At 42.7% G+C, this 144,179-nt stretch overlaps 1 protein-coding gene across 1 annotated transcript; it reads right to left on the reverse strand.

The window, feature by feature from the left end:
* Nucleotides 1–3,119: 3,119 nt before the first annotated feature.
* CD80 (CD80 molecule) lies at nt 3,120–54,431 on the reverse strand. Its single transcript, XM_033942571.1, has 8 exons — nt 54,308–54,431; nt 54,049–54,146; nt 38,778–39,116; nt 36,551–36,844; nt 22,783–22,917; nt 7,055–7,099; nt 4,349–4,382; nt 3,120–3,751 (listed from the first exon to the last, which is right to left on the reverse strand). Exons 1-8 carry the CDS (start codon nt 54,322–54,324, stop codon nt 3,730–3,732), a joined length of 984 nt encoding a protein of 327 aa, XP_033798462.1. The 5' UTR covers nt 54,325–54,431; the 3' UTR covers nt 3,120–3,729.
* Between the last annotated feature and the right edge of the window lie 89,748 nt (nt 54,432–144,179).

Below are 144,179 nucleotides of genomic sequence, written 5' to 3' on the forward strand. Positions count from 1 at the left end.
AGTACTCACTGTTGAGTACAAAAGGTTCCAATCTCCTAAAGGTGGCATAGCCAGACAGCCAATTGTGGGTGGGCCTGAGCCCAAGGTGGGTGGGCACAAAATTGTCTCTGCCAAGTCCTACCCCTGGTTCAATATATAAATACTTTAGCTAATGAGGATCCATAAGCTTTATCAGCTGAAGACTTTCTGTGAAGGTATCCAGAACTTCCTTTTACCAAGACTGGCAAGGCAGCAATACCACCTGTAAGGCTCAAGGATGCTGTCACCAACTGCAGAGCTTGATAGAAGCGCGTTCTAGCCTTTTTTTGGAGGAGGTCCTCAGCTGGGGATGTTTGGGGATCCCTACTAGCTATATAGCAAGGGTCAGGACCAGTGTTAGACATGCTAAGGCTTAGGTCAGAAAATTAAAGAGGGCCTCTCTCTCTCTGATCACCTCCAGTTTCCCCACCTGCCATTACTATCACACTAATAGACCCTCACCAAATATAGAACAAGGGATCACAAATTAGAAATAAAAATATTATATAAAACATGAACTGAGAACCCAAGAAGTTAAACTCAGCAACACACTGGAGAAATTTAAAAAAAAATGCATTTCCATTTCTACTAACACAATATAGACATTTGCTATGTACATTTCCCAAAGCTAACATATTCCATTTGTAAGGACAGTCCCTTGTTATATCCAGCTGTAAGGTAGGGATCCTCACAAGTTACTTATGTTTGTGGGACGTGAGTTGGGATCAGACATTTTTGGCAGCAAGCACTTTTCTCACTGTCTTCTGAATAATATCAGACCACAAAGGCGGTTATGAACAAACTGAACTCTTAACTTTATTCCTTCCATCCAAACTGGAGAGAGGCTCTTTTTATAACAGTACAGTTACGGGTTAAAACAACAAACTATGTACAAAATCCATTTCAGTACAGTTTAGCTCTTTCCTCTCTTTTTCTCTTTTCTACCTCTATGAACTCAAATTTCACCATCTTTCTCACCCTTCTCTTCCTTTTTACTTTTCAACTACCTATCAAATTTACATCTTCTTCTCTCACACACTAGTTCATCCATTCCCCATCTCACTCTTTCCCAGTCCTCCATTCTCTTTCATTTTTAATCTACTCCCATTACCATCTTTTATCAAACCATATTATATTTATTCCTCCCCTAAATCTTCATTTAATGTACTTCCTGCAGTACCGCTGAGTTGTACCAAACTACCTTTTTAACTGCATGGTACAACAATCTCTACCTTAAAGAATCCCAGAGGTCTTAATGTATCTCTAGTGCATCCTTGCACTGTAATGTATATCTAAGCTTCCTCACACTGTACGTAACTGTTCTCCATAATCTATACCGTAAGTCGCCTTGAACCTTTGTAGGCATAGCATGATGCATATATCCCAGATTAGATTATATTTTTTAAAAAATTTTATACCGTCTAAAAACTTAGGCAATTTACATAACAACATACACAATATGTAACAATTGATGACTGGAATAGATCAATTGAAAACATGTTATCTGTAATCACTATCCTTTCATTTCGTTACCACCTCCTCCCCCTTCTGGCCTCTCCCACATAGTTCCACCATTCCCAGGTCTTTCTGTCTCCACCCTTCCAGCTCAGCATCTGCTCCCCATTTTTTCCCTCCCTGTCCTAGTAGCCTCTTATCTCCCTGTCTCTTCTCTCTTCTCTTGTGCTTTCTTTCCCATTCTGCAGCATTCTCCCTTTGTTCCCTCATTCCCATTGCCCAGCATCTCTCCATCAATCTTTTTGGCTTCTGGATCCAACATATCCCTCTCTCACCTCCCCAACTCCTACATATCTCTCCCTCCCTCTCATCCACCCCATTTCCAACATGTTTCCCTCTCTCCCAATGTCAAACATCTCTCGCTCTTTCTCTCTCTCCCTTCTTCGTGCCCTGGCTCCAACATCTCTTTCCACTCCCCTCATATAGAAACTATCCCTTCTTCCTCTACACCATCATATTCAATATTTCTCCTCTACCCAATATCTTTCCCTCCTCTTCATATCCAACATTTTCTCCTTTTCTTGCCCCTTACCCCTCCACTCCACTCCATTGCTGCATCTCTCCCTTCCTCCCCAGTCCCCTCCATCCCATGTCCAGCAATTCTTCTTCTCCCTCTCTTTCCGCCCCCATGCAGTATCTTTCATTCCCTCCCTCATTTTGCTCTACTGTCCTTTTCCTGTAATGGGTCAGAGGTATCAATTCTCAAAAGTTGCTTGCCGCTAACCCGGAAGCCTCCCCTGTGCTGCATCCTGCACTCCTCTGTCACAGTTTCCTGTTTCTCTACATAGTAGAGGAGCGGTTTCTGGGTTAGCACCAGGTGGTGTGTGAGAATTGCTGCCGCTGCCCCATTACAGAAAGAGAAGAGTGGAGCAGGATAAGGGAGGGAGGGAGAGAAAGAGAGATGCTGTGTGGGGGTGGGGGGAAGTGAGGGTGAATTGCTGGACATGGGGTGCTGCTGAAGGAACTGGCGGATCGCTATGCTGGCCAGTCCTGAGCCCAAACCAGGTGGACCCAGGCCCACCTATGGCTACGCCCCTGCTTCCTAAACATCTTACCTAGGCCAATATACTGCATAACCTTTCATTTATCTGTGAAAAAAATAGACTTTAGGGAATAATTTCATTGGAGAAAGATGTCAAGATCATTCAATGGAAACTTCCCTATGTGCAAAGGAATCACTTTTTATTTGACTTGTGTGTCTATATAAACAAATTCTTGAGATTTTTATTCTGTACTCAATAGATGTGCTTATATAAGAAATCAGAAACAACAGGGAGTCATTTGGGGCCAGATCCTATAAACATGTAGGTGCCACTCAGAGCATTTGTCAATCAAAAAAATGGTATCGTTTACAGAATCACGTCTAGTGGTGCCTAAGCAGACCTAAGTGTCGCTAGGCATCCTAGACATAGGTACCACTCCATTAGGCCAGTTTTTCACTCGCCTAATTTGGCAGCATCTAAGTCAGACGCTTAACGAAGCCTATCTCAACCACATCTAATCTCTGCCCATAACCACGCCCACTTTTTAACATAGGCATCAAGAGGCATAGGAGGGCACCTCCACTTAGACAACGCTAGGCAACATAAGAGTTTGATGTCACACTCTTAAATTGCTTAATTAATTTTTTTTTTTTTTGATTGGCTGAAAATCAACAAGGTCTATTACCACGCTTATTAAGTCAATTAAAAATATAAGTTAGGCGCCAATCCCGAATTAGGCAGCACTAGGTGGCTGCAATTAGGGCACCAATTATAGAATTCCCAAGTTTATTCTTCAGCAAAGTTAATAAATTTATCTGAAAAATTCAGTTCTTTTCCAAAAAAGTCTTATTGATGCAAGAGATACATAAATACAAGGCTATGTTCCTTTAAGGAATTCACAAATCATTATCTATTTTAAAACACACACACACACATACACACAAAGATGCGTATAATAAGAAAACAATCTAGACACTTTGAAAAGAAGCCAGAAATCCCAAAGGAGCTTTAGATATTTGCACATTTTACATTTTTGGGCTAGATCTATTCCCCAGGTGATTTTAGGCACCTTTTTCTATGAGTGCCCTGAAGTTCTTTTGTGTTTTTTAAAGAAAATGCCATTTACTCGCTGGAGTACTTGAATTTTATCAATATATACTTCATCTTGGATACTCTGATCTCTTCATATCTGCCGAAGTCTGATAAATTAGTCTCAATAGAGTAGAAGGAGCGACCTGAGAAATAAATAATGGCATTCAGTCTTTTATCTTTCAGTTTATATACTACCTCCGATATATATAAGGGTCTTACACATTCTTTTTCTCTAAGATGGACTTGGGAAAATCCATTGCTTATTTCTAGGATAAGCAGCATAAATCCTGTTTTACTCTTTTGGTATATTTGCCAGGCCACTGTTTGAAACAGGATACTGGGCTTGACAGGCCTTCCTTCTGTTCTAATATGGCAATGTTTATGTTCTTATGTTGCACACCATTAAGTCCTTTTCATGTCCCATGGAGAAACTACTTTCTCTTTTCCATGAGAATGCTGGATGGATGATGGAAATTTTCTCTTTTACCTTAATTGAAGAAGTTCTTTTCCTGCTAGACGAAGTGATAACTATGGTACAGAGATCAGTAATAGATAGTCAGACTGAGCTCACTAATAGTTGGACCCACTAAGCCAAGCAATAGCTAATCTCATTAAGCTAAAAAAAAAAAATGGCCAACAGCATATTAAGATTGAAGAGACCCATAAATGCCAAAAACACAAGTGTCAGTAACAGGAAATATAGGAGAGGTCAGCAGTATTTCAGATATTCTGATCATAACCTTGTATCCAAGTTGTTTTCTTCAAGATGAACATCTGGAATACAAAACACATGACATTTACAGTTACAACTGTATTTTTGCTATATTATCTCATATGAATGCATCACAGAACTCTATTGTCCTTTTAACCTGACTGAATGTTAAGGGTGTTTCACACCCCATGAAGAGAATAAAGATAATTTTATACCTTAAAAAATTACAATCTGATATTTGCTTTTTGCAAGAATCCCACATAACTATTTCAGAAGCTATGAAAACTAAAGAAGTCTGATTTGATCAGATGGAAAGAAGAATGGTGTATCACCTTATTAGAAAATCCTTTTCCTTTTCAATTTATATCTCACTCCTTTGATTCCAAGGGCTGATGGTCCCTCCTGGAAGGCCTAATAGATGGTGTTCTCATAACCCTCCTTAATATATATGCACCTGATGATCCAGCCTTTTTTCAGCAACTTGTTGATTCCTGTTCTACCTCTTTACCAACTCATACTATTATTAGCGGAGACTTTAATTTTCCTGTTGATCCAGTCTTAGCAGTGGTGTAGTGAGGGTGAGAGGTGCCTGGAGAGGTGGCATCCCCTTCCCCGCCCCCACCTCCATTTGCTCCTTCCCCGCCCCCTTCCCTTCCCCTGTACATCTTTAATTTTCCCAGCACAAGCAGCAATTCCAACCTGCTGCTCGTGCCAGCTTCGGCTCTTCTTCTGACATCACTTCCTAGGCATGAGTCCAGGAAGTGATGTCAGAGGAAGAGCCAACACTGGTGCAAGCAGCAGGTTGGGATTGCTATTTGCGTCCAAGTGCTGATAATTGAACAGGGTTTTAGACGTATTTAAAAATGACTTAAGCCTTCACAGTGCTGCTGAATGACCAGAGCTAAAAGGGGCATTTTAGGAGGAGTGATGAGGGTGGGATTTGGCCGGGACATGGGCGGGACGTGGGCCGTCCTAGACTTAATCGTATAACCGAAGGTTTTACAACACTGCCTAGACGGAACTTGGACGTTGTGACTTAGGCCTTCTAAAACGAGGTCTAAGTCCACAAAAGGTATCCAAAGTGACCAGATAAGCACTGCAGACACAAGTACAGACCCTCACACACAGCCCCAGTGATCACTGACACCACCCCTATAAAAAACATAATAACAACTTTACATATCTACCTTCAGAACATCAGCACCTGGCATAGGAAAGCCTAGTAGAGCTGCACAGAGGTGGCTTAAGTGGTGTTGGGGGTGGATTAGTGAACCATGGAGAAGAGGACCCAGGCCCATAAGCCACTCTAATCACTGCATTCATGGAGAAACATACGCACCCCCCAAAAAAACCCAAACCCTTTTGTACTGCCATATAAGTGGCTCCTGCAGGCATAAGGGCTATTGGGGTGGTAGATAGGTGGGTCTAGTAGATTCTAGGGGTGTTTTGGGGGGACTCACCATGACCTATAAGGGAGCTGTTGTGAGATGTTTATGTGGCACCCTTTTTGTGAAGTTCACAGCAGTGCCCTTTAAGGTGCCCCACTACTCTGTTGCCATGTCCGGATGTCCAGTCCCTTACTTTTCTGGCCCCTCCCATGTTCAAAAGGTCTTTTTCTAGGCGTTTTTGACTTGGATGAATTTTTGGACAAAAATGGGGTATAAAGTTGAATGACTTAGTGGTCTGGACGATCAGACGACTAGACCAGGGGTCTCCAAAGTCCCTCCTCGAGGGCCGAATCCAATCAGGTTTTTGATTTTTCCCCAATGAATATGCATTGAAAGCAGTGCAGGCAAATACATCTCATGCATATTCATTGGGAAAATCCCCAAAACCTGACTGGATTCGGCCCTCGAGGAGGGACTTTGGAGACCCCTGGGTTAGACGTACAGTTGGATGATTTTCAAAAAATATATATATATATATGCTGGACGTATTTTTTGAAAATGGACCTTTTCCCATGTCCGACTTTGGACGACTTGTGAGTTAGGCCAAAACGGACTTAGACGTTTCTGCTGATTATGCCCCTCCATGTATGTTTCCTCTATTAATCCCTGTATTCTTCTATAATAACATTTTTAAAAACCCACATTTAATTGCCTTCTTATGGAATCACAAGTGTCACCAAAAGTGTCCAGCATCTTCCACCTTACTAGGTTTCGCTAAGGGCAGTGGCATAGCTGGGACCCAGTGGACTCTGGGCAGGAGGACCAAGTTGAACCCCCCCCCCAGTGCATTTGTGCACCCCCCCCCCTTCAGGTCCAGCGTTTGCACCCTAGGTCTGGTAGGTCCTTCACAGCTACAGTGTCAGAAATAGCACTAAAGACTGCCTCTTCGGCCAGCAGGACTTTTCCTCTGCCATGTCCTGCCTACAAGAAGTTGCATCAACATGGCGGGGCACTGCTGAGGAAAGACCCTGCTGGCCAGAGAGGCAACCTTTAGCACTGTCTCTACCTCTGTAGTGATGCCTAAGGGTACTTCTGGCATTAACCACGACTATTTTACCCTTAGGCGCTAGCAGGCGCCTCTGTAACTGTGCTGAATATTGAGCGCCATTTACTGAATCCAGCTCTTTATGCGCGAAGACCCACACAGAATGTCAAGAGACATTTTTTGCATGTAAAAGATACTTAGAGTGCAGAAAAGGCTTATTACATGACCTCCATAGCAGATTTTTATATAGTACATATGTTATATACAAGTACTGTATTACATAAGAGGGTGTTTTACTTACCAGTTCTCTGTTCTTCCGGTGATGAATAGCTATTCTTCAGCTTTTCTGCAATTAAAGATCAATTCTTGGTTAACAGAAGTCATATGTTGGGAGTATTTAATATGATAAATGGTGGGGTTCACATTTTACACAAAACATAGTTGCTGATTTTTCTTCTTTTTTTTTTTTTAATTCAATGTTAAGACCCTCCTGCTGTGCCCAACATTTTGGTACTGTGATGGCCCTAAAAGTGAGCCTCCAGCAGCAAATGTCAGCATGCATAAATTAAATTTTAGATTTCATTATATGTGGCAGAAAGGATGTTTCAAGATTCTACTGGGTATAATTGTTTGGTTTTACAAAGCAGTGTTTCATATACACATTTTGGAAGAGAAGCCTAAAAAATCCCTGTCCCTTTTTTGGATACCTGAGATAGGGTTCTCCACAGGTACAAGACCAATATGTCAAAATAGGTAGAGTGTTTTTTGTTACTCTATAATGGGAGCTGTATAAGGTCTGGCGAATTGCATATAGCCATGGGAATGATACGTTTTTGGACTCACTCCTTTAATACATTTCAGAAGCCAAGGTCAAGATACACATGGAACGCACTCCCGGAGGCTGTGATTGAACAGAACACAATACAGGGATTCAAAGTGGGTTTGGATAAATTCCTGAAGGATAAGGGGATTGAGGGGTACAGACAGAAGTAGTGATAGGTTATAGGCTGAGTTCAGGGACCACTGACAGGTCATGGACCTGATGGGCTGCCGCAGGTGTGGACTGCTGGGCGCGATGGACCTCTGGTCTGACCCAGTGGAGGCTACTTCTTATGTTCTTAAAGAAAAGGAGAAAGCATGTAGAGGAGAAGTGAGGGACAATTTTCTGAAGGAAAAGTCCAAAGTATGTTATTAAGACATGGGGGAAGCCCCTGCTTGCCCAGGATCGGTAGCTTGGAATGTTCCTACTCTTTGGGTTTTGGCCAGGTACTAGTGACCTGGATTGGCCACCGTGAGAATGGACTACTGGGCTTGATGGACCATTGGTCTGACCCAGTAAGGATATTCTTATGTTCTTATGAATCTGGTACTGAACACTTGTGAAAGAGAGCATTTGTCATGTTCTTGTGCCAGTGGAGATTGCGCTCCAAATGCTTGGATTTGTACTCCAAGAGTATAGCAGGCTCCTGAGAGTGTTGGATCTGCAGCTGAAAAGGCCCTATATGAAGGGTGTGGCAAGCAGGAGCTTTACCAGTATGAACTGCCAGGGGCCATCTCTTGGGTGTTTAATGTACAGCTCTGTGTGCACCTGGTTGTGCTATAGAAATAATAAATAGTAGTACAGTGCTCCTCCGGTCATTCGCGGTTTGCGATTCATGGTATTTTCCAATTGTGAATGACTGGGCAGGAGAGGGCAGCAGGAAAGAGTAGCCAGAGTACCGGCGAGTGAAGGAAATTACTCGCGGTATGCTCCGACCGCCTCTTCCTGCACTAAAGTCGGGCATCACCAATCAGGAGCTGTGTGTTAAAGCAGCTCCTGATTGGTGAGGCCTGACTTTAGTGCAGGAAGAGGTGGTTGGAGCATACCGTGAGTGATTTCCTTCACTCGCTGGTGCTCCTGCTGCTCTTTCCTGCCTCTCCGGTTGTCCTCTTCTGTCTCCCCTGCTAAAAAACGTATTGGTGGTTTTTCAAGATTCGCAGAGGTTCCTGGAACAGAACCCCTGTAAATATCGGGGGAGTACTGTAGTAGAATTCTGAGAGCCATGAAGGTGAGAATGGTCTCAGTACTGCGAAAGACTTCTGCCCTGTTATTTTAGGCTTGACTCATATCTGAGAAAGAGAGTCACACAGTCTAGGTACTTCTCAAGAAATATTCTGAAAGGGGCTTTATTTTTATTTTTTTTTTTAACCCATCCTCCCAAAGGAGCTCAGAATGAATTACCAGTCAGGAACTCAAAGCATTTTCCCTATCTGTCCTGGCAAGCTCACAGTCTATCTAATGCACCTAAGGCAGTGGAGGATGAAGTGACTTGCCCATGAACACAAGGAGCAGCACAGGATTTTGACCCCACAACATCAGGGTGCTGAGACTGTAACGCTAACCACTAGGCCACACTCTTCTTGAGTCAGAGGAAGCTCCTGGCTTCTATATTCATAGGTTTTTGTAATAGGATTTCAGTTATTTGATCACCGTTTAACAAATGTGTCAGTGCAATTGCTTTAAATTTGAAACACACTTTTTGCTGTGGACTGTGCTTTTCCTGTATGGTTATTTTGTACTAACCATATAGGAGTGAAAGCTATTAATACTCTTTATGGAAAATCCCGAGGAGCTGCAGGAATCCAGTTAATATCCTGCAGCATTACACTGTAAAAGAAGAGAGCATAGGGGCTACATATGTGCATAATAGAAAATTATGTGGAGCAAATATGCTATAAAGTTGGGGCCACTGCACATGAGTGACTGGGTCACAACCAGGTAGGTTCCCTTATCAATTCCCGGTGCCACTTGGCTGTTCCAGTAAGAAAAGCAGAGATGTGAAATCTCTCTCAGTAGGTGGAGTGTGGCACAGTGGTTAAAGCCACAGTTTCAGCACCCTGAGGTTGTAGGTTCAAACACACACTGCTCCTTGTGTCCCTGGGCAAGTCACTTAATCCCCCCCCAATTTGCCCCTGGTACACTAGATAGAATGTGAGCCCACTGGGACAGACAGGGAAAAATGCTTGAGTACCTTTCTGAGCTCACCTGGAAGAATGGTATAGAAAATTAAATAAATAGGAGTATGGCACACTAATATGAAAGATCTCTTGGAGCCCATTGCAGTAATCCTGACCACTGCTTTCATTTGAAACAAGCCTAGGAGAAAAAAAAAAGCCATGTGGATCAACTTGACTAGGGCATCCTTTCCTCTTCTGTGATTAGAGTGGGATACCCATATTTTGGACCCTCCCTAGTCCCGCCCAACATACTTCCAGACCACACCCCCTTGCCATATGGACATACTGCCAATTTTCAGACAATGAAAACAACAACAGAACTGCTAAAATAACCTTTTTTCAGAGGCTCGAAAGAAAGCAAATATTATGCTGCTTTTTTTAATGGCAAAGTAGTATTACACTTTCATATTTCTAAGTTTATAACTTGGATGCACTGTCAAAAAAATCTCCCTTTTTGACCTTCAATCTCACTAACTGGGATGGTAAATCTCAGTCTCTGAGCCGATTCACCTTCAATGTCTCTGAGAAAGATGAAGTGCAATATATACAGCATTCAGCTAGTGAATCAAGGTTTTCCGCATCTTCTAGGAAGCTGGAGCCCTGAGGCACCCTTATGCCTATGCTGTTCTCACAATAAACAGGTGAGCAGCATTGGAGTACAGGCAGGCATGGCTCAAAGTGATCGAAAGTCAGGTGGAGTTGAGGCTCCCTACTCCATCAAGCCTCTGTACCTGTGCTGGTCATCCTTAACGAAGCACCACTCCCAACGTGGAAGCAATAAAACCAAAGGGGTCTTTATTCAGCTGGCAGCACTCCACTGCCAGCGATATGCCTGGAAATTCAAAGCTGGGCCATGTCCGGGCTTTAGCACTGGGTTTCCAGAGCTGACTACAGCATAGCCAGTTAACTACAATAATTCAGCGCTTGACTGACTATAGGTTACTGCCTACAGTCAGGACTGACTTTTATGCAATTACCCTGGCTGGTTATATACTGAATATATCAGTGCTTAACTGGCCAAGTACTGACTCCCTAGAACGGTGTATCACAAACTTAGAAACATAGAAACATAGAAAGATGACGGCAGATAAGGGCTATATAGCCCATCAAGTCTGCCCACACTATTTACCCACCCTCTTAAGTCTTCTGACCCCTTAAAGTATAATTGTAATTATACTGTCACTCTACTGACCCGCTCATTCAAGTCCTAGTGACCCTATCCCCTGGCATGACCTCGTAGGGATCCCACATGGGTATCCCATTTGTTCTTGAAGTCAGGGATGCTGCGTGCCTCGACCACCTGCACTGGAAGCTTGTTCCAATGCTCGATCACTCTCTCCGTGAAGAAGCACTTCCTGGCGTCTCCACGAAACTTCCCTCCTCTGAGTTTGAGCGGATGTCCTCTTGTGGTCGAGGGTCCCCTGAGAAGAAAGATATCATCTTCCACCTCGACTCATCCCGTGATGTACTTAAATGTCTCAATCATGTCTCCCCTCTCCCTACGCTCTTCGAGAGTGTAGAGCTGCAATTTGCTCAGTCTTTCTTCGTACGGGAGACCCATTAGCCCCGAGACCATCCTGGTGGCCATCCGCTGAACCGATTCAATTCTGAGCACATCCTTATGGTAATGTGGCCTCCAGAATTGCACACAGTACTCCAGATGAGGTCTCACCATGGCTCTGTACAATGGCATCATGACTTCAGGTTTCCTGTTGACGAAGCTTCTCTTGATACAACCTATCATCTGCCGTGCTTTAGATGAAGCCTTCTCCACTTGAGTGGCTGCTTTCATGTCAGCACTGATGATTACTCCTAAGTCTCGTTCTGCCGTAGTCCTGGTTAAAGTTTCTCCATTCAGGGTGTAAGTTCTGCAAGGATTTCCGTTACCGAGATGCATGACCTTACATTTCTTGGCGTTGAAGCCCAGCTGCCATATCAAGGACCAACTTTCTAAAGTATGCAGGTCTTGCTCCATAGCATCCTGTAGATTATAGCCGTTTACTATATTGCATAGTTTGGCGTCATCAGCGAATAAGGTTACCTTGCCTTGAAGCCCTCGAGTCAGATCCCCAATGAATATGTTGAAGAGGAGTGGGCCCAGGACTGAACCCTGTGGCATTCCGCTAGTCACCTCCGACATTTTAGAGAGGGTACCGTTAACCACCACCCTCTGAAGTCTGCCACTAAGCCAATCTTTAACCCATGCAGTTAGAGTCTCTCCTAATCCCATCGATTTCATCTTGTTCAGCAGCCTGCGGTGTGGGACGCTGTCAAACGCTTTGCTGAAGTCCAGGTACACGAAGTCCAAGGACTCTCCTGAGTCCAGTCTTCTTGTTACCCAGTCAAAGAAGCTGATTAGATTTGACTGGCATGACCTACCCTTGGTGAATCCATGTTGGCTGGGATCCCGGAGATTTCCCTTGTTCAGGATCGTATCTAATTTATACTTAATTAGTGTTTCCATGAGTTTACACACTATTGAGGTGAGGCTTACCGGTCTATAGTTTGCAGCCTCAGCCTTGCAACCCTTTTTATGTAGAGGAACGACGTTGGCTGTTTTCCAGTCCAACGGAACTTTCCCCGTACTTAGTGAGAGATTGAAGAGCACTGCCAACGGTTCCGCCAGAATGTCTCTCAATTCTCTGAGCACTCTTGGGTGTAAATTGTCCAGTCCCATGGCCTTGTTTACCTTTAGCCTTGCCAGTTCGTTGTAAACGTCCCCAGGTGTGAACTCGAAATTCTGAAACGGGTCATCCACGTCTTGTTTTATCATCAACTGTGGTCCGTGTCCCGGTGCTTCGCAGGTGAAGACTGAGCAGAAATATTCATTTAGTAGTTCTGCTTTTTCTGAATCCGCCACCGCGTAGTTTCCGTCCGGTTGTCTAAGGTGTACTATACCGTCTGTGTTCCGTTTCCTATCACTGATATACCTAAAGAAGGATTTGTCCCCTTTTTTAATGTTTTTTGCCAGAGTTTCTTCCACTCGAAGTTTGGCCTCCCTAACTGCTGTTTTGACCGCTGCAGATGTGGTCTTATATTCTACTTTAGTTTCTCTTCTCTGCGTACGTTTGTAGGAAAGAAATGCTTTTTTCTTCTCTTTAATGAGGTGCGAGATCTCTTCAGTGAACCATTGGGGTTTGTTGTTTCTTTGTCGTTTATCTACTGATTTTATGTAGCGATTAGTTGCTTCGTGTATGGATGATTTCAGGTACGACCACATAGTTTCCACATTGCCGGTCTCTGCTTGGTCCTGCAGCGTCTGATGAACGAAATCTCCCATGCGTGCGAAGTCGGTGCTCCGGAATTGGAGCACCTTTGTTTTTGTAATTGATTTAGGGGATCCTTTCCCAAGGTTGAACCATACCATGTTATGGTCGCTGGAGGCTAGCGTATCTCCTACCGAGACCTCTGAGACGCTTTCCCCGTTGGTGAGTACCAGGTCTAGGATCGCCTGGGCCCTAGTGGGCTCCGTTACCATCTGTCTGAGATGTACTCCTTTTATGGAGGTCAAAAGCCTCCTGCTGCTGCTGGTTGTTGCTGAAAATGTGTTCCAGTCTGCATCAGGCATGTTGAAGTCCCCTAGCAGTACAGTGTCGCCCCGTAGAGTTATATTCTCTATGTCTTCAATTAATTCTGCGTCCATGTCTTCCGGTTGTCTTGGAGGTCTGTATACCACACCAAGATACAGGCATTTTTTGCCACCTCTTGCCACCTGTGTGCCTCCTGAGATTTCAGGTGTGCTGCGACACACTGGCGAGGAGGAGAGTCATCCACGCCAGCTGACTGCCTGCAAGATGTGCCTCTCAAAGCGAGAGGCATGTCCTATAGGCAGTCAGGAGGTGCGGATGACTCTCCTTACCGGTGTCTCTCCTCCTCTTCACGCACTTTCCCTCCTTCCGGATCCCTCCACCGAAGAGGGTCACAGCCAGATGGACCTATGCGAATGTGCGTGATGTCATCGCATCAACAACCACGTACTTCCGTGTGCCTTCCAGTTGGGGCACTGGGTTTAGTGTGTGCCGCCGGCCAGAAAGTTTGCGAGACACTGCCTTAGAATACCCCTAAACTAGTTAGTTTTGCTTTAATAGCTAACCAGTCATTTTCAGCGGCAGTAACCAGTTAAGTGCCTCTGAAAATGACCAGTTAGCCATGAATAGGCGAGTTAATCAGCATTTCTGGTTGGTTAAATCATTTTGAATATTGACCCCCCACCACCACCACCACCACCACCACCATGGAATCAATATTCAGCAGGATTTAACTAGATAGGAAGGTCCCCTTGACCAACCCTAGAGCAGATATTCAGTAGTATGTAACAGGATAAAGGTGCCGAATATCTCCTCTGACTGTTACAGCACTATCCATTTACTGCTGGATTCTGCATACTGTGCCGTTCGGGTGCCAGTCATGCGATGGTGCCAAATACAGAATCATGCCTCCCAGCAAGACAGGCGCTGGAATTGTAGGCCAGGGTTTTCCAGTGCCTCTCTATGTCGTGATTCGTGCCTACATAGACACTTTCCGGCATTTAACTCCACTTCTGGCATTAGCCATGCCCTTAGTGGTATTAGGCACCAGAAAGCGCCTATGTAGCTACGATTCTGGTGTCGGAAGGTGCTTGATCATTGGGGGAGGGGTTTGCCATTTCTAACAGCATTTGTCAATTAACTTAGGTGCCAGAAGGGTGGCTACCGACACCTAAGTTTCGGCACCGGTTATAGAATTTCCCTGTTAGTGCTGAGGTACTCAGGGGGGCAAAGTCAGGACAGTTTCAGTGTTGGTGCCTCGATAAGTGTCCAGACAAGTAGGACTATTTAAATGGTGGTCTTAACTTGCCAGGACAGCTATATAGGCACCTGGAAGAGTAGGCTAGTGCTTAGTGTGGTGGTCTGAGAACCAGGTAAGCTGGGTTTGATCCCCACTCCAGCTACTTGGGACTCTGGGCAAGTCACCTAATGCTCCAGGTACAAAATAAGCACCTCTACTTAACATGTAAATTGCTTTGATTGTAAGTTGTAACCACAGAACTACATCCCATTTCCTTTCTCTTATCTGCACTGAATATTTCCAGTGCCTGGATAACTTCCAGGTAGAGAATGACATGGAGGACAAATTTGTCCCTGTCCCCGCAGGAACTCATTTTCCTGTCTGGTCCCCATGAGTTTTTTTCCTGTCCCTGCTCCATTCCTGCAAACTTTGTCCTCATCTGCACAAGCCTTGAACACTTTAAAATCATAAGTGTTCGAGGCTTGTGTGGTTAAGGCAGAGCTTACGGGAATGGGGCAGAGACGGGGATAGCAACAAAACTCGCAGGGACAAGGAAATTGAGTTTCTGCGGGGACGGGAACAAATTTGTCCCCGTATTATTCTCTACTTCCAGGAGCCACCAAGACAGTGTCTGTTATTTAAATATTTAGCACAAATCAGCCTACAACCGTTGGCATTTATGTGTTAAATGCTGACTGCCTTAATTGAATATCACACAGAAGTATTTTAGCTCCAGGTTACATTTGGAGAGAAGGAACCATGAACAATGGGACTTGAGGCTGATAGTTGGCCGATAGGGCTGGGGATACAACAGTGGGTTGTGGGGACTGGGAATGGAAGGAAGAGGGGTGAGGTCTGATAGTGGGAGTTGGGGATTGGACATGGGGAAGAGAAGAGACATGAGATGCCAGTAATTTCCTTACACTGCATCCCGAGAAAAAATACTTTTGATCGTTAGTGGTAATTCTTCGTTAGATATATCATTTCAGTGATCTGCTGATGTTACCCACCCTGAGCCCTGCACTCCCTGCATTTATTTTCTACGCCCGAGGTCCTTTTTATGGGATTCAATGCAGTTCTGGGCTGTGAACACAGGATTTCAGATTTGAGGCTTTGGCAGGATATAAGCCCATCAATAACATAAATACCTGTGTATTAGGATTCAAAATAAGCTGAAGTTGTAAGGATTAGGTACACATTTTGGAAGTACAGAATATTTAAGGCAATAAATATTGGGGTGCTAATTTGAAATATCAGGCTACCCCATTCAAAATTCATTATGCTTATGAGCTCTAAGTAGTGGGGTGATTACCGTATTTTCACGCAGATAACGCGCACCCGTGTAAAACGCGCATACGGGTATAGCGCGCACAAACCACGATTTTATGTACAAAAACTTTTGTATACCGCGCTCACGGGTATACCGCGCATGCAGCCCGACTGTCCTTTTGCCTGCCCCGACTCTCCTCTGGCCACCCCGACTCTCCTTTCGCCCTCCCCGACTCTCCGTGCGCTGTCCCGACTATCCGTTCACCCTCCCTGACTTTCCGTGCACTGCCCCGCCTCTCCGTGCGCGGCCTGAGGCACATGGTCGGGTTGGGCCCATGTGCCTCAGGCCGCGCCCCCAGGTGGGGCCTAAGGCTCCAGGGCCTATTCTGATTGGCCCACGCGCCTTAGGCCCCACCAGTAGGCGGAGCTTTGGGACGGATGGGCCAATCCGGCCTCATTCCGTCGTTGGCTGCCTGCCGGACAGGCGGGTTTGGCTCCCGTCTGTCCGGCCAACTACCAAAGGTATGGGGAAGGGGGGTGGGGGTGTCGTGGGGGTCGGCCAGGGGGGTCGCGGGTCAGCTGGGGGGGCGGTCGGAGGTTCTTGGGGGGGGCGGTCGTTGGAGGGAGGGGGGTTTGTGTCGAGGGCAGGAGGGCCTGGGATCCCTCCTGCCCGTAATGTAGTGCGGGGTGGGGGTAGGGGGTCGCCGTGGCCAGGAGGGTTTGGGCTCCCTCCTGGCCCGATATTGTCGGGGAGTTGGGGAGTCGGCCGGGCAAGAGGGCTTGGGCTCCCTCTTGCTCCGATCGTGGATGCGGGTGCGGGTGGGAGCGCGTGCGAGCGGTCGTTCGGGGTGGGGGTGCGAGCGGTCCTGCTGGGGGGGGTGAAGCGGGCGTCGGGCGGGGTGGGTACTATGTAAAAAAATTTTTGTATACCGCGCTCACGCGTATAACGCGCGAGGGGTATGCGCGGTAGGTAAAAACGCGTTTAACGCGCGCGTTATATGCGTGAAAATACGGTATTTGGTGTTCAAAGGTAAATATTCACCTGAATGTTTGCTATTTAACATTTTATGGATTTTCAGCAACACTCTCTGTCCAACTGGCAATATTGAAAATTCATGTATAACTTGAAATGGATAATATATCTATTAATTGCTGTATATCAGTTACATGGCAGAATACAGCAAGGAATAAGTTCCGCTTTAAGTTTTAGTCTGCATAAAGACTGAAAGTGAGCAGTTACCGAACTACAGAGCAACCAGCAGTATTCAGTGGAGCGACTTACCTCCAAGATAAGCTATGTTTGCTTTTCAATTTATGATAGATTTAATTCAATGATATCGCTGAAAAAGAATATTTATTTGAACTTTAAAAAGATATATGCAGTTCTAAAGGAGTTTTTTTTAGCCAATGATAGAAGCATGGGAGAGAGCCGATGAAGGCGCTCTCATAGCTCCAGTGCAGATACATGCCCCGTGGCTTTCTGAGGCAATTTTTCCCCTTTTTCAAATAAGTTAATTTAAAAGATTTACTGGGATTAAGGGTAAAAGTAAGAACTGACATAGTACCCAGCTTAATGTTTAACTGAATACATTATCTATCTAGCAGCTGAATATTGGCTGAATATTGTTCTTTAGATAGGTAACTATATGGCCATCTTTAACCATACCTATAAGGGGCCACTGATATGAAAGGATATGAAAGGAAAGGATATGAAAGGAAAGGAAAAGGTGTGGAATAATTAGCAAGTTTCATGGCTTCACCTCATTCTCTTCTTGCTGGGCTGAGAACTTTGCAGTGGCCCACTCCTATTTCTAAATGAGTATGTTTGGCTATTCGGTACTTGAACGGTCAAAGTTATCCATTCAAGTGGCTGATCGTCGAAAACATAAGTGCTTTTGAATATTGGCCACCCAGCACTCAAAAGGTCTGTCTGTATTAGGGTGTTAGGGTGAAGCAGTCATTGCATTTCTGCTTGAAAACTATCATTAGTAGCTTGGAGAGTTGAAGGGTTTTAAAGATCCCTGAGCATATGTCCCATAGGAGAAAATTCTATACATTACACTCAAAAATGGGCACCAGAAAAGATCTATAAATGATGTGCGCCCTTGGTAGAATTGTGCTTAGCACCAATTCCCATGCCTTAACTTTGGGCACCAGATTTAAATGCTGGCGTCTATGTTGGGCACGCTGAGCCTGTACTCTGTAACAATGTGCAATTTTTGAGAATGCCCCCAACACACCCATGCCCCTCCCAGGGCCACACTCCTTTTTGGATTATGCACGGTGGGTTTTGGGTACCCAGCATTATAGAATAGTGGGCAGTCAGATACATGTGCAAAAACTAATTGTTACCGAGCCCACATTTGGGTGCCACTTATAGAATCCAGGGGATCTATGTTCCCTCTAAGGACCAACTAGATGAGAGCACAAATTTTTTCTGTATGAGCAGAGGACCTATTTGACATGAGTGACAAAATTTCCGTTACATGACCCCCTCCCTCTCTTCCCCCCCATCCTTATATTCAGCATCTCTTCTCTATCCCTTTTCTACCCTGGTTCCCTTTTTCTCTCTTCATCCTTCCACTTAACATGACCTCCTCTCTCCCCCATCCTTCAATCTAGTGTCTCCCCTCTATACCTTTTCCATTCAGGGTCAGCTTTCTCTCCTCATCCTTCCAGCATCTCCCCTCTGCCCCTTTTACACCGAGAGCCCCCTTTTTCTATCCTCGTCCTTCCATTTAGCATCTTCCCTCTTCATCCTTCCATCCAGCATCTCCCCATTCTCCCTACCCTTCTATCCAGCTGTCCCCACCACCTCCCTCCTGCTGCTGCTTCCAACCTGCATTTGTAGGAGCATGAAGAAGAAACATGTGCGGGGCCATTCTGTTCAGGTGCATGCTATCAGCTGTACTAGTCCTCTGCCCCCCCCCCCCAACATCAATTCCTGTTCCGGGGCAGAGGACCTGCACAGCCAGCAGATCGGCTATGCTCGTTATTTCTTCTTCTTGCCACTACTACTGCAGATTGGATGCAGCAGCCAGGTCAGGATTAATTCACTGAGGGCCCCTAGGCACACAAGTCCACTGGGCTCCCTGCCCCACCCCACCCTACCTCACCATGCCCCGCCCCCCTTCATTTACCCATTTTCTTCTTTACTTCTTTATTTCCACAACCAAGTCTCCAACCTATTGACAACAACCCCAGACTACAAGATGCTCAGAAAGGAAATAAAAACTATACTCTTCAAGAAATCCCTTAATAAAGCTTAATACCATGATAAAGCTTAACCCCCCTCTTACCATCCCCTCCCAAACCCCAGATCCTACTTTTCCCTCTCTTGGAAACCTTCTCTGATCTAACGTTGTAACCCTTCTTCCATAACTCTTTTTGTAATCCACTTTGAACCGAAAGGTAATGGCGGAATAGAAATCTGTAATGTGATGTAATTTCTTTTAGTTTAAAATTCAAAACAAACAACAAAGATTACCATACTAGTGCAGTTTTTCTTCTATGCAACCTCCAAACATCTCTGACCAAATCCTCCTTTTCTTCCTAGAGGAAGAGATCTTCAGCTGGCAGGATTTTGAGAAGCCCACCAATTTACTGTATTTTTGGCTTCATCAGACGCACTTTTTCTCCCTCCCCCCCCCCCCGGTACCTTTTTGTACTCCCAGCGCTTCCCTCTTTGGATGGCTGTGAGAGTGACCTTTTTGGACTCCCGGCACTTCCCCTGCTGGACGGCTGCGGCAGCGAGAGGCAGAGCGGCAAACAAGGCAGGCACAAGCTTCTCGTGTGCCTGCCTGGTCCTGTGCTGCTTTGTAAATGGTTGCCGTCAGTTCTTATGGAGCAAAAAATACAGTATATTTTGTATTTGAGCAGGAGGCAGGGAGAGAGTGGGGAGAAAATTTGGTAACCATCCACTTTGGGCTCAGTGCCACGCTTCCCATCTGCTATCTTCAAATAAATAAACACACACAAAAAACACAACTGTAAACAACATACTTAAAACATGTAGACAAAAAATTAAGCCTGAAGAAGCCATACGCTGCATGAAGTGCAACATTAGAGAAAGAGAAACTACTGTACACTTTGGAAAATAAAAAGAAAGTGTACATTTTCTGTAAAACTGCATTTTCTGTTCATGAAATTAAAAATAAAATTATTTTTTTTACCTTTATTGTCTGGCCATTTTATTCATGTTTATCCCAGTTTCTGCTTTCTTCTGTCTTTTCTTAATTTTCTTTCCAAGGTCTTCAGTCTATCTGCCACTTCTGTCCCTTCTTGTCTTCTTCACTTTCTCTCCTACATCCAACTCTGACTTTAACCTTTTCCTTTCAGTTTTCCTCCATTTATTTTTCTGAATCTCTATCTGCTTCTATTTACAGCTTTCTATCACTCTCATCCTATTATTCTCCAGATTTTTTTGCTAACTCTCCCCCTCCAACATCTTCTCTTTCCTTTCTCTTTTCACTCTTCTGACTAGTTTCCTCTTTTGCTCCCTCCATTCAACATATTCTTGCCCCTCTTTCCTCCAGCATCCCATATCTCTCTTTCTCCCCACCTCCATCCAAGATCTCTTCCCATCACCTCTATGCAACATCCCTCTGTGTTCCTCTCTCCCTCCTTCTGTGTCAGCATGCACCCTATCTACCTATTACTCCAATATCCAGAATCTCCTCTTTTTCTTACTGCATCCACTCAGTGTCCAGCATCACCCATCTGACTTCCTACTCACTTCATGTCTGTTTTTTTATCCTTCACCCTACAACTTCATGTCCAGCATCTTCCTGTGTTCCTTTTTTTCTTTCTTATCTTTAGCAGCTCTTTTCTCCCCTTTCCTGATCCAGCCAACCCACCATCTTCCCCATCCCATTCCAGTACCTCCCCTCTTTTCCCCATCTTAATCCAGCAAATACCTTCTATCACTCTACTCCCTCCATGATCACTATCTTCCATCCAATCTCAAGCAGGCATATTCCCTTTCTTTCCATTCCTTATTCAGCATCTCATATCCTCCTCCATCCAGCATCTTCCCCTTGCCTCCCTAGTCCCACATCCCCTTGGCTTGCTGGCCCTGATCCACTCTTCCAGCATTCAATTGCTATCAGCCCTGCCTTCGACCCTGGTCCTGCTAAACTTGAGGTAACCTGTCCCAACTCTTAGTTAATATGGCCCTTCAAGACTAACTCTCAGATCTGAGACTTCAGCATAAAGTTTATGCTCTGCATTATGTCCTCCATGACAGAGCCTCAGGGTTCAATGAAGGGAAAAAGCATCAGGAAACATATGCCTTGAAACCAGGCTTAAATTTTTGGAATCAGGGTTTCACTCAAAAAAAAAAGCATGAGTCCAGTAACACGAAAGCTAGTGCTTCTGGTGGAATGGTGAAAGTGGGTACAGTAAGGCGATTATGTAATGACAGTCAGGAGGACGAACTGAGACATCCAGGTTTTAATGGAAGTAAAACCCGATGTTTCAATCTGCCCTAGACAGAAATAGTGGACAACCACTATGATAAATTTTCACCTGATGTTATAACTCCGTTTATTTTTAAATGATCCGTATACAGGTACCAATATCCAGATAATTGCCTTTGATGATGAAACCTTGAACAGACTTAAAGATCTGTCGAGGACTGTCTCTTATCTGTTTGTACACAGGCTACAGAAATGATAAGCAAGAATAGGGGGCCTAAGTATGGTTTTAATTTGCGTGCTGTAAAATAACCCCCGCCAAAGCAAACAGATGCTTCTCTGCAGGTCTCTCATCTCCCTACGAGGCCCTCTCCCTCCTCTTACTCTCACAGTTCTGAAAGAAGCGGGTCTCGTAGTCACCACCCAGTGGGGTACACGTTATAGAAGATTGAGTTGAGATTGTTGTACGGGTTGCGCGGATCGTCCCCCAGCATTTCCTGCTACGCCACTGCTTACTGTGGGAGCTTCCCTTCCCTCTCCTGGTGAGGGTGGAGCTACCTCCCTGATCGCTTCATTGGAGTTTCTCAGGTGACGTCAGGATGGGCTGCTGCTGCTGACTGGCGGACAAGTAGACGTTTTGGCCCTGCTGTCACTGGCGGCTGTCCGAGGATGGCTGGTACTCGGAGCCCGTGCTGAACTAGTGCCCGTTGTTCTTTTAGCTGATCCTCTGCTTCCAGATGCCCACCGGGGGCTCTGGCTGTGACTCAGCCCTGGGTAGGCGCAGGAGGAGGAGGGTGAAAGGTATCAAAAGAAGAGAGAAGGGTGATAGGGGCATCGATTCTGAGACCACTTCAAGAACCAATCTTAGCCATTAAGCTCGGTGTGTGTGAGGGGGCTTGGGGAGAGAGAGACAGAAAAGAAAGGCTACCCGCATGAAAGGGATAGGGACGAGAAAATTAATATTTATATTACAGGTTTAGTGCATTGTGTATATGAAACCACAGCAAACAACGACGGGTCCTGGCATCAACGGCAAGTAAGTTCCACTTTTACTTTGCAAGCGGTGTTGCTTGGCCAAAGCTTCCCTTCCGACTGAGCTTCCTGGTTCCGCCTGGGCGTGGTTCGTGTCAGAGGGGAAGCTTTGGCCAAGCAGCATCGCTTGCAAGGTAACAGTGGAACTTACTTGCCTTCGATGCCGAGGGCCTGTCGCCATTTGAAGAAAAAAAAATTGGAATAAAGGACCCGCAAAGGTGAGGGGGGACCTCCAGGGCAGCTGCTCTGTTTGCCCTCCTTCGGTGGGCCCTCCTGACAATTTCGGGCCCTAGGCATGTGCCCACTGGGCCTACCCTTTAATCCGGCCATGGCAGCAGCAGCAGTAGCAGAGGTGGCAGCAGGAGGGAGGTAGGACTGTGTGATTGCTACAGCTCTGGAAGTGAGCGACTGTGTCAAATCTGTAAGCGATGCTCACAAAAAGTATGAGCAATCGCTCATGCGCTCACCTTAGAGGAAACATAGTAGAGGATAAAGACAACACATGGTGCATTCTACAGTAACCCAACAACAACAAAAAAAGGCTACTCACTTTCTTTGGAACAAGGAGAACAATTTTTAACCACTATGAAGGTAGCAACAGTGATCATGAGAGAGGTAGCAATGCCCAGCACAATAGGAATAATGTCCGTGAGATTGGGATAAGGCGTTTGAGGTGGTAGAATCTCTAGAAAACAGTAGATAAAAAGACAGAGGTATAGAAGTTATAAACTGTCACAAAATACAGAATAAAGTACTAAGCACATAAGGTCACACAATCTGGGCATCTTATCTGGGAGTTTAGCCCTTGAATTTAGTGACTTTATATGAATATAGAAGCAAATGTGGAATTTTTAAGCCCTATATTAAAGAGAAGATAACCTTTTTTTGTTGCTTTTATTATTATTGGGGAAGGGGTTAAACGCGGACCTCACAGACCTGACGGACCTCACGGATCTAAAACCGCACGTCCTTAAAAATCTGAGGTCCGCGCCACTTGTAGTTAGTTTCTGGCTCTGATAGACCTCGATGACAATTTAGCACTGATGGATCCGTCTCAGCATAGGGAGGGAAAAGTATTAGGATCCGTCAGCGCTAAAATGTCATCGAGGTCTGTCAGAGCCAGAGACTAGAGCTGGAGCGGCTCTACAACAAATCCTTTAAACCGGTTTCCTAAAATCTGAGGTACGCGCCACTTTTAGTCTCTGGCTCTGACAGACCTCGATGCCTTTTAGATGCGCGAGGTCCGTCAAGTTCGCGTGTTACCCCTTCCCTTGTTATTGGTTGTTTTTTTTTTTACTGTTTCTAATGTAACTTTATTTGCAATTAATTTGTTCTTAGTTTTATGATTTTTGGATCGTATTCTCTATATAGTGCCCACAAAAATCAGTGTCGACTAGAATGATGCTTATCACAATTTTACAAGGTGCGCATACCTTTTATAAAATCTTGCTGAGCACCTGCACATTTTAGGCCAGCTAAAACCAGGCCTAAATGGCTGTGCCTAAGCTGTGCATAGATCAAGCATATAACAATGCACTTAACTTCCAGGAACCCCACAATCTGCTCCGGCCATGCCCCCTTTTCAAATTCACACCCTGCAACTGGTGCATACTTTTTAAAGCATCGTGCTTTCCAAGTTATGCGTGTAACTTTTAATTAGAGCCAATTAGCATCAATTATGAAGTGTTAATAGCCAATTATCAGCACTTATCAGGTCAATTAATCAATTAAGTTGTGTGTCACTGATTTGCTTGCACAGCTTAAGACACCTTATACATAATTTGGGGATTTAAGTGTGATTGTGTGTGTAAATTGTAACTCATTGATTTTTAGACAATGCATGTTTTATATCTAAAAAAATAATAATAATTAAATAAATACATCAAATATAAATAAATCTTATAGTTCTGCAGTTCAGTTATTACCGAAGCATTCTTTTATATAAGATCTGTCTGTTGGAGCATATTTCGCTTACAGAAACAGGGCCTTTTAGCCATATGGTTACCAGTGGCTGGCACACGGATACAGAGAGGCCCATGGATACCGAGAAGCCAATATTCAGTGGAGCAATCTTGACACAAAGATAACCAGATGACATATGTGGTGAGGATGAAGTTCTGCAGGCCTTCTGCATATTCCTCCTAATGTTTTTCAAGGTAACTCCCAGGTCCACCCCGAACCATTTTAGCCTTCACTCCTGCTATCCTGTGCTCCTTTTGGCTGCCTGCAAGATGCAGGGAAAGATTTGTGGTTTATTTGCATATTCCTCCCATTGTCAGCTGGGCTTACCCCCATGTTCATCCAAACTACACAGGCCCTTGCCACTGTGCTCTCCTTCCATCTACCTACCAGGTGGTGCAAGTTATCATATTTTATCTTCATGTTTGCATTTTCCCTCCTCTTTTTATTTCCTATGGGCCTACTATACTTTCTCTTCCTCATACAAACGCTTCCCAATCTTATTCCTCATCTCAAACCACTACAGACCTCATAACCATATCGTCTATTTTCTGCTTCCATCACATCACCTGCCATTTTCTCTTCTAACTTTACCTCACCTCTCAGGCATCAACCAACCATCTCCATTTTGTCATAGCACATCTCGCTTTCATCACTATGTTCATGCCTTCCCTACTCCGCATTCTCTTGCTCCTTCTCCTCCTCTCTTCTGGAGATATCCATTCCAATTCTGACCTCCAAAATTAACTCTCACTCTACTTGTGCAGGCTACTTGTGCAGGCCAAGCCATAACCTCTCCAATCTTTTTTCTATTCCTCTTCTTCCTCCCCCTTCTTTCCTTTTCACATGTGCCCTGTGGAAGGTCCACTCTGCCTCCAGCAAGTTTACCTATATTCAAGACCTCTTTATCTCTCATACTCTGTATCCCCCCCTAATATACCTCGCCTGGTTGGCTGTGGATGTGATGTTGGGCTGATACTCTTTTTTTTCAGTTCAATCTTTTTTATTGAAATTCTCAAATAAGAACTTCTGCACAGGTAATGCAGTTTAAACAAATAACGTAAAAACTAGAAGAGTCCATACTGCAACTTAAAAGTTCATCACTAACTTTGCAAAATTACATCTGCACCATAAGAGGAGGTGGTGAAAAATTATCAGCCCAACCAAGAAGACAATGATATGGATATGATTCAATAAATGATCTGAAACAATGTCAATAAACCATAGAATTACATTCAAAATATCTTTATTAACTTATACAGTACTATCTTGTAAAGCTCCACTATTCTTAGAGAGATACTCATTGGCTATACACCTTCAAAAGCATTGAGATCTGATGACAAAAACCTCCTGTCTATCCCATCTCTAAGATGCATTAATACCCGGAGGGATATTATCTTTTCAGTTGTAGCCCCACAAACCTGGAATTCACTGCCGAAACAACTGAGGAAAGAGAAGTCATTAGATTCAAAGGATCACTAAAGAGCTTTCTCTATAAAGGCGCATTCGACAGATAGGATTCCTATGAGGCTCTGCTCATTATTTGTTGTGTCCTTTAATTGTCTTCTTTCCTATTACAATTGTAGTTCTCCCCGCATCCCTTTCGTATCTAATAAATCGTGATCGTCCATTTTAATGTTCTTAATTGTTTTGTCTGTCTTCCCTATATTATATTGTATATCACTTTGAATTTTTTTTGAAATTGCGATTTGATCAAAATTTTATTAAACTTGAAACTCGGGGCTTCTTTTACTAAGGTGCGTTAAGGCACTAATGTGCGGAATAGCGTGCGCTTAATTGCCACGCATGCTAGACCTTAACGCCAGCATTGAGCTGGCGTTAGTTCTAGCTGCGTATCATGCGGTGTAATATCCTGCATGCGCTAAAAACGCTAGCGCACCTTAGTAAAAAGAGTCCTTAAACTTGAAAACATTGAATTTCATTTCTGCACATTGGCACTTAAATGAAATAAGATAAACACTCTTTTCATTTACAGTGGCAAAATAACACTCAGAATTTAGGAAGTTGGTTGGTTGAGTTTAATTGAGAACCTTTCAGCACCCCCTCATATCAATATAAAAACTCGGCCATATCATTTTAATATATTCTATATGATGTAGTTTACTAGTACCTATGATTTGAATCAATAACAAAATTGAACAGTATTCCACCACAAAATAATGGGGATGATATTCAGGTGGCAGTGATCAGTATTTTGCTGACTGCCACTGGTGCTAAACCCAGAAATTCAATGCCAGGGAATGTCTGGGCACCGACACTGAAATTTCCGGGTTTGCGGAGCTGGCTAACACATAACCAGTTAAGTACAATATTCAACACTTAACCAGCTGTGAATTACTGCAGAAAGATAGGACTGACATTTATGCAGTTCTATTTATACAGTTACCCTGGCCAGTTAAGTTCCGAATATCAACACTAATCTGTCCAAGTACAGACTCAGCCCCTAGAACACCCTCCCAAAATAGCCGGTTTTCAGGTCAGCACTAACCGGTTATTTTCAGCCAGTTAAGTGACATGGAGGTGTGGTCTAATGGTTAGAGCTGCAGCCTCAGCATCCTGAGGTTGCAACTTTGATCCCAGCCTGCTCCTTCTTGACTCTGGGCAAGTCACTTACTGTAGCACTCTGTTGCCCCAGGTACCACAGTTAGACTATGAGCCTGCCAAGACAGATAGTGAAAATACTTAAAAGTACCTGATTACTATTCAATGTATTGCAAACCACTTTGGGTGCATGTCTTCAAGAAAAGGTCGTAAATAAATATGTGCTGCTGAAAATGACCAGGTGATTTAACTAGGCAGGAAACATATCTCACTGATTAAATTGCGTTGAATATCAACCTCAACATTATTATGCATAAAAGTCTTCCAGTTCCTTAAAATTTGTTGCATTGCCACAGAAATCAGTATATCAAAATGCCACATTTGATATGCTGATTTTTGGGGGGGATATACAAATTATTCCTTCACTAAAGTGGAAGATCTGTGTAGCTTTATGGAAACTGAATGAAATCCAGACTTCTTGATAAATGTATGTACCCCATCTCTACAGCTCCTAACCTTGCGGAACTACAAGATAGCTTTGTCCTTCCAGCCTCAGCATTTTATCAATGGCTCCAATTTACCAGCGTAATCAAAAAATCAAACGTTTTACATACAAGTGTCACAGGAGTTCCTACTTTGGTTCCTTTATTTGTTAACTTTCGGCCTCAGGTCATATAGCTTCACAAATTTATAAGATATTCATTAACTCCTGATTTGATACTAATATTTTTTTACAAAAAGCATGGGAACTTGATTTAGGCTGCCAAATACAAGATAGACAATGGTCAGCCTTATGGTCCAAAACCATTAGAACCATCCCTTCAGCCAACTCGATTAAATCCATGTTTCTCTTATATCAAAAAACAAATTGGACACCTCAAATATTACATGTTGCAGGCCTTCTTCCTTCCAACCAATGTTGGAATTGCAAATTGTTTCCAGGTACTTTAGTACATATGATTGTTGAATGTCCCTGTTTGAAAAATTTTTGGACTGATCTTTGGTCTACTGTATTATCCAGCTAATCTTTAACTTGCAGTCCGAATTATTCCTAGTGTAACAGTAATGAAATCAGAGGCTACTACTATTTATATCCCTACATCACAACACGCTCTATTTGATACACTTCTCATCATTGCTCTGAGACTTACTATCCAATTGGAAATCATTTGACTCAATTAATGTACACTTTTGGCTCCAATTTGTACTGTTACAGCATAAACGTGAGATGTTGATCTCTGCCACTAAGCCTCTAAACACCAAAGTTAACACAAAATGGGCCATTTATAAAGATTATTTAGATTCGCTCTAGAGTGTATCTGATTCTACATAGTACTGCCTACTTATTTTTCCACTTTCTTCCTTTCATTTCTTCTCTCCTTGGCTTCTGGGGGACCTCCTTCTTATCTCTCTTTTGATATAGGACCTTCCCTTCCTACCTACCTTTTAATAGCCTCTCCTCTTTTTTCTTCTCTCCTCCCCCCTTTTATGATCTTTCCACCTGTTATGCTCAGTTGTAACATAAATTAAGAGAAATTCTTTCTTTATTCATATTTGACCTCTTTATTTTGTATTGAAAATTTCTGGAATTATTGTATTGATGGGATACTGATTTTGATTTGTTCTTTCTTTTATGTATTCTGAAAAAATTTTCTATAAAATTTCATGGAAAAAAAAAAGAAAAGAAATCCAGAGCCAAAGAATGGTGGCCTTCTCTTCATGGCATGCCCTGCAGATTATGCCTGCTCTACTCCCTTCACAGTAGGTTCCTTATCTTCTTAGCCCTATATGGATGTTTAGACTTGCAAGGGCTATATCTGCTCTTCACAGTTAGTGTTCTTTTTTAGTCTGAGCTATACATGAGTTTGGAATATGTTCAGCCTTGCTAACCATCACCTGGGTGATAATCTGTCATTTAGTTTTGTTGTTTTTTATTTCCTTTATCGAATACTTATACTGATAGGAAGGCTTTCAGTATACATATATTCCTATTTTATTATGGGAGGGAATGGTGCTGGTGCATCTTGCATACTCACTCCTGTCCATTCCAAATATTTTTGTTAATCGGATTCAAGAGGTACACGGGAGGTGACCCTGTGAAGATAACACCCCCTTACTACATAACTGGAACCACCCGACTTGTCCCTTTCTATATATCTGTACTTAGCCCCTAGGCTATATGGTAAGTTGTATTGTAGAAAAGCAGCATCATATGGTTTATGGTTTGTTTACTTATAATCCGCCTTTTACAAGGTGAAGTACAGCAACACACACATAATAGTACTTCACAAACATTTCAGACATCTTACAAAACAACAACAACAACAACAACAACAAAATATACATCATATTCAGCATAAAATCAAAAAATACCAGCCTGACATATCTATATTATCTGAATATTCATAGGCATGCCTATTAGATGTTTCATAAAAATTATGCTGCCATTGTATTATATGTCTGATATTTTAATACAGTGCTGTTAATTGTGTACATTTTTGATACTGTTTCATGGTAGTCCTGTTATTGGGTTTCAAATTGTTGTTTTCTAGTTTACCTCATCCTTTGTTGCATTTATGTTTGCTCATTTTTACTGTTGTTATGCTGTTAACAAAATTGTAAGTTTTGTGTTAAACTGTACCTGCTGTACACTACCTTGAGTGAATCTCTTCATAAAAGACAGTTAATAAATCCCAATAAATAAAATAATATTTTGGATGTGGGACTGTAAGGACGCCATTCTGAAACAGGGCGAGATCGGCACACTGATTTCACCGCCCCTGTGAAAGAATTATGAGCCCCTGTGAAAGAATTATGAATTATTCCCATTCCCTCTCCCCTCATTAAGGAAGGAAAGTGTTAGTACTTTGTGACAGAATGCTGAGGCATTCCCCCCTCCTTTCTTGTCACAAGACCCCTGTCACATATTAACCTTTATCTTAATCAAGCAGTCCTTATTTGGAAAGGACATCAGCTGACAGGCATTGAGGATGTGCAAAGACTCAGGTGCTGTCTACATATTAATCAGGCCCTTGTCTAAGTGCTGAGTTGGAGGATGATCACAAGGTAAAAGCACGAGGTAAAGGGAGGGTGATCACGATGTATAAGCATGTATCTTCCTTTGTATCCACCAATGTAAAAGCATGTACCTTTGTACCCACCAATCATGAGATGTGTAAATGAGGGAGTTACTATGATGTCATCAGCTTAGAAGCATAATAAAAAGGGACTCGGAGCTAGCCCCTGGCAGCGCCTCCTCCCGACTCTAAGACTGCATACTATGATGTCATTAGCTTAGAAGCATAATAAAAAGGGACTCGGAGCTAGCCCCTGGCAGCGCCTCCTCCCGACTCTAAGACTGCATGTGTGTGTTTTCTTTGTGTCATTCCTACATGGGACAGAAAGGTGGGTTGAGATGGGGGGGGGGAGACTTTACTTGAAAATGTGGTTTAAAACGGTTGGTTTGTTTCCCTGTCATGGTCAGTTGGTTATCTTCTGACCATTTGTTGTATTAATGTAGCTGGCAACATTCTCTTTAATAAAGATGTGTGACAAAAATTTCTAAATGGTTTATAAGTAATTCAATAATAAAACAACCGAATAAGAGAAGGGGTCAATTAAAAACACAGACAATAAAAGAACACAAGAACAGCCTTACTGGGTCAGACCAAAAGATCCATCAAGCCAAGTAGCCCATTCTCATGGTGGCCAATCCAGGTCACTAGTACCTGGCCGAAACCCAGGTGCTTGCCCCATGTCTTTCCCAATAACAGACTATGGACTTTTCCTCCAGGAAATTATCCAAACCCTTCTGAAAAACAGCTACGCTATCCGCTCTTACCACAAAATATACAGTAGAGGGAAGCCATGGGTAGGTAAAACAGGCCTCATCCTTTGGAGCAGAAGAGCCAAGACAATCAGAAAAACTAAATATCAGTGAAGGGGCACATATATTCTTTGTAAGTTTTTCTATTCCTGCTTGTGTAAAAAGGAACTGCTGAAACATCATTTTGCCAAGAACCCACAAGGTCTTTTCTTTTTGTGTTCTGAGCTCTGTGTCCCCATTTTGTTCTGTAGTTGACGTGTTTTGATAAGAAACATTTGTTACAAAAACATTGCTAGACCTTAGACAAGACAGTATTATATGCTATAATGGAAACTTCCCACTATTTCCCCCCCCCCTTATGTTTGCTACTTTTTTTCTAGTTGCTTTTATGTATCCTGTTACAAAGTATGGTCTTTCCTACAGTCATATGCTGAGAAAACTGACCCATGTGAAATGCTGTATATATATATATATATATATATATGTTACAGTACTCTGAATAAAAGAGATACATCCCTTGGCATATTGGCATGTGCGTTTGTGTGTGTATGTGACAGCAGGACAGCAGAACGAGGCTAATACAAATTGGGACTGGTCGTTTCAATCAGTAAGGTAGAGGAGAGTAGTCAATCCAGCAAAGCAGACTGGAAAGCTGAGGAGAAGTAAAAGGCTTTAATCAAGGCTTTAAATTTCCTAAGAAATGTCTCTAGATGTAAATCTAGGAGTAATGAATTCCATAGGGATGGTGCCATGACACTACAACATGCATTTCAAATTCTATCAAGATGAACATGGTGAAAGGATGTGATGGATAATAAAATTTTCTGGGAAGAGCAAAGACTTCTGAAGATAGTATAAAGTGTGAGATGATTTTCTAAAAGTGTTGGAGAACTAGTGAACTAAATCTGGTGAGACAGCACTACAATTTTGTAAGATATTCTGTAATTAAAAAGGAGCCAGTGTTCTTTTTTTAAAGAGGCAGTAATATAGCCAAATGTCCTACAATCTTAAAGAAGATGAATAGCAGAGTTTTAAACTAGTTAAAGCCTCTCTAGCTTTGTTTGGAAGTCCGATGAGAAGAGAGTTGCAGTAATAAAGCTAGTAATTACCAAAGCTAAAAGTAAAGTTTGAAAAGACAGAAAGTTGAACATTGAGCAAAGAAAATGGATCTACATAGTATGTGAAAAAAGAGGAGGCCACCTGAAAGATATAATGATGAAATGAGAGATCCTGAAGATCTTCCCGAATGCAACAGGAATTTCTTTGATGGAAGATCATGGTTTCAGTCTTCGTGATGTTCTAAATCCTAAAGATCTAACCTCTTCACGGCCATCGAGGACTGAACTTGGACAAGTGTGATCTATCGTATTTAGCAAAATGCACAGACAGAGATGCGTATACCTAAAGCAGACATATCCCAGTTGCTAGAATGAAATAAAGTGGTTTTATTTACCTTAATTGTATGGGCATCTTTTTAAGTGGGTTACTTCCAGTCTCTTATCAACTTTCTTTATGTTGATCTTTTTTCTAGGGTCTGTTTTCCATTTCTTCTGTCTCTTCTTGTCTTCTTTTCTTCCTCTCCTACATCTGTATCATTACATTGACTTTCCCTTTTCTTCTATTTATCTCTTTTGCCACCGATTAAGAACATAAGAATAGCCTTACTGGGTCAGACCAATGGTCCATCAAGCCCAGTAGCCCGTTCTCACGGTGGCCAATCCAGGTCACTAATATCTGGCCAAAACCCTAGGTGTAGTAATAGTCCATGCTACCGATCCAGGGCAAGCAGTGGCTTCCCCCGTGTCTTTCTCAATAACAGACTATGGACTTTTCCTCCAGGAACTTGTCCAAACCTTTCTTAAAACCAGCTACGCTATCCGCTCTTACCATATCCTCTGGCAACGCATTCCAGAGCTTAACTATTCTTTGAGTGCAAACGAATTTCCTCCTATTGGTTTTAAAAGTATTTCCTTGTAACTTCATCGAGTGTCCCCTAGTCTTTGTAATTTTTGACGGAGTGAACAATCGATCCACTTGTAACCATTCTACTCCTCTCAAGATTTTGTAGACTTCAATCATATCTCCCCTCAGCCGTCTCTTTTCCAAGCTGAACAGCCCTAACCATTTTAGTCTTTCCTCATAAGAGAGGAGTTCCATCCCCTTTAGCATCTTGGTTGCTCTTCTTTGAACCTTTTCTAGTGCCATTATAATCTTTCTTGAGATAAGGAGACCAGAATTGAACGCAATACTGCAGATGAGGTTGCACCATGGAGCGATACAGGGGCAATATAACATTCTTAGTCTTGTTAATAGCGCAAGAGGACAAAAACTTCAAGCCCTTCTTTACATACATAAAAGGAAAAAATCCCGCAAAAGAGGCGGTGGGACCGTTGGATGACCAGGGAAGAAAAGGGTACATCAAGGAAGACAAACAAATTGCAGACAAACTAAATTCCTTCTTTGCATCTGTCTTTACGAAGGAGGACACCGCAACAATACCAGAAGTAGTGAAAGTGTTCAAAGGAGTAATAGAGGACAGCCTCACCACAGTAAAAGTGGACTTGGACCAGATATACTACCAGATTGACAAACTTAAAGGTGACAAATCCCCTTGATCTGATGGAATTCACCCGAGAGTCTTAAAAGAACTGAAGGTTGAAATCGGAGAGCTATTGCAAAAACTTGCCAACCTGTCAATTTGAACTGGTCAGATACTGGACAATTGGAAGACAGCAAACGTTACACCAATTTTCAAAAAAGGATCAAGAGGAGAACTGGGCAACTACAGACTAGAGAGTTGCACGGGAATGGGAACGACGGGAATCCCGCGGGATCCGCAGGGATCCCGCGGGTTCCCCCTTCGGGTCGCGGAGATCCCGTTGGGACGTCTCCTAGGGTCACGGGGTTCCTGCGGGGTTGGATGCGAGGCTCTTCTTCTCCCTACCTGCCCTGCCGCAGCACATAGCCGATCGGAACGGAAGTCTTCCACAATGTCAGCGCTGACATCAGAGGGAGGGCTTAAGAAAAGCTCTCCCTCCCTCCGACGTTAGCGCTGACATCAGGAAGACTTCCGTTCCATCGACTGTGTGCTGCGATCGGCAGTGGCGTACCAAGGGGGGTGGGGAGGGTGGTCTGCCCCGGGTGCAGCCATAGGGGGGGTGCACAGCCGGCCAGGTCCCCTTACCTTTGTGGCGCTTTCTCCGACCAACCAACCCATTTACAAAGTATGTATTCTTCCCAATTAATATTTCCAAATTAATAAAGTCTTTTTGCTTAGCCTTTAATTCAGTAGCATAATTAAATGAAATAACTATTTCTGTAGTTTATAGGGACGGGTGGGGACGGAGGGGATTCCTTGCGGGGACGGAGGGGATTCCTTGCGGGGACGGGTGGGGACGGAGGGGATTCCTCGTGGGGACAGGTGGGGACGGGTGGGATTCCTCATGGGGACGGGTGGGGACGGGTGGAACTTTGGCAGGGACGGGTGGGGACGGGTGGGATTTCTGTCCCTGCGCAATTCTCTACTACAGACCTGTGAGTCTTACATCTGTCCCTGGAAAGATGGTTGAAGCACTGATTAAAGATAGCATAGTCCGGCACTTGGATACACACGACCTGATAGGAGCCAATCAACACGGCTTCAGGAAAGGGAAATCATGTTTGACGAATTTACTTCAATTTTTTGAAACCGTGAACAAACAAATTGATAATGGAGAACCAGTGGACATAATATACTTGGATTTCCAAAAAGTGTTCGGCAAGGTTCCACATGAAAGACTTCTCAGGAAACTACAAAGCCATGGAATAGAGAGAGATATACTAAGATGGATAGGCAAATGGCTGGAGAACAGAAAGCAGAGAGTGGGCATAAATGGGAAGTTCTCAGACTGGGAGAAAGTGACTAGTGGTGTGCCCCAGGGCTCGGTACTTGGGCCCATCTTATTTAATATTTTCATAAATGACCTAAAAGAAGGAACATCCAGTGGGATCATCAAGTTTGCTGATGACACAAAGCTATGCCGGGCAATCAGATCGCAGAAGGATAGCAAGGTACTCCAGAGTGACTTGTGTCAGTTAGAGAAATGGGCGGAGAAATGGCAGATGAAGTTTAATGTGGAAAAGTGCAAAGTAATGCATTTAGGCAGTAAGAACAAGGAATATGAGTATAGAATGTCAGGTGCAACTCTGGGTAAGAGCGAACAAGAAAAGGACCTGGCTGTACTGATAGATAGGACCCTGAATCCGTTAGCACAATATGCGGCGGCGACAAAGAAAGCAAATAGAATGTTAGGCATGATAAAGAAAGGAATCGCGAGTAGATCGGAGAGAGTTATAATGCCGCTTTATAGGGCAATGGTCAGACCACACTTGGAATACTGTGTCCAACATTGGTCTCCCAACCTAAAGAAGGATATAAAACTGCTGGAGAGGGTGCAGAGACGAACAACGAAGCTAATAAATGGTATGGAGAACTTGGAATACGAGGAACGACTTAAGAAACTGGGACTGTTCTCCCTTGAGAAGAGGAGACTGCGAGGGGATATGATTGAGACTTTCAAAATATTGAAAGGAATCGACAAAATAGAGCAGGAAAAAAAATTATTTACCATGTCCAACCTGACACGGACAAGAGGACATGGACTGAAGCTAAGGGGGGGACAAATCCAAGACAAATATTAGGAAGTTCTGCTTCACACAACGAGTGGTGGACACCTGGAATGCTCTCCCAGAGGAGGTTATTGCAGAATCCACCGTTCTCCTTATGAAAGGCATAGAGGGATATGGGTGACTAAAATTACACCACGTGTACACCTGACTGGGCCTCCGTGTGTGCGGATCACCGGACTCGATGGACCATAGGTCTGATCTGGAGATGGCAGTTCTTATGTTAACCATCCCTTTTTTAATAATTCCTAGCATCCTATTTGCTTTTTTGGCCACCGCCACACATTGAGCGGAAGATTTCATTGTATTGTCTACGATGACACCCAGATCCTTTTCTTCTTTCCCTCTTTCACTCTCTAATACTCACTCCCTGTTTCTATCCTCGTCATATTTACCCAGCCCACCTCCCAATTCTTATCTAGGCCTCCAATTCTATTATCTTTTTCCCATTGTCTTTTACCCACTCCCTAGTAAAGTGCTTCTAAACCCTCTCCTGGAGGAACAGCAATGTTTGCTGTAGAGGTAAGAACTTATATCACAAACTCTTTTTAAAGTACATCTGAAGCAAAAAATCCCATGAGGAAGTTACTTGAACCACTGGATGACCAGAAGGTACAAGGTGTGCTCAAATAGGTGCGGTATACAAACCTAAGGTTTAGTTTAGTTTAGTTTAAATAGCAAAAACAACTAAAGGATTTCTTTGCCTCAGTCTGAGAAGGTTGCTGGAGTCACACTAACACTGGAAACATTTGACAGTGAAGATTCAGAGCAAGAAAAGTACATCACTGTAAATTTAGGAGATGTAATACTGGAAAACAAACTGACAAGAGCAACAAATCACCAGGACTGAAAGACATTCATTCCAGAAATTGCAAGTCTATTATTAGAAAGTAATCTGTAACTTATTATTCAGAATGATCCAGAAAGCTACTGAAGTTTTTGCCATCGTGTTCCTAGGCTACAAATTAATATGCTGCCCTTCTTTTTCTGATTTTTTTTATTTTATTTGATTTTTTGAGCTCTATAATTTTTGAGATTTTCACCTTGGACACTATTTTACACACATAAAAAACTTGTACAATGATTTAAAAATATGAGATGTGATATTTGACACCTTTGGTTCTATTTACTGTACATCTCTGTTTTATAAGCACTAAAATTACAGTTTAGCATTTATTTGGAGTTTATTCAAATTATTATTGTGTGTGTGTGTGGAGGGGATCTTTTTGCTAAATGATTTTGCTAAATGATTTTAGCATGCTCACAAACCTTAAGTCCATAGGGTTTCCAAAAGAAAATACTTTACCAAGCTGACTGATGGTGGAGTTCTTCTCTGGGAAATAGGCACTTTGCACTGAACAGACAACATTGAATGGTACTGTGATCTCTGTCACCAGGAGGCTGCTCAGGTTGTACGTCTGTGTCTCGGGGTCTTGAATGAAACTAGTTGAAACGAAGCTTGGTTGGAGAGTAGCATTCCCAGTTACGTTGTACCAGACGACGATCGGTTTTGGGTAACCTCCATAGGACAGGCAAGTGAGATTCACTGTGGTCCCTTTTGTTGCCCTTTCTTTTAAAATGTCAGGTTGGCTGAATGGAGCTGCAATTAGAAGTATCCGATTTAATGTTATTGGATCAGGCCCGGGGAAAAAGAATCTTTTATTTCAGTTTTGACTGAGTGTTATGTTTCTGATAGCTTTTAAAGAGGATAGTTCCTCATGTGCAGCGGTACCATTGAACTCAAGGAGCTGGTGAGCTAGTCTTAGGGTTTCTTCTTATGCAGTATTCAGAGAGTTTATTAATATGAATTTTTAAAAATAAACTATGAGTGGTTATACCTGGACTGTCTCACCTGTTCCTTGTGACCAGTGGCGTGCAATGAGGACTTTCAGGGGATTTGCTCTACAACCCTGCTTTTTAATTTTTGTTTACTTTATGCTAGATACCGTTTGATTTGTTGAGTAGGCAGCTTTCTAAACCAGTCAAACTGCATCAAACAAAAAGTAAATCCCCTCAAAAAAGCAGGGATCTTGGGCTGGGGATTTTCTGAAACCCCTGAAGGCCCTGACCACACCTGAACCAGGTGGTCACCCTATCAATGAATATTCACGAACTACTCTGATATGGCTTAAAAATAAAAAATTATACCTCATGGTCTTGTTTCAATGAGCCCACATTTCTCTGGAATGACTGGCTATCTATATTTAAGGCCAGCGCAGCGATATATTAGAACTGTTTCCAACATGCCTTTTAATTTACCATTTCATCAGCATAACAAACAATGAATGAAAGGACAACATAATATTAATAACATTATTTCTCAACTGGAAAAACTGAAACACAAGTGAGCAAATTGACTTGCTTCAAGTCATAAAGGAAGAGGGGAAAGTTAGGCCCTCCCATAACCACCCTCCCCTTTGCAGTGGCATTCTATGAAATCTAGGTGCATATGTTACAGAATAAGGTGGAGGACAGGTCAGAAGTGACAAACACAGGAGAAAATACCTTCTCACGCCGGAGAACTAAAAACAAAACAAAACAGAGAAGGCAACCTCTGGGTTATGCAGTGTTTTATTCATTCCCATAAAGACTCAACACATATGTGTTTTGGTCTCATTAGTTTCACTGAGAAGACAACAATGCATGTTATGAACTCATTAGTGCAACATCATATTGAGCATGTCCAGACTTCAAGACAATAGAGGGCTGCAAAATAAGTTCTAGACTTCTGTTAAGACTCCTGATGCAGGTCGTTTAGGCTGAAACACGTGCATGTCGAGTCTTTATGGGAATGAAACACTGTAGAAACTAGAGGTTGCCTTCGCTGTTTTTTTGATTTCTCCAGAGGACAGATCAGTGCATAGCTCTTAATTAATTCCCTCTTTTATCAAGCAAGCTGCGCTAGCGGTTTTTATTGCAAGCTGGCGAGGTGAGTGCTCCGACCATCGTAGGAATTCTATGAGCTAAAAACCTCTAGCACAGCTTGATAAAAGCCGGCCTCAGTGTCAGTTAACACCAATTATGGAGGAAGGAGTGGCCTAGTGGTCAGAGCTACAGCTTCAGCACCCTGAGACTGTGAGCCCACCAAGACAGAGAGGGAAAATGCTTGAGTACCTGACTATAAGCTGCCTAGATAACCTTGAAAGGCAGTATATAAATAAATTAATAATTGATTGTTAATGCCCAATTAGCAAATTAGTTTGTGCGGATCTGTGATACGCGCCCAAATTTGTGTGACCTATAATCTAGCCAGAAAAACTGCTATGAGTTGAACTTGGATTCCAGGATTTCTTCTGATTTGTACAGGTCTGGGCACAAACTAGTATTTCACATCTGCTTCCATTACAAAACAGACTTTCTGTCACCAACAAAAACCAGAACAGGGTTAGAATTGTATTATATTTATGTTCAAAGGAATGTTTAGGGATTATTTTTTTTTCTACCCTGTGTTTCATTTAATTAATATAGCATCACTAGTTCTGAGGTCCCATAATATCTCAGTGCTCCTCATCCACTCTCCCATCCTGACTCACCTGCAACCATCAATGTCACAGCCAGATGTAGTGGGGATTGATATGACTGGCGAACGTCTTCTCGTTTACTAACATAACAGTCATAGGTTCCTTCATCAGACACCTTGACTGCAGATAGAGACAAGGAGAAGTTTCTGAGCAAGTTCGCACGTTCCTTGTACGTATCGTTGATTCCATCCAATTCTCTCTTCCCATCATTCAGGGTGAACACCACTGTATTGTTCCTCTGCCAATATACACGAAAGTTTGCCAGGGGTTCCTCATGACCAGTGTTGTGATTACAGGGCAGCTCTACTGTGCTATTGATCGTTGCCCTGACGGGTACAGGGCTAGTTGGGCCTAGAAGGAGAAGCAAAATGTACAGAAAGTATTTCTGAAGACCACATGTGTAAAACTGCTTATTCTTAAGCCATGTGGAAATCATTAATACGAGGGTTCTTCAAAATATTTCCGCACTTTCATATTTTCGCTGGAAATGTTTGGAGGAAGAGAAGTGGTAAGAAGGCGTGTTAGTAGGATGCTGGGAAAAATGTATTGCAAAACAGGGTGATTATGTGGAAAAGTGATGTAATTTGCTTTTGAGATATTTATTCCTCCCCCCCTTTTACTAAACCGTAGCGTGGTTTTTAGTGCTGGCCACAGAGCTAACAGCTCCAACGCTCAAAGAATTCATAAGAAACTGCACTTTGGTTTAGTTAAAGGGGGGGGGGGGTGTTAATAAATAGTGTTTAAAAAAAATAAACATGTGGAAACCTTTTGAAGATCCCTTGTATTGCATATAGTATCCCTTCCAAAATCTTTTTTTTTCCATTTTTTAAAAATTATTTATACGATTTTAATATATTGCCAACGCAGAAAGGTATAAAAGTTAAAATATTTATTGATAAAATTACAGCAATTTGTAGATGACAATTATTATGTTTAGAAAAATTATATATATATATATATATATATATATATATAATATATCTCGATTGGCCATTCTTCTAAGACATCCCTGTCCCTGCTTTTTTGCCATTCATATGTTGGATGTTCCAGTTTGTAACATGGCTGTTCATACTGGGCATTCTCAGCACATGGATGTCCATCCTTTTGGAAAATGCATTTGAGATGGCACACATCTCTGTCCTGATTTGGATGTTCTTTCAAAAATGCCTTTCAAAGGTGCCAAGTTATAGAATAGCACCAAAGTGCATTTATAAAGGCACCTAACTGCTGTGTCACCCTCATTTTGGCACTTCTGTTGCATGCTAAAATGAGATGCCTAATTTGCGCTTTTCTTTTGGCATACTTTATAGTAATAGGGGGTTAATAAGCATATATATATATTACTATAAAGTATGCCATCTCATTTTAGCATGCAACAGAAGTGCCAAAATGAGGGTGACACAGCAGTTAGGTGCCTTTATAAATGCACTTTGGTGCTATTCTATAACTTGGCACCTTTGAAAGGCATTTTTGAAAGAACATCCAAATCAGGACAGAGATGTGTGCCATCTCATATGCATTTTCCAAAAGGATGGACATCCATGTGCTGAGAATGCCCAGTATGAACAGCCATGTTACAAACTGGAACATCCAACATATGAATGGCAAAAAAGCAGGGACAGGGATGTCTTAGAAGAATGGCCAATCGAGAACAACAAAGAGAAATCCAACCAGATCTGCAGAATAAACAGCGAAGCAGGAGAACAAACAAAAACTGCAGACAATGTACACGATGCAGGCAAAAATTTATTATCCCAAAATAAAATGCAGTAATATAAAAACCTTATTACCAACCAAGGGACCCAACACGGTCCGTGTTTCGGACAAATACCTTCATCAGGGGTCCATGGTAAATAAGGTATAAAGTGTACCGCAAAAAATGAAGATAACAACAATTGCCTGTATATTAAATCTGCCGAAAGTGCTGCCAAAAATGAAGTCAATCAACAGAAAAGACACCCTATGGGGCAGTCTAATAGTTAGTGTAGTGTACTTTAAACCAAAGGACCCAGGTTTAAATCCCACTTTAACTCTTATTTTTGGTTTTATTGTGAGCCCTCCAGGAACAGAAAAATACATATTATACCTGAATGTACACCACAATAGTCTTCAGGCTTGCAGGTGGCTTATATATTTAGGAACAGTAGGTATTTTTCTGTTTCTGGAGGATTCACAGTAAAAAAAAAAATACTGTACAAGAGTTTGTGGGAATTGAACTTGCATCCCTTGGTTTAAAATTGATTGCACTAACCTAGGCTACTCAGCCTTGCTTTCTGCTTTGCTAAGAATGCCTTTAATCTCTGAAGCTGTCATAAAGCCTGGTTTTCCTTTCAGGGAAGAGGGAAGGGAAATAGCAACCACTGGAAGATTAAAGAGGTGTCACTGAAGAAGGGCATTTTCAAAAAGACGTCCAAGTCAGTCAGGTCCATAGGCCATTACCCAGATGGCTTGGGGAAATCCACTGCTTATCCATAGGATAAGCAGCATAAAATCTGTTTTATTACTAGGGATCTACCTAGGTACTTGGGATCTGGGTTGGCTATTGTTGGAAACAGGATCCTGGGCTTGATGGACCTTCAGTCTGTCCCATTAGGGCAATTCTTATATTCTTATGTAGGTCATACTTCAATCCTTCAAGTGGTGAGCTACTCAATCAGAGCACCTTTTTCAGTGGCTTAGCAAGGGAGAGAGCTGCCCGGGGCGGTGGTGCCCCTCTCCGCCCGTCCACCTCCGCACACTTATTCCTCGCCCCCCCCTACCGAGCGGCACTGCTTCCCTTCCCCCGTACCTCTGTAACATTGGTGCTAGCAGCAACCTCCGAACTGCTGTCTCACCGGCGTCTGCTCTTCCTCTGACGTCACTTCCTAGGCATGGGTCCAGGAAGTAATGGCAGAGGAAGAGCCGACGCTGATGTGACAGCAGGCTGGGGGTGGGGGGGTGCTCGTGCCAGGAATGCTACGGGGGAAGGAGGGCAGAGAAGAAGACTGCGCCTTCAGCAAGACAGCAACCGGGGCGGACTGCCCCCCCCCCTCTTCTACGCCACTGTACCCTGCACATGACTGAAACTGGTCTAACTTAGGTCATCATTCCCATTCAGTAACTGCTGTTGAACATCTTGATTCTGGATCTTTCCTAGTCCCACCCACAAGCCTCCATGCTATCTTGATGGTACAATTCCGCCCCGACATTTGCGCGCAGGACAAATGCGTGTTGCCCTATTTCCTTTGTTTGTGGCTGAAATTGTAAGTAGAGTGGAGAGGTATTTGCAGCAATAGTGCACTTCGGCATCCCCCTCATTGTAGTGGGGGGCTCCCTACCCCCTCAGATTGGAAAATTGTAAGCTTGGAGTTCAGGCGAGGAGACCGGTACTTGTATTGGGGGGTTCCCACACACACACACCCTCAACGAGAGTGGGAGTGTATTGGGGGTTCCTCTCCAACCCCCCCCCTCAGAGCGCAAACGGGAAGGAAATAGGGCAGCATGCAGTTTTCCTACATGCAAATGTCGGGGTGGGATTGTCAACGCACCAATGTCCTGTGCGCTTTTGATAGGTCACCATCAGGAAAAACTGCAGTGTTGGACGTCCCTTTCCTGCATTTGAAAAATTGGGATTTGATATTTCAAGCACATGAACATCCACTTGGGCATTTTGAGACACCCAGAAGGTAGGGTTAAATGGTCATTTTTCTCAATGGAAGAGAGTAAACAATGGAGTGCCGCAGGGGTCTTTACTGGGACCGGTGCTATTTACCTTATTTATTAATGATCTGGAAATTGGAACGACGAATGAGGTGATTAAATTTGCAGATGACACTAAACTGTTCAAAGTTGTTAAAACGCAAGCTGATTGTGAAAAATTGCAAGAGGACCTTAGGAAATTGGAAGACTGGGAGTCCAAGTGGCAAATGAAATTTAATGTGGACAAATGCAAACTGATGCACATTGGGAAGAATAACCTGAAGCAAAGCCACTGGATGCTAGGGTCCACCTTGGGGGGGGGGGGCGGGGGGGTTAGCGCCCAAGTAAAGGATGTGGGTATTGTTGTAGACAATACGATGAAACCTTCTGCCCAATGTGTGGCGGTGGCCAAAAAAGCAAACAGGATGCTGGGAATTATTAAAAAAAGGATGGTTAACAAGACTAAGAATGTCATAATGCCCCTGTATTGCTCCATGGTGCAACCTCATTTGGAGTATTGCGTTCAATTCTGGTCTCCTTATCTCAAGAAAGATATATTGGTACTAGAAAAGGTTCAAAGAAGAGCGACCAAGATGGTAAAGGGGATGGAACACCTCTCATATGAGGAAAGACTAAAACAGTTACGGCTCTTCAGCTTGGAAAAGAGACGGCTGTGAGGAGATATGATTGAAGTCTACAAAATCCTGAGTGGAGTAGGTAAAAGTAGATCGATTTTTCACTCCGTCAAAAATGACAAAGACTAGGGGACACTTGATGAAGTTATAGGGAAATACTCTTAAAACCAATAGGAGAAAATTCTTTTGCACTCAAAGAATAGTTAAGCTCTGGAATGTGTTGCCAGAAGATGTAGTAAGAGCGGATAGTGTAGCTGGTTTTAAGAAAGGTTTGGACAAGTTCCTGGAGGAAAAGTCCATAGTCTGTTATTGAGAAAGACATGGAGGAAGCCACTGCTTGTCCTGTATTGGTAGCATGGAATATTGCTACACCATGGGTTTTGGCCAGGTACTAGTGACCTGGATTGGCCACCGTGAGAAAGGGCTACTGGGCTTTATGGACCATTGGTCTGACCCAGTAAGGCTATTCTTATCTATATATATAAAATCGGAGGTATGTATGTGTGTATGTGTGTATGTGCCGCGATCAAGCAAAAACGGCTTGACCGATTTGAACGAAACTTGGTATGCAGATCCCTCACTACCTGGGATGATATGTTCTGGGGGTCTCGCGGCCCACCTGCATACGTGGGCGGAGCTACAAACAGAAAATCATATTTCACCCATTCATGTCAATGGAAAAAATGTAAAAAGCTGCCAACGCAAAAACGGCTTGCCCGATTTGAACGAAACTTGGTATGCAGATCCCTCACTACCTGGGGTGATATGTTCTGGGGGTCTCGCGGCCCACCTGCACACGTGGGCGGAGCTACAAACAGAAAATCTGATTTCACCCATTCAAGTCAATGGAAAAAATGTAAAAAGCTGTGGGACCGATTTGAACGAAACTTGGTATGCAGATCCCTCACTACCTGGGGTGATATGTTCTGGGGGTCTCGCGACCCACCTGCACACGTGGGCGGAGCTACAAACAGAAAATCATATTTCACCCATTCATGTCAATGGAAAAAATGTAAAAAGCTGTGGGACCGATTTGAACGCAAATTGGTATGCAGATCCCTCACTACCTGGGGTGATATGTTCTGGGGGTCTCGCGGCCCACCTGCACACATGGGCGGAGCTACAAACAGAAAATCAGATTTCACCCATTCACGTCAATGGAAAAAATGTAAAAAGCTGTGGGACCGATTTGAACGAAACTTGGTATGCAGATCCCTCACTACCTGGGGTGATATGTTCTGGGGGTCTCGCGGCCCACCTGCACACGTGGGCGGAGCTACAAACAGAAAATCTGATTTCACCCATTCAAGTCAATGGTAAAAATGTAAAAAGCTGTGGGACTGATTTGAACGAAACTTGATATGCAGATCCCTCACTACCTGGGGTGATATGTTCTGGGGGTCTCGCGGCCCATCTGCACACGTGGGCGGAGCTACAAACAGAAAATCAGATTTCACCCATTCATGTCAATGGAAAAAATGTAAAGAGCTGCCATTCTCACAGTACTTCAAAAACTGCTTGACCGATTTGACCGAAACTTGGTATGCAGATCCCTCACTACCTGGGGTGATATGTTCTGGGGGTCTCGCGGCCCACCTGCACACGTGGGCGGAGCTACAAACAGAAAATCAGATTTCACCCATTCATGTCAATGGAAAAAATGTAAAAAGCTGCCATTCTCACAGTAATTCCAACTACCTGGGGTGATATGTTCTGGGGGTCTCGCGGCCCACCTGCACACGTGGGCGGAGCTACAAACAGAACATCAGATTTCACCCATTCATGTCAATGGAAAAAATTAAACAGCTGCCATTCTCACAGTAAATCTAAAACGGCTTGACCGATTTGAACGAAACTTGGTATGCAGATCCCTCACTAACTGGGGTGATATGTTCTGGGGGTCTCTTCACCCAAGAATTTATATGTTCTTGCTCCTGGAGGTGAAACTAAAAATGTTGTTTATAATCAAGTTTTGTGTTAGTTGTATTGTATTCATTTTGTCAAATATTTCACATTATAATTTGAATATTGTACTTTTTATAAAGCTGTAAAAAAATAATTTCATTCACCACTATAAAGTATCTTTATTTGAATCCATTTACAGTGTTATTGCTATAATTAAATACCCGTGCAACACCGGGGCATCAGCTAGTGTTCTTATGAAAATAAGTTATATAGTATTCTAGCATGTAACTACAAAGAAGGCATTCACATGAATAGGTCATGGGCGTTCTATTTAAGCATTAGCTTTATTCAGTATTTAAATGTGATCACTTACACCTGCCATAGAGGCAGTATATGTAATGGCGATTAAATTTGCTGTTCTAGAATACTAGCTTAGCACCTAGGTTTTGGGATACCTCATTTTTAGTATCCTTTATAGAACTGCCCCATTCCTGCATATTATTTTTTTAATTTTATGTTCAGTGAGTTATTAATTTGATACCACCATTTTTTTTCCAACAGTGCCCCCCTGATGCAGCCTCTGCGAGGGTGAAAAGTGTCTATGCTGTGCTATTTTTTAGAAATTGCTGTATTTTAAAAAATCAATTAAGGGTTTGATATTCAGCTGCCAGCATTATTCCCCGATATTCAATGCTGGGCACTTAACCACATAAGGAATGTTGCATAAAAATAGGATCCAGGATAATTCAGAATACAGCTGTTCGATTGATTTTTGGTTTAAAAAAGAACGACCATATTAGTCCATATTATCGTTTACTTCATTGACTGCCTTTGGAGGCAAGAGTATTATTCAAATTTTCCTGTATCTGCTTTAAGCTGATATCGGGATTGTCTCCAGCTTACCTTTTTCCTCATTTTGTGTTGCACAGACCATCAAGAAAAACTAGAAACTTCTACTTATTTGCTTATCCAAAAATTAATGGGTGTAGATATAAGACCTTCTTAGATAGGACCCTAGCATTTCAAGATGGTAGGCAACAATCTTGTTAGGTAAATGTATTCAGCAAGCTATGTTATCGTATTGCAGTTTTTGGAAATTAATTAAGATCACTTTGTTCGATAAGTTTATTACTTAGTGAGTTTTATTATTGAAATTCTATTTTACAAATATTTGTATTTTTTACTGTATTATTGTATTTCGCTGATTGTACAGCTCTTTTTAGTGTAAACCGCCTACTCCTCTCTCTCACACACACATGCGCGCGTCTACTTTACATTGCTTGCAAATGTTGCCGGGCAGAGGAAACAATTTTTCTCCACTACCCACCCCAGCGGAAACAGGAAGTTGTCAGAGGGGGCGGGGCGGGCAGTGGATAGAAGATGTCGGCAGCAGGGCGGCGCTAAGAATCGGTTCTTCCGCCCAGTAGTGCTGCCCGATTTACAATTCGAATCGATTCAATTTTTTAAAAAATCAGCCTCCCGATTCGATGACCGACCCTTCCCCCTGTGCCTTTCTAAAGCAGGAGTGGCAGTGCTGCCTCTTGCTGGCGGTTCGCTGACGCTCCTGCTTGAGGGGGGAGGGTCAGTCAGAAAAGCCTGCATGTTCCCCCAGCTTCCCCGCTCTTACCTTAAGCTAATACGGCAGCCTGCAAGATCGCCGGTGCAAGATTGCAGGTAAGCTGGCTGGCAGAAAGATGCAGCTTCCACCAGAGTGCTGCCTGGTGCCGCCAGATTTTGGGGAGGGGTAGAAGGTAATGAGGAAGCAATATAGGACTTGGGGGAGGGAGAAGGAGATATAAATTTGATTAGATAGAAAGTGAAAAGGAATAAAGCAATGTTTCCTCTAAGCTGGGTGGCCACACACCTTTTGGTAGCAGGCCACACAGCCAGCACACCAGGACCTCTGTCCATACTCTGCTGCAGCGCTGTGAAGAAAGAAGTGCAGTGGAAGGAAGGAGGAGGAGGCCTACTTGGATGTCTTAGACCTGGCCAGAACAGAGGTACACACCCTTGGGAAGGGCATGAACTTGGGACAAGGGAGGGAGAGACATGTGTTGGGTCACAAAATGGAGGGATAGAGGGAGAGGGGTGCATTGGGACAGAAGGGAGGGGAAGGGTGCATTGAAACAAGGAATGGAGTGTGAACTTATTACAAAGGAGGGAGGGGCATGAACTTGAGGCACAGAATGGAGAGAAGGGAATGTGTTGAGACACAGAAGGGAGAGAGGGGGCATGACCTTGAGATGGAGGGAGGGAGGGAGGGAAAAAGATGCTGAGGTAGGGGAGGGAATAGAAAGTGAGAATTGTTGAACATGGGTGTGAGAGAAAAAGAGATGGTGTACATGGGGAAAGGAAGAAAGAAGAGAATTGTTGGGAGGAAGAGAATTGTTGGACATGGTGGTTGGAGAGGAGTGAGGTTGAGAGAGAGAAATGTTGGTTGTGGTGGAGAGGGAACAGTGGGGCAGATGGAAAGGGATGCAAGAGGGAGGAATGTTGGACATGGATGGTAGTGGAGGGAATAGAGGAAAAGATGTGACATGGTGCTGGAGAGGGGTGATAGAAGGAGAAATGTTGGGCATGGGGCTGGTGGGCAGGGGCAAAAAATGTTGCACACAGTTTGGGGGATAAGAGAGGGAGAAATGTTAGATGTGGCAGTAAAGGGAGTTGGAGAAAGGCACCCTGGATCCCTCCCTCCCCTTCTCTCTCTACTACTTTTACAGCAAGGGAGTGAATGAGAGAGAGATGGTGGACAGTGAAAGACAGGGACATGTTGTATATGGGGGTGGAGGAGAGAGGAAGAAATGCTGTGCAGGGGTGGGGAAGGGAAAATGACTGTGCTTTGTGTAGTTTAATTTTGTGGTTACCATTGTGTATTGTTAATAAGATTATATTGTGTGTACAGTATATGAAAAATGAATGGAAGAAATGGCATTTACAAGTACAGTACTCTTATTATGAGGTGGAGTCTGGGGTGGAGCTTGGGCAGGTCTGGGGCGGAGCTTTTGAGCCCCCCAAACAAAAAAGCATTCTGCTGCCTATGCAGAGTGCGTTAAGGAGTTCTTCATTGACTATCACCTTTTTAAGTATCAATTTTTGTCCCTTTTTGTATTGAATTTCTATCCCAGGAATTCTGTATTTTAAAAATAGGACTGAAATTTGTGTGGTGTGATTAAACTGCTTAGCTTAGGTGATTAAGTGACCGCATAAGTACCTACTTCATCCCTGGACTGACCACAAAATAGCTGGCTTTGAGTTTAGCATTCAGTGGTGATATTCAACAGCACCAACCAGTTAAGTGCTGTTGAATATCAATGGATAGCCCCATACAAGCAATTTAACCAGTCAGGAGCCATTTCTGGTCCGTTAAATCACTTTGAATATCCACCTTAAACACTTTGACACATTTCCGTGTTCATGATCAGCTCTCGTTTCCAGTCTTCTGGCAGTTGCAGATCCTTGCCTCTCTTTGTAGTATGTAAGAATTTAACATATTTATCAAGATCACTTTAATATAGAAATTAGCCCAAATCACAAATTAAATATCCAGGTCAATACATATAACCAAGAACAACAAAAAAGAAATGGGGAAGTAAGTTCATTACAAGGAGAAACCAAGATAAGATACCTCAGACAGTACTCCTGCTGCATTCTAGGTTTCACAAAAAAAACAAAACAAAAAACCCCCAAAAAACGGGAACTATTATGGACATATCCCCTATGAATTTTTCAGGCTGTCATTCGATATAAAAGCATATGACAAAGTCCTTATCCTGGGCAAAACCAGAGAGAGATACCAACAGTATTGCCCACATACCACCATCTCTCTAGAAGTTTCTAAAAGAACAGTCAAGTCTAAGCAATCTGTTGACAAAGTTGTTAAAACGCATGTTGACTGTGAAAAATGCAAGCAGACCTTGGGAAATTGAGGACTAGGCATACAAATGGCAGATGAAATTTAAATGTGGACAAGTGATGCACATTGGGAAGAATAACCAAAATCATAGTTACCAGATGCTAGGGATCACATTAGGGGTCAGGGCCCAAGAAAAAGATCTGGGTGCCATTGTAGACAATATGCTGAAACCGGTGTCAGGTCAAAAGCGCACCAAGACAAAGGCGCGCGCAGACAACTGAGCGCAGCGTGGAGGCGTGCGCCAAAGAAAATGACTGTTTTAAAGGGCTCCGATGAGGGTGTGGTGGGAACCCCCCCACTTTCCTTTATACAGATCGCGCCGCGTTGTGGGGGCATTGTGGGAGGCTTGGGGGGAACCCCCCCTCTACTTAATAGGGATCGCGCTGCCATGTTGGGGGTGTGTGTGGGGTGTAACCCCCCCCACACATTTTACTGAAAACTTCACTTTTTCCCTAAAAAACAGGGAAAAGTTAAGTTTCCAATATAATGAGGGAGGTTACAACCCCCCAAGCCCCCCACAACGCCGCCGCAATCTGTATTAAATAAACTGGGGGGGGGTTCCCCAACAAAACCCCCTGTCGGAGCCCCTAAAAACACTCTTTTTCTTCGGCGCGTGCTTCCGTCTTGCGCTCAGTTGTCGGCGCGCGCCTTTGTCTTTGGCGGTTTTGTCTATGAACCGCTGAAACCTTTCATGCAATATGTGGTGGCAGTCATAAAAGCAGACAAGATGCTAGGAATTATTAGAAAAAGGATGGTAAATAAGACTAAGAATGTTATAATGCCTCTGTATTGCTCCATGGTGTGACCTCACCTTGAGTATTGCATTCAATTCTAGTTGCCATATTTCACAAAACTTAATATAACATAAAAATCCATTTGTAGACCACATTGCCTTTAAGTTCTATGCGGTTTACACAAGATTAGCTAGGAATACACAATAGATGGGAGAGTAGAAACTAAGGACCCAAGAACTTTGAGAATAAGTAAGTCTTAAGTTGTCTCCTGAAGTACAGATAAGATACAGACATTAGTAGAACTAGAATGGTTCAAAGAAGAGCGACCAAGATGATAAAGGGGATGGAACTCCTCTAGTATGAAGAAAAACTAAAGAGGTTAGGGCTCTTCAGCTTGAAAAAGAGACAATTGAGGGGAGATATGATTAATGTGTAGAATGGGTACAAGTGATTTGCAAAATACTTTTACAACCAATAGGAGGAAAAACTTTTTCACTCAGAGAATAGTTAAACTCTGGAACATGTTGATAGAGGATGTGGTAGCAGCGGTTAATGGAGCTGGTATTAAAAAAAGGTTTGGACAAGTTCCTGGAGGAAACATCCATTGTTTGTTATTGAGATAGACATGGGGGAAACCACTGCTTGCCCTGGGATTGGTAGCATGGAATGTTGCTACTATTTGGGTTTTTGCCAGGTGCTTGTGACCTGGATTGGCCACTGTGCAATCAGGATACAGTGCTAGATAGACCATTGGTCTGACCCAGAATGGCTGTTCTTATGTAATTCTCCATCTCTTCTATCCTCATGTGAGGTCTTACTCCTCTTTCTACAGGGAAATGATAAATATTTAATCTAAGCATTGTGTCTTCAAATATCTATAAAATAGATCTTTCAGTGAATTAGCTATAATTTGAGGAAAGTTCCAAAATCTTCAAGTTAAAATGCTAAGCATTTTTTACCAAATTTTCCAAGAAGCGAGGCGTCTACTTCCGAATAAGACTGCTTCCATACAATTGGAATTAACAAATTTTGCTACTGTTTAGAAAGCCCTCCACTTCTTCACCCAACTTTTTATGAACAATTACCTTATTGGCTTTACAGTTTCCACTCAACTTAGGATTTTGTAGATCATTTTTGGCTCCTTTTACAAAGCCGCGCTAGGGCCTTAACGAGCGGAATAGCGCGCGATAAATTGCCGCGCGCACTAGCCACTACCGCCTCCTTTTGAGCAGGCGGTAGATTTTCGGTTAGTGCGCGCTAATCTGGTGCGTGCGCTAAAACCGCTAGCACGGCTTTGTAAAAGGAGCCCTTTGTGTTGCATAGACCATCAAGAGAAACTAGAAACTTCTACTTATTTGCTTATCCAAAAATTAATAGGTTTAGATATAAGACCTTCTTAGGTAGGACCCTAGCATTTCAAGCTGGTAGGCAACAATCTTGGTTAGGTAAATGTATTCAGCAAACTATGTTATCCTATTGCTGTTTTGGGAAATTAATTAAGACCACATTGTTCGATAAGTTTATTACTTAATGAGAGTTTTATTATTGAAATTCTATTTTACAAATATTTGTATTTTTTACTGTATTATTATATTTCGCTGATTGTCCAGCTCTTTTTAGTGTAAACTACCTAGAACTTTTGGTTATGGCGGTATAAAAAAAAAAGAATAAAGTTATTATTATCTCTATCTTATCCCACTCAACCATCTGTTTTCCAAGCTGAAGAACCCTGACTTTTTTTAGCTTTTCCTCACATGGGAAAAATTCTATCCCTATAAACATTTTGGTCATCCTTCTTTGTACCTTTTATAATTTTATGATGCATAGTAAGGCATAGTAAGGGGGTGGGAGTCCACTCTGGGCGCTGTTTTGATGGGGGTGCCGGAACCCATCCTTCTCTCTGCTCACCCTATTACCATGCGTGCCCCTTCCCTCGTACCTAGGAAGTGACATCAGAGGAAGAGCCAACGCTTACACGAGCAGCAGGTTAAGATTGTGCCACGAATATTAAAGAGATAAGGGGGAAGGGGCATGCACATGTGGCAGATGGCGCCTCTTACCCTCACTACACCACTGGTATGATGTGACACACGCCAGCAAGTCTTCTCAAGAATAGCCCCCGTGCTCAGGAATTTACTTCAAAAGGGGATATATCTAAATCGAGACTATCTCTACTTCAGGAAGCAGGTGAAAGCCTGGCTCTTCTCCCAAGCCTTAATACATAGAGTGACTAACTATACACGCATTCTGCACCAGGACTAGCTTGCTACACACATTGTACCTTAGATCAGTTCATAAGAACATAATAGCCTTACCGGGTAAGACCATCTAGCCCAGTTGCCAATCCATGTCACTAGATGGTGTACATTCCAGAGTTCTGATAGAATTGAAAAACGAACTGGCAGAGCTTTTGTTAGGAAATTGTAACTTATCTTTAAGAGCTAGCATAGTACCGGAAGACTGGAGGGTAGCTAATGTGATGCCATTTTTTTAAAAGGGTTCCCGAGGTGATCCAGGAAATTATAGACTGGTGAGTCTGATGTCAGTGCCAGGCAAAACAGTAGAGACTATTATAAAGAACAAAATATACATATACATAAAGTTCAAGTTTAGTTCAAGTTTATTAATTTTAATATACCGACCATCGAAGGACACCTGGCCGGTTTACAATGTTAAAAAGATAAAAAATAAAAAGTTAAAATTAAATTATTATGAGGGGAGGGGAAGTGTAAACATTAAATGGACAAATTGCAAGAACAAACGTGAGCTTGGGGTAATGGGAAAAAGGAAAGTTAATAATTACATCGTTTAAAAAAAACACAAATTAAAAGGAGAGGAAGAGAGGGGAAGGATGGAGTCAAGGGAAATCTTGCCTCACCAATCTACTACATTTCTTTGAAGGGGTAGATACAGGTGAATTGGTTGATATTGCATTCGAAAACATAGATAATATAACTTACAAATCACTAAATTTCTTAGATCTTAATTAGACCTCTCTGTAAACATATCTTCTTTTTTTTTCGTAGATCATTTCTGCCATTATATCTCTTTCTTTTTGCTCTTTTTTCTCTTGTTATTATCTACCATATGTGTCCCCCCTAATATTTTCTTACTTTTTCTAAAGATTATAGTTCATCCCCCTTACCTACTGTATTAGTTATGTGTTAGAATGTATAGAATTGTATGTAATTGTATAAAAAAGAAAAATGTTTTGTTTTACCCCCTATTTTAAAATGTAATACGCATTGAAGCATTTGATATTGCGTTTATAACAAAACTTAATATAACTTGAAACTTGATACTGTGTATTTGGATTTTCACAAGGCATTTGATAAAGTACCTCAAGAAAGAATTCTGAGGAAATTAGAAAATCATGGGCTAGGAGGTAATGTCCTATTATGGATTAAGAATTGGTTCAAAGATAGAAAACAGAGTAGGTTTAAATGGTCAATATTCTCAATGGAGAAGGGGAAATAGTGGAATTCACAATAATCACAATACTCCCAGCTAGAATTACTATTCAAAAGCCACACCAGCTGTGCAAAAAAAAGGAAAGGGCTGGAGGAAAAGCTGAAGAAACCCTCCACCAACTAGACAGGGTAAATTACTTCATCGGCATAAAAACCTCTGGTAATAGTTCAGAAACGAATTGTGCAAAAACAATTCAATATATCTTTTACTTAGATGAAAAATCTTAACAAATCACTTATCGTTTAGTGTGTGAAGCTGGATATACTCATAGCCGTCTGACCTTCGATGGCCAGCGTTTTGCCTTATGGCTGCATCAGCGAAAGGTGGGATACAGCATAACATCAGTACTCTTTGTGCTCACCAGTGCCCACCTTAGGGGGGTACTCAGACAGAAAATTAATGAACAACTGAGAGGGAAAGAAGAGTAGGTAGGAAGCTACTTGACAACAGATTGGGAGATTTAATACCAAAGGCATGCTTAACAATTGGGTACATATGGGAAATGCAAAGGAGATGTTAAGACAGAGGGAAGAGCATTCCACCAGACAGGAAGTGCATTGGAGTTCACAAAGGGTTTTTAGCTCAGAGCTTTAAAAGAGGTAGGATCTATCAGTCTGGCTCAACAGTGAGAAATTAAAGATACTACTGAATCTGAAACCGAACTGTAAGACTAGCAGTCTCTATTATCAGTATCTCTGTTACAAACTATTTTAAAAAAAAAGAGCTTGAAAGTTCACTGCACAATAAAACTAATTCCTCTAGGCAGTTCTATTTGTGTCAAATGCAAATACAACAATATTCATGTTAATTAATCTCAGAATGCAATTATTGTTGTCCTGTTTATTTTGCCAGGGATAATATTAAAATCCAAGAAGCACAAATAGGAGAGACAGCTTTCGAGAAGAAAGAGAAAGTAAAAGCTTATTAAAAAACCCAACAAACCTTACCTGGGGCAAAGCAGCTTCCCAAGACCGTGATGGCTACTAAAATCCAGCCAGTGATCTGCAAAGTCCGGGATACCTGTCTCAGCCGCCCTCTGCCTCCCCTAAGATTGGGAGATCAAAGTTAAGCATTAAAGATAAAAGAATCAGATGGGGGGGGGGGGGGCAGGCATGCAGACACACATCAACAAATACAGAGCTGTGCACCCAGATAAGGAGACACGCCTCACACAAGCACCGTTCAGAAAAGCGAATTTCCTCTTACAAGAAGTGCATTTCCATTCCGTGGCAAGCTCTATGTGGTCATGGGCTCTGCCAGCAGTGCTCCAGCTTCTGCTCTCAAGATGACTTCAGCCCACATGCTGTCAGCTTGAAGTCCTCTGTCACTGTCACTCTCTATGCATGAGGTATAAAAACAACAGCCTAACTTCCCTTTTTTGGGACATATCACGTCACTCAGAGAACTTGCAGCCACCCACACTAATTAAAGGAGTCGTGTCGCTTGATAAAACAAAAATCTTAAAAACTCCCTCTCTGTCTTCCAATGCCTTCCCTCAGGTTTTGTCTTTTTGATGACTTTGTAAACCGCTTTGACCCTCCAGCAAAATTTGTAGTATATCAAATAAATAAAGATGAGCTCGTTAAAGGAGATGACTATGTTTCTCTGTTTCTAGTTTAACCCTTTATTTGGCATTGTTGCTCAGAAGCCACATATGTTTTCTCTGGTTCTTATGGGAGATCTGCATCTCCTGACTATCCTGCTGTCCACGGAGAACCTACGTTACAGGTAAGTAACTACACTTTACTTGGCACTGTTGCTCTAGTTCAGGGGTGCCCACACTTTTTTGGCTTGCGAGCTACTTTAAAAATGACCAAGTCAAAATGATCTACCAACAATAAAAATACTAAATATATACCCACTCTTGTACTACGGTTTGCTAGCCGATTTAGCGCTTGCTAAGTGTTAATGCACCCGTTATATTCTATGGACGCATTAGCAATTAGTGCGCCTTAGTAAAAGACCCCACATATTTATTTATATACTGTATATACTGAGTGCACCTCATCTGTCCTCCAGGCCTTGTTCCATTCCCCAACCATCTCTGTCCCTCCAGGAGTCCAGCTTTTCTTCCTCTCTCCTCCATCCCTATTGGCAACATGTCTCCCTCTCTCTCCCTCCTCTGTTATGATCTTGCATCTTTCTGTTCTTCCGCAGGGTCTCTTCCCCTCTGTCTCTTCTGTCTGCACCTCCCATAGTCCAACATCTGCCCCTCTCTCTTCTGCCTCTCCTTTGTCTCAGATTTCTCCTTCTCTCTATCTTCCTTCTGCTAACATTTTGAGTCCTCCCACCTTTGGTCCAGGTCTTTGTCTCTCTCACTCTCTTTGTCTTCCCCCTCCCCAGGGCCTGACATCTCTCTCTCCTCGGTTCAGGGTGTTTCCCCTCTCTAACCCCTCTAGTAGTCCAGGATCTGCCCTGTCTTCTCCCTCCCTTTTGGTTCAAGGCTGTTTTCCTGCCCCTCCTCAAGGACCTTTTGTCTCTTCCCCCCCCCTGATTCAGTGTCTCTAAGGTAACCCCCATCCCGCCGGGGCCCTCACGACGGGCACAGTCTCACCCCAACGTGCTGGGCCTTTCCTCCGCTGCTTCCCGCGCACAGTGATTGTCAGGTCAGTTCTCGCCTCCGTTCTTCCCTCTAGGCCAAACTACTACAGTTGAAAGTTAATTACGGCAGCCTGCAAAGCGAATGTAGCAGGCTCCCATTGGCTGCTGTATCACGTTCCCTCTGCCGCAGTCCCGCACCTCCTCTGACATTAGGGGCGGGACCGAGGCAGAGGGAATGTGCTACAGAGGCTGACAGCAGCCTGCTACATTCGCTCTGCAGGCTGCTGTAATTACACTACTTTAAAGGTGAGACAGTGACTGGGGGAATGCTAGGGAGAATACTGGCTCTGCAATCTATCAGCGTTGTCTTTGTGATCGACTGGTAGATCATGATCGATGTTTTGGGCACCCCTGTTCTAGTTCAACATCAAGTTACCTAAAGCCAATTAAAGGGTAAAGAATTCAAGGCAACATTTTCTCCAGGTAGGTTCATCTTCCTGGACATGTTGAAACTGATTTGAAAAACAGTTAGCTGGCTGATTTGGGCAAGTGATACCAAAACCTCCTGCTCCCTTGTGAAAAGTGAAGGTTGTTTTTGGCATCCCCAAATTATTTTCATGCACCACTGATTGCAGAAGCATGGATGGTTCTAGTGTAAGGGTGTCAAAGTCCTTCCTTGAGGACTGCAATCCAGTCGGGTTTTCAGGATTTCCCTTATTAGCATACAATGAAAGCAGTGCATTCAGATAGATCTCATGCATATGCATTGGGGAAATCCTGAAAACCCGACTGGATTGCAGCCCTCGAGGAGGGACTTTGACACCCCTTGTTCTAGTGGTGATCCAAACCCTGTAAGGTTCAGGATTTATTATAACTACATTATAGCAAATTATGGGGCTAAACTTCATTTCAATCTGGCATTAACATGTTGTAACACAGGATTTCCTCATGTGCTTTGTCTAGATCAGGGATAGGCAATTACAGTCCTCGAGAGCCACAGGCAGATCAGGTTTTCAGGATATCCATAATGAGATGGATTTGCATGCACTGCCTCCTTGAGATGCAAATCTATCTTATGCATATTTATTGTGGATATCCTGAAAACCTCACCTGACTTTGGCTTTCGAGGACCAGAATTGCCTCTCCTTGGTCTAGATTTAAAGCGGCAGGGGTTTTTTTTTTTTTTTTTTTTACTACTACTACTACTATTTATTATTTTTATAGTGCTACCAGATATACACAACACTGTACACTAAACATGCAAGAGATGGTCCCTGCTCTAAAGAGCTTACAATCTAATTATGACGGATACACAGGACAAAAAGGTGAATCTACAGTGCTGTTTGCTGCACAGGTAGGGAAATACAAGGGGACTGATGAGGTGGATAGGGTAGAGGACTTTAGAGGAAATGACAAAAGATGTGGGTTAGGACTTAAATGCAGCTTCAAAAAAGTGGGCTTTCAGCCTGGATTTGAATACAACCAGAGTCAGAACCCAACATACTGAGTTAGGCAGGTTGTTCCAAGCATATGGCACAGCAAGGTAGAAGGGATGGAGTTGGGAGCTGGCAGTAAAGGAGAAGGGTATAGACAAGAGAGACTTACCCGATGGAGTTCCTAGGGCGGAATATAGAGATACTAAGGAGATGCAGAATGAATACACTTGTAAGTCAATAAGAGGAACTTGAACTGTATGTAGAAACCGACAGGGAGCCAGTGAAGCAGCTGGAGGAGAGGGGTAACATGAGCATAACATGAGCATTCCAAGCTGGCAGATGGAATGATTGCCTGACCACCCTCATTTCATATGCTCCATCCTACCTATCCTTCAGGAAATCTCTCAAATCATACCTCTTTGATAAATTTCTCTAACCCCTCCCCTCCCGGCCAAACTACCAAACTCTAACCATCTCCCCTCCTTTTCCTGTCCCTCCTTGTAATTGAAAACTAGTTACCAAAACACTTGACAATTACTCTTTATATCTTCGCTATATGTGTACAGTCTCTTCCTCTGTAAACCGCTTTGAACTGTTTGTGGTATAGCAGTATACAAAAATAAAGTTATTATTATTATTATAACACTGGCAGAATTCGAGCCATGTAGCAGAATTCTGAACAGATTGCAGGGGAGAGAGATGGCTTAGCAGAAGACCTTTGAGAAAGCAAGATGCAGTAATCCAAGCGACAGGTGATGAGAGCATGGAAGAGGGTCTTGGTACTGGGCTCAGAAAGGAGAGAGCTCCACTTTATAGAGACTATAGGTGCTACTCAGGGGCCCTTGATATGTATTCACTGAATTGATCTAATATGTATGGGAAAAAGCATGCTTCCCAAATGTGAAACGGAAAACATTGATTTGACCATGCTGACAGAAGAAGGAAGCAGCTTTGAAACTCAATATATGCAGTTTTGCTTAATGAGAAAGCTGTGAGAACAAAAATAGGGAAACTATAAGGAAATACTTAAGCTTGAATGAGTCTCCTGAAGTAAACTAAACTAAACCTTAAGTTTGTATACCGCATCATCTCCATAAAGATAGAGCTCGGCACGGTTTACAGGTAAATTCAATAAATGAGAGAAGGACATAATAAGAAATTAGAGGTTATGAAGAGGATAGCTAGCTTTACATTTTAAATAGATAGCTTTACGTTTTGGAGAAAAGCCAGGTTTTCAGATGCTTTTGGAATAATTAGAATGAGCCTAAATTCCACAGCGGGACAGGGAGGTTAGTCCAAAGCTCAGTGAATTTGAAGAAAAGGGATTTCCCTAATTTACCTGCCTACATGATGCCTTTTAACGAGGGGAAAGATAGTTTGAGTTTGTGGGTGGATCTGGTAGTGTCAGGTCTCGAAGAATTCCAGGATAGTGGAATTAGGGGATGAAGAATGCCATGTAGGATCTTGAATATTAGGCAGGTACATTTAAAGTGAATCCTAGAAATCACTGGAAGCCAGTGCAGTTTTGATAGAATTTGTTTTTTGCGAAGATCAACCTAGCCGCAGTGTTCTGGATCCGCTGAAGTCTTTGAAGATTTTTATTGGTTAGACTTCGATAGATGGAATTACAATAGTCCAGTCTGGAAAGAATGATTGATTGTACAAGGACAGCAAAATGTTGTTGACGGAAGCAGGATCTCACTTTCCTCAACATGTGAAGACTAAAAAAACATTTTTTTTTTACCAGAGAGTTGAGATGATCATTAAAGGAAAGTGTAGAGTCAATAATGATGCCCAAAACTTTGCTTGAGAATTCGATCTGCAGTGTGGGACCAGAAGGTAGTGGAATGTACCCCAGGAGACATCTTTAAATGCCTCAAGGTGGTAGAGGACAATTTCTTGCAATATTTATTTATTTATTCAATTTTCTATACTATTCTCCCAAGGGAGCTCACAATGCTGACGCTTTAGCTATAGCTGCTGCACCAATGGGCCCATACATTTCTACACTGAAAGGGAAGCACAAGGCTAGTCAGATATTTATAGCAGAAGTCCATGAGTACTGCTTCCTCCAAGCTGAGTGGGAGATTTTTTAAAGAGCGTTTCCCCCCCAAAAAAACTGTTTATTGAATTGACAAAATACAAACAAAGCAGCTGAAATAGCATTTGCAATATACAGAGCACAAAACAATAGACCACCAGAACAGGTGGGAACCTGCAGAGCCTAGGTTGGGTTCTTATACCCGAACTCGGCCACTCCCACCCTACAAAAAAAGCCTCCCTATCCTTCCACCCCCCTACACCCACCCGTCCCACCCCCAACCTACTGGCAACACGGGTAAAGAGTTTTTCTATTTTTCTATTTTCAGGTCAGGTGCTTATTTTTGCATTAAAGCACACTTCCGGGAAAAAGTTAATATGAGAGCACTTAGCACGTCCAGTTTTTATTGCTGTTTTGTTTTCTTTTTTTTCTATGTAGTCTGCCTCAAACTAAGATTTGGTGTAGGCGGAATACAAATAATGGGTAATATAAAGGAAAGGTAGAGGCCAATGATTTTTCTAAAATGGGCTTCAGTCCAGGGTTGATTTGAGGCTTTAAAGATTGGTAAACTCAAAGAGGGGGCTGGGTAAAATGTTTGAAGCTACTGTGATCCCCCTAGGGTTAGAGTGGGGAATTACAACTAAATATTTATATAAATTGTTGGAGATGTCACTGTTCCTGGTAGAGTTCCAAAATAACTCCACAATCGAGGGATCTGTCAAGAAAATGTATTTTAAAAAATGATTAAATAGAAATAAATTTGAAGCACCTGGTATGTTTCTTAAATAAGAATCTTTATAGCTAGATGGTATAAGCACTTGCAATAAGTTACAAAGGCAGTATGATGTTCAAGTTTATTATTTAAAGTTAGTAAAAGTTCAGTTTAACTTCTATAATTTTTATTCATTTTAATATTTTTATTCCACATAATCCTAAGCACATTACAACAAATATACATATCATATAAACAATCCTAAAAAAAGTACAAACATTACAAATTAATACCTGCCAGTATATCACAGTTCACAGGACATCACAATCATCATAAACTGTTAGGGCTCCTTTTACTAAGCTGCGATAGCGGTTTTAGCATGCGCAGAATTGCCACGTGTGCTAGACGCTAATGCCAGCATTGAGCTGGCGTTAGTTCTAGCTGCGTAGTGCAAGGTTTAGCGCGTGCTAAAATTCTACGCATGCTAAAAACGCTATCGCAGCTTAGGAAAAGGAGCCCTTAGCTGCCAAAAATCCTTTAAACAGAGAAGGGCTACTACTGAAAAATATTCATTCTAATAACCCCCCCCCTTTACAAAGCCACACTAGTATTTTTAGCGCCAACAATGCTCTATTCAAGGGAATAGCCCAAAATGAAATCAGCCGTTTACAGATTATTCAAAATGCTTCTATTAAACTTATAACGAAAGCTAAGAAATTTGATCACGTGACACCTCTCCTTAAGAAAGCGCATTGGCTCCCAGTAGCTCACCGTATAATGTACAAACTAAGGGCTCCTTTTATCAAGGTGCGGTAGGCGATTAACGCGCGGAATACCGTGTGTTCAACCACCTGCCACGCTAGTCGCTAACTCCTCCATTGACGAGGCTTGCCGCAGGGGTTAGCGCGTAATGAATGTCCGACGTGCTATAACCCCCATAGCGTACCTTGATAAAAGGAGCCCTAAATCTGCTTACTTTCAAATCTTTGCTTTACAAAACTCCTGCTTTTATTTATAAATTACTGATTCCCTACACCTCAAATAGATTACTGAGATCAAACGATCAACATCCTATATAATAAAATGCTAGCTGCGCATGCGCACTACTATCTGCGTATTCTGTATGTCTGTGGCCGCAGGAGTGCGCATGCGCGCTTAACAGACCCCATGCTCGCGGCAGCAGAAAACACTCCCTTGCCGGCTCCCCACTCAATAAGGTGTTTTCGCCGGTCTGACCCTCCCATCCCTTCCCGACGTCTGACGACTCACTTAGTCCTTTGCCGCCCCCCCCTTCCCTTCCCGAGGTCCCGACTACGAACCTGGCGATTCCAGCAGCGTGTGCAGCAGTCTTCACACGCTGCTTCAAGCCCTTCTACTGCCCTGATTTGCTCTGCCGCGTCTCTGATGATGTCATCAGGGACGTGCCAGAGTAAATCAGGGCAGTAGCTTGGACGCGCATGAAGAAGGTCGGCTAATAAGTGAGCTCCGAAGAAAAAGACCTTGAAAGTCTGCAAAAAGTCTAAAAGAATTAAAAAAAAATAAGAAAACCTTGGATTAAATAAAGAAAATAAGATAAAAGGATGGCAACAGGAAAACAAAACAAGAATGACTTCGCGTTGTCTGGTAGCAATAAAAGAGCAAAACTGGAACAGGAGACAGGTTCAAAAATGACAGATATAGAAGTAATAAAAGAACTAAAGGAAATAAAGGAAATGCTATCAGTTTTAACAAAAAAAGTTATGAATATATCAGAGGACGTTTCAACGCTAAACAAAAAAATGGATCTCCTGGAATTAAAGTCAAATAATCTAGAAGAAAGAATGATGCTTGTAGAAGAAGAAGCAAGTTACAGTCGAACAGATAGAAAAAAAATAGAAATACTTACTAAAGAAATTGAAGATTATTCTAATCGAGAAAGAATATATATCAGTTTATTCTAAACCAATTTGGAGATTTGATAATGCTTTACTTGCAGACATAAAATTTATAGAAGATATTAAAGAAAAAATGCATGAATTCTTTCAATTCAATAATTCGGATAACATAAACATTGAAATTTTATGGGACGCTTATAAAGCAACAATGAGAGGAAATATCATATCATATTCTGCATATATGAAAAAACAACTTAAAAAACAATTTATACAATTGGAACAAGAAATTAAATTATTAGAACAAAAATTAATTACTAAATGGGAACATGATACATTGCAGAAATTATTAAAAACAAAAGTTAAATATAATGAGATTTCTTCTCAAATTGTAAGGAAAGATATATTCTGTCGGCAGGTACAGTATTATGGAAATTCAAATAAAAATGGAAGATTATTAGCAAATTTTATTAAAGCAAAAAAAAGAAAATCTAAGATAATTGCAATTAAGGATAAACGGGGCAATATACACACTAGTAATGAAGATATTATAAAACAGTTTCTTGATTTTTATAAGGATTTATATACTTCTGATACTTATGAAAATAAAGAACAAGATGGTATAGAATTTTTAAAGGCATTTATTGGACCAAATATTCCGGATCATATAAAAGGAAGTTTAGAAGAACATATATCTTTAAAAGAAATAGAATCAGCATTGAAAGCTCTTAGAGTTGGATCCGCTCCAGGTGGAGATGGATATACTGTTGAATATTATAAAACATTTCAAAATATTTTATTACCTTATCTATTAAATTTATATCAATATCAAATAAACAATGAAAATATATCAGGAACTATGGCTGATTCTGTTATAATTGTCTTACCAAAACCAAACAGGGATCCGACATTGATAACAAATTATAGGCCTATATCTTTGATGAATGTAGATGCTAAATTAATTGCTAAAGTGCTAGCTATAAGATTAGCAAAAGCTCTTCCTTTTATTATTGATATACACCAAACAGGATTTGTTGCTAAAAGACACTCTTCACATAACACTAGATTAGCATTTCATTCTCTAAATTTAGCAAAAAATTTGAATGATCCAGCTTTTCTAATATCATTAGATGCAGAAAAAGCATTTGATAGAGTAGAATGGAAGTTTATGTATCAAGCTCTAGAATGGTTTGGTATAGGACCTGGTTTTATTAAAATGATTCAAACATTATATAGCTCCCCTGGAGCAAGATTAAATATAAACAATAACTTATCTGATAAATTTAACTTGCTAAGGGGAGTTAGACAAGGATGTCCTTTATCTCCCTTACTTTTTGATATCGTTCTAGAACCCTTATTAATTGCAATAAATCAAACTAAGGGAATAAAGGGAATCACATTTTCTAATTGGGAATTTAGATTATCTGCATATGCAGATGATATATTATTATATTTAAGAGAACCAGAAGACACCATTCCACATCTACTTAATTTAATAGAAAAATTTGGAAAGTTTTCTGGATATAAAATCAATTGGGAAAAATCTGAAGTTCTTCCAATTAATATCCATTGCACCAAAGGATTATATGATTCATATTCATTTAAATGGAAAGAGGAAGGACTAAAATATTTAGGTATTCTTATAAAAAATACAATTGATGAAACAGTTAAAGAGAATGAAAAACTTTTATTAAAGAAAATAACAGAAATGTGCGAGCAATGGAATCCTTTACATCTTTCTTGGTGGGGAAGAATCCAAACAATTAAAATGATGATTTTACCTGTGGTTTGTTATCAAATGAGTATGATTCCAATATTTTTTCAGGGGTCATTTTATAAAAAGTTAAACAGTATACTAACAAAATTTGTTTAGTTTGGGAAAAGACCAAGAATCGCTTTAGCATCATTACAAAAAACAATTAAGGAAGGAGGGGTAAATTTTCCAAATTTCTATAGGTACCATCAAACCTATATTTTAAGACAAGGAATGTATTGGATCCTCCCAGATCTCATGGAAAATGTACCTGACTGGTTATATTTAGAATGGCGCCTCATGTTCCCTTTACATCCAGAACATTTCATTAGTATAACAATACCTAGAAGGTATAAAGATCATAGAATTCTAAAAGATACATGGAAAACATTAAGATTTATAAGCAATTTATCAAAAGATCCATTGACTAAATCTTTAAATCAATCTATTTGGGTAAACTCCAGGATCAAAATTGGTGGATTTAAAATAGTATGGAAACAATGGATAAAAGCAGGTATACGTACTTTAAAAGATATAATAATAAATGGATCACTGCTTAGTTTTTCACAATTGCAACAAAAATTTGGATTAGATAAAACACAATATTTTAAATGGATGCAATTGAAGCAGGCCATTCAGGAAGGGTTCCCTGAATGGAAGAATCTAAACACTCAATATAGTTTACCAATCCTTTGTTTTCAAGCGGATTTTCAAGGACACCAAGCCGCAAAATGGTATAAGAATATAAACGAATTTTTAAACAAAAAAAAGAGATCAGGACTTAGGGATATTTGGAGTATTGAGATAGGACAGATAATTTCTCCATCTCAATGGCAAAAATTTTGGTCCTGGAGAATACAAAAATCTATTTTAGATATTGCCAAACTCTGCACTACTGTTTGAAAATCAGATACTGACAATATTGGTGAAACTCTTGCAATGGTTCTCAGCTGGAAAAAAAATTCCCTTAATAACCTGGAGTATACTGTATGTTCTTGCATAGCAAGGCCAGAATTTAAATAAACCCCCAACAGTCTCATATAAGGCAAAATTGACAATGAAATCAGACGTTTACAGATTATTCAAAATGCTTCTATTAAACTTATAACGAAAGCTAAGAAATTTGATCACGTGACACCTCTCCTTAAGAAAGCGCATTGGCTCCCAGTAGCTCACCGTATAATGTACAAACTAAGGGCTCCTTTTATCAAGGTGCAACTTTCAGCTTCACCTCTTTAACTTGTAATAATGATCGATCCCTTCCAATAAATATAACCTCTGTTTTTTGCAAATTTAGGACCAACTTAAGAAAGGTTTGGACAAATTCCTGGAGGAAAAGTCCATAGTCTATTATTAAGACATAGGGGAAGCCACTGCTTGCCCTGGATTGGTAGCATGGAATGTTGCTACTCTTTGGGTTTTGACCAGGTATTAGTGACCTGAATTGGCAATCGTGAGAACGGGCTACTGGGCTTGAAGGACCATTGGTCTGACCCAGTAAGGCTATTCTTATGTTCTTATTTGCTTTCATCCAGATTTTAATCTCTCCCATGCAATCGGTCAATTTTTGACCACATACCCAATACCTGTCTACACTGGGGAAAAGGATGCGTAAATGCGATAATAGGCATCCAGTTTCTTCAATACCTATCCTAATGAAACTACATAAATATTAAACAAAAGGGCTGACAGAATGGATCCTTTTGACATCCCCTTTTGTTGAATCACAGAAGACAACTTCCACTTTTTACCACAAATTTACTCAATAAAGAGTGAAATCATTTGAAGACTACCCCTCCCACTCATCCCATCTGTAGCTTATATAGTAAGATGTCTACATCCACTGTATCAAAGGCTGTAGACACATCCAATGATACCATACAGAACGTCTTCCCCACATTGAGTCCATACCAAAGTACATCCACAGTTGATGTCATCAAGGTCTCCACACTGTGCCTTTTCCTAAATCCATACTGATGATTATCTATCATATTCTTTTTTTTCACACAAACTCCTCTAGATCACCTAAGACTACCTGCTCAATAATTTTAGCAATTGAAGGCATAATAGAACATAAGAACATACATAAGAACATAAGCAGTGCCTCCGCCGGGTCAGACCATAGGTCCATCCTGCCCAGCAGTCCGCTCCCGCGGTGGCCCAAACAGGTCACGACCTGTCTGAATCACTAGAAGGGGCCCCCTTGCCACCTTGGTTTCCCATTGAGTCCTATCTTCCCATCGAAGTCCTAACCCTCCGGTCTTGAACATGCACGACCTGGTTGGGTTTCTATACTTATTACCTGGTTAGCTTTCTATACCTGTGTTACATCCCAGCACCTCTCTCAGTATCCCACGATCCCTTTATCCCTCAGGAATCCATCCAATCCCTGTTTGAATCCCTGTACCGTACTCTGCCTGATCACTTCCTCCGGTAGCGCATTCCAGGTGTCCACGACCCTTTGGGTGAAAAAAAACTTCCTTGCATTTGTTTTGAACCTATCTCCCTTCAGTTTCTCCGAATGCCCCCTCGTACCTGTTGTCCCCTTCAGCCTGAAGAATCTGTCCCTATCCACCCTCTCTATGCCCCTCATGATCCTGAAGGTCTCTATCATATCTCCCCTGAGCCTCCTTTTTTCCAGAGAGAAGAGCCCCAGCCTATCCAACCTCTCGGCGTATGGGCAGTGTTCCAGCCCTCTTACCAGTTTCGTTGCTCTCCTTTGGACTCTCTCAAGTACTGCCATGTCCTTCTTGAGGTACGGCGACCAATATTGAACGCAGTATTCCAGATGTGGACGCACCATCGCTCGATACAATGGCATGATGACTTCCCGCATCCTGTTTGTTATGCCCCTCTTTATGATGCCCAGCATCCTGTTGGCTTTTTTCGAGGCTGCTGCGCACTGCGCAGATGGCTTCAGTGATGCATCCACCAGCACACCCAAGTCTCTCTCTAGACTGCTGTCTCCCAGCAATGCCCCCCCCCAATTTGTAGTTGAACAACGGGTTCTTTTTCCCTATATGCATGACCTTGCATTTTTCCACGTTAAAGCGCATTTGCCATTTGTTTGCCCAGTCTTCCAGCTTGTCTAGGTCCCTTTGCAGGTCCTCACACTCCTCCCTGGATCTAACTCTGCCGCACAGTTTGGTATCGTCTGCAAATTTTATAACCTCGCACTTTGCCTCCTTTTCCAGGTCATTGATAAATATGTTGAAGAGTAACGGCCCCAGCACCGATCCCTGTGGCACACCGCTCGTGACTCCCCGCCAGTCAGAATATTGTCCCTTTACTCCGACCCTCTGCAGTCTACCCGACAACCAGTGCTTGATCCATCTGTGCACATCCCCTCCCACCCCGTGGTTCCACAGCTTCCTAAGCAGCCTTTCATGTGGCACCTTGTCGAAAGCCTTTTGAAAATCGAGGTAAATGATGTCTATGGGTTCCCCATTGTCCACCCGACTGCTTATTCCCTCAAAGAAGTACAAAAGGTTCGTTAAGCATGACCTTCCCTTACAGAATCCGTGCTGGCTTGTTCTCAGTAGGCCATTTCTCTCGATGTGCTCGCAAATACCATCCTTGATCATACCTGAACTTGATCTATAATTACTAAAATTTCTTGGGTCTAAATTTTTTCTTTTTAATAAATGTTTCACAGTAGCAATCATAATTCTCTGTTGCAATGATTTATTTATAATTGCTTTTAGCACAGAAATCCCTTCATTAGCAACTAATTTCACAAATGCTGTAGAACAAGGCTCAAATGAGGAGTGTGTGGCGCAGTGGTTGGATCTACAGCCTCAGCACCCTGGGGTTGTGGGTTCAAACCCCGCGCTGCTCCTTGTGACCCTGGGCAAGTCACTTAATCCTCCATATCCCCAGGTACGTTAGATAGATTGTGAGCCCACCGGGACAGAGAGGGAAAAATGCTTGAGTACCTGATTGTAAAAACCGCTTAGATATCCTTGATAGGCGGTATATAAAATCCTAATAATAAACTTGAAACTTGAAATGCTGATCTCATTGGAGCCAGCCTATCTATTTCGCATTTTACCTCATCTTCAGTCACTTTTAAAACTCAGCCATCCTTCCATATCATCCTCCATATCAATCAAAGCCTCATTTACCATACATCCACCTGCCACACCTACCAAATTCTTCACTTTCCTTTTCAAATATCTTGCCTATTCATCAGGCTCCAAACCTTCAACTCCCTTTACACCATCATGGCCATGAGCTAAAAATTGCACTGCGTGAAATAGTTCTTTGGTATTATGCATTAGTATATGCACTGCCAAATATTCTTAAAATATTTATTCCTCTCTTCACAAATCCATAAATATTCTTTTAATTTAATTTTTTTTTCCAAATCTTTATTCATTTTTAAAACTCACAATAAGTGTAACATAGAATACAGTCATTTTATACTTTGACAATACTTAGGGCTCCTTTTATGATGCCGCGTTAGCGGTTTAACATGTGTAATTTGCCGGCCGCGCCAGCCGCTACCGCCTCCTCTTGAGCAGGTGGTAGTTTTTTGGCTAGCGTGGGGGTTAGCACACACTAAAAAAATTACATGCGATAAAGCCGCTAACGCGGCTTCATAAAAGGAGCCCTTAATATATCATCAAATTCAAACTCGCATCAAATATCCCCCCTCCCTCATACCCAACAGTTATTCATAAGCATAAGAAATCATAAAATATTCCCACCCCCCACCCCACCCTGGACGCATGAACAAAAAGAAAAAAAAATAATATTTATTCTATGCAGTAATTTCAATCTTTACAGTATCTTGTTAATGACTCCCAAATAACCTGAAATTTCTTAAAATTACCCTGCTGCATGTTATTCTATTGTTCATTGATACTTGCTTTTTAGAAATCAATATAGGGTCAAATAAATAGTTTGTTAGATAATCCGGTGGCTTTATCCTATGACACCGTATTGTTTGGTATGTCAATGAGGGCTAAAAGCCAAATATCCTCTAATAACAATAAGCTTCTAACCATTATGAGAGGGGTTGCCATACAGCAGATTATGAATAATTGGAAAAATTGGGATAGGCTGAATTATAGCTCTTGGTGGAACTCTTTGTGTCACATATTTAAAATGGAAAGGGTAATTGCTTTTAATTTAATTTGATAGGTTTTAAAGCCATCAACATCACCAGATCTCCTCCACAATCATTCACTTTGCCATAATTCCCATCTCAACTGTCTAAGGCACTGTTCTTCAACCGCCGGTCCGCGGACTTGTGCCGGTCCGCAGGAAATTTCTGCTGGTTTGCGGAGGGACAGCAAGATTGCTGCTTCTGCTGCTAAACCTGACAGGAAATCTTTCCGCTGTCAATTCTGATGTCGGAGAGAACGTTCTGGGCCAGCCAATCACTGCCTGGCTGGCCCAGAATGTCCTCTCCGACGTCAGAATTGACAGCGGAAAGAAGATTTCCTGTCGGGTTTAGCAGCAGCAGCAGCAGGGCGGTAAGAGCAGGGGAAAGCAAGGAGGGAGGCTTTTATTTTTTTGCTGGCAAGGAGGGAAGAAGGTAGTCAGGCAAGCAGGCTGGCTTTGGCCAGGGAAGGAGGGAGAGAGAGAGGTAGACAGGCAGACAGGCTGGCTTCGGGAGTGGGGGTGGGACAAAGTATGGAAGGCAGTGAGAGGGACATAGGAAGGAGGCACTGGGGACACTAAAGACATGGGAAGGAGGCACTGGGGGGCACTAAAGACATAGGAAGGGGCACTAAGGACATGGGAATGAGGCACTGGGGGCACTAAGGACATGGGAAGGAGGCACTGGGGGCACTAAAGGCATGGAAAGGAGGCACTGGGGGCACTAAATACATGGGAAGGAAAGAGGGAGGGAATAGAAAGGGACAATTGTTGGGCCTGAGTGCAGAAAGAAAGAAATGAAAGGATACACAGATAGAAGGAAACGCAACCAGAGACTCATGAAATCACCAGACAGCAAAGGTAGGAAAAATGATTTTATTTTCAATTTAGTGATCAAAACGTGTCAGTTTTGAGAATTTATATCTGCTGTCTATATTTTGCACTATATTTGTCTATTTTTCTATAGTTACTTAGGTGACCAAGCTCGCGGAGATGGGGCGGAAATGGGGTTTTTTAATTTTAGTCCTAGTAGTGTGTCGGTCCACAAAATAATTCTTTTATTTCTGCCGGTCCACGGGTGTAAAAAGGTTGAAAAACACTGGTCTAAGACAGTGTATCGCAAACTGTGTGCTGTGGCACACCAGTGTGCCTCCTGAGATTTCAGGTGTGTTGTGACACACTGGGAAGGAGAAGGAGGAGAGGCACCCATGCAGGCTGCCTACAGGATGTGCCTCTTGTGGCATGGGAGTGGCCTAAGGGGTCTGGCCAATCGGAGTCTTAGGCCATTCCCAGTGCATCCCAGAATGCACTGGGAGGGAGACTTAAGATTTGCCCTAGCTCCTAAGGTCCCTCCCATAGGAGGGCCCTTAGGGACCTGGGCCAATCAGGGCCTTAGGCTCCTCTCCCGTGCATCCCAGGATGCACCGGGAAGGGGAAGGCCCACTATTCTGTGGAGGCAGTCTGCCTGCTGAAGAGAGCAAGCATCCCTCTGACTGGCCAGCAAGAAATAGGTATGGTGCAAAGGCATGTTGGGGTGGGGGCATGTCTTTAGGGGATTTTCCAGAAGGAGGGAGTAGGCATATTTCCTGCCAGTGATCTTCTGGGTGGGGTGTTTTCCAGCAGGAGGGAGTGGACATCCCTCCTGCTGGGCAATACCTCGGGGGTGGTTGCAGGAAGAATTGGGCACCCGTCCTGCCATGGATATTTGAGGGTTGGGCTTTGGGGGATTTGGCAGGAGGGCCTGGGTATCTCTCCTGCCGGGGGATGCCTCTGGGGGTGGCAGAAGGAGGAACTGGGCACTCCTCCTGCCGCATCTATGTAGGAAGGGTTTGCCATTGCAGCAGGAGGAATTGGGTACTCCTCCTGCCAGGGACAATTAGGGGGAGAGACTTCAGGGGTTCTGCCAGGAGGGTCGACCAACTTTGGGATGGGGGTTCCCTGCTGCGGGCGCTAAACTGATTACGGCATTCAGATTCCCTTGCTGTGATCGGCTCAGCGGCCGCATCTATTTGAAATGTAGACCAGCATTTTGTGACCTACAACAGTATATTTAAAAAAGCTAGAAAGAATTTCTATGGAGATAAAATCTCCAGATCAAAAAACCAAAACAGTACACTGTTCCACATCTGGTGCAACCTAACTTCAAAAAACGACTCCATCTTTTCCCCCTCCCTCCCATCTCCAAACGATCTAGCCAAATTTTTTAACGATAAGCTCACTACCATAAAGAGTTCATTCCCCCCAGCTGTCTCTTACAATTCACTACCTCCAAATGACTCAAACCCTATCCCTGCCGACAGATCACGGACCTCCTTCGAACTCGTATCCGAAACCCAGATCTCCAAATTTTGTCTCAAACTTAAATCCTGCAAATGCATCCTTGACCCTTTCCCATCCTTCCTCTACGATAACATTCCCGCGCAGGCCATCTCCTCCCTTACCAACCTTATAAACAACGCATTACTGTTCTCCACCGAAATGGGACACATTGCCTTATCCCCTCTTCTGAAAAAACCTGATCTCAACCCTTCCTTATCATCAAATTACCGCCCCATAGCAAATATCCCCCTTCTAACTAAACTACTAGAGACCATAGTCACTACTCAGCTCTCTTCTTACCTAGAGAAATTCTTACCTAGAGAAATTCTCCATTCTCCAACACTACCAATACAGTTTCAGACCCAACTTCAGCACTGAGTCCCTCCTAGTCTCCCTAATTTCAAAGGTACAACTACACTCTCGAAACAAATCCGCTGTTCTGCTACAATTCGATATCTCTGCGGCTTTCGACGTCATCCACCATGACATACTAATTTACCAACTTTCCGAAATAGGAATCGACTCCATTGTCTTAAAATGGTTCTCAAACTTCCTTTGCTCTCGTTCCTACATTGTCAACATAAAAGGTACCAAGTCCGCCCCATGGACACCGTCTTGCGGTGTCCCTCAGGGCTCTCCCCTATCCCCTATTCTCTTTAACATTTATATGACCTCCCTGAAGCTCCTTAAACTGTCCCCCCTTGAGACAATTTTCACATACGCCGACGACATTCTTATCCTCCTTGAAACAGACCACAACCTAACCAACCTCCAGGAGAATATTACATCATGCATAATGAGACTCCATGCCTGGTCCCTCTCAGTACAGATGAAACTAAATGAATCAAAAACAAAATTACTCTGGCTCGGCCCAAAGTTAGAACACCTGCCCATCCTCCTCACACTTCCCACAGGCTCCATTCTGCATCTCGAGTTCTCAAGCAAGGTCCTCGGCATCATTATTGACTTTTCTCTCTCTTTCAACGATCATCTCAACTCCCTGACCAAATCTTGCTTTTTCAGCCTCCACATGCTGTGGAAAGTAAGATCCTACTTTCACCAAAGACATTTCGCCGTCCTTGTCCAGTCCATCATTCTCTCCAAACTCGACTACTGTAATGTAATTTACTTATGCCTAACAAAAAAAAGTCTTCAAAGACTCCATCTTATCCAAAATACTGCAGCCAAGCTGATCTTTGCAAAACACAAATATGACCATGTCTCCCCACTCCTGGCCAATCTCCACTGGCTCCCAGTGCTTCCCAGAATTCACTTCAAATGCTCCTGCCTGGCATTCAAGATCATCCACGGCATCCTCCCTCCCCTAATCCCAATCTCCTTTAACGCCTTGAGGCCTGTTGCCACCAGATCCGCCCACAGACATATTCTATCCATCCCCTCTTTACACGGCATTCTCCATGCTGACAAACTGGGAAAATCCCTTCTCTTCAAAATCACAGGTCTTTGGAACAACCTCACTATCCCGCTGCGGAACCTGGGCTCCCTTCAATTATTCCGCAAACAACTGAAAACCTGGCTTTTCTCTAATATATAATACTTTTTCCCCTCCTTCTCTTCCCTCTATTTATATACGCTCATGTAAATCCCTCCCCCCTCCCTCTTATTATATTTCTTAGCTTGTAAACCGTGCCGAGCTCCACCTCCGTGGAGATGATGCGGTATATAAACTTAAGGCTTAGATTAGATTAGATTAGATTAGATTAGATTTCAGGTGCCTATCACGGCCCTAGGGAGATGCCTAGGGTCGCCTAAGCTTGCCTAAGGCCACTTCCGGGTGAAACAAAGCCCATGCCTAGCCTTGGGCAAGTTTAGATGGCCCTACGCACCTGCCTAAGCTGCAAAAATGCCTACAATGAAGGCGGTATGCCTCAGGGTGTTTTTTTTTTTTTTTTTTTAATGTGTGTCCCGATTAGCTGGTTAGACAGCGGTAGGATGCCTACCACTGCCTACAATCGGGCACCGTTTATGGAATTTGCACTTTAGTGCCAGGATCCATGCCCAGTTTTGGGCACAAGGATTTACAACAGGTATTTTCAACTAGTGTACTCATAAATCCTTTTGCCTAAATTAGTGTGCAGCCATTTTCTAGAAGCTGGCTTGTGGAATTTGGTGTACGTGACAAACAGTGAATCTCAGGATACTTCATTAGGGGGTGTGGAGGCCAGTGTAGGTTGGAATCTTATCTTGGTTTAGAGTGTAGGCTGGAATCATATCTTGGCTTAATGAATGTCCAAGCCTGCTTTTTGCTGCAGAAGCACAGAGGAATTATAGTTAGTCACGTAGCAAAAGATTATAAAAGGAGCACGCGAGGGACTTTACTTGGAATCCATCGGTGTACCGTAAAGTGATAGTCCCATGATTGACCGGGTCCATCGGCTGCCTGAAAAGGGGCATTTCCCGGCCGTGAGGGGCGGTGTTGCTACGGTCATGGTGAAGTTGTTCTTATTCATTTGTGTTTTGTATATTACTTCTATGCAATTTATGTAAAGATTAAATTAATATAATAAGCATTACTTTGTGTATGTCTCTTTGTATGCCGTGAAGTGCTGACTACCTTACGAACTTGGTATTACAATTAGACACAGATCTGCCTAATTGTGTAGCACAGTGCTCAAATTCCAGGAATGCTCCTGACTTGTGTAGACCCCTCCTATGGCCATGTCTCCTTTTTTGGAGCCACATGTAAAAATTTACATACGAATCTGTATGAAACAGTGACTAAAATAAGTGTGCCTACATTTTAATTATTGCCAATTAGTGCTGACAATTGATTTAGTGCCCAATTATCAGCACAAATTTGCTAATTATATTGCATGCGCAAATTTTAGTGCCGTATACAGAATTAGGGGGTAAAATTTCTGGACTCAAGGTTGATCAGCATCTACCTACAACTTTAAGCCCATGATTTCCAGAAAGTCAAGCAAATAGGAGGATTTCAAGTTGAGAGTTGAACTTCTGCCCAGTTTCTTGTAATAAGAAGGAGGAGAAAAGTACAGTGATTGCCTGCCCTTGCTGACAAAGGCTGCTGGTGGTACAGAGATGCCAGGTGCTGGGGAGGTTTGCAATCTATCTGATTATTTCTCCAAGGGTTCTCTGGGGTGACTCCCAAGTCCTCCCCGAACCACTTGGCCCTCTGCTCTTGCTACCACACACTCCTACCAGTGGCTAACCATATCATATCTCTATAGGTTTGTATCTTTCTTCTTTTCCTATGAATCCACCAGGGGTGTAGCCAGAAGTCTAATTTTTTTGAGGGAGAAGATCCATTTTGTTTTCCCTCCCACCCTTCAGCTTCCCACATTCCCTACACAAATACACACATACTCCCATTCATTCCTTTGCTGGAGGAGATGCCTAAGTCCTGCTAGACAAAGAGATTCACTGGCTATGTCCCACCCATACTACCTCAGCAGCAAAGAAGCCACTAGAGTGCTTCAAACACAGACGCCAGTACTCTGCATCTTCTTGCTCTAACTCAGATGTAGCTTTTTCCTGAAGACTCTACTTCAGTTGCTGCCCTCTATCATGAAGTTACCTTTTCCGCCATACAGTTCACATGGTTGGCTATGGCAGTGATGTCAGGCTGCTGTCCCTTGGTTCATAGACAACAACGCGGAAGACAAAGGCGCGCGCCGACAACTGAGCGCAAGACGAAGGCATGCGTCGAAGAAAATTACTGTTTTTAGGGGCTCCGACGGGGGGTTTTGTTGGGGAGCACCCCCAGTTTACTTAATACAAATCGTGCCGGCGTTGTGGGGGGTCTGGGGGGTTGTAACCCCCCACATTTTACTGTAAACTTAACTTTTTCCCTAAAAACAGGGAAAAGGTGAAGTTTTCAGTAAAATTTGGGGGGTTACAACCCCCAAACCCCCCCCAACGCCCCCACAATGTGGCGCGATTTGTATTACGTAAAGGGGGGTTCCCCCTCACGCCCCCCTGTCGGAACCCTAAAAACAGTAATTTTCTTCGGCGCGCGCCTCCGCACTGCGCACAATTGTCTGCTGGCGCCTTTGTCCCGGCGCGCTTTTGACCTGACACCCTGTCCCTTTCATGTAGGTCTCAACCTTTTCTTCCACCTCAGTCTCACTGCTTTTCTTTCTTTGAAACCCAGTCCCTCCACTTATTCATTCCACTACTTCTCTGGGTAGCTTCATTTGTCGGTCCCCTGATAAATCCCTTTCTTCATTTCTCATTGATTCCTGCATTTCCTTTTTTCTCAAACTGTCTTCCCCTTCCTTCATTCTTGGGGACTTAATATTCATGATGATGATCTCACTGACTCTTATGCCTCTAAGTTTCTTGCTTTAACCTTTGCATTCAATCTCCCGTTATGCTCCATTACCCTTACTCACCAGCATGGCCACTGCCTCAATCTTATCTTCTACGGCTCGCTCTCAAACTTCTCTACTTAAGTTTTTGCTTTTCTGATAACTGATAACTTTCACACTTAATCACTCTCATCTACAGTCTTGTCCAGTCACTACTAACACATTTAGACATCTCAGGATATTGACCCTTGTATTCTCTTCACCACTTCTCATCTACTCTGTTATTCAAGTCTATTAATAAGGCACTGTTCCTATAACACTATACTCAACTTTGTTTTGGACACAATTGCTTAAATCTATTTTATTTGGCATGCTACTTCCTAGCCTCGACCGACCTCCAGAATCCGTGCCCATTCTGCAGATCACCTTTGGTTAAAATCCTGTGCCCATGTTGACTTCTTCCGTATCAAATTCCTGCAAACCTCCTTCCAATCTGCTATCACACTTTCCAAACCAGACCACTGTATCCATTTGACAAATTCTCTTACTTTCAACCCTCACCGTTTCTTTGCCACAGTGAACCCCTTCTGCAAAGTAGAAAGTTGTGCGGGGACAGAAATCAAACCCATCCTTGCCTATCCCCGCTAGGAGTCAAACCTATCCCTACCTATTCCTGCTGGAATCATACCCGTCCCCACCCATCCCCACTGGAATCAAATCCGTCCCCGCCCATCCCCATAAATTTCATTTAATTATGCTACTGAATTAAAGGCTCTGGTAGAGACCCATTTACAAATAAGCAAAGACACTTTATTAATTTAGAAATATTAATTGGGAAGAATACATATTTTGTAAACGGGTTTCTACCAAAGTCTCTAATGTAAATATAAAATATAAATACTCAGCTGATGAGGACCCCCAAGCTGTCAGATAAGGACTTCCTCTGCAGTTGGCCGGGGATCACTTTTGCCAAGCTTGGCAGGCAGCAGTAGCGTCCCTGAGTCACAGATGCTGGCACCTCGGTGGCTTATAGATGCTGCCAGTGACTGCTATGCTTGGTGAAGGGGAGTTCTGGCCGTCTCTAGAGGGGGTCCTCTGCTGGCGGTGCTTGGGGATCCCCACCAGCCACAGGGACAGCAAGTACTTCAGCACTGGAGAAAGAAAACCAGAAATGCATTTCCTTTTCTTTTGAACACAATACAAATAAAAATATAAAAATAAAATTAATCAGGCAAAAATGAAATTCTATTCTAATCAAATTTTTAAAGCCAAAAATGTCTCTACACTTTATGCTATTCTCAAATCGATTTCACCTGCTTATAAAAAACATATTCCAGTCACAAATTCAGTTCCTTCTGCGCAAGAACTTGCAAATTACTTTTTAAAAAAGATTAAAGACATAAGAGAAAATCTTATGAAAACAAAAGCCTCTACTTCAGTATCCGAAATAGAACCTGGATCATCATTGTCTGCTAAATGTTCTCACTTTAATCTTCCTACCTTAGGTGAGCTGGAATCTCTCATTAAAACTATTAATAATAAGGGGACTCAGGCTGATATAATTCCTCCTTTTATTATTAAAAGATATTTTTCAATCTTTGGCCCTTTATTATTAATTTTGATCAAAGAAAGTCTGAAGCAAAGTATCATGCCATCAGATTGGAAAAAAAGCCATTATTCGTCCTATTTAAAAAAACCCAAAGACTAGCTCTGAAGAAAAATCAAATTATAGGCCTATAGCTAATATCCCTTACTTAGCCAAATTGACAGAAAAGATAGTATATAACCAAATTTCAGAATTCATAGAAATGACAAATGTCCTTCATCCTAATCAAACTGGCTTCAGACAATATCATTCTACAGAACACTCCTTGATTGGCATGACGTCGTCTATTCTATATCATCTTGACCATCATTCATCTGTTCTTTTGATCTCAATTGATCTTTCATCGGCCTTTGATACCATTGATCACACTCTTTTACTTAATAGACTCCAATCTATCGGTATATCAGATCAGGTACTTTCTTGGTTTCACTCTTATTTTGAAAATCGCTTTTCTACAGTTAGCTTTAATAACACCACTTCGGAAAGTTTTTCTGTTCCTTACGGAATTCCACAGGGCTCTATCCTATCTCCTCTCTTATTCAACATTTGTCTGGCTCCCCTCATGACCCTCTGTCAGTCTATTGGTTTCACCGTATTCGCATATGCGGATGACATGCAACTTCTTCACCCCCTGGATCCCAACAGTTCTTCAGAAATAACTAACATTAACACCAAACTTGAACAGATTCATAATTGGCTCGAAATAAATAGATTAGCACTAAATATTGACAAAACAAATGTACTGCTATTCCCTTGGAAAGACAATTCTACCCTTTCCTGTCCAATATCTATTAAAGGCATTTCTTTGAAACTTATTCATAAGATCAGGATTCTCGGAGTTATTTTTGATGAAAAACTAACATATCACGATCATATTAGTCATGTCGTGAAATCTTCTTTCTATAGCCCAAAAAGAAATTAAACGCTTACAAATTATACAAAATGCCTCGATTAAAATTATTGAAAACGCTAAGAAATTCGATCACGTTTTGCCTTTGCTAGAGAAAGCACATTGGCTGCCGGTAATATATTGCATAATATACAAATTAAATTTACTCACTTTCAAATCTTTAATTTTTAAAAGTCCAGCATTTATTTATAAATTTTTAATTCCCTATAATACTTCGAGAGTATTACGCTTATTAGTTGTTCCGTCGTTAAAAGTTATTGGCACACGACGTCACTCCATTTTTTCAGTTACGGCCCCTCTAGCTTGGAACGCTTTGCCAATTTATTTGAGAGAGGAAAAAATGCTAGATAAATTTAAGAGTAAACTTAAGGGATTCCTTTTCAAAGACGCATTTAGTGACTAATTGAATTTTTTCTTTTTTACATCTTATATTAAATTTCTCCCTGTTTCCTAATGTTTTTAACCTTAAATGTTTCTTTTATATTGAATTGTATTTCTCCCCATAATTTTACCCTTTTTGATCATACATGTTAATCAGTCTTGTTGCCTTTGTCTAATCATGCGATTTTATGTTAAGTACTTTTATGTTATTTTAATCTGTTTAATTTTAAGTTATTTTAATTTGTATGTATACCCTAACTTTGTAAACTTATAGATGTACATCGCTTAGAATATGGAATAGGCGATTTATCAAATCTTATAATAAACTTGGAAACTTGGATCTGCTATATACATTACCCAAAGCTAACATATTTTACTCAGTAAATTACCTTTGTTGTTTGGAGACTTATTTTTTCCATTAGGTTGGTCCCAGTTGTTTGGTTTTTTTTTTCTGCTTTCCCGTCTTCTGTAAATTCTTTTGTTGTCCATTGGTTCCTCCTACCAGGGTCCAGCATTTATCCCTCTCTCATCCCCCGGACCATGTGCAGCATCTTTCGCTCCTGCCCACCAGCCCCATGGCCAACATTTCTTCTTCTATCACCCCTCTCCAGCACCAAACCACATCTCTCCTTCCATTCCCTTCATCACTATGTCCAACATTCCTCCCTCTTGCATCCTTTTCAATCTGTCCCACTGTTCCCTTTCCACTACCACATTTCTCCCTCTCATCTTTTTCTTCCCTATCATCTGTACCTCACTCCCTCCCTGTGACCAAAAATTTTCCTTTCTTCCATTCCCCGTGTACATGACCATCTCTCTTTCCCTCTCACTGACACACCCACACCCAATTCTCCCATTCTATTACCTCCCCCACCTCAGCATCTCCATCCCTTCATCCATCCTCTCTCCCAAGTTCATGACTTCTGTGTCCAAAAGCACACAACCTCCCTCCCTTCTATGTCCCATGTTTGCCTCCCACGTTCGCGTCCCTCCATATAACAGCAGGGGTTGGAGGCAGCAGTAATAAATTAGGAGCTTCTGTACCAAAGAAAATGTGCACATTTATTGGAAGTCACTCTCTCTCCTGTGAGCCATAATGTTTTGTTAGCAAAACTTATAAGGTAAAAACTGCACACATAGAACCTTTAAAATACCAAATACACTGGCAGTGCAATTAAGGTTTAAAATTTCAAGCTTTTCAGCTAGACATGGGCAAGAAAAAAATAAGCACTGAAAAATAAAACAAAGTTTACTGGATAGGTCAAGACTCTGACCGTGAAAGTTCAGTGAAACAGCGTCTCTTATGACCCAGTCTTGAAATAACACGATAGCACTGTAAGGGCTGAATAATCCAGGGAAAAGGTAGGCACTTACCCTAAGAAGGTAATGTATTTGGGATCTGAAGCTAGGCTGGCATCAATTGTTAGAGAGAGGAACTGCGGGTTTAGCTGGGCTCTTGCTTCCTGGAGTTTGACTTAAAGTTTCAATTCCACAGCAGCCCATTGAGAAGCAATGCAAGCCTGCCTGCCTGCACTGCAGCACAGTGGCGTACCAAGGGGGGGGGGCGGTCCGCCCTGGGTGCCAAGCCCTGAGGGGGTGCTCCTGGTCCGGTCCGGTTCCCCCCCCCCCCGCGCCGGGTGTCACGTCTGGAAACAGCCTGCAGCAAGATCACGATGCCAGCGATCTTTGCCAGCTTTGGCTGTTTCCTCCGCCACGGTCCCGCCCCTCCTCTGACGTCAGAGGAGGAGCGGGACCGCGGCAGAGGAAACAGCCGAAGTAAGCAAAGATTGCTGGCATCACACGATCTTACTGCAGGCTGTTTCCCCAGGGAAATGAAGCGGGGAGGCCGGGAGAATAAGCAGTGCTTCGTGATGGTGGTATTGGGGCCGAGAGGTCCTTCGAGGTAGTGGGGGGGAGGGAGGCAGCAGGCCTTCAGGGTGGTGCGGGCAGGCAAACCTTGTGGAGGGGGGGACAGGCCTTCATAGAGAACAGGCAGGCAAGCCTTCAAAGGGGGGACAAGCCTTCGGGGGGGGGGGTGCAGGCCTTCGGGGGGGGGGGACAGGCCTTCAAGGGAGACAGGCAGGCCTTCGGGGGGTGTGACAGGCCGTCGGGAGGGGAGTGCAGGCCGTCGGGGGGGGGGGTGCAGGCCTTAGGGGGGGAACAGGCCTTCAAGGGGGGGACAGGCAGGCAGGCCTTCAAGGGGGGGACAGGCCTTCGAGGGGGGTGTAGGCCTTCGGGGGGGTGCAGGCCTTCGGGAGGTCCAGGCCTTCAAGGGGGGGCAGGCCTTCGAGGGGGGTGTAGGCCTTCGAGGGGGGTGTAGGCCTTCGGGGGGGTGCAGGCCTTCAGGGGGGGTGCAGGCCTTCAAGGGGGGGGGACAGGCCTTCAGGGGGGGCAGGCCTTCAAGGGGAGCAGGCAGGCAGGCCTTCAAGGGGGGGGACAGGCTTTCAGGGGTGGGAAGCAGACCTTTAAGGGGGGGCAGGCCTTCAGGGGAGGGGGGACAGGCCTTCAGGGGAGGGGGGGCTCTGGTGTAGAAGTACACGGAGGGAAGGGGGAGGGGTTCAAAGAGACGTGCATATGCCGGATTTTGGGTGGGAAGAAATAATGGGTCTGAAAATAGAGGAGAGAGAGAAATGATGGACATGGGTTTTAGGGAGGGAAGGAACAGAAAGGGAGAGAAGTTGGACACAAGGGATGGTGTGGAGGGGGGATAGAAATACTGGTTAGGAGGGTAGTTGGGAAAAGAAAGGGAGAGATGGTGGACCCTGGGGTGTGGGGAAGGGGGGAGAGCTGCTGGATGAAAGGGTAGTTAAGGAAAGGTGGATCTGTGGAGGGAGACAAAAAAAGTAAAGATGCCAGACATCCGGGGGAGGGAAGGGAAACGGAAGGGGAGGACAGAGATGGCAGATGGATGGTTAGCACGGAGAAAGAAGAAAGAAGGAGACCCTGGCAAGCAAGTTATCAGAAGACAACCAGAGCCTTGGACTAACAAGATTTGAAAAATAACCAGACAACAAAAAGGTAGAAAAACTAATTTTATTTTCTGTTTTGTGATTACAATATGTCAGATTTGAAATGTGTATCCTGCCATAGCTGGTGTTAGACCGCAAACGTGAGCTAGGATTTAACAGAGAGAGGAAAAGTCCTTTTTGTTTCTTTATTTTATTTACACCACAGCGCCAGTGTGGTTAGGAGAAGCCAAAGGGGGGTGAAAAAGCTATAAAATAAACCCACCAGGATGTTTGAAAAAAACACCCAATTGATAAACCAATTCAATAGAATCGAATCGAAATTTTTTTCCCTGAATCTGGCAGCACTAGTTTGCGCTACTGTCTTAGACTTTAGGACCTGGGATTGGGGAGAGATGGCATCCTCAGTACTTTATAATGCAAGTGAAATGAAGATTTGGTCAGATTTTTGAAGGGTCTGCACTCTGCAGAAGAAAAATATTGTATAGGCCGGGGACATGAGACTGCAGGAAATGGGAACTTTTCTTCCTTCTATTTTTGTGAATGGAAAGGCTGAGGATGTCAGAGAGTTCAGTTAAAATATGTGCTTTATAAGAAAACATAATAATGTGTTTTATAAAGTTTATAACATTGCTGGCCTACCCGGTGAGGTGTTCCTAGTGGTGGTGGCGGCAGCGTGTCAATGTGTTGAGAGGAAGAGGTGATCTGGGAAATTCTGCTGAGCAAACTCCGGGCCCATTTCCACCCCCCAGTTAGTCCACTCCACTCAATTGGTTCACACACTGAGTGGGTCTTTGGGTGTTGTTCCTGGGTAGTTGTTTTGGGATCTCTTCCAGAGGTTTGTCAGTATTTCCTTCTGGTCCAAGGAAGGAAACTTTGTTAACCTTAGCACTGACCTACAGAATATGTTTGTAACAGCGCTGCTTGTGTGGCATTAGTCTATGTAATGATCGAAAGGCCAGCCAAAGGGAGACTGTAGGAGCTGTGCCTAGTCCTGAGCACATGGTGGAAGAGTCCTGAGCACATGGAAGAACAGTGAGCGGAGAGTGTGCTAGCAGGAAGAAGCAGAGAGAGGAGCAGAGAAGGCGGTGCTAGCAGGGGAAGAGGCAAGAGCTAACTCCGCCCACCCCTGACATCATCAGCCAAACTCCCCCCATAAAAGGGGACGAGCCAACAGCAGAGAGTCCACAGTGCAAGGCCAGCCGAAGGGAGACTATAGGAGCTGCGCCTAGTCCTGAGCACATGGTGGAAGAGTCCTGAGCACATGGCAGAACAGTGAGCGGAGAGTGTGCTAGCAGGAAGAAGCAAAGAGAGGAGCAGAGAAGGCAGTGATAGCAGGGGAAGAGGCGAGAGCTAACTCCGCCCACCCCTGACGTCACCAGCCAAACTCCCCCCGTAAAAGGGGACGAGCCAACAGCAGAGAGTCAACAGTGCAAGGCCAGCCGAAGGGCGACTGTAGGAGCTGTGCCTAGTCCTGAGCACATGGTGGAAGAGTCATGAGCACATGGCAGAACAGTGAGCGGAGAATGTGCTAGCAGGAAGAAGCAGAGAGAGGAGCAGAGAAGGCGGTGCTAGCAGGGGAAGAGGCGAGAGCTAACTCCGCCCACCCCTGACGTCACCAGCCAAACTCCCCCCATAAAAGGGGACGAGCCAATGGCCTTAGCGAGAGCGCCTTTGCGAAGAGCCTTGAGAAGGGCCTTGTACAAGGCCTAATCTAAACTTTTCATTCTCATATACAACCAAACATACTCCCAAACTCTCTAGTATCTCTATCTTCCTCTTTCTCCTTGCATACTCTCTGACATCTCAACCTTTCTCTTTACAGAAATAAATCTCTCTAACTTGCATACTCTCTGACATCTAAACCTTTCTCTTTACAGAAATAAATCCCTCTAACTTGGAAATGGCAGGAAGGACACGGAGTACCAAAGCTACTATCAAGATCGACACTCCAGCATCCGGAGGGACCCAGGGGATGGTCAAGGTCTGTACACAAAGGCAGAGGGCGACATGGATCAGAGGGCAGAGGTCTCAGTGCAGACCGAGACCTTCCCCCCCTCCCAAAGTGCACTACAGTCTCTACGCAGACAGAGGAGCTAGGAAACTTAGGCGAGGATATCTTGCAGGAACTACTGAGCCTCAGGGAGGAGGTAAAGCGCCTGAGGAGCATCAGGGATGACGAGGCCTTCATCGACGCCGCCATCCTGGAACTGTCACACATCACAGAGAGAACCCACGACAGGTCCATCCTCGACACGCTCAAACCTACAGCACTAAACACAATGATTGGAGTAAAGGAGATGATTGGAAATGCTGGCCCCTGGCAACTAGTAACATCCTCTATGGGCAAGCGACGTAAACCCACCTCATTCTCACTCTCTTCTTCTTCTTTTTCTCTTCAACAGGATAGCCGTTCGTCAATACCACAGCTAACTCTCAGAAATAGATTTCAGATCTTACAGGATGGAACCACCGAGGAAATAGCAGAAGGGACTCATGAGGATACCCAGCCCACAACGTCAAATCCAGAGCACGCAGACCGGCCCCCTCGGAAGGAACGAAGAGTGGTAGTCATTGGTGACTCCATGCTAAGGGGCACCGAGGGACCAATTTGCAGGCCTAATTTGCAGTCAAAAGAGGTCTGCTGTCTCCCTGGAGTCAGGATCCAGGATATTACCACTAGCCTAGACAAAATTCTAAAACCTAATGATCATTTTCCCATGTTTCTCATCCATGTAGGCACAAACGACACTGCTAGGAATGCCACAGAGAACATCCCCAGAGATTTTGGAGCGCTGGGAAAGAAGTTGAAGCAGATAGGAGCACAGGTGGTCTTTTCATCAATTCTTCCAGTAAGAAACAAAGGCAGAGCTAGAGAAGAGCGTATTCAACGGACTAACGAATGGCTCCGAGAATGGTGCATAGAAATGAACTTTGGATTCCTAAACCACGGCGAGACGCTCCAGGGACTACAAGGACCAGACGGACTCCACCTAACCAGAAGAGGTAGAAACGTATTTGGACATCGATTGGCCCGCCTACTCCATAGGGCTTTAAACTAGGTAAGTTGGGGGAGGGTACATACTTATATCCCAGAGCAGTAAGAAACCACCCTGAGGAGGCAAGTCGCACTCACACTACCAAGTCTAAGGTAAGTACCAATGATATCCACAATAATTCAGGGAGAAATATCACTGATAATTTAGGAGCCACACTAGCTCGTAAAGGAATCTCTTCACAGATATGGAGTGCTATGTATGTTAATGCACACAGCTTGGGCAATAAAATTCTAGCATTAGAGACTGAGATAACAAACGCCGGTCTTGACGTGATAGCGATATCCGAAACCTGGTTCACGGAATCGCATGGGTGGGATATGGTTATACCAGGGTACAAACTACTTCGTTGCGACCGAGAGGGTAAATTGGGAGGAGTAGTAGTGCTATACACTAAGGAAAGCATCAAAACCACCAGAATCACAGATGTTAGATACACCGGGGAATCCCTCTGGGTGAACCTGGCCAGAGGGAACGAAAAATGCCTATACTTTGGGGTGATATATAGACCTCCCAGGCAACAGGAGGACAAAGACATGGAATTAATCGAGGACATAGAGAACATCACACTGCGCGGGGACACAGTAATTCTAGGAGACTTCAACATGCCAGATGCAGATTGGAACACACTCTCTGCGACTACGGGTAGCAGCATAAGAATATTAACCTCCATAAAGGGTGCACGTCTCAAGCAATTGGTATTGGAGCCCACCAGGGATCAGGCGTTACTAGACCTAGTTCTCACCAACGGAGATAGCGTCACGGAAGTCTCAGTAGGAGACACACTGGCCTCCAGCAACCATAATATGGTATGGCTCAACCTCAAGAAAGGTTTCCCTAAGACAAACACAGCAACAAGGGTTCTCAACTTTAGAGGCACAGACTTCAACCGCATGGGAGATTTTGTCCATCAGGAGCTACATAAACAAGCAATATCTGACAATGTGGAGGATATGTGGTCGTCTCTGAAGTCCATCCTACACGAAGCAACAGACCGATACATAAAGACAGTAAGTAAACGCAGGAGAAATAAAAGACCCCAATGGTTCAGAAAAGAAATTTCAGACCTAGTTAAACAGAAAAAAGACGCATTTATCACCTACAAACATTTAGGCAGAGAGGGGGCGAAAGAGGACTATCTAGACAGATCTAAAGCTGTCAAAACAGCAGTCAGAGAAGCCAAACTCCGAATGGAGGAAGAGCTAGCACGGAAAATTAAGAAAGGGGATAAATCTTTCTTCAGCTATATTAGTGACAGGAAAAGAAACAAAGATGGGATAGTACGCCTGAAGCAATCGGACGGTAACTTTGCGGAATCGGATTCTGAGAAGGCAGAACTACTAAACAAATACTTCTGTTCAGTGTTCACCCGCGAAGCGCCGGGAGCTGGTCCACAGCTGCAGACGGGAGATAACCAGAAAGACCCATTTCAAGATTTTGAATTTACGCCCAGTAGCGTCTATGACGAACTATCAAGACTCAAAGTAAACAAAGCCATGGGACCGGATAACCTACACCCCAGAATGCTCAGGGAGTTAAGGGAAGTCCTGGCAGAACCATTATCTGTTCTTTTCAATCTTTCCCTAAGCACAGGAAGGGTCCCCTTGGACTGGAAAACCGCCAACGTAATCCCACTCCACAAAAAGGGCTGCAAGACAGAGACAGCAAACTACAGACCAGTGAGTCTCACGTCTATAGTGTGTAAACTCATGGAAACACTGATCAAACAGAATCTTGACACAATCCTAGACGAAGAAAAACTGCGTGATCCACACCAACACGGGTTCACCCAGGGTAGATCCTGCCAATCTAATCTGATTAGCTTTTTTGACTGGGTTACTAGACAACTGGATGCCGGAGAGTCACTGGACGTGGTATATTTGGACTTCAGTAAAGCATTTGATAGCGTCCCTCATCGAAGATTACTGAACAAGCTGAAATCGATAGGATTAGGAGACACTCTAACTACATGGGTTGGGGATTGGCTGAGCGGTAGACTTCAGAAGGTGGTGGTGAACGGTACCCCATCCGAAGCATCGGACGTGATCAGTTTGGACAAATTCCTGGAGGAAAAGTCCATAGTCTGTTATTAAGACATGGGGGAAACATCTGCTTGCCCTGGATCGGTAGCATGGAATGTTGCTACTCTTTGGGTTTTGACCAGGTACTAGTGTCCTGGATTGGCTTCCATGAGAATGGGTTACTGAGCATGATGGACCATTGGTCTGACCCAGTTAGGTTATTCTTATGTTATGTTCTCATCTGTAGGGGCCTTTGTTTTCACTTCTTATTTTAATGAATTTTTTTTCTGAGAACTTATCAGTGTTTTTTATAATGGGAACAAAAATGGAAGAGAATTAATGTGTGTGGAATGGTGGGGGGGTAACTAATTTCTTCAGCTAAATAATTCAATCCACCTCAAACAGACATAGGAGAACTCACGCACCATTCACACACCCTCCAACCAAAAACGTCAAAAGAAAAAAAACAGTTCGACAACCTGCTAGCCATTCGAGCTGCAATACTCGACCCCCAACTCTACAACCTATTGACCTCGACCACAAACTACAAAACCTTCAAAAAAGAAATAAAAACCCTTCTATTCAAAAAACACATAAAACCGAACTAACACAATCAGAACTGTCCCAAGCATCACCTGCAACTACTCCATATGTACTTCTGATGTCATGACAATTCAGACATAATTTATGTTATGTTATGGTATGTTTGGAATAATGGTTACATATATGAGGTTCAATAAAAGAAAATTTTCACTGCCTGTTTCTATTATGACCATTTATTCAGTTTCATGGTTATTACAAAAAATATTTTTTTACATGGGGGGGGGTGTCAAAAAATGATGGGCCCCGGGTGCCACATACCCTAGGTACGCCACTGCTGCAGCACGTACACCGTGGCCGACCGGAAGTGTTTCCCCGACATCGGAGGGAAAGCTTCACGTCAGTCACGTGCAATGTGCATGTGACTGATGTGAAGCCTCCCCTCCGACGTCGGCTCTGACGTCGGGGAACACTTTCGGTCAGCTAAGTGTGTGTGCTCCAGTGCAGGAAAAGAAGACGAGCCTCTCAGCTTGAGCTGCCTCCAACCCCTCGGGATCCCCAAGACCATGAGGGGCGTCCCCATGTGATTCCCGTGACCCAAAGGAGGGACCCAGGGGTCCCGCGGGATTCCCATCGTCCCCGTTCCCGTGCAGCTCTCTACAGCAGACTGAGGCTTTGAATACTTATTGGTTTAATAGTGAATATCATCCCCCTCAAAAAAACAAAGGAGGCTGTTGGGGTCAGGAGAAAATGGTGGGCCGCAAGCATGTAAGTAGCAGAATCAACTTCCATGGATATGGGTGGGGATGGTGGAGATTAATTAGAGGGATGACATGGATATTAGTGGGTATGGGATTAGATTCCTCTGGAGACAGGTGGGGATAGTTGAAATTTCACTAATGTATGAAAAGATGGTATATGGACTGGTATCAAAAAGGATTCATCCAAAGGAAAAATGCAATCCCACAGACTGAGGCAAAGAGTGTTAATACAGGGTGGTTGAGGATCTCAGAAATCGGCTTGGACATAAATAAATGGGACTCAAAGCCAAGACTTCCAAATTCCAAGTTTCAGTCATTGATCCTCAAAACCTCCCCCTCCTCCTATAAAATCAATTCTTTATTTCTTTCTATAAAATGCTTCCAATAGTGGATCCTTCTTCTTATATTGTATATGAATCGTAATCCACACAGTAAAGAAACTGAATAACTTATTTTAAATAGATGCAAATGATCCAAAGCCTGATGGGACCCATTTCACCCTTTAAATAGGCTTTCTCAAGGGTTCAATAAATGGCGCTGCATCTTATCTGTAATTTACAAAAATCTATTAAAATCACATACACTCTATACCTCATCTCACATTACTTCAGTCTCTCACTTACACTCTTGCTCAGGCATCCTGTATTTCCACCTTATAGCTTGATCTTATAGTGCCTTATATCTTGAACAATCATCTATCTTTCAACTCAACATTCTTCTGCTATAAAAAAAACCCCACATTCATACTTCTTTTAAAAATCACCCCATTGCCTTCAACTTAGCTATTATCATCCAAATGCTTAGAAGAAATCGCCCACAGCATTGCAGAGGAACTCAAGATCACCTGGAGAGATTCTTGTATTTTAAACCATTTCCTATGATGTAATAACAGCTGAATTCCTGAGCATTAAATCTCATAGAATCTTTGATTACACTAACAGCTAAATTTCTGAATGATATATATTCATAGAATCACTCTTATTATATTGTGTGAATGGCTTTTTAAACTCAGTCTCCACACTTTAAATCCAGGGACATTTAGGAATGGATTCTGTAAACTGCATCACAATTTTAGGCAGCTGTAGGTGTCCTACAGCTGTCTAATCAGCCAATCGGGATGCACGTTTAAAAAAAAAATGCTTCCCAGGCAGGCCGCCTATATTGAAGGCACCTCCGGAAGTTTAGAGAGGCCCACAAGACCACCTAAGCTCGCCTAACCTAGGCGGCCCTACGCATCTCCCTAGTAGAGCGAGAGATGCTCAAATTGTAGGCCAGCATTTAAGTAGATGCAGCTGCTATATTTATCGTGGCAAGAGATCTCTCTGCCGTGATTAATATAGCAGCCACGGCTGTGGCTGCCAGTCTCCCCCTGAACGAATGAGGCAGGAGGGTGCCCAACCCCTCCTGCCAAGAGACCCCCCATGCAAGGACCCCCCCCTCGGACCCCTCTGCACTAACCCCCCATCCCCTGGATCCCCCCACTAACTGTGAAATGTTGGCTGGATGGATGGGTCTTTCCACCGTCCAGCCGGCAGGCCTGCTTCCATCGAAATAAGGCAGACCCACCACTCTCCGGCCCATCCCACAAGATCCTAAGGCCTAATTGGCCCAGGCATCTAAGGACACCCTCCTGCCAGCGATCGTAGTGGGGGTTGGGGTTCTCCCGGCAGGAGGGGTTGGGCACCCTCCTGCCGCTGCGTTCTACGGGGGGGGGGGAACTGGCAGTTGCGGCCGCTATACTTATCATGGCAGGGAGATCCCATGCCACGATAAGTATAGCGGACGCATCCACAGTAACCTGGTTCTGTAACCGGTGTGTATAACATGGACGTTGGTTACAGAATCGGGTTTATTTTAGGCGGGTGTAAGCCCAATTCAGCATAGGACGCCCGTCCCGGGCATCCTATACAGAATCCAGGCCTTAATGACTCTACTGTCCCGCAAAAGGCTGCATATTCTTTTGCGTTTATTGTTGTAAGGCAGCACATTCGACTTCTAGCATTGTGAAATCATGCTCCACCTTTAACCCAGCTTAAATCGTCAAAGTTATTTCTCCCCAGGGAGTACTCAATGGCTCTGCCATGCTGGGGAAGGCTGCATATTCACTAGCGTCTACCGTAGTTGAGCAGCACAATAAACTTCCAGCACTGTGGAGATATGGATATGAGATCACTTTGGACTTTAAAAAATCTGAAACAGAGTAAGTTCTCTGAAGAAGCCGGTCAGGCAAAATGTGTCAAAACCCAGATGATTTGGAATTCTCACTGAGATAAATGCTACTTGCAATTTTTGGTAACAATTACTATAAGTTTAGGACCTGTTTGGGCCACAAAGAATGATATTTAAGTGCAGTGATAGAAAGAAAAATGCACAACCTCGCTTGTGATCTTTTTTTTTTTTTTTTTTTTTACAAGAAAATGGTCCTGAGCACATTTTAACATTTGAAAATGTGGCATTGTTGAGGTAAATGCTGGGTGCTGTTTTGGAGATTTCGTATTGCACATTTTAGCCACGTGTTCTTCCTCTAGTTGTCCCAAGTTTTATTTATGGGTAATACTCAGCCAGCGTCAGGAAATTTTTTAAAAAATGTTGACCTTTACTGGCTGTAACGAACACCCTGATATTTAACATTGGACCATGTCCGGGGATTGGCATTGAAAATCTAGTTCTTTGGTTGCAACTGGTACTTATGCAGGTACAGTCAATATTCAATGCCATGTACATACCTAAACAGGCATGTACATAGATCTGTTTTTTAAAATATTTTTTGTAGTCCAATTTGCCCATTTAGGCACTGGCACTGAACATCGCTGGTGCCCACATAACTCCCAGCTCCACCCTGACTCTGCCCTGGCACTGCCTCATTAAGTGCCACTAAAGCATAAGCCATAAGCAGTCCTGGATGCATCCTACCTGCCTAGTCCGGAAATTGAGCATGTGGAATATATGATAACAAGTGAGCAGAGTTAAGTCTTAGAGAGAAGAGATGGGACTTTCCACAAGTACTGAAAGGCTGCACAGTCTATAAGAAACATGAGATGAAAGGAGTGAGAAAGATTAGGGTATTTCCAATGAGCTAACACTGATTACACCTAAGATACCTAGAAGGAGGAGATTGGGCCTGCCGGAGATCCCTCAAGAGCAGAGAAGAGAGGGTTCAAAATCCATCCACGGTAAAAAGGAGCACAGGAGAATACAGAAGATAGCTCACCATAGGGGAGATCAAGGACTAAGTACTGTGAACCCATTTGATTTTTGTCATTGCCTTGCTTTGTTTTGATGGACTAGCTGCCTCATTGTTTTCATAGTCTATGTATATTTTTGTGCTCTTGGGAAGGGTCCAGTCAATGGGGATTTTTATTTTAACCCCTATTCATCCTCCTTCAGTTATTTTCCAGCGAGGGTTTAATGTGCCTACCTAGGGACTCTTCCCAGACTATACAGACAACTTTCAGGGAACCCTTTAAACCTGATCTTCTTGCTTAGAAAGAGGATTTTAGAGGAGAGTTTAATTTTATAGTTACAGGCACCAAAAATATGTATAACCACGCCAAGGTTCACCTTCAACCCCAGCTAAATAGGGAACTAGCTACAATTTCTTTCTCATTGAATCCTCTTTCTGTTCTCTCTCTTATTGTCTGGACTTCATTTTCTATTACTTCTCCTTTTGCTTACTTTCTTTCATCTATTCTTCATCCCTTCTTCCTCAAATATCTCCCAGGATTTCTCCTCCCACTGCTCTTTCTCTCACACTGTCCCCAGTCCTCTCCCGTCCATTACAGGACTTTTATCCTCCATTTAGTCAACACCTGGTCATATGACCCCCTCCATCTTGTGTCATATCTCTCTCTCCTTCCTGGCTATTCAGGGTTCTTGTTCCCTGTTCATTTTCCAATCTTCACTATCTCTCATCTCTCTATTCCTGGTCCTCCCTTCTCGATCACTTCTCCATCTTTCTCTACCCACATTCCCTCTCTCCTTTCTTCTCCTCCCTTTCTCCATCTTGTCTCCTCTCCCCAAGCTCCCTGATATTATCTGTACTGCCCTTCCCCTTTATGTAGGGTCACCATATGGTTCCCCCCAAAAGAAGAATGGATTGAGACATTTAGGTTTTACTTCTATTGAAAGCAAAAGTCTGTCCTGAAGTGGCTCAATACTAACACCATCAAAAATAGATGCACTATTCTTGAGAGTGTTCCTCTTTCTAATTATTAATGTTATACGTTCTTTAAATAACATCCATGTTGATATGTCCTTTGGTGTTGGAGAAGGGATACCTCAAGTGCCTGCGGCTATTGATGACAGAACTACTCTTGTCAGTATAGCCTTAGTGCAGGCTATCATTGGTCCCAAAGATCTCCTTCCTTATTGGTTTATATTATTATATATATTTCATTTTTTCATTGTAATAACGTTAGCAAACAGTATTAGAGAAATATAAACTTTTGTAGTTTCAAGTTTATTAAAATTTTGATATAAACGCAATATCAAATATTTTCAATGCATATGACAATAAAAAAAATTGGGGGGGGGAGAACAAATTAAAACAATTTAAACAGGCAAATATACAATCAATGTACACAATTAATAAGTGATACATAAGGAAAAAGGAGTGAACTACAATTATTAAAGAAAGTATGAGAACATTTAAGGAAAAACAACATCAGGAGTGTAATTAAAAATGTTTACAAATAAAACAAGGTCTAAAAATGAAAGGGAGAAGTTGTGACCTATATATAATTCTGGTTAGATATAAATATTTGAACCTGAGATTGTCGATAAATGAGTTATCCTGTTTATGATTCGAATGCATGTTTGTATTGGTGGCTTTTTAATGTGCTTTTAAATTTTTCTAAAGAAGTTTCACCACGCAGATAAATTGGTAACTTGTTCCATAGCTGGGGTGCTATGATTGAAAAAGTTGTAGCTCTTCTGGTGCCTATTATTTTCAGAGACGGGATGGTCAGCAAATGCTGATCTATTGATCTTAAAGATCTGGCTGGGGAATATGGTATCAAATAACGATGTAAAAATATTGGTGTGTACTTAGCTTTCTTTTCTCGGCTGCTATTGCAATCAGCTGATAATACAGTTTTCTAGTTGAGTTGATCAAAAAAGCCTTAAAGTGCTCAAGTGTTGGCTTGAAAGTGCTCTAGTGATCTTTAAAATACTCAAATGCTCTACGGAGCGTCTCCGTTTCACTCTGTATCGAGCTTCTTCAGAAGAATTATTGCTGTTGGCTTAAACACTAATATTATCATGAGACAAAAAAAGGGGGAAGGGAGAGAGGAATATAATCAGCTAGGAAGGAACAAGACCTGCTAGGAGCATAATAATCTTTGTAATTATAATAATCTAAGATAAAATGTTTTGTATTATATTTTGTAAAACGAGAGAGAAATCGCTGTTACTCCATTAGATTATTTATATTAGTCTCTAATTTAATGATCACGTTTATTATAAATACTGTATACATTTATTTTATCATCTATTAAAGTTCTAAAAATATTTACTAACCGTTATTCAATATTAGCGCATTGGCATTATCTGGTTCGCAACGAGCCTGCAATACCTGACGCGATGTTGTATGGCAGCGTTCTGTTTTAAATTGAACTGAAATTTGAAAATGTTGATGTCATTGACGTAAAGCGTGACTACGTGCTTTGTTTTAATTCTTTACACAATTTTTAAATGTTTTTAATTGATCTAACTCCATTTGCTTTATATTTTATTAAAGCTATTATTTAAAACGTGTCTTTGTTTATTTTAAACCTTTAATATAACTGCAAAAAAGGGTTTTTTACGTTCAAAGTCAGGACGTATTTGTGGCGTCGAACTTTATTAACACCTACTGTGATTACAAAATGTCCAAGGTATTAAAGTAGTGTTTTATATAACTATGGAACCATGGGGTGCAAGGGGTGGTCCACCGATGGATCAAAAACTGGCTGGCGGACAGGAAACAGAGGGTTGGAGTAAAGGGCCATTACTCGGATTGGAAATGGGTCACGAGCGGAGTTCCGCAGGGGTTGGTGCTGGGACCACTTCTGTTCAATATATTTATTAACGACCTGGAGGCGGGAACAAAATGTGAGGTTATTAAATTTGCGGATGACACAAAACCATGGAGGACTACGAAGACCTCCAAAAAGATCTGACAACGCTGGAAGAGTGGGCCAGAAAGTGGCAAATGAGCTTCAACATAGGGAAATGCAAAGTCATGCATGTTGGGAAGAAGAACCCGATGTTCACTTACAAGATGGGGGGATCACCGCTAGGGGTGAGCAACCTTGAAAGAGACCTGGGAGTGATGGTGGACACAACATTGAAGGCGTCGGCGCAGTACGCCACAGCCTCAAGGAAAGCGAACAGAATGTTGGGTATCATTAAGAAAGGTATCACGACCAGGACGAAGGAAGTCATCCTGCCACTGTATTGTGCAATGGTGCGCCCACACCTGGAGTACTGTGTCCAGTACTGGTCGCCGTACCTCAAGAAGGATATGGCGGTACTTGAGAGAGTCCAGAGAAGAACAACTAAGCTAATAAAAGGTATGGGGGACCTCTCATATACTGACAGACTGAAAAAGCTGGGGCTTTTCTCGCTGGAAAAGCGATGACTTAGAGGAGACATGATAGAAACCTTCAAGATCATGAAGGGCATAGAAAAAGGGACAGATTTTTCAAACTATGGGGAACCACAAGTACAAGGGGGCATTCGGAGAAATTGAGAGGGGAAAGGTTTAGAACAAATGCCAGGAAGTTCTTTTTCACCCAGAGGGTGGTGGATACATGGAACGCGCTATCGGAGGATGTGATAAGCAGAAGCACGCTACAGGGCTTCAAAGAAGGTCTGGACAAGTACCTGGAGGACAAAGGGATTGAGGGGTACAGAGAAGAGTAGAGGTAAGGTTATAGGGATAGGATTAGAGGTAATTTGTAAAATTAGTCAGAGACCACTGTTCAGGCAGTGGGCCTGATGGGCCGCCGCAAGAGCGGACCGCTGGGCGAAATGGACCTCTGGTCTGACTCAGCGGAGGCAACTTCTTATGTTCTTATATCAATCTTTTTACGTGAATCTTTTATAAAACCAACTAAGGGCTCCTTTTACAAAGGTGCGCCAGCGTGTTTAGCGCATGCACCGGATTAGCACACGCTACCCAAAAAACTACCGTCTGCTCAAGAGGAAGCGGTAGTGACTAGTGCATGCGGCATTTTAGCGTGCGCTATTCCGCGCGTTAAGGCCCTAACGCACCTTTGTAAAAGGAGCCCTAAATGTTGTTTTTAAATAATAATTTATGAATAAAATTACATGTGAATTAATATGCTCCTTTGTTATTTTGTTTTTTTCTTATTTCTTCTTGACTATATTGAAATTAGTTTTATTGAAATTGATTTTAAATAAATCTTATTTTTATATAAATATGTTAGTTAAAAAAAGGCTCGATACAGAGTGAAATGGAGATGCTCTGTAGAGCATTTGAGTATTTTAAAGATCACTAGAGCACTTTCAAGCCAACACATGAGCACTTTAAGGCTTTTTTTGACCAACTCAACTAGAAAACTGTATTATCAGCTACTTGCAATAGCAGCTGAGAAAAGAAAGCTAAGTACAAAAGTTTATATTTTTCTAATACTGTTTGCTAACGTTATTACAATGAAAAAATGAAATATATATAATAATATAAACCAATAAGGAAGGAGATTTTTGGCACTAAGGCTATACTGACAAGACAAGTTCTGTCATAAATAGCCGCAGGCACTTGAGGTATCCCTTCTCCAACACTAAAGGACATATCAACATGGGTGTTATTTAAAGAACGTATAAAATTAATAATTAGAAAGAGGAACACTCTCAAGCATAGTCCATCTATTTTTGATTGTGTTATTAGTCAGAGACTTTTTTATGTAGGGTTTCAGTACTAACAGTTGCATTTATGAGCACAGGTATCATGGTATTCCCATACTGTATTCTAGAACTGTTAGAGTGGAAGGGGAGACAGGAAAGAACATGAATGGATTGTTTATGATATAGCAGATTTAATGGTACCCAGAAGACTTTGGATGAAAAGTGACTTTCTTGATTAATAGAAAAGGTTCAGAGTAAGAAAGACGAGTAACCTAAATTTACATCCCGAACTGCTCCTTGTGACCCTGGGCAAGTCAGAGAATAGTTAAGCTCTGGAACGTGTTGCCAGAGGATGTGGTAAAAGCAGATAGCATAGCAGATTTTAAGAAAGGTTTGGACAAGTTCCTGGAGGAAAAGTCCATAGTCTGTTATTGAGAAAGACATGGGGGAAGCCACTACTTGCCCTGTATCGGTAGCATGGAATATTGCTACACCTTGGGTTTTGGCCAGGTACTAGTGACCTGGATTGGCCACCATGAGAACGGGCTACTGGGCTTGATGGACCATTGATCTGACCCAGTAAGGCTATTCTTATGTTCCCCCAGTGCCCCAGGTACATTAGATAGAGTGTAAGCCCACCGGGACAGATAGGGAAAAATGCTTGAATACCTGAATAATATGAAATCTGCATAGAATTGTAGGATATGTGGAGTATAAATAATTCATTAAATTAAATTAATATAGGCTGATGCTGAATATCCCATTCTTTCCTTGATACCACAGGAAGACCAAGTCAGAGTATAAATTTTTCATTTTAATTCTCTCCAGTAGAATGCAAGATTGACAGGCCAAATGGTTTAGTCTAGTTTATTTTGAATTTTAAACAGTAAGGTGGATTGTAATGCTTTCTTTAATGGAAGCTTGGTGGAATTCATTCTGATGCATTCCAATACTCTTGTTTATCAAGCAGTGTATTCAGGGCAGGATTAACCAATAGGCCAAGTAGGCACATGCCTAGGGCCCGAAATGGTCAGGGGGGCCCAATGAAGGAAGGCATCAACATTGTTTTTTCCAAACGGTGATGGGCCCCTCCAGCATCGATCGGCAACGCGGGCCTCCCCCCATCGACAGAAAGTAAGACAAGCAAGCAACGCTGGTAAGAAAGGCAACGGGAACTGTAATTGTGCAAGCGGTGCTGCTTGCCCAAAGCTTCCCTCTGACGCAGCTTCTTGTTTCCGCCTGGGCGCATGGTGGGGTGGGGCGGGGCAGGGGGCCCAGTGTACTTGTGTGCCTAGGGGCCCTCGACAAATTAATCCTGCTAGTTATTACTTTGTAAATGTAATTTTCTTATTATTCGCCGATTACCCACCTTGGATCTTTTTGAGGACTTGAGTTGAAATTTATGCTTTTATTTGATATCTTTTATATCGTTTGCTGTTATATTAATTTCTTGCTGAATTTCCTTTCTGTACAAGTTAATGCTTGATTATATTGAAAAATTCAATAAATATATAATAAAAAATTCAATAAATATATAATAAAAAAAAATAATCCTGCCCTGAGTGTATTTGATTGAAAACCAATCACTTTCAAGTATGTAGTCCCTTGCTTCTGTCCCCTTTCCCCCATGTCCAAAAAACAACAACAACAATAAAGACCCAAAACAAATGGTGGACCAGTCCCTCTCTTAATTTCCCCACCCATCAATAGGCATAGAAGGACAAACCCTTGATTGGTTGACTTCATTTCTTTCAGACCGTACTTCTAAAGTCAAATTCAATGATGCTTACTCTGAAAACTTTACATTATCATATGGAGTGCCACAAGGGTCTATACTATCCCCTCTTTTATTTAACATTTTTTTATCCCCTCTTATTACTATTGCACAGTCACTGGGTTTCACAGCTTTCTCCTATGCAGATGACATCCAACTCATGCACCCTCTTAATCCTGAAATTGCAGAAGAAATAAAAACCATCAACGACAAACTGGAACTAATACAAAACTGGTTAAACAATAATAAGCTATCCTTGAATGTTCAAAAAAAACAAAAACAATGCTCTTCACATGGAAAGGAAACATAACTTTAAAAGCTCCATTCTTACTAAACGACTCTCCACTTGAATCTGTTTCTCAAATGAAAATTCTTGGAGTAATAATTGATACGGATCTCTCATTTCATAATCACATCAGCGAAACAGTTAAATCCTGTTTTTACAGACTCCGGCTTCTACGCTCTATTTCCACTTTCTTAGACCCCAAATCTATTAACATTTTGGTTCATTCGCTAATTATTTCAAAATTAGATTACTGTAATTCTCTCCTAATAAACATATCTCAGAAAGAAAAGAGACGACTTCAAATTATACAAAATACCGCAATTAAATTAATTCACAAAGCTAAAAAATACGATCACGTTACCCCATTACTCATCAAATCTCACTGGCTTCCAATTTCTCACCGAATCACTTTTAAAATTTTATTTCTAGTTTTCAAAACATTAATCTCAAATGAACCCCTATTCATATCAAAAATGATAGTCCCATATAATCCTCCTCGATCCTTAAGATCATCTTTATCTAATCAGCTTTCAGTTCCTTCATTAAGAATAATCGGCACTAGACGCAAAGATATGTTTTCAGTGGTTGCTCCATCTTTGTGGAACTCCCTACCAAATTTTATTAAAAATGAAAAGGATCTTATTTCTTTTAAAAAATTGTTAAAAACTTACCTTTTTCAAGATGCATTTGATTTATGAAATGATTTATTTTATGCTCTCATATGTCTCTAATATTCTTTTCTCTTGCTTCATTCCAATCATACCTATTGTATTACCCACTCTATGTAAATTTTAACAAATAACGCAATTGTAACTCTCCCCTTCCTTCCTACCCAATCATGTTTGCCTACCTTGTTTTGTTAATTGTCTAACTTAGTGAAATTATATGTATTATCACAATCTGCTGGTTTTTAAATTGTACATCGCTTAGATAGTTTTTATAAGCGATACATCAAATGTAAATAAAACTTGAAACTTGAAACTTGAAACCTCCACCCCAAGAATTCTCACCCCAAGCAGAGAATTCACTTCCACCTCATACTAGCTCATAGCACCAATTAATTCCAATTATCACCAGATTGGTTATTAGCAATAATTAGTGTCTAATTTACCAATTAACTTAAAGAGATAACTGGACAATTGTAAAACCTGTGTGCAGAAGATTCTAGAATTAGGGAGTATGCCACTTATGTGTGCCTTTACAGAGCTTAGGTGCCTTGCTGTCATTTTCACAGGTAAGTGTACATTTGCATGCTAAATTTTATTTAATTAAGACATTTTTAATCCACCTTTAAACAAGGCAACTCATAGTATCACATACACATTTCAGGATTTAGAACATAAGAACATAAGAAATGCCCCTGTCGGGTCAGACCGGAGGTCCATCGTGCCCGGCAGTCCGCTCACGCGTCGGCTCCTCAGGTCCAGGACCTGATAGTGCTCATACCCTAAAACTGTCATACGCTTTTCGCTTATGACCTGTAGAGTAACCTTCTATCTATACCCTGTAATCCCCTTCGCTTCCAGGAAGTCATCCAGCCCCATTTCGAAACCCAGTATTGTACTCTGTCCTATTACCTCATTTGGAAGCGTGTTCCAGGAGTCCACCACCCTCTGAGTGAAGAAAAACTTCCTTGCATTCGTTTTGAATCTGTCCCCTCTCAGTTTTTCTGAATGACCTCTTGTTTTTGTTGTCCCCGCTAGTCTGAAGAATCTGTCCCTCTCCACCTTCTCTATGCCTTTCATGATTTTATACGTCTGTATCATGTCTCCTCTCAGTCTCCGCTTTTCCAGGGTAAAGAGCCCCAGTTTGTCTAACCTTTCGGAATATGAAAGGTTCTCCATTCCCCTCTTATAAATCATATACATCAGCAAAAATCATAAGATTATACCACCTCGGCCTAAAAATTACATCTCAACCGCTCATCTACTATATTGCTTCAATAAAGCAGCACAGATCTGATAACCTGCAAAAAAGATGATATTCAGACGATAAAGTATTAACTTAAGAAGCAGGATATTAGCTTAGAAGAGCTTGAGCAAACAGATGGGTCTTAAGCAACTTTCTAAATCTTATTTTGTAGAAATATTTTGTATATTGCAATAGATTTCTACAAAAGCGTAAGGTACCAGACAATGCATTCTACATAAATGGTTCAGTTATGGAGAAACATTAATTTTTGGTCCGTGCATATCATAAAATATTCTGTGACCTCAGCGTCCTTGGCGGATTATATAGCGTTAGGCATTTTGCCAAATAATTTGGCAAGATGTCATAAACACTTTAGACAAGTTTCAAACTTTGAATTGGGTACAAAACAATATGCTAGTATTCTATGCATTAACACATGCAAAGAGTGCACACATGTGGGCACCCGGTTAAAGATTTGTCCTTATGTTTTATGTTTTATTAACATTTGATGTCAATTAGTTTACATATTAATACAAGTACTGCAGTTTTGACTGTAAAGAATTTCTCTTAGGAGGAGCTCTGACATGTACATAATCCTTTTTCTTATTGAAGAAACAGAACGAGCACCATTAACATTATTTTCCCTTTCTTTCCTGCTTCCACATCAGTGAGATCATGAAAATAAATGAATGGATTGAACCACTGTTGAGTCTGCTGGGACTTCCCAGTACAGCTATGTGGCCATTTAGCTCAGGGAAAAAAATGAACTTGTTCTCTTTTGAAGGCAATCTCTATCATGGGTTAGTTCTAAAGAATGCAAGATGCTCTATCTAATCTATAAATAGAATGAGACAAACCCAGAACTAGCTGATCACTGGTGACACCAAGCATTCTGATATCCCTGAGTGAAAAGAGGCAACATTTAGACTTTGGCCTCTTTTTCTTCTATGAAAGTGAATTATCCTTTAGAATAGACACATGATGGCAGATAAAGGCCAAATGGACCATCCAGTCTGCCCATCCGCAGTAACCATTATCTCTTCCTCTCTCTAAGAGATCCCATGTGACTATCCCAGGCTTTCTTGAAATCAGACACAGTTTCTCTTTCCACCACCTCCATGCATCTACCACCCTTTCTGTAAAAAAGTATTTCTTTAGATTACTCCTGAACCTATCACCTCTTAACTTCATCCTATACTCTCTCATTCCAAAGCTTCCTTTCAAATGAGAGACTCAACTCATGTGCATTTAAGCCCCGTAAGTTTTTAAATGGCTCTATCATATCTCCCCTCTCCCGCCTTTCCTCCAAAGTATACAGATTGAGATCTTTAAGTCTGTCCCTGTATGCCTTATGATGAAGACCACGCACCATTTTAGTAGCCTTCCTCTGGACCAACTCCATCCTTTTTACATCTTTTTGAAGGAGCGGTATCCAGAATCGTACACAATATTCTAAATGAGGTTTCACCAGAATCTTATACAGGGGCATCAATACCTCCTTTTTCCTACTGGACATACCTCTCCCTATGCACCCTAGCATCCTTCTAGTTTTCGCCGTCATCTTTTCAACCTGTTTGACCACCTTGAAATCATCACATACAATCACACCCAAGTCCCACTCTTTTATCGTGCACTTAAGTTCTTCACCCCTAAACTGTACCATTCCCTTGGGTTTTTGCAGCCCAAATGCATGACCTTGCATTTCTTAGCATTAAATTTTAGCTGCCAAACTTCAGACCATTCTTCAAGCTTCACCAGGTCTTTCCTCGTGTTATTCACACCATCCTGGGTGTCTACTCTTCAGCCAAACAGGAACAGGGCATTACGTTGGTAGGTTTTATTTTGCCCTTTCTTTATTCTTCCAGGTATAAGTACTTCTGCACCACAGTATGGCTGGAAAACATCGTATCACCAAAGCTGCTTCTCAGGTTACAACTTCTGTCTGACAGAAAATGTTACCCAGGCAGAGGGAGTGGTTCCATGTGTAAGCTGTCTCTCATGAAGGAAGAATGTTTCTTTAATACCTTCCACTGTAAGTTTCAAGGATTTCAAAGTATACCATTTGCACTGTCTTACTGAACTTGTTTCCAGCAGTCTCCCCAGTGTGATCATGCAAAAGGAGACAAATTGCACTTCTCCCTCCGTATTCGCTGTGTTAGGGGATTAACAGAACCGCAAATAACTTTTTCATATGTTATTCGCTGTTTTCAATTAAAAAGCATTGTGAATATGGTGAAACCGCGAATAACATGGTGGGAGGCCTGGCCTGTTCCTGAAAGAGAGGCAAAACATGGCGAAGAAAGTGCCGGGAATCGGCAATTTTCTCTATGCAAGCTGATGTAATTTGGGGGGAGGAGCCAGCAAGCTAAAAACCGTGAATAATCAAAACCGCGATTGCTGAAACCACGAATACGGAGGTTCATTTCTTCTTCAATATAGGGCTCCTTTTACTAAGCTGCGATAGTGGTTTTAGCGCACGCTTAGAGCGCGCTAAATTGCCACGTGCGCTAGACGCTAACGCCAGCACTGTAGGCAGTCAGCTGGTGCCTCTCCTCCTCCCCAATGTGCCACGGCATACCTGAAATCTCAGGAGGCACACTAGTGTGCTACAGTACACAATTTGCGATACACTGGTTTAGCCAACTCTGTAAACTCGACATCGAATTTTCAAGCATAACACCAGCACAGTTAACAAAATGCTGAGAGCTGCTGGCTGAATAGCAACACTTTTATGATTTATAGTTCACTGTTCCTGATCAGACCAGTTGAATTAATGTGTTACGGGTAATTCCATGTCAACTGGACCAATTTCAAGGAGGGTCCACCACTTGGCATCTTCTGTGAATACATAAAAGCCCAAATAAAGGGGCCCCTAACTCTGGACCTAGTTGAGATCATGTCCCAAAACTTTGGTTATCTTCATTAGAAGTCCCAACAAACCTCCTGAAAAAATTTCATCAATTTCTGAGATGATTGAGTGGGGAGCTCTGGACCACTTGACATGGAATGACCCATATGTAAAGGGTTTGATTTTCTATTTATTATATAAAGCATGAAAGGCAATTCTGTGAGGCACGCCAAAATGTATAGAATAGTGGCACTTAGGAAATTATGCAAATCTTTTTTAAACCCCGCTAAGCTAACTGATTTCACCACATTCTCCGGCAACGAATTCCAGAGTTTAATTACACATTGTGTGAAGAAATATTTTCTCCAGTTTGTTTTAAATCTACTACTTAGTAGCTTCATCGCATGTACCCTAGTTCTAGTATTTTGGGAAAGAGTGAACAAGCGATTCAGATCTACCCTTTCCACTCCACTCAGTATTTTATAGACCTCTATCATATCACTCCTGAACCGTCTCTTCTCCAAGCTGAAGAACCCTAGCTGCTTTAGCCTTTCCTCATAGCAAGTCGTCCCAAACCTTTTATCTTTTTCGTTGCCCTTCTCTGTACCTTTTCTAATTTCACTATATCTTTTTTGTGCTATGGCAACCAGAATTGAACAGTATTTGAGTTGCAGCCGTACCATAGAGTGATACAAGGGCATTATAACATTTTCATCTTTGTTTTCCATTCTTTTCCTGATACCGGTAATTCCTAATATTCAATTTGCTTTCTTTGCAGCCACCGCACATTGAGCTGAAGGTTTCAATGCATCCTCAACAATGACACCTAGATCCTTCTCCTGGGCAGTGATTCCTAACACAGAGCCCAGCATCACATATCTATAGTTTGGGTTCCTCTTTCCCACATGCATCACTTTGCACTTGCTCACATTAAATGTCATCTGCCATTTTGACGCCCAGTCTCCCAATCTCACAAGGTCCTCTTGCAATTTTTCCCAATCCTCTTGCGATTTAACAAATTTGAACAACTTTTGTGTCATCAGCAAATTTAATGTTTTAAGTTTCAATGTACCAAAGCTACTTTGCGCTTGTATTCTGTAATGGGTTAGGCACGCCTCCACACCATTACAGAACTGGCACTAAGTGGCACTGCCTTGTGGCACATTAATTTAGGCATTACTTCATACAATTGCCCCCATATTATTACATAAAGTATCAATATGAAGGCTTTATTTGTTTTACTATTGAAAGTAGAATGCATTACTGTAGAAGTACTGTATGAGTTTATGCATAACCTCCTTCCACTTTTCCCCTCCCCCAATCTCCCCACCTTCAAGGAAAAGTCTGGATATGGGAGCAGTATTTTTTAAGTAACTTGGTTTGTTTTGCAGCAGAACACAGAATGGTATAAGTGTTGGAAAATATTGACAATGAGTGTGGTTTGCAATAAGGGGTCAAGCCAACAAGGGTCTCCAGCGCTAGGCCAGCCGAGCAAGCATGTGGGAGCAGCGTGAAGGTGCTTGCAGGGTGAGAGGGCAGAGAGGCTGAAATAGCTGAGAGAGACGCAGGAGGCACACAGCAGCAGGAGAGAGGAGTGGAGAGCGTGTAGAGAGGCAGAGGGAGGGGCGGAGAGTGTGCAGAGAGGCGGAGAGAGGGGCGGAGAGCAGTAAGAGAGGCGGAGGAGGCAGAGAAAGAAAGCGGAGAGAAGCAGTGAACGAACGGAGAGGCGGAGAGAACATAAGAACATAAGAAACGCCCTCACCGGATCAGACCGAGGTCCATCTAGTTCGGCGATCCGCACACGCGGCGGCCCTTTTAGGTACTCCTTTTTGGAGACCCGGATTTACCGTATCCCTCAATATGATATGCAAGAAGGTGTGCATCCAACTTGCGTTTGAATCCCAGAACAGTAGTCTCCTCCACAACCTCCTCCGGGAGTGCATTCCAAGCACCCACCACACGCTGTGTGAAACAGAATTTCCTGACATTTGTCCTAAACCTGCTGCCACTCAGTTTCAGTCTATGTCCTCTTGTCCTTGTCACATCAGAATATTTCAGTAATGCTTCTTTTTGGTCTATTTTATCAAATCCTTTTAATATTTTAAAAGTCACTATCAAATCCCCTCTCAGTCTTCTCTTCTCAAGGGTAAACAGGCCCGGCTTCCTGAATCGATCTTTGTAGGTCAAATTTTCCATCCCTTTGATAAGTTTTATGGCTCGCCTCTGCACTTTTTCCAGCAGAGTTATATCCTTTTTAAGGTATGGAGACCAGTGTTGGATACAGTATTCTAAGTGCGGTCGGACCATTGTTCTATAAAGTGGCATTATGACCTCTTCCGTTCTACTCGTAATCCCCTTCTTAATTATGCCCAACATCCTGTTCGCTTTCTTCGCTGCTGCCGCACATTGTGCCGATGGTTTTAGGGTACTGTCAATCAGTACCCCCAAATCCCTTTCCTGTTCGCTTTTTGCTAACTTCACCCCCAACATCCTGTACTCATGTTCCTTGTTTTTCTTTCCTAGATGCATCACCTTGCATTTGTTTATGTTAAAGTTCATCTGCCACTTTATCGCCCACGTTTCCAGCTTGTTCAGATCTTTCTGGAGGTCCCTTTGAGAGCCAACTGCCCGACATAGTTTTGTATCATCTGCAAACTTAATTATATTGCATGTTGTATCCTCTTCCAGGTCATTTATAAAAATATTAAACAAGATAGGCCCAAGAACCGAGCCCTGGGGCACGCCGCTAGTCACTTTCTCCCAGTCCGAGAATTTCCCATTTATGCTAACCCGTTGCCTTCTGTTTTCAAGCCATTTGCCGATCCATCTGTGTACTTCTCCTCCTATTCCATGGCTTATTAGTTTCTTCATAAGTCTTGCATGAGGGACTTTGTCAAACGCTTTCTGAAAGTCCAAGTAAATTATATCCACTGGTGCTCCACCATCCATTTGTTTGTTCACTTTCTCAAAGAATTGTAGTAAGTTTGTCAAACATGATTTCCCTTTCCTGAAACCATGTTGACTATCCCTTATTAGATTGTGGTCTTCCAAGTGTTGTACAATGTTCTCTTTGATTAGTGTTTCAATTATTTTCCCTGGAACCGATGTGAGGCTCACAGGTCGGTAGTTTCCTGGATCCCCTCTTGATCCTTTTTTGAAAATTGGGATGACATTTGCTATCCTCCAGTCTTCTAGTATTTGTCCAGTTCTAATTGACATGTTAGCCACTGTTAGTAATAGTTCGCCAATTTCCTCCTTAAGTTCCTTTAATACTCTCGGGTGAATTCCATCCGGTCCAGGGGATTTGTCGCTTTTTAGTTTGTCAATCTGGGAGTAAATCATGTCCAACGTCACCTTCACTGTTGTTAGGCTTTCCTCTGTGGCCCCGGTGAATATCTTCCCTGTGTCTGGCATTATTGAAGTGTCCTCATTTGTGAAGACTGAGGCAAAGAATGAATTTAACCTGTCGGCAATCTGTTTATCCTCTTTAATTGACCCTTTCTTTCCATGATCGTCGAGAGGTCCTACCGCCTCTCTTGCTGGTTTCTTTCCCTTTATATATCTAAAAAAGGGCTTGAAGTTTTTGTCTTCCTGCGCTATCTTCTCCTCATAGACTTTTTTGGCGTCTCTTACCACTTTATGACACTTTTTTTGGTCAAATTTGTGACGGAAAAAGGGAGCGGATAGCAGCAGAAAGCACACAGGAGACAGAGGAGACAGTGCAGGAGAGCGAAGAGGAGCACTGAAGTATCCAGGCACTGAGGAGGAGGCGGACGGGACACGGTGGTAACTCCGCCCACCCCCTGACGTCACAGCCGATCTCCCCCATAAAAGGGGTCGAGCCAACGGTGCGCGGCGAATGCAAGCAGCCATTCGGTGCGGGGCGAAGGCGAGCGGCAAAGGTGCTCGCCTTAGTGAGAGCGTCTTTGCAAAGGGCCTCAAGAAGGGCATCAAGGAAGGGCTATCAACTTTAACCGGTCCCTCAACTTTAACCGGTCCCTCAACTTCTACATCTAGTTAATTAACTTCAGTCTTTCTTCATTAATTAACTTCAGTCTTCTTCTTTCTTTCTTCCAAGTCTTTCAACTTCTACCTAACAAACAAGCAACCAAATCTTCCACACTTAACAGGCAGACCACACAAACCACTCTATCCCTAAACCATTTTTTTTTAAAAAAAGGCAGACCACACTATCCTCTAGATCTAGTGTGCTAGATCAGACTCTCTAGCACACTAACAAGCAAGCATACTTAATTGACAATCAACTAACTGTTAACTAACTACTCTATCCCTCAGACCAAGAAATAACTAACTACCTCTATCCCTCCATCAACACTTACTGACCAACACCCTAGCAAATATCTTAAAAAAAAAAAAATAATAAAAAAATAAAAAATAATAATAATAAACCTTTGTAAATGGCAGGTAGGACTAGAAGCAGCAAGACTTCAATCAAAACAGGCAGTTCAGTCACCGAGAGTACCCAGGGGATGGCTATGGTCCGAGTACAGATGGAAGGGGAACCAGGACGGAGGACAGAGGTCTCTGTACAGACCGAGGCCATCCCCTCAAAGATGTCTACAGTCTCAACGCAAACAGAAGTAATGGACCAGCCGGACGAAAGCCTTTTGCTGGAGCTGAGGAGCCTGAGAGAGGAGGTTCAGCGCTTAAGGAGCATCCGAGACGACGAGACCTTCATCGATGGCGTCATCCAGGAGCTGTCTCAGATCGCTGAACAGGAACCTGACAAGACCACCCTGGGAACACCCAAAGCATCCAAACCTGCTAACCTGGGACAAATCGCCGGAATGCAGGAAGTGGCTGGAGACGCTGACTCCTGGCAGTTAGTGACTTCCTCCACAGGAAAACACAGAGAACCTAACTCTGTCTCTTTTTCTCACATACAGGGCAGCTCTACATCGACACCACAAATCACCCTGAGGAACAGATATCAGCTGCTACAGGAAGGTCCTGAGAACGAGGTACAAGAAGTTGCCAGCAGACGGTTCCAGCTCCGGAATCAACAGTACGGCCCACCCCTAAGAAGCATGGAGTGGTGGTCATCGGGGATTCGCTGCTGAGGGGCACCGAGGGACCAATTTGCAGATCAGACCTACAATCAAGAGAGGTCTGTTGTTTGCCAGGGGCCAGGATCTGGGATGTAACCGCTTGCCTTGACAGACTCATCAAGCCCCGAGACCACTTCCCCATGATTCTAATCCACGTCGGAACCAACGACACTGCCAGGAGCACCCCGATACCTGAAGACTTCAGGGCCCTGGGGGAGAAGCTGAGGAGGATGGATGCGCAGGTGGTCTTCTCCTCGATTCTCCCAGTGAGGGGTAAGGGCAGAGCCAGAGATGATCGAATACAGAGGGCGAACGACTGGCTGCGAGGATGGTGCAAGGAGATGAACTTCGGGTTCCTGCACCATGGAGAAGCTTTGCAAGGACTACAGGGACACAACGGGCTACACCTGACCAGAAGAGGGAAGAATGTCCTTGGACACCGTCTAGCCCGCCTACTTCACAGGGCTTTAAACTAGGTAAGTCGGGGGAGGGCACATACACAAACAACATACCTGGCGAACTAAACTGCCAATACTATTTGAGGATGAGGTAAGTAGTCACCAAAATTCTGGGTCTGGGTCAGGGGCAAGTACACACACTTTCGAGTCGGGGGTAGTTGCACATCATAAGTATGGGCCACATTGTAATTCTGGGTCTTTGGGGAATACACATTGTAGTTCTGGGTTTAGGGGGAACACAAATAACGCAAATAATGCTAAAGGTGTTCAAGTAGCTCAAGCAGGAATATCCCCACTGAGACGTAACAAAAATACAACATGGAGGGCTATGTACGTCAACGTTTGGGAAACAAGATCCTGGAATTGGAAACAGAAATAAGGAATGCCGACCTGGATGTGGTGGCGATATCTGAGACCTGGCTCACAGACTCCCACAGGTGGGACATGGTCATACTGGGTTACAACTTGCTTCGCCGGGACAGAGAGGGCAGATTGGGAGGAGGTGTAGCATTATATACTAAAGATGACATTAAGGTCACAAGAATCTCAGATGTCCAGTACACTGGGGAATCTCTTTGGGTTAATTTGGTCAGAGGGAAGGATAAATGCTTGTATCTTGGCGTAATTTATAGACCCCCAAGACAACAGGATGACCTGGATATGGAAATAATCGGAGATATAGAAAATATCACCTTGCGTGGGGACACAGTATTGTTAGGTGACTTCAACATGCCTGATGTGGATTGGGATACACTCACCTCTGCTTCCGGCAGCAGCAGGAGGCTATTAAACTCTATGAAGGGAGTTGGCCTCAGGCAACTGGTGTTGGACCCAACAAGGGATCAGGCAATATTTGACCTATTACTTACCAATGGAGAAAGTGTCACAGAGGTCTCAGTGGGCGAAACATTGGCCTCCAGTGACCACAACATGGTATGGTTCAATCTTAGGAAAGGTTTCACTAAATCTACCACGATGACCAAGGTCCTCAAATTCAGGGACACAAACTTCCAAGACATGGGTTCCTTTGTTCACCAGGTGCTACAAAGCCAAGCAGAAACTGATAGCATGGAAGAAATGTGGTTGACTTTGAAAGCCACCATACAAGAAGCGACAAACCGCTATGTTAAATTAGTAAGTAAACGGCGATGGAACAATAAGCCGCAATGGTTCATTGCAGAGATCTCAGACCTCATCAAGGAGAAGAAAAAAGCATTCATCTCTTACAAACAGTCGAGGAAACAAGATACTAGAGCAGACTACCTGACCAGGTCAAAAGCCGTCAAAACAGCAGTCAGAGAGGCTAAATTCCACATGGAGGAGTCTCTGGCAAGGAATATCCAGAAGAGAGAGAAATCCTTCTTCAGGTATATCAATGACAGAAGTAAAAACTCATGCGGGATTGTACGTCTTAGGAAACCAGACGGAGACTATGTGGAAAAGGATTCCGAAAAAGCCCAGCTATTAAATGGATACTTCTGCTCAGTCTTCACCCGTGAAGCGCTGGGGCTTGGCCCTCAGCTACAGACAAGGGCTGACTCAGTTGCCCCTTTTAGTAGCTTCGAGTTTACGCCCAGCAGTGTTTATGGTGAACTGTCAAAACTCAAGATTAATAAGGCAATGGGGCCTGACAACCTATACCCCAGGGTGCTTAAGGAGTTGAGTGATGTCTTGGCGGAGCCACTGTCAGTGCTCTTCAACCTCTCCCTTAGTACAAGCAGCATCCCGTTGGACTGGAGGATGGCTAACGTCATTCCACTCCACAAGAAAGGCTCAAAGATGGAGACTGCAAACTACAGATCAGTGAGTCTAACATCAATAGTGAGCAAACTAATGGAAACTCTAATCAAACACCAATTGGATAAGATCCTGGATGAGGAGAATCTACGGGACCCCCGTCAACATGGATTTACTAAGGGGAGATCATGCCAATCCAACCTGATCAGTTTCTTTGACTGGGTGACGGGGAAGCTGGATGTTGGGGAGTCCCTGGACATCGTGTACCTGGACTTTAGCAAAGCATTCGATAGCGTGCCACACCACAGGCTGCTGAGCAAGATGAGATCTATAGGATTAAGTGACACATTGACGAAATAGGTTGGAAACTGGCTTCAAAGGGTAGTGGTGAACGGGACCCCCTCCGAAATGACGGAGGTGATCAGTGGAGTGCCACAGGGCTCGGTCTTGGGCTCGATCCTATTCAACATCTTTATAAGAGACTTGGCAGAAGGCCTTCGAGGTAAAATAACATTATTCGCCGATGACGCCAAACTAAGTAACGTAGTGGGCAAATGCAAAACAGAAGAAGATTCAATGCCCGACAACATGATGCACGACCTACTCCTACTAGAGCGCTGGTCTAGGACCTGGCAACTTAGCTTCAATGCCAAAAAATGCAAGGTTATGCACCTAGGCAACCATAATCCATGCAAGAATTATACCCTCAATGGTGAGATTCTAGCAAGAACGGTAGCAGAACGAGACTTGGGGGTGATCGTCAGTGAGGACATGAAGTCTGCCAGTCAGGTGGAGCAGGCTCATCCAAGGCAAGACAGATCATAGGTTGCATACGCAGGAGTTTCGTCAGCCGGAAGCCGGAAGTCATTATGCCTTTGTATAGATCCATGGTGAGGCCCCACCTGGAATACTGTGTGCAATTCTGGAGGCCGCATTATCGCAAGGATGTGCTGAGACTGGAGTCGGTTCAGAGAATGGCCACCCGGATGGCCTCGGGACTTAAGGATCTCCCGTACGAAGAACGATTAGACAAACTACAGCTATACTCGCTCGAGGAGCGCAGAGAGAGGGGGGACATGATCGAGACGTTCAAGTATCTCACGGGCCGCATCGAAGCGGAGGAAGATATCTTCTTTTTCAAGGGATCCACGGCAACAAGAGGACATCTGTGGAAAATCAGGGGCGGGAAACTACGAGGTGACACCAGGAAACTCTTTTTCACTGAAAGGGTGGTTGATCACTGGAATAGTCTTCCACTGCAGGTGATTGAGGCCAGCAGTGTGCCTGATTTTAAGGCCAAATGGGATCGGCACATGGGATCTATTCACAAGGCAAAGGTAGGGGAGGGTTATTAGGGTGGGCAGACTAGATGGGCCATGGCCCTTATCTGCCATCTGTTTTCTATGTAATTAAGATTTTATGGGCTCCTTTTACGAAGCCACGTTAGTGGCTTTATCGCACGCACCTTTATAGCACGCGCTAACCCCGCGCTAGCCAAAAAACTACCACCTGCTCAAGAGGAGGCAGTAGCAGCTAGCGTGGCCGACAAATTAGCGTGCGTTATTACGCGCATTAAACCGCTAACACGGCTTCGTAAAAGGAGTCCTATGTGTCCTCCTTAACCTCTAAATTTTTGAATTCAAAACTTTTTGAGACTTTGTCAGAGGTGCTTTGGTTAGAGGCCCAATTAACAGTACCTTTAAAATATTTTAGATGCTCCATGCTAGAATTTTCTCCAAGCATGGATTATGACAAAGTGGCTCAAGATTGGAATGCTGAGTTGAAAATCAATTTACAGGGTGCTCATCTGAAAATATTTTAATCTTTATTACATGGTCTTATACCTGACATTTCTTATTTTGAGATGGGTTATAAATTTCTTTGTCGTATGTATATGGCTCCTTGGAGAGCCTATAGAGTAACAATTGTCTCCGTAGGTTCTTGCTTAGAACGTGATCATCCTAAAGCAACATTATTGCACATGTTTTGGGACTGCCCTTTGATTTGTAAATTTTGGTTAGAGATTTTTTTCAAGGTTAGTGGTATGTGGCATGTTAAATGGCATTATAATAGTTATAGCCTATTTTGGCTTTTTGATATACAACATCCAGTGCCTAAAGGGTTAAAAATTTTTTTGAAAAGGGTGATTTTATCGGGGTTGAAAGCAATTCTTTTTACATGGATAAGGTCTATGGGATCGAATTATGGTAATTGGAGAACTATGTCTGTTTCTGACTGGGATACAAAGCAAGGTAGGATTTTGCTTGTTATTTGGAAGCCATTTTTAAAAACATTGACTCCACCTGCTCGTAGTCGTGTTCTTTTAGGAAAACCTTAATTTGGTTAAATTTTTTTTTCTAAATATATATATTTATTATGCAGTTCTGGAAGGGGATATGGGTAGATATATTTTTTTTATTTATGTTTTATGTTTTATTTTTCAATTATTATATTTATATATTTATTACTTTGGAAATTGGGTGGATAGGGATGGGACAAGGGTTGGTGGGATAGTGATTGGTAATTGAAATTGTAATTGTTTAAATCTGATCTTTGATGTTTGTATTAATAATTTTCTTTCATATGTATTTCTCATTGTATTTCCTTATAATCAATAAAAATAATTTGATTTAAAAAAAACCATGAAAAATAATAAAATCATTATGAGAATACCAATTAAAACTCAAAGTTGTTGCATAAGTATGAAATGTGCCTAAGAGGCTAGAGGAAATAAATAAGTCTTCAGATGTTTTCTAAATTGTAAAATTGAAGTCATATTACATAAATCTTTAGGAATTAGAAAAGGTACAGAGAAGGGCGATGAAAATTTTAAAAGGGATGGGATGACTTCCCTATGAGGAAAGGCTAAAGTGGCTAGGGCTCTACAGCTTGAAAAAGAGATGGCTCAGGGATGATATGATAGAGGTCTATAAAATACTCAGTGGAGTGGAAAGAGTAGATGTGAATCGTTTGTTCACTCTTTCAAAAAAAAAAAAAAATAAAAATAGTAGGACTAGGGTGCATGCAATGAAGCTACTTAGTAGATTTAAAACAAACCAGAAAAAATATTTCTTCACACAACATGCAATTAAACTCTGGAATTCATTGCCGGAGAATGTGATGAAATCAGTTAGCTTAGCAGGGTTTTACTACACTTGATTTTAGCCAAAAGGCCGAGAAGCAATTAGCTGGGTTTTAAAAAACGGTTTGGATAATTTCTTAAAAGAGAAGTCCATAGGCCATTATTAAGATGGTTTGGGTAAATCCACAAGAGAACAAACAAAAACTGCAGACAATGTACACGATGCAGGCAAAAATGTATTATCCCAAAATAAAATGCAGTAATATAAAAACCTTATTACCAACCAAGGGACCCAACAAGGTCACTCAACTTCATTTTTGGCAGCACTTTCAGCAGATTTAATATACAGGCAATTGTTGTTATCTTCATTTTTTGCAGTATACTTTATACCTTATTTACCATGGATCCCTGATGAAGGTGTTTGTCCAAAACACGGACCTTGTTGGGTCCCTTGGTTGGAAAAAGGATACTGGGCTTGATGGACCTTCGGCCTGTCCCAGTATGTTAATTCTTATGTTCTTATAATATATTTCAAGTTCAAGTTTCAAGTTTATTGTATATTTGATTGATCGCTTACTCAAATTTCTAAGCGTTGAACATATCATTAAAATTATATACAATTAAGAGGGCATCAAAACAAACAGACTAAACATACGTAATGTGATAAGGACTAACAGTACAAATATGTTAAAACGAGAGGAGAGGATGGGTAAGAAATACATATCACTGGTAGAAAAGAAGACAATTATGGTAAAAAAAACAATAGGGAGGGGGTAGAATAGAAGACAGTTTCAATAATTGAGCCCCTTCAATCTGCACCAGAGTTGATCGAAATGTATTGAGCCCCACCTACCAATGACATCTATTTCTGCTGAACATAAACCTTGAGAAGGCTGATAGATTTTTGGTGAAGATGTAAATGCTAGTAACCCGAATGAAAAGCGCTAATATTGATTGCCATCTACCAATAATCAGACTTTGGCCAGTTCCTTTACAGTTAAAGCGAATCTTCCTTTAGACTGTTACTTTAATGCCCTTGTCTTCACTTTTCGCAGAATATCTAGGATTGTTATTTCCACAGAAAGTCTTGGTTCATTTCTCCCAACACCCACCAGTATAGTCACATACATTAAGACAAACCTATTTACTCGCAAGATTCATTTCTTGTTTAATAGAATTTCCAATCAAGGAGAAAGCAACCACTGTCATACACAGTGATTTCCCAGAACTGTGTGTGTCCCCTGACTGGAGCTGGCCTTTACTAGTTGATTATGAGTTGCTGAAAATATCAATTCGGAGGAATAAATATGTCTTAGAGAAGTGGTGACACAACTTCATTTTTTTAAAAAAATGCTTTGGGATCAGATAATCTGCTTTTTCTGTTGAACTGGCAAGATTTCAGAAAGCCTAAAGCTCTTTAAATTGAGAATTTATTTTAAAAAGATGGAGTATGAAATAACAGTAATTCTAGATTTAGATTTCAAATATTTTTATTGAAATTTTTAGTAAAATAGAACATAACAAATAAAACAGATATGGCAGCTGCCAATGTATGATAACATAAATAGACAAATAGGGTAGTCAGATAGCATACAAATAATACAAGTAATGAAAAATTCTGTAATCACTCATGGCAACTCCAACAGAGTCAGAAGGGAATCCTGGAGAGGGTGGAGAGAATAATACCTTGCTCAGTCAATAAGTAACGACGGGGGGCATATAAGAGACGTATTTACAATGCAATAATGGTAGTAGAAAGACTTCAAAACTTAATAGTTTTGAAGCATAATTTCAAAGAAAATTATAGGGGGAATGTCATTGGCAATTAAGAAAAGTTCACTATGGGAGCCCAGATCTTATTAAATGTATTTTGTCTGTTAGAGAATTCTGCTGCTTTAACTTTGTATAAGTGTATCAGGAGTACTGTATTCCACCAGAATGCGACATTTAATAGATCTGCAGATGTCCAATTAAGTAGGATCATTTGGATAGTAAGTGCTAGCAAAATGTTAAGTAAGGATTTCTGCCATATGTTTAAAGTGTCTTCAATGGCGAGAGCTCTAAAAATGAGAAGATTAGAATGCTAGGAATGATCAAGAACAGATCAGAGAAGGTTATCATGCTGCTGTACTGAGCACCCTCACCTGAAGTACTGCATCCAGCACTGGTCGCCATACATGAAAGAAGGACATGGTACTACTCGAAAGGGTCCAGAGAAGAGCGACTAAAATGGTTAAGGGGATGGAGGAGTTGCCGTACAGTGAGAGATTGGAGAAGCTGGGCCTCTTCTCCCTTGAAAAGAGGAGACTGCGAGGAGACATGATCGAAACATTCAAAATACTGAAGGGAATAGACTTAGTAGATAAAGACAGACTGTTCACCCTCTCCAAGGTAAGGAGAACGAGAGGACACTCTCTAAAGTTGAAAGGGGATAGATTCTGTACAAACATAAGGAAATTCTTCTTCACCCAGAGAGTGGTAGAAAACTGGAACGCTCTACTGGAGTCTGTTATAGAGGAAAACACCCTCCATGGGTTTTAAGACAAAGTTGGACAAGTTCATACTAAACTGGTGAGACTGGACTCATTTGGAGCACTGGTTTTGACCTAGGGGCTGCCGCGTGAGCGGACTGCTGGGCAGGATAGACCACTGGTCTGACCTAGCAGTGGCAATTCTTATGTTCCTTAAGTTCCAATCGTATTGGGAGAATCTTTTTGATGATGTGCCAGACTTGTGCCCAAAAAGTAGCAATATTAGGACAAGAAAAAATCATGTGATGTAAGTCTCCCAAGTCCGAGTGACAGTGCCAACAAGTGTTAGAGCCTAGAAGGCTAGCGCAAAACATCTTACTCGGAGTCCAAAATGCTTTATATGATAAGAAGTAAAGGGACTGTGAGAGACTAGAGAATGCAGTGGGACGTACAATCTTGCTGAAATAGAATTCCCAGTCCTTAGTAGAACCGTTCCAAGATGTTTTGTTAGACCATAAGTCAGTGTTTTTTTTGATCTGGGGAACAGTTTGGAGCTCAGTTCCCTATAAAAAATAGATATGGAATGACCCACAGTGAATATGAGACGTGAGAATGAGAGAAAAGCTGATGTAGCATATTCAGAAATAGAATGTGAACATTTTTTAATACAATAAGAAAGTTGTAGCCATCGGAAAAATTCCGATGAGCGAATGGCAAACTTGCTCATGATTTGAGAGAACGATAAGAGAGTATTATTTTCAAAAATATTTTCCAGTAACCAAACACCTCTGTCCATCCAAGGGCACCAATGAATAGGTTGATTATCAATTTGGATTTGGCCATTGTACCAAAGTGGAGTCGATATAGTATGCCATCTATTTTGATGGGAGATAGAAACAAAGTGTTGAATTGCATGAATAGTGGTAATAATAGTAACAGATTTATCAGGTACCATACGTAGGAGAGTATACAGTAAACATGAAAGTGGAATGGGAGAGACCAGGAATTGTTCTATAGAGAACTAAGCAGAGCGGCGATCCAGTGGTACGGAGTCTTGTACCCAAAAGAGCTATATCTGAGGAATGCAGTGACATGCCAGAGAAAAAAGTCTGGGAATCCCATGCTGTCATTTTAGTTGGAGGATTTCAGTATTTTAATAACAATTCTGGGAGTTTTTTTGCACCACAGGTATTCAGTAAGTTTACTTTCAATAGATTTATAGAAATCGCGTGGAGCTAATTTAGGTAGTATGGATAAATAATAATTGATAATTGAAGTGATGGTCATCTTAATTGCCTCAATATGTCCCCACCATGACAAGGATACCAGCATTTTGATAGGGACTCAACTTTAGAGGAAATGGAGGTTAGGTTAAGAGACATCATGACGTTCTTGTCACAATGGAAAAGGACACCCAAATATTTCGGTGAAGAATGTGACCACAAAGTTAATAGCACCACAATCAGCGATAGATGTGTGGTTATTTAGGGGCATAATTTCCGATTGATCCCAATTTATATGATATCCAGCACAATTCGAGAACTGAGATACTACCTGGAATAAGCATGGTATGGAGGAGGAGATAACAGTAATTCTAATTTAGAGTGATATAATATGAAATCACTTAAACAAGATCCCATCAAGCTTACAAATGAAGACTTGAAACATCCCTCTGCTGCCACCTTTGGGTGGCTGAGGGTTTAGCACTTTGTTCTAAGTTTAAGAGATGGGCCAAGCAAGTCCTATACTTCTCCCTCTGGATTCATGGGGGATAGGGGCAGAGCCGGACCACGAATGGCGAAAAACCGTGAATATCCGGCTCTGACCCACCCCCGCCTCCCTCCCGCCTTCCCGGCCTTACCTGGTGGTCTAGCGGGCTTTCGGGGCAGGAGACTACGACGGGAACTCCCTACAGTTATTTCCTAATGGCGATCTGCACGGGGCAGGAGCGTAGGAAGATCGCTCCTGCCCCGAAAGCCCGCTAGACCACCAGGTAAGGCTGGGATGCTGGGAAGACTTAACAATGTTTTTGGGGGTTTTTTCCCCTCCCAAAAAAATCACGAATATGTGAAATTGCGATTGCCGAAACCACGAATGGGGAGGGGGAAGTGTAGTTGTATCAGCTGTACAATACAACTTGTCTAAATGAGGACTGGCTTAGCCTTAGTCTGTTCTTTGTAACCATGAACAACTGACAATATTCATCCAGTCGAAGATGACTGCAGAAATTTTTCCAAGTGCATATCTCAAAAATTAAACTGGCTAAGGATATTTGAGGCCTGGGTTGAGTACCCTTGATACCTGAATTGATGCAGATAGAAATCTGTACATACACTCTAAGTATGAAAAACTGCCGGCGTGTTGGGCATTGGCCAGCAAAAAGCATGTTGTACACCCAACACGCTAGCGGTTTTTCATTTGTTTTAATTGATACAATATTTGAAATGGTGTAGCATTATTTTTATTTTATGGTGTTGCTCATAGGTTATATTTGTAGATTGAAGAACGATCAATTTTTTCTGTTTCGTTTATGTTTTCTGAAGTTCTTTATAAAGTATATATGCTTGCCATTTATCATTATTTCCATGACAATCGATAATATTCATATATTTTACTATTTGATTCAAAATTATTTTTTTTATTATTTATTTCAAAATTAAGAAATTTTATATTTGAATATTAAATTGTCATTCTTATTTTCTAATATGTACAAATGAGATATATTGTCACCCTGCATTTGTCTTTTTAAATATATGTGTTTTTGGTTTTCTCTGCAATGATTTTAATTGTATTTGTTTTCATATAATTGTTATCTTACATGTATATTTTTATTTTTTAAAATAATTTATATTCCGCATGCCAGGAGTACAAACCCCCTAAGTATCTTTGTCTTTACCTATCTTAAATTGTCTTATATGTCAGCGTGTGTGCATATCATATTGTAATGGTCCTTCTGAATATTCACAATTAGTGGCTAGCTGCTAACTGGTTATATCACATGGTATAGCTGGCTAGGCCCAGATATTCAGCTCCTAATCAGCTATATTTAATGGCTAAAATAAGCCGCATAACTAGTTCAATATTTAGCTGCTAAGCACTTAATCAGTTAGTGCTGGATATCGATGTAACCAGTTAAGTTGCCATAGCTAAAAACAAAACTGAATATTCGTTGGGCCAGCATTGAATGTTTGACAGAGTGTCAGCATCAGATGGACAGTGTGAATATCGACCCCAAGTGTCTTTTGAGGGCCAACATATAGGTATAGAATTGTCCTGATTTTTTATTTTTTTTTTTTGGGGGGGGGGGGTAATTCTATAATTCTTGCCTATTCTATAATGGAAAGGAGGTGTCTACTTTCTTTTAATATAATATTAACATAACTGGATATACTGTATATGTTTGTATGCAGTTAGGCATGAGCGCTTGATGTCAGCCTTAGAGCTTTTGTAAATCCTTATGCCTAGGTTCTGGAGATATCAATTTGTAGTATTCTATAAATTAAGCACATGCGAGTTCCACACAGTCTCCAACCATGTGCTGATATTATAGGAAATGTAAAATTATGGTTTTAGCCCATAAAGTGTTACATCTAGGATAGCCTCAGTACCTTGCTACTCTGTTAATTCCTTACTGTTCACTGTGCTTCACAGAATCTGAAATGAGCAAGAATTCTACCACAATCACGAACAAGTCTGGATTCTACTTGTAAATTGGCTTTTTTTTTCATCTTGCTCCTACTTTGTGGAATTCGCTCCCCCACGATCTGAGGTTAGAAGCCCGGTTAGAGCATTTTAAGAAGGGCTGAAAAACATATTTCTTTACTGAAGCCTGACCTCCTGACCTTAGGGATTTTCAAGTGGTATAAAACCAGATTAACGAAGATTTGTTTCTTTATGTTGTTGTTTTTAGAAATAATTGTGTTTTAAGTCTTTTAATGGCGTGTTTTGTGTAATGTGTGTTTTGTTGGTTTAGTGACTGAACAAGATTTGTGCCAGAAGGCTGGTATATACTATAAGTAAGTAATAAATAAATAAGTACTGTAAACACTTCCCCCTCCATATTCGCGGTGGTTAGGGGCAGAGCCGGCCCACAAATATTAAAAAATCGAGAATAATATTCGGGCCGGTTCTGTCCCTAACCCCCGCTTCCACCCAGCTATTTTAAGCACTGTAAGGCCCCTTTAAGCCTTACCTGGTGGTCTAGAGGGTTTCGAGGCAGGAGCAACCTTCCCACGCTCCTGCCCTGTGCAGATTGCTCACAGAAAATGGCTGCCTTGAGCTCCCATCGTCTCTCGAGACTACGACGGGAGATCAAGGCAGCCATTTCCTGTGAGCGATCTGCATGGGGCAGGAGCATAGTTAGATCGCTCCTGCCCAAAACCCCACTAGACCACCAGGTAAGATTTAAGGGGGGGGGCTTACAGAACTTAAAATAGTCTGAAAAATTAGAATGATTTTTTTTGTCATAAAATTGCGAATAATCGAAACCGTATATACAGAAACCGCGACTACGGAGGGGGAAGTGTGTATATATGTATATGTATATCTATATATATATCTATATATATAAAATCGGAGGTATGTATGTGTGTATGTGCTGCGATCACGCAAAAACGGCTTGACCGATTTGAACGAAACTTGGTATGCAGATCCCTCACTACCTGGGATGATATGTTCTGGGGGTCTCGCGGCCCACCTGCACACGTGGGCGGAGCTACAAACATAAAATCAGATTTCACCCATTCATGTCAATGGAAAAAATGTAAAAAACCACCATTCTCACAGTAATTCAAAAACGGCTTGACCGATTTGAACGAAACTTGGTATGCTGATCCCTCACTACCTGGGGTGATATGTTCTGGGGGTCTCGCGGCCCACCTGCACACGTGGGCGGAGCTACAAACAGAAAATCAGATTTCACCCATTCATGTCAATGGAAAAAATGTAAAAAGCTGCCATTCTCATAGTAATTCAAAAACGGCTTGACCGATTTGACCGAAACTTGGTATGCTGATCCCTCACTACCTGGGCTGATATGTTCTGGGGGTCTCGTGGCCCGCCTGCACACGTGGGCGGAGCTACAAACAGAAAATCAGATTTCACCCATTCATGTCAATGGAAAAAATGTAAAAAGCTGACATTCTCACAGTAATTCAAAAACGGCTTGACCGATTTGAACGAAACTTGGTATGCAGATCCCTCACTACCTGGGGTGATATGTTCTGGGGGTCTCTCGGCCCACAACTCTATGTTGCTTGCTCAAGGGTGGGTTCACCCAACAATTTATATGTTCTTGCTCCTGGAGGTGAAACTAAAAATGTTGTTTATAATCACATTTTGCGTTAGTTGTATTGTATTCATTTTGTCAAATATTTCACATTATAATTTGAATATTGTACTTTTTATTAAGCTGTAAAAAAATAATTTCATTCACCACTATAAAGTATCTTTATTTGAATCCATTTACAGTGTTATTGCTATAATTTAATACCCGTGCAACGCCGGGGCATCAGCTAGTATATATATATATATATATATATATATATATATATATATATATATATATATATATATATACATACACATACAGAACATACATATTCCTACATATAAATTATGCACTGTTAATGATATCTGCTTATTTACAGAATGGTATGTAATCGTACAATTGGCATACACACATGCATTTGTATATTCCAGGATTCTGGTCATTTACTTTTAATATACAGCATTTTATTTAAATAAATAAGCAATAATAATAAGCAGTTCACAATCAACATAATTCCCTGGATTCTATATATGGTGCCCAAAGTTGCACGCCTAGCTTTGGGTGCACTTGCAAGATGCCCATGCAAATAAATTGGATAATGAGCCCTGAACCAATAATAATTGGGTGTTAATTGGCACTCTTAACATGTGTACATGTATTTGATGGACACTATTCTATAAGGCATGGTGCCTAACTTCCATGGCATTTATCTCAAAAAGAGGTATAGCCACGGAATTTCAGAATAACATAGAAACATAGAAATAGACGGCAGATAAGGGCCCACGGCCCATCTAGTCTGCCCACCTTAATGTCCCTCCCCTACCTTTGCCCTGTGAATAGATCCCATGTGCCGATCCCATTTTGCCTTAAAATCAGGCACGCTGCTGGCCTCAATCACCTGTAGTGGAAGACTATTCCAGCGATCAACCACTCTTTCAGTGAAAAAGAATTTCCTGGTGTCACCTCGTAGTTTCCCGCCCCTGATTTTCAACGGATGCCCTCTTGTTGTCGTGGGACCCTTGAAAAAGAAGATATCTTCCTCCGCCTTGATGCGGCCCGTAAGATACTTGAACGTCTCGATCATGTCTCCCCTCTCTCTGCGCTCCTCGAGCGAGTATAGCTGTAATTTGTCAAGCCGTTTTTCGTATGGTAGATCCTTGAGTCCTGAGACCATCCGGGTGGCCATTCTTTGCACCGACTCCAGTCTCAGCACATCCTTGCGATAATGAGGCCTCCAGAATTGCACACAGTATTCCAGGTGGGGCCTCACCATGGATCTATACAATGGCATAATGACTTCCGCCTTACGACTGACGAAACCCCTTCGTATGCAGCCCATGATTTGTCTTGCCTTGGACGAAGCCTGCTCCACTTGATTGGCAGACTTCATGTCCTCACTGACGATTACCCCCAAGTCTCGTTCTGCTACCGTTTTTGCTAGGATCTCGCCATTAAGGGTATAAGACTTGCATGGATTCTGGCTGCCCAGGTGCATAACTTTGCATTTTTTGGCATTGAAGTTGAGTTGCCATGTCCTAGACCATCGCTCCAGTAGGAGTAGGTCGTGCATCATGTTGTCGGGCACTGAATCTTCGTCTGTTGTGCATTTGCCCACTACATTACTCAGTTTGGCGTCATCGGCGAATAATGTTATTTTACCTCGAAGCCCTTCTGCCAAGTCTCTTATAAAGATGTTGAATAGGATTGGGCCCAAGACTGAGCCCTGTGGTACTCCACTAATCACCTCCGTCATTTCGGAGGGGGTGCCGTTCACCACCACCCTTTGGAGCCTACCTCCAAGCCAGCTCCCAACCCATTTCGTCAATGTGTTACCTAATCCTATAGAACTCATCTTGCTCAGTAACCTGCGGTGTGGTACGCTATCGAATGCATTGCTAAAGTCCAGGTACACGATGTCCAGGGACTCCCCAATATCCAGCTTCCCCGTCACCCAGTCAAAGAAGCTGATCAGGTTGGATTGGCAGGATCTCCCCTTAGTAAATCCATGTTGTCGGGGATCCCGTAGATTCTCCTCATCCAGGATCTTATCTAATTGGTGTTTGATTAGAGTTTCCATTAGTTTGCTCACTATCGATGTTAGACTCACTGGTCTGTAGTTTGCTGTCTCCATCTTTGAGCCTTTCTTGTGGAGTGGAATGACGTTAGCCGTCCTCCAGTCCAACGGGACGCTGCCTGTACTAAGGGAGAGGTTGAAGAGCGCGGACAGTGGCTCCGCCAAGACATCACTCAGCTCCCTAAGCACCCTGGGGTGCAAGTTGTCCGGCCCCATTGCTTTGTTAACCTTGAGCTTTGACAGCTCACCGTAGACACTGCTGGGTGTAAACTCAAAGTTACTAAACGGGTCAACTGAGCCAACCCTTGTCTGTAGCTGAGGGCCGAGCCCTGGCGCTTCTCGGGTGAAGACTGAGCAGAAGTATTCATTTAATAGTTGGGCTTTTTCCGAATCCTTTTCCACATAGTCTCCGTCTGGTTTCCTAAGACGTACAATCCCGCCTGAGTTTTTTCTTCTATCACCGATATACCTGAAGAAGGATTTATCTCCCTTCTGGATGTTCTTTGCTAGAGACTCCTCCCTGACTGCTGTTTTGACGGCTTTTGATTTGGCCAGGTAGTCTGCTCTAGAGTCCTGCTTCCCTGATTGTTTGTAAGAGATGAATGCTTTTTTCTTCTCCTTGATCAGGTCTGAGATCTCCGCAGTAAACCACTGTGGCTTATTGTTCCTTTGCCGTTTACTTACTGATTTTACATAGCGGTTTGTTGCTTCTTGTATGGTTGCTTTCAAAGTCGACCACATGTCTTCCACGTTATCGGTTTCTTCTTGGCTTTGTAGCGCCTGGTGAACGAAGTCTCCCATTTCTTTGAAATTTGTGTCCTTGAATTTGAGGACTTTGGTTAGTGTAGTAGATTTAGTGAAACCTTTCCTGATATTGAACCATACCATGTTGTGGTCACTGGAGGCCAATGTGTCACCCACCGAGACCTCTGTGACACTTTCTCCATTGGTAAGTATCAGGTCCAGTATTGCCTGATCCCTTGTCGGTTCCAACACCAGTTGCCTGTGGCTTGCTCCTTTCATAGAGTTTAATAGCCTCCTGCTGCTGCCGGAAGCAGAGGTAAGTGTAACCCAATCCACATCAGGCATGTTGAAGTCACCTAGCAATACTGTGTCCCCACGCAAGGTGATATTTTCTATATCTTCGATTATTTCCATATCCAGGTCATCCTGTTGTCTTGGGGGTCTGTAAATTACGCCAAGATACAAGCATTTGTCCTTCCCTCTGGCCAAATTAACCCAAAGGGATTCCCCAGTATACTGGACATCTGAGATTCTCGTGACCTTAATGTCATCTTTAGTATATAATGCTACACCCCCTCCCATCCTACCCTCTCTGTCCCGGCGAAGCAAGTTGTAACCCGGTATGACCATGTCCCACCCGTGGGAGTCTGTGAGCCAGGTTTCGGATATCGCCACCACATCCAGGTCGGCATTCCTTATTTCTGTTTCCAATTCCAGGATCTTGTTTCCTAAACTGTGTGCGTTGATGTACATAGCCCTCCATGTTATATTTTTGTTATGTCTCAGTGGGGATATTCCTGTTTGAGCTATTTGAACACCTTTAGCATTGTTTGTATTATTTGTGCTTTCCTGAGGCTCAGAACCACAATGTGTACTCCCCATATACCCAGAACTACAGTGTGTACTCCCCCTAGACCCGGAATTACAATGTGACCCATAAATATGATGTGACCCTACTCCCGACTCAAAAGTGTGTGCACTCACCCCTGACCCAGAATTTCGGTGTCTACTTTCCTCAGCCTCATAAATGTATTGGCATTTTAGTTCGCCTGGTATATTGTTTGTGCCTGTACCCTCCCCCGACTTACCTAGTTTAAAGCCCTGTGGAGTAGGCGGGCTAGGCGGTGTCCAAGGACATTCTTCCCTCTTCTGGTTAGGTGTAGCCCGTCGTGTCCCTGTAGTCCTTGCAATGCTTCTCCATGGTGCAGAAACCCGAAGTTCATCTCCTTGCACCATCCTCGCAGCCAGTCATTCGCCCTTTGTATTCGATCCTCTCTGGCTCTGCCCTTGCCCCTTACTGGGAGAATCGAGGAGAAGACTACCTGCGCATCCATCCTACTCAGCTTCAGGGCCCTGAAGTCTTCAGGTATGCTGTCCGGGCTGCTCCTTGCGGTGTCGTTGGTTCCGACGTGGATTAGAACCATGGGGAAGTGGTCTCGGGGCTTGATGAGTCTGTCAATGCAAGCAGTGACATCCCGGATCCTGGCCCCTGGCAAACAGCAGACCTCTCTTGATTGTAGGTCTGGTCTGCAGATTGGTCCCTCGGTGCCCCTCAGCAGCGAATCTCCAATGACCACCACTCTGCGCTTCTTAGGGGTGGGCTGTACTGTTGATTCCGGAGTTGGAACCGTCTGCTGAACAACTACTTGTAGCCTAACCATGCCTAACTTGGCATTTATACTAGGTGTCAGCAGGCATAAGTCTGGCCCCCAAAAGATTAGGTGCGGGACTACACTAAGGACCCAATTCTATATATGTTGCCTAAAAAAAAATCAACGTCGACTAGTGTAGCGCTAAGCACAATTCTTTAAAAGTTAGGCACCCATTATAGAATTATGCTTAGTGCTGCCTAATCATGCTGTTTCCATGCTATGTTACTCCCACCCTTCTATTTAACTGAATCTCATATACTGTTATCCCTCCCATCATACACCAAAGAGTGGAAATGTCCAAAGAAGACTGGTGTACTCTGATGTATTGCATAAAAGTCCTTTATTTCTTCAAAACAGCGATTCAATGACTCGACATGTACATGTTTCGGCCAGAATGGCCTGCCTCAGGAGTCTACAAACATGGACAAACATATTAGTAATAAAATCAATCACAGCATTTGAAATACATAAAGTAAAAAATGATACATCAATAAAAAGTGTGACAATAGAATGACACATTAAAAAGAATTTAATTTAATTTAATAAAGATCATTCTAATTTGATCCTCCAAAATCATCTATAGATCTATATAATTAAAATTGCTACTATTAAAATATAAGATGCTAATTAAAATATATATATAAAAACAACAGGTAGCCAACAATTTCATATCAAACAAAGCATAAACATATTCCTTTACAATTCATCAAGAATGTACATAAATCTGTATGATAAAACTGGAAAAAGAGTAAACTTAAAGATAAACTAATGTAGAAACCACCAGAATACAACCTTAAATCTCACAGCAATTGATCCTAAAAAGACACCACTTCACAAGATATTAAGTCAAAGTGAAAAGACAATAAATATGACAATGGCCGAAACATGTATTTGTCGAGTCATTGAATCACTCTTTTGAAGAAATAAAGGATTTTTATGCAATACATCTGAGTTCACCAGTCTTCTTTGGACATTTCCACTCTTTGGTGTGTCCCTCCCATCAGCCATATCCTCAACCTATCCATGTCCACTGTAACTGTCCCCAATGCCTTCAAACATGCAGTGGGAAAGCTGCTTCTCAAAACATCATCGCTGGACCCCGTCCAACTATCGCCCTGTCTCCCTTCTTCCATTCCTATCCAAGCTACTCGAACATGCTGTCCTCCATCATCAGTCTCTGTCCAGAGACAAATGATACATGTACGTTGGCGGTGGATTTGAATAAATAGTAGCGGCTGGTTTAACTTTGGCGATACGCCCTACCAGAGTTGCAGATAAATTTAAACCTAATTTATTACATATAGTATTAAAATAACTGTGGTTGGTAAAAGGAAAAAGAGGAAAACTATTAAAAAAATTAAAATATAATGATGAGGCTATGAGGAAGTGCAGCGGCTGTCAAAACTCTACAGCTTTTGTGTTTTAGACACAATAGAATGCTGCTTCTGATGGCTCTTTTGGTATAGGAGGAATTACTCAAATTGAATAAGGAATGAGATAAGTTTCATCTTTACTTATATTTCGAAGATAAGATATTGGGAGGATGGCATGACTGGTCTACTGTTATATTTAAATTGGTAAACTATAATAGACCTATCTAATTTATTCAACCAGTTTAATTGATTGATCATTGTTGGAGGTTGTAACTGATTGGACACAATGGTTCAAAGTGAGTTGGAAGTGTTTGGATATTCTCTAATGCATCGCACCGATTCCCAAGTACCAAACTTACACCTGCTGAAACCTAGTGTAAATGCTGGCACACAAGTTAGCTGCACTGAAGTGGTATTCTATTACTACGCACATAACTTTTCGGAATGCCCTTGACACTCCCTTGGCCACTCCCCCTTTTGGGTTTTGCACTATGGGAGAGAATCATTAATTCATTTTTAGCACCAATTATTGAGGATTGAGCGCGTTGAGCAATTAGTTTGTGCACATCTCAGCAGCACACCCAACTTTGGGCGCCGTATATAGAATGCAGGGGCTAGAGTGTAAAGTGCCCAATAGATGACAGAAGGCTGAAGATAATTAAGTCAGGGTATTGAAGGGGCATATATTCTTTGTAAGTTTTTTCTATTCCTGCTTGTGTAAAAGGAACTGCTGATTTATCATTTTGCCAAGAGAAAAAAACCCACAAGGCCTATTCTTTTTGTGTTCTGAGCTCTGTGTCCCCATTGTGTTCTGTAGTTAACTTGTTTTAATAAGACACATTTGTTGCAAAAGAAACATTGCTAGACCTTAGACAAGACAGTATTATATGCTATAATGGAAACTTCCCACTATTTCCCCCCCCCCCTTATGTTTGCTATCTTTTTCTAGTTGCTTTTATGTATCCTGTTACCATATAAGATCTTTCCTACAGTCATATGCTAAAAAACTGACCCATGTGAAATGCTATAAAAGGTGTATGCAGTACTCTGAATAAAGAAGAAGAGAGAGAGATATCTTTTTGCCTATTTGCATGTGTGTTTGTATGTGTGTTTTTCTTTCTAAAGAGGTGTCCCCGGATGCATCTGTAGTCAGGACAGCACAACGAGGCTAATACAATTTGGGACCAGGGTTACCAGACATCAAAGAAAAATTGGACATGTCCTCTTTTTAGAGGACTGTCCAGGTGCCCAGAAGGATTTCCAAAAACCGACAGTTTGTCCTGGTTTTGGAAGTCCCCAACCTCAGGGCTACAACTGCGCATGTGCTGACATCGACATAATGTCATACACATGTGTGAATGCACGTGAAATCATTGCACAGACATGGTCCCGATCTTGGGGAGGTTTGTGTGGAGGTGGGGTGGGATGGGGGGCAGAATGAAGCGGAGCTGGAGGAGGGACAGGGCTGGACCAGATGTCCTCTTTTTTTCAAAGAGGAAATCTGGCAACCCTAAGTATAGCAACTTGCGACACAAAGGCTAAAACAACCTGATGGGCTCTTTGAATTTTCTAAAAGGACATGGATGCCTATATAACATATGCTGACATTTTTTTGCAGGTGCTTGTTATGTATGGAGACCTGAACCATCAAAGAATTACTGGAAAATTCTGTTCATTTAATAATAATGTCATTTCTTAGGTACTCCTACTACGGTAGCTATAGCCCTTACTTTAAAGAAGCTCTGCATGGACTATGTATATCAATTTATTCCCTTTGCTTTTCAGGCTCCAAAACCTAAGGGCAATGCACTGTGATAAAAAGGGCTTCACTTAAAACTCCTTGAGAAAAAAGCAAAACATCATGATGTTCCTTGAAGAAACAGGGTTGTTTACATAAGAGGGGATGTCCCCAATTTTGAGGTGGCTCATCAATAGATTCACACTCCAGGGCTCCCACAGAGCATTTGTTTCTCCTTTGGCTTACACTTTTTAACTCAGCGCATGTACACTTTTATCAAGGGATTTGGTTCTCTCTGGGGGAAAAAGGATTTTCCTTCTAGGCCCTGGCTTAGAGGTCCCTTCAAACAACTACTCAAAAAACACATATGGGGTGCTCCAGTTCCCCTTAATGAAGACCGGTGCCAGCCAAACACTGATTTGAGGTAGTCTTCCTGTCCTGAGGTTGTACATACTTTATGTGTGCTTGTAATATCTTTCATTAAATACCAGATTATTTTTGGAAGGTAGGGGTTTCCCAGTTGCTAGGCGGCCCACCTTTTCCCTTCTGCACAACTTCTGTGTTTGTTTGGAAGGAAGGGGTTTTCTGTTTACTGAATAAACCCTTTCCCTTCTGGACAAATATTTCACTGTATTTCTTTTCAGAGATCTTTTTCCCACAGTACCTCCTTCAATGGTTATATGTTAATCAAGTTTTCTATTCTGCCTTTACCTAGTCAGTCTGAGGTCGAATTACATTGTTTATTAAAAGCATGATATACCGACAAATCAGAGTGGTTTACAATTACAAAATCTGAGTAAATAGAGAAAGCTAGTGAGGGTCCCAAAAGGATCCTTAAACCCCCCTCCCCCTAGTTTTTCAAAGTTGGGTCACAGCCTCAAATTTAAAGTAAAACTTCAAGTATCTTACAGTAATTACATACATTACAAATAATCACTTCTTGGTGTACATTGTCTACCCATTTCTGTTCAAGGCAGATTCTTTCTACAAACGGGTAACGTCAGCTCTCTAAAAATTGAATCTCACAAATGAAAATGTATAGAGAAAAAAAATTCACTCATAAGAACATAAGCAGTGCCTCTGTCGGGTCAGACCACAGGTCCATCCTGCCCAGCAGTCCGCTCCCACGGCGGCCCAAAAACAGGTCAAGACCTGTCTGAATCATCAGAAGGGGCTCTCCTGCCACCTTGGTTTCCCATCTAAGTCCTGCCTTCCTATCAAAGTCCTAGCCCTCCGGTCTACCCATGCACGACCAGGTTGGTTTACTCATTTCCTGTCTAACTTCCTACACCCGTGTTACATCCCAGGTCCTCCCTCAGTATCCCACGATCCCTCTATCTCTCAGGAATCCATCCAATCCCTGCTTGAATCCCTGTACCGTGCTCTGCCTGATCACCTCCTCCGGTAGCGCATTCCAAGTGTCCACGACTCTTTGGGTGAAAAAAAACTTCCTTGCATTTGTTTTGAACCTGTCTCCCTTCAGTTTCTCAGAATGCCCCCTCGTATTTGCTGTCCCCTTCAGCCTGAAGAATCTGTCCCTATCCACCCTCTCTATGCCCCTCATGATCTTGAAGGTCTCTATCATATCTCCCCTGAGTCTCCTTTTCTCCAGAGAGAAGAGCCCCAGCCTATCCAGCCTCTCAGCGTATGAGCAGTGTTCCAACCCTTTTACCATTTTCGTTGCTCTCCTTTGGACTCTCTCAAGTACCGCCATGTCCTTCTTGAGGTGCGGCGACCAATACTGAACGCAGTATTCCAGATGCGGACGTACCATCGCTCGATACAATGGCATGATGACTTCCCGTGTTCTGGTTGCTATGCCCTTCTTTATGATGCCCAGCATCCTGTTGGCTTTTTTCGAGGCTGCTGCGCACTGTGCAGATGGCTTCAGTGATGCATCCACCAGCACACCCAAGTCTCTCTCGAGTCTGCTGTCTCCCAACAATACACCCCCTAATTTGTAGCTGAACAATGGGTTCTTTTTCCCTATATGCATGACCTTGCATTTGTCCACGTTGAAGCGCATTTGCCATTTGTTTGCCCAGTCTTCCAGCTTGTCCAGGTCCCTTTGTAGGTCCTCACACTCCTCCCTGGTCCTAACTCTGCCGCACAGTTTGGTATCGTCTGCGAATTTTATAACCTCACACTTTGCCTCCTTTTCCAGGTCATTGATGAATATGTTAAAGAGTAAATGTCCCAGCACCGATCCCTGTGGCACACCGCTCGTGACTCCCCGCCATTCAGAATATTGACCCTTTACTCCAACCCTCTGCAGTCTACCCGACAGCCAGTGCTTGATCCATCTGTGCACATCTCCTCCCACCCCGTGGTTCCACAGTTTCTTAAGTAGCCTTTCATGTGGCACCTTGTCGAAAGCCTTTTGAAAGTCGAGGTAAATGATGTCTATGGGCTCCCCATTGTCCATCCGACTGCTTATTCCCTCAAAGAAGTACAGAAGGTTTGTTAGGCACGACCTTCCCTTACAGAATCCGTGCTGGCTTGTTCTCAGTAGGCCATTCCTCTCGATGTGCTCGCTAATGCCTTCCTTGATCATAGTTTCCACCATCTTCCCTATTATTGAAGTCAGGCTCACCGGCCTGTAGTTCCCGGGGTCACCCCTCGATCCCTTTTTGAAGATCGGTGTGACATTTGCCAATTTCCAGTCCTCTGGCACCTCACCAGTTTTCAAGGATAGGTTGCAAACATGTTGGATTGTGCCCGCTATTTCCTGTCTTAGTTCTTTCAGAACCCTTGGGTGGATCCCGTCTGGGCCCGGTGATTTGCCGCATTTTAACCTGTCTATCTGTTTGAGGACATCCTCCCTACTTACCTCTATGTGCTCTAATTTTTCAGCCTGTTCCCCACTCATGAGCTCCTCTGAGTCCGGTATATTAGATGTGTCTTCGCTCGTGAAAACCGACGAGAAGAACGTGTTCAACCTCTCAGCTACCTCTTTATCCTCCTTAATCACTCCCTTCTTGTCCCCATCGTCCAACGGCCCTACCTCCTCTCTCGCTGGTCGCTTCCCCTTAATGTAACTGAAGAATGCCTTGAAGTTTTTCGCCTCCTTGGCCAGCCCCTCTTCGTATTTCTCTTTTGCTTTTCTAACCTCCCGGTGGCATTCCTTTTGGCATTTCCTGTGCGCCTGGTGATTTTCCTCTGTTGGGTCCTTTTTCCATCTCCGGAAAGATACTTTTTTGTCCTTTATCGCCCTCTTTACTTCTATTGACATCCAAACCGGGTCCTTTGATCGCTTGTTCTTGCAGCCTTTCCTGAAATTGGGGACGTACATTCTCTGTGCTTCTTGCAGGGTGTCCCTGAATAGGGTCCAGGCGCTTCCCACAGTCTCCATCCTAAAGATGTTTCTGAGCTTCCTCCCCACCATTTCCCTCATAGCAACGTAGTTCCCTTTCTTGAAGTTCAGTGCAGTTGTTGCGGTCCTCCTAACTATGGGTGTCCCCCTTTCTAATGTGAATCTGATCGTGTTGTGATCACTGTTGCCTAGTGGTCCTCCCACTTCTACCCCTCTTGCAGGCCCCCCTAATCCGTTTAGGATGAGGTCAAGAGTAGTACCCCCTCGCGTCGGTTCTTTAACTAGTTGCTCCATGAAGCAGTCCTTCACAGCTTCTACAAATCCTGTCTCCCTAGTGCAGTTGGAGTGACCCGTACTCCAGTCTATCCCTGGGTAGTTGAAGTCCCCCATCACTGTTACACTTCCAGTCCTGCACTCCTGTCTCAATTCCGTTTCCAAGTCGTGTCCGACTCCCTCTGGCGTACCAGGTGGTCGATAGTACAGCCCCAGTTTTATGCCCGCACCCTTGTTTCCCGATAATTTGACCCACAGCGATTCCAGCCCCTCTGCCTTTGTTGCCATATCCCTCCCGACCGAGTGGATAGATTCCTTTATATATAGTGCTATGCCTCCCCCCTTTTTGTGGGTCCTGTCCTTCCTATAGAGCTTGTACCCCGGCAGCGCTATATCCCAATGATTTTCATCTGTCCACCAGGTTTCTACAATTCCAATTATATCCAGGTCCTCCCCCTTGGCGACGACTTCTAGCTCACCCATCTTGGCCGTGAGGCTTCTTGCATTTGCGTATAAGCACCGCAGGTCCCGTCGTTTTTCTTCCACCTCTGCATTTACCTGGTCCACTTGCCCTTGGATTTCTGGCGGTTTTCCCGCTCTCTGTGTTTCTGCTTTACCCTCAGCCTTTACCCTCTTGGCTTTCAGCTTCCCCACATTCCTGCCACCCAACTTTCCCGCTTTTCCTCTGGGATTTTTAGCCCTACCGGCCCCCTCCTGGGCTGTCATCCCTTGAGCCTCTGTTTGATCTCCCTTGCCTTGTGTTGCCTCTATATTACCTCTATATCACTCAAAAAAAGGAATTGTAAACAATTTCTGAGAGAGAATATACTTTGACCTTTAAGTAAATGTTTTCAAACACCTAAACACTACCAACCAGTAAATGTCTTAATGAGGTACGAATCTTATCATTGGTCGAAAAAATCTTGTTGAAGATTATAATTAAATCTTTTTAATATTTATTTTTATATCAACTCTAATGCAACTCCACATAGGTTTTTTTTTGAAGGAGTCACTGAAGAGTGCATGTTTGTAATTTCCAAATTTTGGCAATTTCATGCTGGTGTTTTTGGAAAATTTCTTTGTGGAAACGAGCCCCTGAAGAAGCAGCAATTTTTGTAAAACTGTTGAGACGCCACCGGGCAAGGATAAGTTAAGTGCTTTATTTTTTGTACAATGTGGAGTTGCATTTTCATATAGTTGATATAAAAATAAATATTAAAAAGATTTAGGGCTCCTTTTACAAAGGTGCGCTAGTGTTTTTAGCACACGCACCGGATTAGCGCGCGCTATAGTGTGTGCTACCCGAAAAACTACCGCCTGCTCAAGAGGAGGCGGTAGCGGCTAGCGTGTGCAGCATTTTAGCACATGCTAAAACCGCTGGTGCGCCTTTGTACAAGGAGCCCTTAATCATAATCTTCAACAAGGTTTTTTTGGACCAAACGTGGTTTTTCTTACTAAATAGAGCTTTCTGGATCCCTGTTCGTTTAAAAAAATTAGATAGCTCTAAATCTGATAAATGCTGGCATTGCCATCTTGAAACAGGGGCTTTAGATCTATTCTATTGTCCATATATACTAGAATTTTGGAAATCAATTTGGAACCAAATTAATTGCCTTTTAGAAAATCATGTGGCATTATCATATGACACTGTATTATTTGGCATGAAAATGAGGGCAAAGAAACAAATTTCCTCTAATAATAATAAATTATTGCTCATTTTAACCGGGGTTGCCATTCAACAGATCACGACCAACTGGAAAAACTGGAATAGACTCAATTACTGTTTCTGATGGAACTCTGTGTGCCACATATATAAAATGGAAAGGACATTAGCTGTCTAAAAAGGAAATTATAGCAAATTTCAGGATGTGTAGAGGCCATTGATAGATTATTGCAAAGATTAAAAATATTCTTCCCTAATTATAATATATGACATATTGACATATGAGGGAGGGTGGGGGAGGGAAAATTTGATTATTAAAGAAATAGATCATTATATATATATAATGATCTATTTCTTTAATAATCAAATTTTCCCTCCATATATGTAAAATGAGGTGGGTACAATATTTTAGAATGATACGATCAAATGTAAGAATTCAAGTGTTTTTAAATGTTCAATTGTTAAACATCATTTACTGTACTTGATTTTAAGATATGAAACCTTCAAGATCATGAAGGGCATAGAAAAAGTGGACAGGGACAGATTTTTCAAACTATGGGGAACCTCAAGTACAAGGGGGCACTCAGTGAAATTGAGAGGGGAAAGGTTTAGAACAAATGCCAGGAAGTTCTTTTTCACCCAGAGGGTGGTGGATACATGGAACGCGCTATCGGAGGATGTGATAAGCAGAAGCACGCTACAGGGCTTCAAACAAGGTCTGGACAGGTACCTGGAGGACAAAGTGATTGAGGGGTACAGATAAGAGTAGAGGTAAGGTTATAGGGATAGGATTAGAGGTAAATGGTAAAATTAGTCAGAGACCACTGTTCAGGCAGTGGGCCTGATGGGCCGCCGCGAGAGCGGACCGCTGGGCGAGATGGACCTCTGGTCTGCCTCAGCGGAGGCAACTTCTTATGTTCTTTAAAAAAAAAAAAAAAAAAACATTTACTGGTTGATAGTGTTTGGGTGTTTGAGGTCTTTTTTCCTTGTTTTTGAAAACATTTACTTAAAGGTCAAAGTATATTCTCTCTCAGAAATTGTTTACAGCCATTTCAACAAGGTAGCAAAGTCAATGAATTACCATTAAAATCTGGTTATAAATATTGTGTCTTCTGATGAAAAAGTGATTTGAACATGTAGCTAGTACCTATACTTATGGCTTATGGGATGGGCAATTGCTCTCAGAGTCTATAAAAGTTGCTCAAGTTTGGACATGATCCAGAGATATGTATGCAACTTAATTGGGAGAGTGTGATGCAGTGTGGGAGAGTGTGGCGCAGTGATTAAAGCTACAGCCTCAGCACCCTGTGGTTGTGGATTCAAACCCACGCTGCTCCTTGTGACCCTGTGCAAGTCACTTAATCCCCCCATTGCCCCAGGTACACTAGATAGATTGTGAGCCCACCAGAACAGAAAGCAAAAAAATGCTTGAGTACCTGAATAAATTCATATAAACCGTTCTGAGCTCCCCTGGGAGAACATAGAAAATTGAATAAATAAATTGGTTAACAAGCCATTAGCATTCAATAATTGGGCACTAATAACCAATTGATGTTAATTGACACCAACTAGGTTTAGTGAGCGTATCTGCCTGTACGTCCCTGCAGTCTTAATTTTCTTCCCTGCATCTCCACGCTTAAAGCAGAAAAGAAGATTTGATGTTACCCTAATGGCACAGTGGTTAACATAGTAACATAGTAGATGACGGCAGATAAAGACCTGAATGGTCTATCCAACCTGATTCAGTTTAAATTTTTTAATTTTTTCTTCTTAGCTATTTCTGGGCAAGAATCCAAAGCTCTACCTGGTACTGTGCTTGGGTTCCAACTGCTGAAATCTCCGTTAAAACCTATTCCATCCCATCTAAACCCTTCCAGCCATTGAAGCCCTCTCCAGCCCATCCTCCCCCAAACGGCCATATACAGACACAGACCGTGCAAGTCTGCCCAGTACTGGCCTTAGTTCAATATTTAATATTATTTTCTGATTCTAGATCCTCTGTGTTCATCCCATGCTTCTTTGAACTCAGTCACAGTTTTACTCTCCACCACCTCTCTCGGGAGCGCATTCCAGGCATCCACCACCCTCTCCGTAAAGTAGAATTTCCTAACACTGCCCTTGAATCTACCACCCCTCAACCTCAAATTATGTCCTCTGGTTTTACCATTTTCCTTTCTCTGGAAAAGATTTTGTTCTACGTTAATACCCTTCAAGTATTTGAACGTCTGAATCATATCTTCCCTGTCTCTCCTTTCCTCTAGGGTATACATATTCAGGGCTTCCAGTCTCTCCTCATACGTCTTCTGGCGCAAGCCTCCTATCATTTTCGTCGCCCTCCTCTGGACTGTTTCAAGTCTTCTTACGTCCTTCGCCAGATTCAGTCTCCAAAACTGAACACAATACTCCAAGTGGGGCCTTACCAATGACCTGCACAGGGGCATCAACACCTTCTTCCTTCTACTGGCTATGCCTCTCTTTATACAATCCAGTATCCTTCTGGCAGCAGCCATCGCCTTGTCACACTGTTTTTTCGCCTTTAGATCTTCGGACACTATCACCCCAAGGTCCCTCTCCCCGTCCGTGCATATCAGCTTCTCACCTCCCAGCATATACGGTTCCTTCCGATTATTAATCCCCAAATGCATTACTCTGCATTTCTTTGCATTGAATTTTAGTTGCCAGGCATTAGACCATTCCTCTAACTTTTGCAGATCCTTTTTCATATTTTCAACTCCCTCTTCGGTGTCTACTCTGTTACAAATCTTGGTATCATCTGCAAAAAGGCACACTTTTCCTTCTAACCCTTCAGCGATGTCACTCACAAACATATTGAACAGGATTGGCCCCAGTACCGAACCCTGAGGGACTCCACTACTCACCTTTCCTTCCTCCGAGCGACTTCCACCACCCTCTGGCGTCTGTCCGACGGCCAGTTTCTAACCCAGTTCACCACTTTGGGTCCTAACTTCAGCCCTTCAGGTTAAAGCTACAGCCTCAGCACCCTGAGGTTGGGGGTTCAAACCCAAGCTACTCCTTGTGACCCTGGGCAAGTCACTTAGGGGTCTTTTTACTAAGGTGCGCTAGTGCATCTTGGCGTGCGCTAAATGCTAATGCATGGCAACGTGTCCATAGGATATAATGGACGTTAGCACATGTTAGCATTTAGTATGTGCTAAGATGCACTAGCGTGCCTTAGTAAAAGGACCCCTTAATCCTCCTTTCCCCTAGGTACATTAGATAGAGTGTGAGCCCACCAGGACAGATAGGGGAAAAATGCTTGAGTACCTAAATAAATTCATGTAAACCGTTCTGAGCTCCCCTGGGAGAACAGTATAAAAAATTGAATAAATAATACACCACCAATCTTCTCTGTAATTAGAATGCACTCTACGAAAAATAAAATCAATAGATTACATAAAATAGATAGTTCTAAGTCTAATAGATGCTGGTATTGTCATATTGACATAGGGACTCTGGATCATCTGTTGTATTTTTGTCCATTTATATTAATATTTTGGAAATCCATACTGAAGGGACACGTATCATGAACCTTGATAATTTTCCTTAGGCATTTGTTGTTTAAAGATGTAAAGGCAGGCCCTGTTTGTCTTTCCTTCCTTGAAGAGAATACTACAAGGACATGAATGTTTAAACAGAGATGCTGTAAAGTGAATTCAATTGTTTTGTTAAGCCGTATTTACAGACAGATTTAGATTAGGGTCTCTGCTGGTTAAGGCTTTTTCTGACCCTCTGTGGACTTCAATCTCCAGATAGGAAAAATGCTGATGTGTTTGAAGTTTCATGTGACCTGTATCAATATATGGTTTGTGTTTACGTCACATGCTGACACATGCTGACAAACCTGATTCATATAAAAGATGTGAAACTCATAATAAAATTTGGACATGTTTTGGAAAACGATTTCTGGTCTTTAAGATGTGTCCCCAGGTACCTGACTTCCAAATGACAGAGACAGAGAAAGTATGGGGCAGGAATTGGGACCTAAATCCTTTTCAGTTGGGGGCACGTCCGCGATGGGCAGATGATATCACCAATATTTTGTGAGTATTTCTGAATTTTTTCTGTTCTTTAATACTCACTGGGTAGTGGTGACCTGTACCCACCCTTTATTTTAAGTTCAAGCTTTGGGTTCTATTATGGAGTTTTTTTTTGGGAAAAATCTCGGGGTACTTTCGGTAAGCGCCCCTCGTGAATATATAAGCAGCTGCCATTCTTTCGGGAAGAATGAAATTATTTATAGAACCCCCCTGCCCACTCTGTCATTTGTAAGGTTAAAACTTTTATAGAGTATAAGATTTTATTGTCTCTTATTACTGTACCTCGCTTATAAGGTAAGATAAGCGAATATTTTTGCATTGTTATATTGGCTTTGTAATGAGTCATAAGGCACATAGGATACTCCTAGACAAATGAGATTTGTACGGCTGTGTGTATGTATGACATTTTTCCTTCAGCTCACATCTTTCTGTGTCACCAATGTTTAATACTAAGGTAGGACGTGCTGTTATGTGGAATGAATTGAAAGCGCTGTTTGAATCAGTCTAAGATCTTTCTCTTGTAGTTTGTACACAAGCACTATTTCTTGTCTTCCTTTTGATCCTGACTAATTTTGTGCGTTTCTTCTACGGCTGCTTCCTTTGTGTTCTGTGCTGTCATAAAAACAAAAAAAAAAAAGAAACAAGAAAAAGAAAAAATTCCGTTTTAGAGGTTTTCTTTCTTGTGCAGAGCAAAGCTAATCTGTTCTTTGCTTTCATTATCAGGATCCGTGTATGAATGTTTTTCTCCCTTCCCCCAGACTTCTCTGTTTGGGCTTCCACTGACCCCCTATAGTGCTTCTTTGAAGTTACTCATTCTTGGTTTTATCAAGCAGTAAGGTGAGATTCCACTGCTTGTCTCTTGACTTTTCTCCGGCATTATCAAAACCACCATCTCTTCTTATAATACGCCCATCGCTCTTGTTGTCAAAGCTGATGGCATTCCCCGTTTCGTCCTAGATTTTAGGGCTGTTAGTGTTTTGGTAATTCTCATTGCACTTATGTTTCTTCCACCATTCCATCGGCAGCCAATGATTTTTTCTGTCATTGTCCTGGTGAGGCTTTTCAGCTCTTTTTTTGCCTTCACCTTTAAGCAACAGTATACCTAGTGTGGAATGTCCTTCGGGCTATTCTACAAGTCATGCACTGCCCCTCATGGTCCTATTCTCATTTTGTACAACTTTTTGTGTTCCATAATTCAGGAGACCTGTCAGGCTGATAGTTTGCATCTTTTATAATGGTTGTCTGTGTGTGGTCACAAGGTGTCATGAAATAAACTGCACTGGTGTACATCTGAAGTGAAATACCTGGGTTTTGTCCTGTCTCATGGTCAGAGGAAAATCTGCACTTTCTGCATTGCTGCTATTCTGGGTCTGCCCCGCCCAGCTACCAAGAAAGACATGCTTACTTTTCTTGCTATGATTGGTCACTGCCGCCAATGGATCTCTGCTTGTTCCTTCTATGACCAGATTTTGAGACAGACCCTGGTTTCTGAAATGACTGCTCTTATCAGATGGACTTATGAAATGTTGGACATTTAAGATGTGCTTTGGTTTCTAGCTCAAGTTTGGGTTTTCCTGCTTATGCCCACATGTTTTATCTCTTTGTTTGGGACTATTGTAACACCATGAAGGGAGAACATGGCGGTAAGTTACGCTCTGTTGCCTTTTTTTATAGTCACTCCTGTTCAAGTTCCCTGGCTGCTTGTGCTATGGTGGTAGAGATGGTTACTTCTCTGACCCTAGGTCACCCCATTACCCTTCATACTCTTCACGATGTTCAAGCCCTTCTTTTAAATGGGCTTTTGGGTCTCATGGGTGAACAGGATTCTCTTCCTCTCTTTTTTCACAGCTTCCTCTGAATTTGATGCCTGGCGTTTGGCAGGTGCCCAAAGCCGCCCTTTTAGACGGACTTTGGTGCAAAGAGGGGAAACCCTGGATACCAGCTGCTAGCTCCCCCTTATTCATTGCCCAATATCATGGTATTGGTTATCGTAGTGCTCGCTCGACATTTTAACTTCTTGCTAGTGATATTTTCATTCTTGACCTTTTGCTCCTTGATACAGATATATATAGCTCAATAATTACAACTGGCACGGTTGTGAATTGAAAATAAATTGGAAAATACAATTCCTTTCTATTGTTTTAGCTGAACTTAGGATGTTGCTAATTTAAAATGTTTTTTCCGGATTTATACATAGCCATCCCAGATCCGTTTTGGCACAGATATTTCTAATGTTTTCCATGGGTCCTCTTTATCACTGCAGAGATAGAGACGCTCCAAAGAGACATTAGCTTTATGCCTTTTTCCAAATATGAGATGGTTATGATATACATTATTTGTAGTTTTGGTTTTTTTATATCAATGTGTTTATTTGCAGAGTTAAATTCAGCCCTGCACACTTGACAGATGGAGTAATAGCTCCACACTTAAAACTTTATGTTTTGTCTGTGTCATGTCTACTTGTTTTAGTTTAGTGGGTACCCCAGGATACATATTATTGGCCACTTCTAGAGCTCTTTTTCCACTTCTTACTAGCCTAACTGCGCAATGTTCTTTTACTTTTAGCTTTTATATTCTGAATATAGTTTAGTTAAGGGTTATATGTTTAAGAAAAAGTTTTACTTTATACAGCGTTTATTTCATGGTGTTCCCTACATATGATCCATTCAGTATACATTTCTGAATACATTCAGTACATCAGTATGGTCTCTCTGAAGTGCATAATAGTTATATGAAGCACGAAAAAACATATCTTTTTGGATTGTTCAATTAAGAACCTTAAGTAACTGAGTATTGTCTCTCTTTTGCCATAGCTATGCTAAGTACATGAATTGGTATTGTTACATGTTGCCACATTCAGTACAGGCAACATGGTTTCTCTTGTTTTCTATCTCTTATTTGGATCACATTGGAGTACAGCTGCTGAATGATATTTGGAATGCTTTTCAAGCATCTCTTTTCAAGTATCTCTTTCTGTATGCACAGACATCTGGCTGCTCTCCCTTTGAGATTCTCACGGGATGACCTTTCCCCGCCCCATGGGTAGATTTTCCCTTGATACAGGAGGAATACGTCCAAAAGCTAATTGAAATATTAGGGCTTGTTCAAAGAAACGTGTCTTGCACTTCTCCTTTCTCTCCACAGATTCCTACCCATTTTTTCCAGCCTGGTGATTATCCAGCAGCTTTCCAAGGATCGGAAGCAGACGGATTTCCCCTTTGGCCTTCCCACTACTGTGATCGCTGTGACCAGGCCCGCTGCACTCACTGAGGAGTTTCCTGTTTGGATCCACGCAAGTCGCTTGAAGAGGGTTAACCTAAAACCCCAGAAGCAAGTCTTCCCTGCGCAGATTTCACCTCCTCCAGTGGAACAACATGATGATTTCATTGCAGCATTCTACCAACTTTATCATTCTCTTACTGGCATCGCTGCTGCTAGTTTTTCTCCCTGTATGGATCATTTCTAACTGGGTCTACAGGGATGATGTGTTCTGGGTCCACAACACTTTCTGCCCATACCCATCTGTAAATGACACTCCTGCTGTAAACAGCACCCCCGACACCTCTTTGCGAACACGACGTCAAGCTGGACTACTCCCTCGCAAAGGCTGTCCTTCAATTGGAATCCAGAAAAGACTGATAGTATGCTACCCTTTGGTATATTTCCAGCAGTGTGCAAGTTGCCACCTTCTCCTTTGAGTATTGTGACATTGTGGACTGTTCATCAATTGATATCCCAAGGCTGTGCCATTGGTCCTCAGAGATTCCTAAAACTAAGGACATATATATATATGTTACTGACTCACGTTGGGGGGATAAGTGTGCATTCTGGGGAGTGGTAGGGTGGAATATTGATACTGACTTAAACTAGAGGGACTGGAGGAACTGCGCACCACAGAGGAGACGAGCTGGTCTACCCAGATCACAGACGGAGAAGGCCCCATTGTGGACCAGGTGAGGGACCTCGAGAGATTCATCGAGGAGGCCTATAGGACGGTGGAGGAACGGGAGCAGCAGCAGCACAGACGGATGTTGGCAGACGAGACCCAGGATCCACAAGGCGACACCGGGGAAGGACCTAGCGGAGGGACCACGCAAGAGGAGGAGACCACAACTCACCAGGACCCAGAGGGAGAGACACCACACTATACCGAGGACACGGACCTGAGGCAGAGGAGGTTGCTGAGGAAAGGGAAGTCTGCTATTGTGGTGGGAGACTCGATCTTGAGAGAGGTAGACAGTCACGTAGCTGGAGGAAGGGAGGACCGGCTAGTGACTTGTCTGCCAGGGGCCAAGACACGAGACATCACTGATAGGATCGAGAGGATCCTGGACGGAGCAGAGACAGAGGAGACTGCGGTAATAATCCACGTCGGAACAAACGATGTGAGCCGGAGGAACTTCAGCATGGACGCACTGACTGACCAGTTCAGGGTCCTGGGACGAAAGCTGAAGCGGAGCACACGGAGGATAGCATTCTCGGAGATCCTGCCTGTACCGAGAGCAGATGCAAAGAGGCAGGCAGACCTCCAGGCTGTGAATGCATGGTTGAGGAGATGGTGCCAGGAGGAGGGTTTCCGCTTTGTGAGGAACTGGACGTCCTTCTGGGGAAAGAGCAAGCTCTACCGGCGGGACGGCCTGCACCTGAGCACAGCGGGAACTAGACTACTGGCAGCCAATGTGAGAAAGGAGATCGAGAGGGCTTTAAACTGAGGAGAGGGGGAAAGCCGACAGCTGATCTGATGTTGACGCTTCGGACAACAGTATCCAGAACAGATGCTGAACGGGCTGACTGCAGGAAGGAAACAGAGGGACCGGAAGACCTCAAAATCAGACAGCGAGGGAAACATCAGGTAAAGGGAGCTTGCTGGGAGAAGACTAAGGGGCATGGGGACACAGAGGGACTGAGTGGCATGAAGGCGAAAGCCGAGGGTAACATGGAGGTACCACAAGGCGAGGGGGATCAAACAGAGGCTCAAGGGATGATAGCCCAGGATGGGGCCGGTAGGGCTAGAAATCCCAGAGGAAAAGCGGGAAAGTGGGGTGGCAGAAATGTGGGGGAGCTGAAACCTAAGAGGGTAAAGGCTGAGGGCAAAGCAGAAGCACAGAGAGCGGGAAAACTGCCAGAAATCCAAGGGCAAGTGGCCCAGGTAAATGCAGAGGTGGAAGAAAAACGACGGGACCTGCGGTGCCTATACACAAATGCAAGAAGCCTCACGGCCAAGATGGGTGAACTAGAAGTCATGGCCAAGGGGGAGGACCTGGATATAATTGGAATTGTAGAAACCTGGTGGACAGAGGAAAATCAATGGGATGTAGCGCTGCCGGGGTACAAGCTCTATAGGAGGGACAGGACCCACAAAAAGGGGGGAGGCATAGCACTATATATAAAGGACACTATCCACTCAGTCGGGATGGATATGGCAACGAAGGCAGAGGGGCTGGAATCGCTATGGGTCAAATTACCGGGAAACAAGGACGCGGGCACAAAACTGGGGCTGTACTATCGACCACCTGGTGCGCCAGAGGGAGTCGGACACGACTTGGAAGAGGAATTGAGACAGGAGTGCAGGACTGGAAGTGTAACAGTGATGGGGGACTTCAACTACCCAGGGATAGACTGGAGTACGGGTCACTCCAACTGCACTAGGGAGACAGGATTTGTAGAAGCTGTGAAGGACTGCTTTATGGAGCAACTAGTCAAAGAACCGACGCGAGGGGGTACTACTCTTGACCTCATCCTAAACGGATTAGGGGGGCCTGCAAGAGGGGCAGAAGTGGGAGGACCACTAGGCAATAGTGACCACAACACGATCAGATTCACATTAGAAAGAGGGACACCCATAGTTAGGAGGACCGCAACAACTGCACTGAACTTCAAGAAAGGGAACTATGTTGCTATGAGGGAAATGGTGGGGAGAAAGCTCAGAAACATCTTTAGGATGGAGACTGTGGAAAGCACCTGGACCCTATTCAGGGACACCCTGCAAGAAGCACAGAGAATGTACGTCCCCAATTTCAGGAAAGGCTGCAAGAACAAGCGATCAAAAGACCCGGTTTGGATGTCAATAGAAGTAAAGAGGGCGATAAAGGACAAAAAAGTATCCTTCCGGAGATGGAAAAAGGATCCAACAGAGGAAAATCACCAGGCGCACAAGAAATGCCAAAAGGAATGCCACCGGGAGGTTAGAAAAGCAAAGGGGAAATACGAAGAGGGGCTGGCCAGGGAGGCGAAAAACTTCAAGGCATTCTTCAGTTACGTAAAGGGGAAGCGACCAGCGAGAGAGGAAGTGGGGCCGTTGGACGATGGGGACAGGAAGGGAGTGGTTAAGGAGGATAAAGAGGTAGCTGAGAGGTTGAACACGTTCTTCTCGTCGGTTTTCACGAGCGAAGACACATCTAATATACCGGACTCGGAGGAGCTCATGAGTGGGGAACAGGCTGAGAAACTAGAGCACATAGAGGTAAGTAAGAAGGATGCCCTCAAACAGATAGACAGGTTAAAATGTGGCAAATCACCGGGCCCGGACGGGATCCACCCAAGGGTTCTGAAGGAACTAAGACAGGAAATAGCGGGCACAATCCATCATGTTTGCAACCTATCCTTGAAAACTGGTGAGGTACCAGAGGACTGGAAATTGGCAAATGTCACACCCATCTTCAAGAAGGGATCGAGGGGTGACCCCGGGAACTACAGGCCGGTGAGCCTAACTTCAATTATAGGGAAGATGGTGGAAGCTATGATCAAGGACGCCATCTGCGAGCACATCGAGAGGAATGGCCTACTGAGAACAAGCCAGCATGGATTCTGCAAGGGAAGGTCGTGCCTAACGAACCTTCTGTACTTCTTTGAGGGAATAAGCAGTCGGGTGGACAATGGGGAGCCCATAGACATCATTTACCTCGATTTTCAGAAGGCTTTCGACAAGGTGCCACATGAAAGGCTACTTAAGAAGCTGTGGAACCACGGGGTGGGAGGGGATGTGCACAGATGGATCAAACACTGGTTGTCGGGTAGACTGCAGAGGGTTGGAGTAAAGGGTCAATTTTCTGACTGGCGGGGAGTCACGAGCGGTGTGCCACAGGGATCGGTGCTGGGGCCGTTGCTTTTTAACATATTCATAAATGA

Source organism: Geotrypetes seraphini, chromosome 4 (genome assembly GCF_902459505.1).
Source record: "Geotrypetes seraphini chromosome 4, aGeoSer1.1, whole genome shotgun sequence".
Taxonomy (NCBI): Eukaryota; Metazoa; Chordata; class Amphibia; order Gymnophiona; family Dermophiidae; genus Geotrypetes; species Geotrypetes seraphini.

Bases quoted from the DNA above. Each gene is read 5' to 3' on its own strand.
- CD80 (XM_033942571.1), bottom strand. The intron at 7,100-22,782 runs GTGAGTAGCCTT...CTTTAATTGCAG, and splicing joins TTCTCCTTGTTCCAAAGAAA to AAAAGCTGAAGAATAGCTAT. The intron at 3,752-4,348 runs GTTATGATCAGA...TTTATTTCTCAG, and splicing joins GAAAACAACTTGGATACAAG to GTCGCTCCTTCTACTCTATT.